The sequence below is a fragment of the Photinus pyralis genome, unplaced genomic scaffold (genome assembly GCF_008802855.1).
Source record: "Photinus pyralis isolate 1611_PpyrPB1 unplaced genomic scaffold, Ppyr1.3 Ppyr1.4_LG8, whole genome shotgun sequence".
Lineage (NCBI taxonomy): Eukaryota > Metazoa > Arthropoda > Insecta > Coleoptera > Lampyridae > Photinus > Photinus pyralis.
In genome coordinates, this window is record NW_022170819.1 from 22,489,089 (window position 1) to 22,616,685 (window position 127,597).

At 36.5% G+C, this 127,597-nt stretch overlaps 10 protein-coding genes and 1 long non-coding RNA gene across 19 annotated transcripts; 4 read left to right on the forward strand and 7 right to left on the reverse strand.

Annotated features, from left to right (window-relative positions):
- Positions 1-16,690: 16,690 nt before the first annotated feature.
- On the forward strand, positions 16,691-31,788 carry LOC116178247 (zinc finger protein 674-like). Of its 6 annotated transcripts, none has more exons than XM_031497691.1 (5): positions 17,224-17,681; positions 17,732-17,870; positions 28,135-28,589; positions 28,649-29,575; positions 31,224-31,788. In XM_031497691.1, the coding sequence occupies exons 2-5, from the start codon at positions 17,780-17,782 to the stop codon at positions 31,374-31,376; spliced, it is 1,626 nt and encodes a 541-aa protein (XP_031353551.1). In that variant the 5' UTR covers positions 17,224-17,681; positions 17,732-17,779; the 3' UTR covers positions 31,377-31,788. The 6 variants fall into 6 exon arrangements, with proteins under 6 accessions (XP_031353555.1, XP_031353551.1, XP_031353552.1 ...); XM_031497692.1 differs by having other exon boundaries at positions 17,224-17,640; XM_031497693.1 differs by having other exon boundaries at positions 17,226-17,681; positions 17,732-17,822.
- A 2,973-nt stretch (positions 31,789-34,761) lies between these two features.
- Positions 34,762-44,998, reverse strand: LOC116179790 (zinc finger protein 382-like). 2 transcript variants are annotated; one of them, XM_031499633.1, is made up of 4 exons: positions 44,946-44,998; positions 42,162-42,569; positions 41,085-42,111; positions 34,762-36,068 (listed from the first exon to the last, which is right to left on the reverse strand). In XM_031499633.1, exons 2-3 carry the CDS (start codon positions 42,546-42,548, stop codon positions 41,086-41,088), a joined length of 1,413 nt encoding a protein of 470 aa, XP_031355493.1. In that variant the 5' UTR covers positions 42,549-42,569; positions 44,946-44,998; the 3' UTR covers positions 34,762-36,068; position 41,085. The 2 variants fall into 2 exon arrangements, with proteins under 2 accessions (XP_031355493.1, XP_031355492.1); XM_031499632.1 differs by lacking the exon at positions 44,946-44,998 and adding an exon at positions 42,727-42,820.
- Positions 44,999-49,234: 4,236 nt separating this feature from the next.
- On the reverse strand, positions 49,235-50,015 carry LOC116178849 (tetratricopeptide repeat protein 36 homolog). Its single transcript, XM_031498479.1, has 4 exons — positions 49,858-50,015; positions 49,618-49,806; positions 49,388-49,566; positions 49,235-49,333 (listed from the first exon to the last, which is right to left on the reverse strand). The coding sequence occupies exons 1-4, from the start codon at positions 49,961-49,963 to the stop codon at positions 49,262-49,264; spliced, it is 546 nt and encodes a 181-aa protein (XP_031354339.1). The 5' UTR covers positions 49,964-50,015; the 3' UTR covers positions 49,235-49,261.
- A 6,593-nt stretch (positions 50,016-56,608) lies between these two features.
- LOC116179026 (uridine 5'-monophosphate synthase) lies at positions 56,609-58,308 on the forward strand. The gene is made up of 3 exons (XM_031498722.1): positions 56,609-56,872; positions 56,925-57,420; positions 57,473-58,308. The coding sequence occupies exons 1-3, from the start codon at positions 56,720-56,722 to the stop codon at positions 58,234-58,236; spliced, it is 1,413 nt and encodes a 470-aa protein (XP_031354582.1). The 5' UTR covers positions 56,609-56,719; the 3' UTR covers positions 58,237-58,308.
- A 2,541-nt stretch (positions 58,309-60,849) lies between these two features.
- On the reverse strand, positions 60,850-73,273 carry LOC116179354 (trifunctional purine biosynthetic protein adenosine-3). The gene is made up of 13 exons (XM_031499137.1): positions 72,973-73,273; positions 70,636-70,883; positions 70,406-70,586; positions 70,148-70,361; positions 69,842-70,096; positions 63,548-63,767; positions 63,271-63,493; positions 63,026-63,224; positions 62,724-62,975; positions 61,918-62,121; positions 61,450-61,865; positions 61,140-61,397; positions 60,850-61,073 (listed from the first exon to the last, which is right to left on the reverse strand). The coding sequence occupies exons 1-13, from the start codon at positions 73,138-73,140 to the stop codon at positions 60,891-60,893; spliced, it is 3,021 nt and encodes a 1,006-aa protein (XP_031354997.1). The 5' UTR covers positions 73,141-73,273; the 3' UTR covers positions 60,850-60,890.
- Positions 73,274-73,301: 28 nt separating this feature from the next.
- Positions 73,302-74,311, forward strand: LOC116179358. Its single transcript, XR_004146996.1, has 2 exons — positions 73,302-73,427; positions 73,699-74,311. It is a non-coding gene; the product is annotated as an uncharacterized LOC116179358 (long non-coding RNA).
- A 1,368-nt stretch (positions 74,312-75,679) lies between these two features.
- On the reverse strand, positions 75,680-83,616 carry LOC116179357 (dnaJ homolog subfamily C member 28). 2 transcript variants are annotated; one of them, XM_031499140.1, is made up of 7 exons: positions 83,409-83,616; positions 78,925-79,053; positions 78,739-78,870; positions 78,599-78,688; positions 78,350-78,549; positions 76,310-76,457; positions 75,680-76,260 (listed from the first exon to the last, which is right to left on the reverse strand). In XM_031499140.1, the coding sequence occupies exons 2-7, from the start codon at positions 79,042-79,044 to the stop codon at positions 75,859-75,861; spliced, it is 1,092 nt and encodes a 363-aa protein (XP_031355000.1). In that variant the 5' UTR covers positions 79,045-79,053; positions 83,409-83,616; the 3' UTR covers positions 75,680-75,858. The 2 variants fall into 2 exon arrangements, with proteins under 2 accessions (XP_031355000.1, XP_031355001.1); XM_031499141.1 differs by lacking the exon at positions 83,409-83,616 and adding an exon at positions 82,967-83,085.
- Positions 82,956-93,530, forward strand: LOC116179355 (translocation protein SEC62). Of its 2 annotated transcripts, none has more exons than XM_031499138.1 (7): positions 82,956-83,175; positions 83,624-83,756; positions 91,848-92,143; positions 92,193-92,380; positions 92,428-92,614; positions 92,661-92,788; positions 92,838-93,530. In XM_031499138.1, exons 1-7 carry the CDS (start codon positions 83,137-83,139, stop codon positions 92,971-92,973), a joined length of 1,107 nt encoding a protein of 368 aa, XP_031354998.1. In that variant the 5' UTR covers positions 82,956-83,136; the 3' UTR covers positions 92,974-93,530. The 2 variants fall into 2 exon arrangements, with proteins under 2 accessions (XP_031354998.1, XP_031354999.1); XM_031499139.1 differs by having other exon boundaries at positions 82,968-83,175; positions 92,670-92,788; positions 92,838-93,066.
- Positions 93,531-104,718: 11,188 nt separating this feature from the next.
- LOC116178601 ((E3-independent) E2 ubiquitin-conjugating enzyme UBE2O) lies at positions 104,719-118,457 on the reverse strand. The gene is made up of 11 exons (XM_031498151.1): positions 117,911-118,457; positions 117,720-117,863; positions 117,481-117,665; positions 113,467-113,649; positions 113,211-113,415; positions 112,966-113,163; positions 112,743-112,919; positions 110,970-111,248; positions 110,823-110,918; positions 110,569-110,776; positions 104,719-106,144 (listed from the first exon to the last, which is right to left on the reverse strand). The coding sequence occupies exons 1-11, from the start codon at positions 118,340-118,342 to the stop codon at positions 105,060-105,062; spliced, it is 3,192 nt and encodes a 1,063-aa protein (XP_031354011.1). The 5' UTR covers positions 118,343-118,457; the 3' UTR covers positions 104,719-105,059.
- Positions 118,458-120,505: 2,048 nt separating this feature from the next.
- Positions 120,506-121,641, reverse strand: LOC116178521 (nudC domain-containing protein 3). Its single transcript, XM_031498029.1, has 2 exons — positions 121,379-121,641; positions 120,506-121,328 (listed from the first exon to the last, which is right to left on the reverse strand). The coding sequence occupies exons 1-2, from the start codon at positions 121,624-121,626 to the stop codon at positions 120,584-120,586; spliced, it is 993 nt and encodes a 330-aa protein (XP_031353889.1). The 5' UTR covers positions 121,627-121,641; the 3' UTR covers positions 120,506-120,583.
- Positions 121,642-123,519: 1,878 nt separating this feature from the next.
- On the reverse strand, positions 123,520-124,833 carry LOC116179468 (uncharacterized protein K02A2.6-like). Its single transcript, XM_031499262.1, has one exon. It carries the CDS (start codon positions 124,831-124,833, stop codon positions 123,520-123,522), a length of 1,314 nt encoding a protein of 437 aa, XP_031355122.1.
- Between the last annotated feature and the right edge of the window lie 2,764 nt (positions 124,834-127,597).

The window sequence follows — 127,597 nt, forward strand, 5'->3', positions numbered from 1 at the left end:
ACTAACGCTGGCAAGTGCCTAATTTTTCTTAAAAATCGAATTATCTTTAAAACTACTAGCTTTTCGGATATTAACCATATAATAAAAAAGACGTGCAATTACATGCATGTAGAATTCAAAAATGCATTCAAATACAGGGGGTTCTATTAAAAAAAAATGTACCATTTGGGCGCCCTACTTTGTGGGCGCACCCTGCATAATTCCAAATATTTTTAAAATGTGGAGAATATTCAACCATATCATAATACAAAAGCACTCTATCGAAAAATCTTATCTTCAAGGCATTAAGTTACTCCGCGCAATCGTTGACTCACCCTGTACAATAGCAATAAAGCGAACTGCTATACGTAAAAAAGTAAAATGTCCGGGCATGGGTCTGCAAAACACCGTCTTAATGCAAATCGCAAATAGGTAGTTAAAATTGTATTTACATTAATATATACAGCTGAGTTACAATCGAGGTTACAATGGCTCTGATGCTATTTTAAAAATCTACAACGGAGCAAGCTACGATAAGGCAATTCGGCAATGGAGCAAGACTACGACGCAGGAAATTGTTTATAAATACCTTGATTGTTTATGCACTAGGAGTTCTTGATGTGCTTTCGTGGATGCTTTGATGTCAAAACTTGGATGTAGTTGGACACACACGGACCGACCAATAGGCGTAGCTTCTCGTTGATTCAATGTGGGAATGAAATTGACTCACCAGGTGGGTTTTGCACGGACCGGTCACGGAATAGACGCGCTGTTATGGGACAGGATGCCTTTTGGTCTCAAGAACGCGCCGGGCACTTTCCAAGAGATAATGACACAGGAGGTTCTTCCAGGGTATCTTCAAAAATTCGCCTACGCCCTGCCCCTATACCACGGCAAGCGGCGCCGCCAGACCCACCGCCATAGGGCGCGAAAGATATAAAAGACCGGTAACATACCCTGCACCACCGCGCCACCGGAGGCAACCGAGACACCGAAACCTGCTTTAACGTCTTCGAAACCCCAGCGTAACCCCTTAGAGGGGGGAACTGTTATTGGACAGCCCTGTAACCAACAACGCAACCTTCTCCCAAATGGGATTAGGCCGGAATTTAAAAATGAATACTGACCCGCAACCCCAAACAGGCATTCTAAGTTTCGCTTAGAGTCAAAACACCAGGAGTAGGCAGATTGAGACCTGGTGCAACCTCCGATTTCCGAGACGCGTTGAGTTCTCCGACGTTTCTCGTTTAAGGACGCAAGCGAAGTATTCGCCACCGCCCGAAGAATCGGACATTGCCGCCGCTTCGATCCAGATTTGCAGTCCGGATAACAGCGCGGTTTTCTGTTGAGAGTGGTTCTCAAAAATGCTACTGGAATTTTCGTCAGGGCGCTGTTACCGCTCTATGGAGATGATATTTAGTTCTGGGTATAATCTTCGTTCGTCCAGGTATCGCCGCGAAAACAATTCGCTTGCAAAGGCACGGTTCAACGAAAGACAACTGGCGCAGATTCGGCGTCTGAAGATTCCCGTGGAATCACTTAACTTTCGAAGTCGTCACGTCAGACTGCGTTTGTCATCCTGTTTTCAGCCTGAACTTACTGGCGTTTTAATTATTCTTTCATCACGTTATTCTTTTAGGTACTGGCCCAGGGTTCTCCTGGGCACCTTTTTGATTGTTTCTTGTGTTCCTGCTGATGTGTTCTAGGGCGGAGTTGTCGATATCTTGGCATGCCTTTTCTGCCTGCTGTCGCATGTGCTCGTGTCGTTTCTTACGAATCATGTGGACCATTTGGTAATGTTCCCCAGAACCCTTGACTGTGCTGCTTCTATTCTTTTCTCGTTGGTTGCTGACGCGTACGGCATCCAGCCTGCACATGCGTATGTTAGCACTGGCCAGATGTAACTTTTATATAAATGGAGTTTTGTGTTGAGTGGTAATGCTTCGGCTGACATCAATTGATATAAGACCATGCGTGCTTTGTGACGCTTGTTTATGGATTTTTCGACGTGTGCGCAGATAGCTCTCGGCCGAGAGGCCCGCGTAATCCGCTGAAACTCCTTCGTGAAATTCTTCCCCATGAACGAGGAGTTCCCAGTAAGCGCGAGTCATAAGCTCGCGTTGATTACCTTCCTGCCCTTTGTATACACCGCCCGTCGCTACTACCGATCGAACGGGATATGTTATATGTTGCTGCCAGTCGATGTCATGGTCGGCAGTCGATTATAGGAACGGTTTCCGAAGATGATGGCTTTATTTTTTTGCGGGTTAAACTTGCGCCGCCATTTGCCGGTTTACGGAAGTAGCTCGTTGATTACCTTCCCCACGTTGTGGAAAGCGAAAAAATCCTTTCATTGTCTAGCGAGACAGCGACGGACGTTTTTTTCCCGTTGTCAGCTTCCGCGACTTCGGTGTTTGTTTTTGTGTAGTCGGAGAGCGCGGTCTGAACGGCGTACGCTTTCTTCGAGCTTTTCAGGGTTTCTAGTTGTGGAGTTGCCCGTAGTAATACGCTGAAGCTGCTCGTTGTATTTATTAACGGACTTGGGCTTTTGATGAATAGACTTTGAGCGCTTTTGATTCGTTTTATTCGCGAGTAAAGATGGCAGATTTAATTACTTAACGCTATTTTGTAGGTGGTTTTGTAAAGAAACAAGATAAGTAGGGATTAATCTAGAGGAGAGTTGTGGGGCATTGGGTTTTGGGTCGTTTTAGTGTTTAGGTGAAACATTCTGGTTCGAACCACGAAAGAGTCCGCAGTCCGGAATCAATTTCTTTTCGGGCATTTTTCTTGGGCGTTAATATTCACGCGAGTTTTACGCAAAGTTTACGGTTGAAAAAAACCGGAAGCGGAGTAAATAAAAGAAGGGCAAACCAAGAATCCGACCGATACACTTTTACTACTTCCCATCTTTTGTGGATGGAAATTAGCGTATTTAGTTATAGAATGTAATGTGAAATCTCGACTGTCTCCAAATTAATCATGAATTTTCGGTTCTCTACCCATAGAGATAAACGTCGTATATAAGTATTTTTCACTAGGCAATTATAATAATAATAATAGTTGTTCGGAGATATTATGGGGAATCACTGTCCCCTAAATATAGCCCCCCAGTTGACTATCGAAACGACATAGGCATTTGATCTTTTTTCCAAAATAAATTGGCAAATGCAAACATTAAAATGGCGGCCGTGGCTGCGAGCTGTGTATATAAATTGTACGCAAAAGTACGAGATTGTGCCACTCCATATATTGAAATTGCGTTTACAAACGTCAAAGAAATAAGTAAATATCGATCGTTTTCAATACAATTACGTACTAAAATAACAACCGATAACAATTTAAAAATTTTATAAACAAAACTTGGATAATAATAAATAATAAATGGAATACTAATTTCGCAGAACTAGCGATAGTCGCACTGAAGTGATTAGGAAATCTAAATGTTTTATGCAAAATGAATCATTTCAACATTCATGCATTGCATCTAAACACTGAGATTGAGCAACATATTTGTTTGTAACGTGAATATGCACGAATCTATTAATAAGAGAACCAAGAACCCTAACAGGGTGACGCACTAGCACTCTTCCTTTCAAATGCCATTTTCACAAGATGGGTGTAAGTATAACCGATGACACCACGAGTGGGGTACCTATACGAAACGTCAGAGCATAATCCTTGCGAATGGAACGGCGAGATTAAACGCCTGACGAAATAGGGGTAGCTATGACATGAACGCCCTTGAGACTCTTCAACAGTCTGAAGCTACTAAAAAAAGCAAATACAAAGAATCCTGTACAAAAATTTAAGGATAACAGTGCCTTTTGAATACAAAACACTCCGTTTGCAAAACGCTCGATCGAAAAACAATTTAAGAGAAAAAGTAGCCACAGTTCTATTAATAATAATCCAATAATCTGGTCACTGGTCAGGACAAGAAATATGCGCAGTTCGGTGAAAGCAAAGGATACTCAATAAACCAATAAAGAGCGTTTAAAGAAGAGGCACAGCACCTCGGTGCGACCCCACGGAGTCATTTGATTTGACCCATTTTCAATTGGGTTGTTTTGTTATATGTGGTATATATATGTTAAGTGTGTAAAGTTTGAACCGAATAGGTTCAAGCGTTTGTCTGAGGCAGAGAGGCGTGACCCTACGGGGTCATTGGAGTTGACCCATTTTCAATAGGCTTATTACATGTGGCATATAGGTCAACTGTGCAAAATTTGAACTAAATAGGTTCAAGCGTTTGGCAGAAACAGATAGACGTGACCCCAATGGGTCATTAGATTTGATCCATTTTCAATAGGCTTAGTACTTGTGGCATATATGTCAACTGTGCAAAGCTTGAACCAAATCGGTCCAAGCGTTTGACAGTTATCGTGTTCACAGACAAACGGACCGACGGACACCATACAGCTTGCATCGCTTTGCTCTGCCGCTTAATAATTCTCTTTGGGGAAACATACAACGGTAGGCAAAGTTGGCGCTACGTCAATTCAAACCCGCCGGATAAACGGTCAACTAGCTCAGGGTTAGACAATAAAATACAAGCTTGAGATCGGTCACAGCAGTAGTTCGTTCTGAGCATACGATCTTTGTCGTTCCTTACCACTTACAAATCGGATTGAGGGTCACTCAATTTCTATCTTAACTCTCCCCGTATGAAATTGAGAAGATACGAGGGTAGTAATAACAGTACAAATCAATTTAGGTACCAAAAAAATACCGGTTTAGTCTCAAAAATCGGAAGATGACAATTAGAATTCCATGCGTTCTACCTTAACGCTTTCAGCTGTTTGTTTAATTGACATGTACCTCGATACAGTTTACGAAAGAAAGGGGAAGATCAGAATCGACACCAACAAAACCAAGCGCTGGCAATAGGCGCAGCAAAATTGCGTGGTTAAATTCCATCAATAGATGGAGCCATCTAACAAATCGCCTTAAATGTTACGGGGGTCTTTCAACAAGGAATAAACCGTAAACATTAATAATGCTTCATAGTAGAGAAAATATGTTGTTACAAACACTCACTCTAACACGAATCTCACAGATTCTTCTCAGAAACAAAAAAAGCAAGTTACTTTTAAAACACCAAAACTGACTCGAAGACAAGAGATACTTAAATTTATGACTGCTCGGATGATATGACTTCTCTTGTATTACAACAATTATTTCTTCAATTTTGCTAACATAATATAACTTTCTAAACTCGAAATTAAATGCGCAAAAACTTCTTGAACTACGTCAAACACTTGTTTCCGCATTATTTTGTTGAGATGAAGACAAGGACGACTACGTTTTTCTTCAGGTGCAAATTAGCGTCACAGATTTTACGCTCTCGATCAAAATAACCCGAGGCATCTCCGTTTATTTGTAATTCTCGCTATTTAAGTAAAAACCACTTCCACTAATAAATTCAACGTCGTTGTTCGCCGGCGACACTCCAAATTTCCCACCGTCGCGTCGCCCGAACTGATAACAACCTGCATTGCTTATCTCGCACGTGGCATAACACCTGTCGAGATACAATCTTTAACTCACATAAAAATTACGATTAAATGTTCCCTTATTTATGCGCATGAAATTTATCATATAAAGATAAACTAAATACGAAAAATATAATTAAATGAAAAAAATGACAATTCAACAAAATTTTTCTATTGTGTGTTCATTTGAAATAAGTCTTATGAGATAATTTTAATTACGCTACTGTGATAATCCACCCTTATGGTTAGGCAACACACTTTTACATCTGAAACAAAAATATGATATGCTCTGACTTAGAGTTGCCAGATAACCTATATTTAATATGAGTTTCATATATTATGAAGAAGTTTCCTATCTCATATTGAGAGTTTTAATATGAGACAAAAACTCATCCCTCGATCCCTAATTCATAACTGAGTAGTTCTGAATTTGAATTTTATGTTCCTATATTATAATAGTCTTTAAATTATATAACTTTGTTTCTCTTTTCATAATAAAATCTCATATATACGAGTATATATTTTTCTAAACTCATATATTATTGTACAGAGTTCCCTGTATTGCGTTGAAAGATATCTGGCAACCAATCGACCGTTTTGCGCAGATGCCGAATACTAGGGGATTTTCGTAACGAAGCTAGGGGAGAATGAAGAAGATGGCGACGAAGTCGCAGGCATCACGCGTTCCCGGTTTTTTTAATTCTTATGTGGTGTTTTGAAGTTGTATTTACAGGTAGTAACCATTTTATTTTTCTTGTACTAGCTATTTAATCATTGAATTTCTTGCCACAATTTGATATTATTTACAATTTGCTGATTTTGCATAAACTGCGATATCTGAATATGGCCTACTCCATGCTTTTGTTTTTGATACCGTTAGATGAATCGTGTTTGTTATATTGTACAGGTGATTATGCCATTATTTTGTTTTATTAAGTATTTATTTCTGTATTCACGAGGAATTGCGATATTGCTCTGTGTTCGATTTATCCGTAACTATTCCGTGAGGGAAGTAGTACCTAATACAGTTTGGTTGTTCGCTGTATCTGTTACTTTCTGATTCGTGGCGCGCTGCAGTTCTTGTGCGTTAGCTATACGAAGGGAGGCTTTCTTATTTGATGTTTCGATGTTTGTGTGTGCGATTGGTGCATTCTGCCTCCGTGGAGTAGGTACCATACAGTCCGATCTTTCGCTGTATGTGTTGCCTACTCGTCTCGTGCGGATTGCAGTTCTTAGCATCTTAGCAATGCGAGTAGGGACCCTCTCATTAACATTTGCACTATTTAAAATATGTTCTGCTTGAGCGATAATCGATTTTGACATGAATACTTGCTATTGGCCATTGGCATTCTCACATGTACTTTTCGTGTTAAATTAAATTATGTTAACGGAAGACTGGAGAAGAACCACCCCATTTTGATGTTTCCTATGTACATGCAATTTATTATTTTACGAGATCATATTTTCCACTGCATTTATGATGTCTTGTGTATTTTGTTTTTATGAACTTGTTTAATTGCATTTGATTTGATTGTCTGATTTTTTTCATACAATTTGAGATGTTTTATTTATGTGTATTTTCTCCTGCATTTTATTACTGTAGGTGATTTATTTCATGTATTTGTGTGGCCTATGCCGGGGGTTTTGTCCCGTAGAAGGTTTCCCTGGCATGGTCTTGTTGTGTACGTAATATATTTATTTGTTCTTGTCATTTCTTACGCACAAAAGTTCTGTCTTTCATTTAATTCTCTTCCCGATTATGTCTCACGTCCCAACACATATAAGAACCGATTACACAACGTAGGAGTCCATTCGTGCCATCCATATGGACCCGATTGCCATTCAAATTCAAAAGCCGCGAAACTTCCATTGTTTCGACTTGAAAGGTAAGTGGCTCTGCTCGTAGTTTTTCTCAGAGGTGCCAACGGTAAGTATAGGGTAAATCAACGTTTTCAGGGTCGGCTTGATAGACCCCTAAAAAACACGTCACTACTTACAAGATGTCCCGACTACTATTTCGGATACTTAAACCGAAATTATGTAAACAGCACGTATTTTTACACAGCAAGGTACAGCTCGCCCTCATCTTCGGCATTGTTTCAACCTAAAGAAAAGAAATGACGCCCTCATGTAGTTTATACAACAACAAATGTATAAAGACAAGTTAGGCGAAGGCGAAGTTTAGCCACTGTGCTGTACACATCAGAACAAAGGTCGACTACGTAAATATTGCTCTAGAAATTGCTTGCAATTAATTGCATCGCATCGTAACCTGTTAGAAAATTTCAACGAAATTTGCTTGCGATAATTCGCTTCGCATGGGAAAGTACCCATCGCACGATAGCGTCCCGTCTAAACATAGCCTTAAACGTTGAAACAGCTCGCTATCGCGCGACGGGCGATGGTTTAAAATTCAAGCAAGTTTGATTTGATCGCCAGCCATCGCACAAATCGCAAGTCAAATGAATACTGATTTTATTTCATTCTCAATATTATTGAATGCGTGCAGTGTTCTGGGTCGAAATGTACTGTATATAGCGTTTTGTTGAATGCCGCCATATTAATCACCACTGCACTTTTATTTACTATTGCTCTCCAATGCATGGTATTTCTCTAACCTCTCTCCCTCTTCACTGTTTTCGTGAGTTGGTGATTATTTAAGTATGAAAATCATTTTTTAGTCAGCATTTAACAGTATTTTTCGGATTTTTAAAGCTATCAAGTACACATTTTCGAAATTTGCGATGTTATGATGACACAAAACAGGTAAAATATTTTGCTTTCACTAATTGGACAGGGTATAATGCTAAGTACCCTCTTTTTAAATGTCCGTTTGTGGAACAGCTGATTGATTATTTGTTTTTGTAAATAGAAAACGGGGCAGAAACCTTAACGAAGATGAAGTGGAATTTATGCCACTGTCAAAACGGATAAACAATCTACACATTAATGGGAATATTTTCTTCGAATCTCATAATGCGATTTTGCCACATTCAAACTTGGCGGTCAGCGACTGGGGTCAGGGACCGCCCTGCTACAATGGGGAAGTTTCGTACAGCAGTATTCAGACACCAACCGAATCGTTGCAGAACGTAAACTTCGACACTTCCGAGTACAATCCAGTATTAAGCGCTGCCGAAAATCCTCATTATTTTTATAAAAATAAGTTGTTATTTGAAATGCATATAGAACGGATGCAACGAAATAGTCACTGAAAGTGTAGATTTTAATCTCGTTTTGTATGTACTTGTGTTTGCAAAATTTTCCATGGTAAAATATTGAAGTTGTTTAATTTAAGAATTAAGGACAAAACAATTTTCTACTTTAGGTAGTAATCAATTGTGCCGCTCTGGTATTCCCCAATCTACTTCAAGTGTGCTTCATTTAAATTCATTCGTTTAGAAGGGACAGTACCCGTACAGTAATTGTAAATTTTTGTTCTTTTTCATTAGTCATATTCCTATATACAGTTTGGTCATCGCTATTTCTGTAAAAGATTGATCACACTTTGTAGTTCAATAAAGAAATATTTTTCTCTGCATTTGGTGTTGCTTTTTTACCGTATATGTATGAGGTTATTGTCTTTCAGAAAATTAACTCTTAATTTTCAATTTGAGTAGGTACCTAACATAAATATGCTTTCACATGTGAGGAAAGGCCAGGGGTGAAGTTACTAAGTTACTGTACAGATTTTGTGTGTGGATCATCGCTTTCCATAGGTAACAACCTCACGTCATGCATGCACAAGGAAAACTACTGACTGAAAACTGTACAAGGATGATGACCATACTTGGAACTCTTATGAGCCAATGCCTGAAAGATTAGAACTTGTGGATAAACTGCAAAAGTACCTATCTAACTCCCTGTTGCAGAACAATAGAGAAACTTTTGGATGGGGGTTGTCAGATGAGTATAATAGGAAAAGGAATTGGAACTCTTGGGTAAGCAGATCCAAGAAATTAATGGCCGTATGTTATTGTTTTCCCTGCCAAAAGAAATAAAGAGAGCTGATAAGTATAGGTGCTTCTGAATGTCAGAATGTGATTATGTCTATTTTAAAAATTCCCCCATCCAATATTCATCCCTTTTACTTATTTACCTACATCGGCATAAATTATGCTATAGGTAATGAGCATCCACAAAACAAAAGTCCTCTTATAATTGTAGTAAATGCTTCCATTATTTGCTAGAGCATCGATAATAATGTATGTTTGCCATCCATAGCTCCAAAGGCAGTGTGGAAAATTCCAACTTTCCATTATATGGTTATTGTAGACCAAAGAACAGAACAAATTTTTGAAAAATATTAAAGACCAGATTTCAAGAAAGATGCCTACAAGTATTTATGCCGATTATGCAAGAAATTTTTTTTAATGTAGGTACCTACACATGGACTATGTAGGTACACGGGTATATATATATAGGTACTTACTTTTAAAAACAAGTTAAAAAGCCATTATGCAAACATAAATGACGAAAGGGTATTTTCCTCCTAATAATATTAACGCTAGGACCCCATTCTCTTTCAAATGAGCCGCCTATCGTCGAAGTCTATACAGTTTAATGAAAAATAGTGGAGCGTATACAAATACAAACAAATTTTGAAATGGGTTTTTGAAACCGGTATTAGTTTTAGTTTCATTCAAGGTGCCTACATATGATATTTCGTTTAACTGCTTTCATAAATAAGAAAGTTGCCATTGCGCATGCGCAAAATCAAATTTTAAAACTGGCGTTAGATTTGCTTGTATTCCAAGTGCCTATGTATTAAATTTCATTTAAATGCTTCAGTAAATAAGGAAGTTAGCATTGCGCATACGCAAAACAACATTTTGAAAATGTCGTTAATTTTACTTATATTCATAGTTTTTACCTATAAAGTTTCATTTAAATATCTTCATAAATCAAAAAGTTAGCATTGCACATGCGTTTAACCAAATTTTTGACACTGCGCATGCCCAAAACCAAAAAATATGTATAAGTATTCATTGGTATAAGTATGCACGGAATCCTTGCACCATTGATTATACATGTGTATAATCAATGCTTGCACCAAGCCCTTTCAAATGAGTCCTATATCGCCAAAATCGGTTCAGTGGTTTAGAAGGAGTGACGGACAGACGGACGTCATAAGTGCAACCAATAGTGATTTTTCACTTTGAGGAAAATACGCTAAAAAGCATGTCAAAGCAATGGAATAAATGGCTATATAATAGGCAACCAACATTACACGCGACAATCGAAAGTAAGTTTTAAAATTCTTTCTCGCCCTTATAAAAGTACGCAAATCATGTACAGCAATTCAGTATATTTACCCGCAAGTCGTGGCAGTGCACTGCTTTAAACGATTGCTGGAAGAAGGCCACCAATGGCATAAGATATGAATTAGTCCCACTCAAAACGCTCACCGAGTAGAAGTGCTGAAGTCTGTATTAAATTTCGGATTTCAAAAGTGGTATAAAGTCACTGTAAAAGTGGGTGTTTAAAGCGACATCTAGCTGTAAACGTAGCTATAGTAAACGCCACAAATTGTCAATCGAAAAGCATGCAAACCTCATCGCTTCGATCTCAAAGTGTGAAGTGAGTGAATAAATAAAAATCAATCGTTTAACTTCGAATTTCGATTTATCGATTATTAATAAGAACCTTTATAGTTTTGTATTGTTGTCCGTCCGTCCGTACGTCCGTGTGCGCTGTAAGTCTACTTTTTAAAAGTGACCGATCGTGTTGAAATTTGGCGTACGGGTACTTTGGACATTAAGTAGAACGCTATTGATTTTCAGGAAGCTGGCTCGACAGGAACAAAAGTTATAGGACTACGAGTGAATCGGGAACAGGAAGAACTGTGGGCTCAATATAATAGAAGTAAACATCTTTCATTCCCCAGGTCATGTAGTTCGGACTTTGGCTAGATTATTCCCTATGACTCTGTAACAATTCAATATAACTTCTTTCTGTGGTCTAGGACTCTAAGTCCAAAGTTTTACATCAAAATGTACTCTATATGTTAGCTTACAAACAACAAGTCGGTACACACATCAAACAATTCGATACCTTCCACATTTTAAAAGAATGATCAAAATTCTTGTGAATTTTAGTCAAAACCATCTGATCAAAATATAACCATAAATTAAACAAACATTACACCAAAGAAGTTAGACTACTTCAAACAAAAGGTTAACGGTATCAAATACGTGATTCTGCATTGAGGTTAAATTAAGTCAATTTCAAAAACAAGGGCTGAAAATAATATACAAATATGAAATATTGTATACAAAACAAAACACAAATAAGTTATAAAGAAATGCAAAGATTACTACCTGCATTAAATAACAATTAACTTAAACTGCACGAGGCTTTCATGACGAAGGTTGCTGCCAAGGTGCCGGCGGTGGTGCTCTCGAGATCTCCCAAACCGCTTCCCTCCTTGTAAAGAATTGCGCGGTTGCCAGCTCTAAAAAAAGTTGCGTCATCCTAGGTTGTATACATATATAGGGCCGAACCTCTCAGTAAAACTAGGATTACTTATCTTTACATTACAAATCTTGCGAGTGCTTTGTGAGAGCTTGTAATGCAACAAAGTCGAATCGAAAGTCCCCGCGCTAACTAAAAAGCGGAAAAACGCCAACTTGAAACACCAGCGTAGTATAATATCACAGTCTAGCTAGATTCACATATCACATATACGCTGTGTGTGATTTGTGACTAGACTGCTAGACTAGACTGTGGTAATACAAGCCTCGTACTCGACAATGATCGGATTCCCTACGTTGTAAAATACCAGGTCGCACTCGCTCGTAGATATCCAATTAGCTATAGTATCAAAAGGGTGAAAAGCAAATAAGGTTGGGCAGGAAGATCCTCCAAAGAATATCTATAGAGGGAAGGAAGTACCTATAGATGACTATATTACGAAAGAAAAGCTGTGATAATCCACCCTGATGGTTAGGCAACACACATTTACATCTGAAACAAAAATAGAATATGCTCTGTATATAACCAACGACCGTTTTGCGCAGATGCCGAATACTAGGGGATTTTGGTAACGAAGCTAGGAGAGAATGAAGAGAAGATGGCGACGAGGCCGACGGAAGGCACACGCTTTCCCGGTTTTTTATTATTCTTGATTATTTTTGGTGATGGTGTTTTGAAGCTGTATTTACAGGTAGTAACCATTTTATTCTTTCTTTTTAATCATTGAATTTCTTGCCACAATGTGATATTTACATTTTGCTGATTTTGCATAAACTACGATATCTGAATCATGGCGTACTCCATGCCTTTGTTTCGTGTACCGTTAGATGAATCATGTTTGTGTCATATTGTACAGATGATTATGCCATTATTTTGTTTAATTAAGTAATTTACTTCTGTTATTCATGAGGAGTTGATTATCGGTGTGATGTTGCTCTGTTCGATTGACCCGTAACAATTCCGTGAGGGAAGCACCTAATACAGTTTGATTGTTCGCTGTATCTGTTACTTTCTGTTTCGTGGCTCGCTACAGTTCTTGTGCGTTAGCTATACGAAGGGGGGCTCTTGTATTTGATGTTTCGATGTTTGTGTGTGCGAGTGGGTATTTCTGTCTCCGTGGAGTAGGTACCTAATGCAGTTAGATCGTTCGCTGTATCAGTTGCTTACTCGTCTCGTGCGGATTGTAGTTCTTAACATCTTAGCAATACGAGTGGGGGGCCTCTCATTTACATTTCCTCTATTTAAAATATGTTCTGCTTGAGCGATAATCGATGTTCACATGAATACTTGCTATTCACCAATGGCATTCTCACATGTATTTTTCGTGTTAAATTAAATTATGTTAACTGAAGGATGGAGTAGAGCCACACCATTTACATGTTACCTATGTACATGCAATTTGTTTATTTGACGAGCTGTGTTATTTCTATTGATCGTACAGGTATTTTGATGTGTTTTTGTACTGAATTGATTTATCATGTTTTCCACTGCATTTATGATGTCTTGTGTATTTTGTTTTTATGAACTTGTTTAATTGCATTTGATTTGATTATCTGATTTTTATCATACCATTTGAGATGTTTTATTTATGTGTATTTTCTCTTGCATTTTATTGCTGTTGGTGATTTATTTTATGTATTTGTGTGGCCTATGCCAGGGTTTTAGTCCCGTAGAAGGTTTCCCTGGCATGGTCTTGTGTGTGCGTTAATATATTTATTTGATCTTGTCATTTCTTACGCACAAAAGTTCTGTCTTTTATTTAATTCCCTTCCCGATTATGTCTCACGTCCCAACACATAAAAGAACCGACTACACAACGTAGGAGTCCATTCGTGCCAACCCATATTGAGCCGACTGTCATCCAAATTCAAAAGTGCCGCAAGACTACCATCGTTTTGACTTGAAAGGTAGGTGGCTCTGCTTGTAGTTTTTGCCAGAGTTGCCAACCGTAAGTATAGGGTAAGTCAACGTCTTCCGTGTCGGCTTGATAGACCCCCCCTAGGAACATTACAAAGCTAACAAACATTTGTGCCAGATCTACATTCTGAAGGTTATAAAAAAGAGATCAGATTTCATTTAAATACCTTACCTAAATAAAAAAAATGTGCAATTCAGTTCATAAAGGATCGAGATGCGAAAAGGGCACTGCTAATGTTAAATCGATTAGATTCAACTTTTGGAATTGCGTATTATATGGCTAGAGCTATGCCCATATTGAATTTCATGCAATTCGGTTCATAAATAACAGAAATGTCAAAAGGGCCTTCCTTATTTTTTGACCTACATTGCCAATTCACTGCGGTTTGCAAATTCGATAAAGAATCCACCTACAAAATTTCATCGTAATCGACCCATTCGTTATCGTGCTAACCTCGGTACTAACGGACGGACGGACAGACACCGCGAAATTATAAACTCGCCAGGAGCTCGTTAATAACACCGGTCAACAAAAAAATAATTTTTTTTGCGCATGGGATTTACATAATATATTCTGACTATAATAATCAAAAATAAATAAAAAGTGCAATTAGACATCGAAAATATTTGCTTTTGCAAAAGTTATAGCGATTTGATTGAAAGCTTTCAGGGGCGAAAATTAATGCTGGAATCTTTGTTTTCCTTCAAATAAAAAGAAAGATGGAGGGTGATATTTTCCCGCGGTTACTTAGCAAAGAGAGAAAAAAATCCTGGAACAGTTTTAAGGCAATAGTCCATGGTTTCCCGTTCAGGGTTTACTGGGAAACCATATAGAGCTGAAAATTATGACGAGCTGACAGGGTTTGGTTTTGCATCATCAGGTATAGAATGTCTCTAAAGATGCACAGGTTACATTCTCATTTAGATTAACTTAAGGATAATATGGGAGCTTATTCGGAATAACATGGACAACCCTTTCATCAAGACATAATGGAATTTAGGCACGTTACCAAGGCCAGTAACCTGGAAGCATGATGGAAGATCATATTTGGGGGGTTAATGAGAAAAACTTCAGTTGAACATGACAAAAACAGCAAAACTGTTCCATTTTTAAACATTTAGACTCTAAGACAAACAAATTATAAATGTAGGAACGTTACTTTGTAATAAATCATGGCAATGTAAGTAAGATTTTATAGGTATTTTTATTTTTTGGTTTTTTGCATTTTTTTCGCAAAAAAACAAATACATAACCTTTTTTTGTTCTAATTCTTATTTGTGGCTATACTAAGCAATACAAATAAGGTATATATGTCCCATGCGCAAAAATGCTGTAGACCGGTGTAATCAGTCTAGAGCCTTGACGGCCTGTAAAGAGCATTTTTTCTTAAACTACTTTAGAAACAACTACTTATTGCGTCTCAAAACCGAGTGAAGGAAATGTGTTTTTTCTACTCCTATGTCGTAAACATACCCAAAATGTCACCCTGTACTGCACGTCTAAATCGTTCATTATATCATACGGTTGCATAATGAAAATTAGAACTGTTACTTAATATATATATATTACGTAACAGGTTAAAGGTCAAACGCGAAATGTTAATTTAGTAGGTTGTCAGCCCTGCCTAATGAGTGAAGTAACGTCAGATTTTGTTGTTGTAGGTTATGTTTCACATTTGGAAACTTCTTTGAACAGAATTACTCATAATTTGTTTAAACATTGCCATTTGTATGAGAATGGAGAATGGAGCCTGTATGTAATTTATTAGCTGTTGCCAATTATTTTTCATAATCGTAATGGGCTACTCAAGAATGGTTTGAAGTTGCGTTTAGTTAATTAAGCACTCTGTTGCTACTATTTTGTATTTTAGAAAACTACAATAAGTACTCGAAGAATTAATGGATGGTGCCAATTACGACTTGCATGGAACACGGAATAATGCACTTTAGAATACTGGGCAGTCCGATGCTTCCTTCCCAGGAAAACTCGTTAAAAGACGCAGCGTTTTGAAGGCCTTAGTATAATCGATAGTTAGGTACCTAATACATTGGCAACTACAACAATAGAAATCGTTCAAAACTGTAATGAAAAAGAGCACAAACACCACCTGAGCTAGTTAGATAGTAATCTTCAACTTCAACACTTGTATCTTGTATCCTATTGGCTATTGCATCTATGGTGCTAAAATGAAACTCACATTGCAGTAAGGAATAGGGATGTAAAAACCCTGCAATACACTTCCAATCTAAGTAAAAAGTATTTATAAAATTCTTGCTCACTGCGTACATTCATGGAATATAAGTGAGGTTACGTTGTATTTTGTATTCCTTTTAAATAGACCATGACATTTGACACTTGACAGTTCTAATTTTTAGTTCGAAGTTCGAATATTTAGAACCAAATCAATCGTAATCTATCAATCTTTTATCAATTATATTCAAGTCGTAGAAAAAGTATAGTACATAATTCGAGTGCAAATGCCTATTACGCACTCGATTTTATTACAACACTCGCTCGTGTCGCAAAATACTCGTGCGAAATAGGCTTCTTAGCACACTTATTATGCAATATACTATTTTTTCTCTTGTGAGGAAAGTAAAAAACAATTGCTACGTTAATTTTATTACATTGCAGTGTGTCAAACTTCATTATTGCATACGTTAATTTTTCCATTTTGATAGTAGAGGCATTGAATTTATAAATTCAATGGTAGAGGTGATTTCAGAAAAAATTATGTGTGAAACTTGGGAAGAAAGTAGAGTTCCACACCTCGAGCAGTTGTACAAATTCATTTACTTACCATTATTGACATTTATTATCTATTACGGGCTGATTCTACAATACAGTTATGTACTATTACCGAGAAAAAGCTACAGCAGTGATAATGGTGTCCAAGGGTTTTATTCTGCGAATACATTCATATTTCTAAGAATTTGCACGGATGTGCATGATAGATGAAGGAAAAACCATTGATCATACTGTATAATCACGAACCATTGATTATACAGTATAACCAATGGGAAAACCTAAGACCAAAGGTCCATTGGGGACAATTAAATTAGAGAAAAGTTTAAACTCGCGGGTAAAAAAGATGGCGGACGATGGCGTCGCCATCTATGAAGAGGTATGCGTAAATATACTGGCAGGTGAACGGATCTGGGCTTCATTGCTTGCGTTGTGAACTCATTTGACGAGGTGCTGTTTACAGTTTTCGAAAGACGTTAACAAAGCCATCGCCTTCTTTAATTGCGGGTAAGCGTTTTTGTTTTTAATTACGTTATCGCACCTTTAAGACAATGAACGTTGCATGCACAGTGTATTTCTCGTACCTTTTCGCGGGCCACGGGTATTTTAGGGTAGGGAGCTTCGCCGCTGTGATGTAGAATTTGTGGAAGGGGTGCTCAAAGTGTATTCTGGTAGGATATATTCATCCCCACATTCTTCCTAAACCACCACCACTTCCCTCCACCACGTTAAACGACGTCATCGCCATAGATACATTAAGCTTTTAGCCGCATTTCTACAAATTTAATAACTTTAACCTAACTTCCACATAACTACTACGTATGCACCCGAAAAAAATTTCTCGAATTTTCGTGGCTACCTTCTAAAGCTTTTGTTAGGACCGTCGTGCTCGTCGAGTGGTGTACCCAATCATCAGAATGTTCACTCACCAGCGTGTCTTCCAGCTGTTCCATTTGCCGAGGTGATTGACCTTCATAATTTTACTGTTACTTCCAACTTTATTCAAGTATACTACAACACTTCAATGTTAAGGTACCTACAGGTTAATAATAAAACCACAAAGAGTGAGATTTGTATGAAGTGTTTTGTGAAATTTTCTGTGGTTCATGTACGAAATTTGTAGCGGTTTCATCGTGTACTAGTACCTCGGGGACAGCCATCGCCAACAAACATGATGAAGGCGGAACCGACTGATTGCGATGATGACTTCACAGGCAAGAATAATATCGAGCATTTTTATATAGAATACAAAGGTGTACAAAGTAGGTTACACACAAGTGCCACATCATACTATTAGATTTATCTAAGGTACCCTATTTTTATATGTACTGTAAGTAGCTCGCACTCCCCATTCCACAAGGTGGAAGAACGTAACAATAGAAATATGTACAGATTTGCATGCAGTCAAAGCCAACTGTTTTTTAAACCGAACCGGGCAACCAGATTTATGCCCGTTTGCACCGACAAATTTAAGCGGAGCTTAGCTTAAGCGTCCCTTAAAATCCATGGCAACCATTGTCTCAATCATCTTGGCCATGGATTTTAAGGGACACTTAAGCTAAGTTCCACTTAAATTTGTCGGTGCAAACAGGCATTAGTCATTGATTGCATTGCACGATGATGTCCACATTATACTAATTATATAACTACCTACCTTTAAATAAGTAATGAGTATGAGCACTTATACTTCCTACCTGTAGCTAAAGCCTAGTTTCTGTCGTAGTTGCTCTAAGAACAACTTCCGAACTTTTGACTATCAAATTCAAGAGGAGACATTTTTATGTGATCTATAAAAGGAACTTAAAGCAAAACACGATACATTATTCTGGTTGCTCTTCAAAATGAACAGTAATAGCAGCATTTAGGTCATCATCGGAAGCAAATATTTGACCTCTCGTTTTTCCAACTCAAAGACGAGATTGTAGTCGCAGCATGTTAAATTCTTTCCATAGAGTGGATGCCTTAATTTCCGGAAGCCGCATTACTTGTCGAATCTTTTGAGTCTTGTGCACTGTGCAATTATGTTGCAGTATGGTCTTCGGCAAACTTCTGAGACCTTTTCTTTCGAAATGTGGCTTAAAGGTTTTAATAGTTCTTAAACACCATTTCCATGGTTAGGTAGTATACAAAAAAAAGCTATTAATGGCAATTTGGACACAGTATCATTAAGAGATATGATTTTTTTTCGTCTCTGTATTGATTGTACAGGGTGTCCAATTTTCGTCACTTCGTAATTGTTAGTGCTATCAATAAAATCATATAACTTAGAATGGTAAAATCAAAATTTGAAAATTTCTTAAAAGAGATACAAAAAAATGTTTATTACTAAAGTTTATGATTGTTGCATAATCTGCGGTTTTCATACGGGGTCGAGGAAAGAAGTTACCTGACCTAACCTCATTTTTTTTAATGCAACCCCTTGTATATTTTAATCTAAAATAATAGCATATTAAATTATCTTTTCAAAAATATAACACACCCATGGATGATAATTGCAAAAAAATTCAAAAAAGATTTGAAAAATTCAAAAAAAAATTTTTTGATCTTTTTTTGAAATTTTTTTGAAAAGATAATTTACTATACTATCTTTTTAGGTTAAAATCTAGGTGTTTCATTGAAAAAAAAATGAGGTTAGTTTTTCTACCTAACTTCGTATACTCATTCTGAAAATTTTACCATTTTAAGGCCCAAAAAAGCCCATAACGCCTATATTACTCTTCTGATAGCATCTTATGAAAGTGTCGAAAATGGGGCACCCTGTACAATCAGTTTCTTTTCTCATACGTAAGCATTGTTCATGTAGACAAGGAAAATGAGTTCTTATCGAAATGTGGTTTTTGGCATAGTGTTCAGAAAAATACAAAGAAAAATGCACAATACTACTTAAGCCATTTTTTTGAAAATTGGAGAACGTTTGCATAAAGATTATAAACATATATGAAAGGCCGGAAAATCACGTACAAATCGTTACTCAGGGGATTTCCCGGACCGATGAGTCCAGACCTGCTCTCGAAATTGCCCGGAAATGCACATGGGTTGGCGATACGGGGTTGAATAAATTGTAATAAACCACACAAAAACCTGAATAACGATTTCTCAGGACGGTTAATTTTGACCCCACTGTATCTCTCGGGACCCCCGTAGCACCTGAGATGGTACCTCAATATATATTTTTGAATTACCATGTATATAAAAATTTGCCAATCGTTACAGTGATTAGGTAATTGTTAATTTAAATTTAAACGACAGTTTCGCGAGGTAAATGAGACGTGCGTGCACTAAATTTCAAATTAGGGAGAGACGCGTTCGGCTTTGAGTACGCAACACGAGACGTTCAAATTAGTTATATTTAGTGGAAAAAGTGCTAAATATTGTTCCACAAGCGCTTTTCCATACACATCAACAATAGATCAACGTGTAGAAACAATCAATCGACCAGTTTAGAATTGTGTAAATTGTAAGCTATAACGTTTGCATCATAAATAAAGCAGCATTACTTGCATTTGACGGTACTTATTGATTTCAAGGTATAATTCAGGTAACCTATCGATTTTGTTTTTGGTGGGGTGTTCAAATGTTTATCTGAGCCCAGTTTGTCTTCTCATAAATTTACCCAAATGATGTTTTGGATATACAGATACTACATTATTTATCTACCATAATACAGTGTGTTTATAAAGTTACAATTTTCCACTTAAACGTTTTGTTATGGACTATAAACAATATACATTTAGGTATTTATCAATACAATTTAATACATTTCAATGTGATGACCCTGCAAATCGAAGCACAAGTCCCATCGTTCATGTGTAGCCCGAAACACCCTTGCTAACATAGATGTTCTGCAGCTGCATAGATCCGGTTTCTCAAATGATTGGGATTATTAATTTTCTCTTGATACTTACACCTTGGACTTAATAAATCACCAGAGGAAAAGCCCAAAGTCTTGGCGATGCACGGCCTAACCATCTGGCAGGAAAAGTGGTATTCAGGTAGTTCCGATCAGCAAATACAGCTATTATTTCACGCATTGTGTACATTCTTTTACATTACCTGCAAAAAAATCAAAATTGTTAGCATTTTCACAGATATGATGAGTGGCTTTAGAAACACACTGTACATAGCATATTTATATTATAAGGCAAAGCAAAAAAGGTAAGTTTATATAACGAGTTAGTAACCTAAGGAGCAACTAGAAATCAACAAGCCATTAAGTAAAATCAGCAGTGGCGTACCAACGTGGAGGTAACATTTTCAACTCTATAGGTACAGGGTGAGTCAACGATTGCGCGGAGTAACTTAATGCCTTGAAGATAAGATTTTTCGATAGAGTGCTTTTGTATTATAATATTCTCCACATTTTAAAAATATTTGGAATTATACAGGGCGCGCCCACAAACTAGGGCGACAAAATGGTACATTTTTTAATTGGAACACCCTGTATATTTTTCTGTCATCATTTCCCTCCTCCAAAAACCTTCAACTTTTGATAATGTCCAATACCTATCTCTGATAGTTTTCGACATACCTTGGTTTTCCTGGGTTTTATATTCTAAAGTTATATGTAATTTACATAATAGTGAGGTGGCCATGCAAAAAAAAGGTAATTTTTATCTATCTCGTCCAAAACGAAAATCATATCGATATTTTTATTTTTCAAACAATTTATTTTAAGTCGAAAAACTGGAGAATAAGTCAAAATATTTGACTACGAAGCAAATTTTTAACTTCTAATGTCATCCAGTCAGTGACATTAGTTTCATTTTTTTTCATATTCACCTCGTTATTATGTAAAGTAGAACTTATTTCAGATTAAAATATAAAAAGTAGAAAAACCAAGATATTTGTTTGTTTTTACTATCAAATTTATCCAGTTTTTATAGACTTAAATGAATTGTTAGAAAAATGAATTAATGAATATGATTTTAGCTTTGAACGAGGCAGATAAAAATTGTCTTTTTTTTGCAACGCCACCTCACTATTATGTAAATTACATATAACTTTAGAATATAAAACCCAGGAAAACCAAGGTATGTCGAAAACTATCAGAGATAGGTATTGGACATTATCAAAAGTTGAAGGTTTTTGGAGGAGGGAAATGATGACAGAAAAATATACAGGGTGTTCCAATTTAAAAAAAGTGAGATTTTTAATATAAAGTTCTGCAACTTTGGGCCTACCAAAAACACACCCTGTAAGCTATATTTTTAATGTTTCATAGTAGATGTATTTATTTGACTTTTACTTAACCCAGGATGAAAGATATAAAACCTGGAATCAAAATTTAAGTAATAATTTTGACAATATTCTGACGCATGAAAATGCCCAATTTTTCTTAAAAATCCAATTATCTTTAAAACTACTAGCTTTTCGGATATTAACCAAATAATAAAAAAGACGTACAATTACACGTAGAATTCAAAAATGCATTCAAATACAGGGGGTTCTATTTAAAAAATGTACTATTTTGGCGCCCTACTTTGTGGGCGCACCTTGCATAATTCCAAATATTTTTAAAATGCGGAGAATATTCAACCATATCATAATACAAAAGCACTCTGTCGAAAAATCTTTTTTTCAACACTTTCAAACCTATACATCGTGCAACGTCTCACGCGACGCCTAGGTTTCCCCGGTCAATTCTGAGGGTATATTATCTGGACTTGGCGACCACGAAAATCCCCGAGTAACGATTTTTAAGATGTAATCTTGCAAAAATAAATACATATTTTGCATCCCTTAATTAAAAAAAAAAATAGCTGAACCAACATTTTTCTGAACGCTATGCCAAAAACTGCATTTCGACACGAATTCATCGCAAAAATGTGCAACTTTGGGGCAAATTCGTGTTATGAAGTGCTTCTCAGGTCATAATTATTCAAAATTTATATATCCTCCGATCAAAATATAGGTACAGTTACAAATTTGATGCATTAGCATTGCTATCTTGGTAACTATGAAACGTAGGGAGTTTCCATCAAGAGCACTTTTTCAATGCGACGTTTCGGTTTTTAGATACTAACATCAACTTCGGTGTTTTTGTTTTTTTTTAAATAATCGGTTAATAAAGCCGTAAAAAATACAAAATTAATGGTTAAAATTTCAAAGAAATATCTATCAAGTTGCCATTGCGCAGCCTGCGCATGCGCACATATCATCTTTACTATATGCGAGATGCGTACCTTTACTAGGAGCGTCTTTAGTGAAAAGTTCAAAAAATATAATAATAAATAAAAGAGTTGGCTTTGCGCAGCCTGCCCATGCACACATCTGATTACAATATGCGATATGTTTGCCTTTACTAGAAACAGCTTTAAAAAATGTATTAAAAAGAAAGTCGGCATTACGTAGACTGCACATGCGCACATCTGATTTTTACTATAATCAGCATTCAGTTGTTTTGATTTAAGAAAATAAATGAACAATGCTTTTATTAGGCTCGTTCGATAGAGATTGTTTGTCTTTTCAATGACGAAAATGACGGGAAATAAAATATTAAACAACTTTTATATAGAAAAATGTTTTATACAGTCATTATTTACTGAGATATACAGTGTGTTCCCAGATTGAGTTCACTATACATTTTTGGATCTCGTTTTGATGTTTTGAGATTCCGGGATGATTGGTCTGAACAGAATTTCACGCACCATTCCATTATCCATACATAGTGGGCACCCTATGCTATAGTACCTACTACCAACTGGTATGTTTGTAGTCCCACACACAATCTCCACCAATCACGTGCCCAGTTTGATACAATTTCTTGGACAAACACTTGCATAGTGTCATACAGGTTACAAACGCGCATGCAGCAAACGATACGAGAAAATAGAAGTCATTTTCTATATTAGAAATGCTATCAGAAGATGCATACTGTTATCCACTATCCAACCCTTACAAAGATTGCGTTTTCCGCAATCCGTGTACTTTTTTATAAGAGTGAAGCCACAGAGTCGCCCACAGCCCGTTTACTATCTGTCGTTATCATCAAAAGATCCAAGTGGTTGTGACTTCTGGGCCCTGGGGAGACCAAGCGAAATAATTGTTGTCTAATTCAGATACAACTCGGAAACTTTGCGCAAATACCTACCTGTTCTTTCTAAAAACACAGGAGTTCCAAAATATTCTGCTATTTCCGAGGGTGCGCCAAACAATCCTTTTGTTTGATAATTGCACACCTTATTTTTGTGTTGCGACAGTGGCGGCACGGCGCAATATTTATAAATCGATTCAGTTGATTTTGCCAATGCGTGAAATTCAAAGAAACCGCCTTGAACTAATTTCTATTATTTTTTGTCGCCGCGAATACCCGTAACCGGCGTCATCTAATAACGGGTTAAAGACGAAGAGAAGAACATCGGATGGATAATTTTTTTATTTATTACAATAAGCGGAGTGCCGCAAACGCAATCGGTATTGAAAAGAGACGGGAACCGAACGAAGAGCGGCGCATTCAACAGGTGAAAGTAGTCGCAAGTAGGTAAGTAGGTTTGTAAGATCCCCCACGAGTGGATTTCTCTGTTTACGTCTTTTTTTATTGCGTTCGTGTTCGATACACGCCGGTGAGAGACCGCGGTGACGTAGTCGTTTTCTAACTGTACCCCACTTTCTCAATTTTTCATTTTACCACTATACCAATACCACTACGAGTGTGTTCCCTTTTAAGTAGTATTTTGCACCACTCTTTTTGTGTACAGTTTATTTATCCCCCCTTTGAGTTTTAGTGGTATCCCTCAAGGTCAATTTTGTTTTTCAATTTGGGAATTTAAATTTTTTTGGCGGCGTTTTTAAACGAAAAAAGGTAAGTATTTATGAAACTTTTCTATTGTTATTAGAACAATTGCAAATCGTGCACTATCAATTTTAACTCTTGCGGTAGATCGAGAATATTCCAAAATGCCATTTCAGCAATTTTTTTAAATTATAAAGTTTAAATAATATTCGGCCCTTTTTGTAAGTCAACAATTTACTTCAACGACCAAAACGTTTATATACTACATTTAAAACTGCATAACTATTTTGATTACATTATTAGTTGTTAAATGATAATTATAAATAGATAAATCCGCATATTATTGTATTTCATTTAATATCGATCAAAATTCACTTTATTTCATGAAACATAATATGAAAGCGAGAAGTGTTTTCCAATGTGCCGCAGCTTTTGGTGTGCGGAACACCAGAGTAATTTGACGATCCCTTTCATTTTCCTCCAGCTTCCCAGAGTACATCCTTTAACATAACACTGCCGCATTAAATCCTTTGATTGAACGTTGAATCATACTGGTTTGTCGCGTATTTATTCACCGATTCTATTTGGAAAACGACCAAAATTATTGTATCCATGCAATTGCATTGGTCTTCATTACATTAACTCATTTCAAAAATCCATTCAAGATTTTTTAAATATTTCCCCTTGCGGCTTACGCGCTTTACATCTTTCCCACATGTTAAATTATACAGGGTCGAAATTTTGTTTGGAACAACTTTTTTCAAAGAAACATTTACCTATTTATTTATTTATTTACTATCCCTCTCTTGTTATCCCTTGTAAAAAGTTTGCTATCACTTTAAATTTGTGGTCAGTGGCGTACTACTGCGTGGTCAAGGGGGGCGTATTTTTTTAAATAGCAACTACTAGTTTTTTAAATGCAACACCGTGTATATATTTACGTAAATTTTTTGCATTCGTTTTCCTGATTACGTTGTATCAACCTATATTTTTTTATATACTTAATTATATCTGTGCCCAAGATAAGGATGTCTATCATGGGGATCTCCAAAACCATACAAGATACGATGATGGAAAAGTTGCGCAATTAAATTCGATTACTTCCGAAGATATACCAGAAAAGCCGAAATTTTCCGATTTTTTTTCGATGTAATTTGAGCACATACGGAACAATAAAAAAACACTCATTGACCATTTTTGAGCTGTACAAGACACTGTTGAGAGATATTTTCACTACAACGTTTCGTTTCGGAGAAATCATCATCAACTTTGTTTTGTTTTATGACCCGTAAAAAAATACACACTGTATTTATTACGAATACAACGATATACGGCACACAAAAAAAAACAAGATTTGGAAACTGTTGGTTTCAACAGAATGGTGCACCCGCGCACAACGCGAGAATACATATTGGACAAATTTCCTGGAAAATAGAAAAATTTGTCCAACTTTTGTTATTTTCTGTGTGCCGTATATCGTTTTATTCGTAATAAAATATGCTAATTACTACAGTATCTACTTTTTTACGGGTCATATCGAAACGCAACATTGCATTGAAAATCTCTCAACGCTATCTTGCAGAGCTCAAAAAGTGGCAATGAAAAAGTGTTTTTTAAAAATTATTTTCTATTCAGATAACATCAGATAAAAGTAAAAACCAAATCGGCAAATTTTGGTTTTTCTAGCATATCTAATCGGAATTTACCGGTTGTCTTGAAAGCATAACAATAACTCTTTAATTGCGCATCTTTTTTCTAATTTGACCACCGTCGTATCTTCTGTGGTTTCAGAGATAGATATCCTTATCATGGACGCACTGTATATTAATCATATTTTTCAAATTTTTGAAATGACATTAACAATTTTTATTGATCGGTATCGGCTGCGTTAGTTACCATGGATACAATAAACAACACAAAATGTCGATGAATCCATGGCCTATTTAAAAACTAAAATAAAAAAAAATATAGGTTGCGCAATCTAATCGGGAAAAAGAATGCAAAATAATGGACATAAGATATACAGGGTGCTGAATTAAAAAATACCAACTTTGGGCCAAATCTCAGAAAAGGTGGTCCCAACATTTTTTTGACTACGCCACTGGATTCTATGTAAAAATTTCTAAAATAGACAGTTTTTACCTTTTTTCTTCTCTTAAATGGGTTGAAACCGAGGTTGAAACATATTACAACATCCCAAAAAGTCAAACTTTTCGTTTTCATCCCGAATCTCAGAAACAAATGTCGCTAGATGGGTTCGTTTTGTGGCTCAGTGGTAGAGCGGTGGGCTACATAGCCGGAGGTCGGGTGTTCGAACCTTAATATTTGCATAAAGTTGAATTGGAGTGCGAAATGCGCATAATTCGCGCTTAATACTTACATTAAATTAAATTGGTCGGCATTGAAATTTTGTTGATGCGTCCAACTTCACGTATCCGCGTAATTAAATTTTTCTTATGCAGAAGTTAAGCGCCTTTTATTGTCTTTGGAATATGAGATATTTTAAAAACCATTGTCCCGGCCACAAAATATCGTTGCAACGGCGCATAGTACGCGAAGTACGCAAACTGCGCAATGTCAACTTTCTTATTTATTAAGATATTTTTTTGAAATTTTAACCAAAGATTTTTGTAGTAAAGGCAAACATATCGCATATTTTAAACATCATTTGTGTGCATGCGCAGTCTGCGTTATTTTCTTATTTATAAGAAATATGTACGCCATAACTGATTTTGCTTTGTACACATAAATAGTCCGTTATATGACCTTTCAGGAAGTACAATTCATGAAAAAGTTACTCGCCTAGACGAAAACCTTTTTTTCATTGTTTGTTTAATGCTTCCGGCTTTTTCAAAGCTATAAGAAAAATGTATAAAAATTCACTTCCAACTCTTTGGCGAGTTGTAATGAAGTGCAATTCAAGAAGGTTGAAATAATTGAATTTTCATATCTTCCTTTGTTTTTGGTGTATTATTGTATTTCGTTTGCCTAATTCGAGTAAATGAGTGATCAATAACCAGACTTGATAACAGTTTGGAGGGTTCAAAAATGGCAAACGTAGGTTCTGCTGTTGTTTCCGTGGAAATAATATTGTCTTCTGTTCTAAATTTCATTTTATTTCGTGCTCCGCGTCTCATTTTTAATAAAAATAACTGTTGTCATTAGAATGCACAATCTTGTTTCACCTATACTTGCCGCTCTTTAACCACTTACTGTTGAAGAGAGGCTTCCTAAAGGAAAATTGCGCTTTTAGGTCTTCTTCTTTATTGAGACTATTTCAGTTTTGCAGATACAGACCTGGGTTTTTTTTGCTTTTAATTTTGTATTTTATGAAGGTTTTGAAATATTAAGAAGTTTCCAGAACGTGGAAAGGCAGTCCTGGGAAGCTGTAAGGAAAATGCGTGATCGTTATTCACTTGAATGTGTGGACCATACTGTATGTATTTTGACAAATTAAAAGATTTTAACATTAATAATAATAATAATAATAATATATATTTGCTGTCAGCAGATCAATAGATATAACATTGATATTGACTTTTTCCTTTTTATGTTTTATGATGATAACGAAACAAATGAACAACATACACAATAATACACTCTTTAAAATCCATGCCTGTTTAATAATAATAGTCATGTTGTTGTATGCTAACAAATGTATCAATCTCTGCTGCATTGTCAAAAACACAAATTATATGGGCGAAGGAAGGTAGTTGCTCTTCCACTGAACCTGATCTAAACTTGTTTCCCGATTCTCAACTGCTATATAACATTAACTATTTTTTTCTTTTCAGACCAAACCATGAACTTCACTCCTTTCGCGGGAGTGCCCCTCTCGGCGGCCTTACCGGTCGCTACCCAGTTCGGAGGGACAAAACTGACTCAAGGCGTAGCGACGGCAAACGGACAAGTGGTGGGAGTGTTGCAAGGCGGCGAAAATGGAGTTCATTACATTCGTCCATTGGACCCATCGGCGTTCGCCACAAGTACCTCTCCCAACCATCCCAACGGACAACAGACCCAAATTATTACTCTGCCCATCACAATGCCCGGATCAAAACCGGGCGATCCTCAGCAAACCGTTCAAATACAAGTAGTCAATCCCATCCAGACAGCCGTCACCTTACCACAAACCACACAACCTCCATCACCGAAATACCAAATTTCGCAAATACCTATGCAACCATTTGGGCAGGGTGCGACAGTTTTGACCGTCGCCTACAATCCGAATCAGGAAGGAATTCAAATTGTAAGTGTCTGTGTCGTACGATTCATTAACGTATTCTAATCAATGTACAATAATTCTAGGTGGATGGACACAATGGTATACCCGAAGGCATGACAGTAGTAGCAGCCTTACAACCTCAAGATATACAACTTATCCAACATCAGACAACGGATGAAGCCGATGTTGATAAGGATATGGTACCCACACCGGTTGCAATTATCAAAAATGAAAATTTAAAAGACGACGCGAATGGTGAAGCAGGCTCGTCGGCGACAAACGCTACCTATTTACAAAATACCGCCGTCCAGGAGTATTTACAAAGGATACACACCGCCACCTTGCCACTCAGTTTGCAGCAATTCTTGAGGTTCAACACGGATTCAGTGATTAAACGAGAGCAAATCACCGAGGATGGTGTGATAGAAACGATTGTAGAACAACACGAACAAGACTCGTTAGTAATGAACAGTGCAGAAACGGAGGAAAGTGTCGATGACCCCGAAAAAGGTAAAAAGAAGAAGAGATACAAAAAGAAGCCACCCAAACCGAAAAAGCCAAAGCCAGGTCAGGTTCACATCGCAACAGCTTTGGACGGAACAATATTATTTTGTTGCCCCGAATGTCACATGGCCTATCCCGAAAAGGAACTACTCGAACAACATCTCGTCGGGCATAAGATCGAACGTAGGTTCATCTGTGATATTTGCGGTGCCGGTTTGAAGAGGAAGGAACACCTGGAGAGACACAAGCTCGGTCACAATCCTGAACGACCGTTTGTATGTTCGATTTGTATGAAAGGTTTCAAAAGGAAAGAACATTTGAATTTGCATTTTGTCATCCATTCGGGGCATAAAACGGAAATATGTACGGAATGCGGTAAGGGATTCTACAGGAAGGACCATTTGAGGAAACACGCGCGCTCGCATATTACCAGACGGGCTAAGGAACAACAACAGCAATCTCAAATGCTGGTTAATAAGGACGCCACTACTCAAGTCACCATACAGGTAGGCATTACAAGCTCTTTTATGGACGACTAGACGACCGCGCAGATGGCTGCGCCGTCTCACCTCCCTCCAGCCAAAGTCAGAAGTTATGCTTTGATTCTTGCGTTGTGTTGTCTAGCTTTGTTTTGAGTCACAGGCGGTCTACTATATTTGCTTTTATTATCAAAACCTACTTTCCTCATTGAAACATAAACTTAGGCTCACATTGTGTCTAGTATCAATATATTAGCACCCATTGGCTACAAGTTATGATTTTGTTAATGACAAAGTATTTACAACAGTTTCAATCTAAAACAGTAACTGCGGTTGTGCTTTCTTTATTGATATCAAATTTCTCAGTGTCCATCTTGCGAAGGAATCAAAGTTGTAAACTCCAATTTTGATACGCATTTCCTCCATCCAGATGAGGAACGAAAATTGGTCTTCTTTTTTGGGTTAGGTTGGTACACCAAAATAAACATTCCTTTGATGCACAGGAATTCAATTGTATGCTCTTTCTGTGTGTAAAAATATCGAATTGTTTTGCCATAGTGGTCTCCATTCCAGCGGTGAGCTTAATGCGCGGATAGACTTTTCCCACGCAACTTACAAAGCTTTTTTCAAAATTGACCTGATTGACCGAGCCGAAAGAGAATTTTTTTAAAAATTTGTTCATGAACCAAAAATAAAAACCTTATTTTTTACGGTTTTTAAATAGTAGGCCATGGATTCGTCGAGATTTTGTTTTGACTATTGTATCCATGGTAACTAAGGCAGCCGATACCAATCAAGAAAAATGGCTGACGTTCATGTCACAAATTTGAAAAATATGATATAGTATTACTATTAGGTATACAGGGTGTTCAGCGAGGAATGGGGAAAGAGCGATATCTCCGGAACGAATGCAGATTTTAAAATTGTTATTTATTGGAGGATATTTTCACGAAAAGTAAACAAGATAGGTTGGTAGCACGTATAAGTAAAGTTATCACAAATATGTTTAACATTCCAATAATCTAAAAAAAATAATTGTTAGGTAACGCCACCTGGCGGAAACGCATTTAATTAAAAAACTTTTCACAAGATATATGGCCCTAGCTTACATTATAACAAAGTTTTAATACTTTAAAATCTGCATTCGTTCCCGAGATACCGCGCTGTTCCATTCCCCCCTGAATACAGTGTATAGAAAAATATAGGTTATGATACATTAATGTAATCAGGAAAAAGAATACAAAAAATTGACGTTAAGATTATACAGGATGTTTTATTTAAAAAATACCAATTTTGGGCCAAATCTCCCAAAAGGTGGTAAAAATAGGCAGTTTTTACCTTATTTCTATCTTACATGGGTAATAAGATATGATGACATTCCAAAACTTTTTGTTTTCACCTTGTATCTTGGAAACAAACGTAGCTAGATTGATTGTGTTTGTAGTATGAAAAGTTTCACAAAAAAGTGGCACAGGATCGCAAAAACCGCGATTCTCTATCTTTCAAAATAGCTGAGATACACAACAGTCTCAACCAAAATAGGACACACGGTATAATGCTTGTGTTTGCGCTCAAATAATTTTTAAACAATACTGATAGAGACCTGTCGACTCATTAATAAACTACCCCGAGTCAGTTTTCAACTTACATTATTGTACAAATGGACTCGTTGCAGGTACCATCACAACAGCAAATACAAATACCTGTCCAAATTCAAGTACCGCAGCACGCGATTCAAGTTACTGGCGGCAACGAGGAGGAGCCCAATCCGGTTAGCACGGTCGTGTTACCAACCGTATCAGAAAGTATGACAATTCTCCCCCACTAATATTTTTTTACATCACTGTTTCTCTATTAAGAATTAACAATTATTAATTATATGTGACTAAAGTATTAACAATGCTTTTATTTGTTACGAAAACACATGGTTTAATTTGTAGTGATCAATTTTAAGTACCTAATAGAGTTTCGTTGTTGATTTCAATCGTACGTAAAATAATTATTTATACATCACAATTCTGAAAGTCATTTATTTTTAATGTTTGTATAAAGTGTGGAATTACCTATTCTCTGTTGGACCTTAATCTGTATATAAAATAGTGTCAATGTATATAATGTAAATACTTCACATTTAACGGGAAACATCTTACCACAGGGTGTGCAAGAGATGAGACTTTGCAGCCTGCCTTGACCTACAGCGTTTTGTAAGTTTTTAGCCTGTAGATTCGGATAATTATTAATGCAAAAGGCAGGATCAATGTAATTATGTGATGACTTTTAAGCCTTGGGTATATATTATTTATCAGGAGATTTTTCTATATGGCCCGTTTATCAGAGTTGTCTCATCTAGACCTAATTCGATATTAATTTAGATTCTATTATTTATTATTTAAATTTGAAGTTGCGAGCTTTTTTTATTTTAGTTAAGTAAGTGGTATATACGTCAAATTTAGTTTTATTATACATGTTTATTAGGTGAATGTATTTTTAATTGTAATTTTACAACACTGTACCATTATGTTTGATCTTTAATAGAACTCGAAATACTTTTTTAAGGCTTCATCTATTTAAAGTATACTTTATCACCTTTATAGCATAATTCATTTGTTTCAATAAACTATTTTTAAACAAAAAATAAAGTGAGCGATTCGTTTATTATGGGAGTAGACCAAATGTTACACAATCCATCTTTTTCAAAATTCTTCTAAAGGTTCTGATTTTTAATATTTCTATATTTCCATACGGTGTGTATTTGAAAATATCTTAGATTCTTTATGTTTCAAAAATGCCCAAGGTTTGCGGCAGTAGGTTCAAACAAATAAAAACTGTATTTATTAATTACGCCTTTCCCCGACATCAGAAAACTATGGGACCGGTGTCAAAATGCAAGTTATTTAAGAGAGTACCTGACGGATGTAATCTCAACTTAAGGAATTACGGTTAATTATACTTATCTAAATAGTCGGAATGAAATCTCTAAATTCGGCAGTTCGACAATGCCCTTTTGTTCCTTGAAATGTGAGGTCAAGCGGCGCAATCTCTTATCACGTTGATATTTCCCTTATACTGCAGGACCTCATCGGTTTCAGTCCTGGAGTTTAATTTACTACCTTATAGATACAGCTTTAAATCCTTCCCGTGAACTCTTGGAACCTTGGTTCTCTAGGACGGATGTTTGAGTGGCCGCGGTGATGGTGCAGTTGAATTGAAGCTCGGCTGCGGTACTAAGGGTTCCTGGTTCGAATCTGGGTTCAGGCATGGATATTTGTAAATGTATAGTGGGTTGGGTTGGTAGAGCAACCTTGGCTGAATCCCCGCCCACTCAAAAATAAAGGCAAATACGAATCGGAATATTTCGGTTCCAATTTTTCAGTAGGTAATGGGAGCCTTGGACAAAGGGTGGTCTTTTCGGGGGACCAAATCATCCATATGAGAGAATAAATGTGGTCTACTTTCTCAGTGTCGGAGGTTGTAATGGTGCGCCTGCTTGGAAAACGCGCCTCGACATATTACTGACCCCCATTGTCGGTGACCGAAATTCTCGGAGTGCCAAAGCATGTATATAACAACTTCCTCAACTAACGCCTGAGAAACGCGTAGCGGCGGTGGTTTTGTGGACGGCTTTGAAACATTCCGATTTGGGAAAATGATCTTGGAACACTAGAGGACATTGCGGTTTCCTTTGGAGGAACGGAGAAGCAGGTTGTAGTGTACTTAACCCCCAGGTTCTACACTAACTTCACACTACAAGATCACGGAAATAAAGTCAACCCGGTAACGTTTAAAAATGGTCACCCGAATGACTATTCCCTCCAAAACTAAACAAAACCCCGCCGTCGAAGACAATCACGGAATTAGGTGTCATAGCTCAATTTTGACTATAGTTTTTACCACCCCCGTGACTGCTTCATTCACGGAGAAAATGTTAGTTACAAACAACAAGTCAGTACATACATCAAGCGAATAGGTAATTTCCACATATCAAAATAAAATGATCAAAACTTATATGAATGTTACTTCAGGGACAAGATCAAGTAATCAACATCAATAAACATAAATTAAGCAAGCATTACACCAAAAACGCAAACAATTACAAAAAATAGCATAACGGTATCACATATGTGATTATGAATTGCGGTTAATCCAAGTAAATTTCAAAAACAAAGATTCAAACACACACACAATATAAAATGTGTATAGTGTATCGTCGTAAGTTGTATATACAGGGTGGAACCTCTCAAGGTAACAGAATGATGGTATGGTCGCATCTTCTCAATTCCCCAAACTATAGCTAATCATTCTTTTTCGGTGACGGAATAATTTTTCTCAGCATATGTTAAGATTCGGCTGGCATAAGCGATCACTCCATCAATCTATACTGAGTGAGAGCTGCGCCAAGTCTTGTGTTAGAGCCATTCGTTTGCAAGACGAATGAGCGGTCGAAGTGAGGACAAGTCAAAATCGGTTAAACGATTCTTGAGAGTTTGAGGTTGTTCTTTGCCCCAACGACATTTTTGGTGATTTCGAATGTGTTTGATCTATGGGGCTAGTGGCTACGATGTTGGAGATATGAGACTTGGCGAAGGCGGTCCAAAATGCAATTTATGAGCGGTAACGGATAGGCATCTTTAATGGTAACTTCATTGTGTTTACGAAAATGAATACAAAAACGCATCTTTTGCAATCTTTTTTTCGGACCATGACAATTGGAGAACTCCACGGACCTTCAGATGGTTCTATGACGTGTTCTGCCAGCATAGGTACGATCTCCTTCTTCATTGACTATAGAGCTTGTATTCTAGGGGCGGTATCGTTGCTTAATCAGTGTGGGATCTCGGAGTCTGATGTCATGTTCAATTCATAGGTTGGTAATCAGAGATATAGTAGATAGACCACATCTATATCTCTGGTGTAATTCGGTACGAAGAAATGCTTGACCAAGTGTTCAGCAACGCTGGTTGACTCCATAAGTAGAGGTATGTACCTATATACAGTGTGGTCATAACTTCGGTTCATAAGGCTTTATTTCTGATTTCTCTAAAGCTTTCACCACAGCTTACTTACTATTTAAGCTGTGCTTTAGCTGTTTAAGCACTCACAAGGAGCTATGTTACGTTCCTCTTAGCTTTTGTTGCATATTTACATATGAAAAATCATGCATAATAAAATATTGTTCGTTGTGACTCATCGCACAGTAATTGTCAAAGATTATATTTGTTTCATACTTTATTATAGGTACATAAAGCAAATACATAGGAAGCTCATTTACTACAAGCAAGAGAAGAAAATCATCAGAAGAGAAATTTAGAGATGGTACATAGGTACGGATTATATTTTGAAGTCTGATAATATAAAAATTAGATTGTCTGCTTGCTCTATTACGTTAACAGATTTCTGATGATTTTTCTCGGTCTATTCTACCTTTTAAAAGATACTTATGATTAATACAATCACTGAAGGTATTCGATTAATATGGCGTTTTGTTTGTACTATGAACATTATTGTTTTGTTACTGTTGCGTACTAGAATTATTATGACTTAAGGTACTATAAGGACTAGAAAAAAATTATACTTACATCAATACTTTTGAAGTTTACTTAGACAATCTTTTTTTGGAAAATATAACGTCTCGTATAATATCTAAGGAAACATTTATAATGTGCACACCCACAGCCTCTTTTATATTTTTCATATTACCATGATTATTCAAATAAATATTTTCATGGGCACTAACAAATGATTCTCGATTCTAGGGTGCCTGTGATTGGTGAGACATGATCAAGAGTCAGCTGCACTTCGCCCATGCGCAAATGGCCAACATGGCAGTATCAGATTAAACTTTACGTATATGTACATACTTCACATGCCAATAGATACGTGGCAAGAGAATAAAACAAATACGAATTATCTGATCACGATCTTCATATTTGAATTGTAACACCTAAACTCACAAAAATAAAACGACAAAACAAGAAAACTTAACTAATTTGTACTATAAGAAAGCAAATAAAAAGTACAGAGCTTTAAGCTTAAAAGATTGTAACATTGAGCACTTAATGACTAGATAAATGCGTCGATGTCAATCACCTCACAACCTACACTTTACAAACTATCAAATAAATATTCTGGAATAAGTATCTATATAGCTAATACCATGTGTGTGACTAACAAACAAAGATATAATAATTAGTTATGGTAACAAAATTCAAAAACATAAAAATAAAAAACAATGAACGGCAACACGACTACCACATTTTCAGTAGATATTAAAATATAAAAATTATTGCCACTTTTTTCCGCGTTCAAATACTGAACTAGCTTAAGTACAGGAGTATATAATGAGTAGACTTATTAGGAAAACTTATTTTAAAGTGTTTTCTAAACACTTAAATTACATAATAAATATATAGGTATCTTACAGACTTTTCTCTGCGAACAGTTTATATTATCGAATTGAAACTTGTTGAAGGCAATATTATCTCCTCCATCAGCGAAGATTCCATGGAGCTGCATCTTTAATCTAAACAAAATGTGTGTATTAAAAAGCTAGTTGTTATATACCACACTCGCGACTAGTGCAAGCTACAGTCTGGTGGTGACTTTCGTTCAAAAGAAGCTAAAGTTAGTACTCACACAATGTCGCAACCAAAAATTCAGCAATATAGAAATAAAAACTCAGGCGTTAATAAAAAGATGTGTCAAAACATCTTCCTCCCCCCACTACTAACCGCAATAATCGGCTGGCTTAAGAGTCATGGGACTCCCTGCACATAAATTAATTGACATAAAAATCTAAGATTACGAAGATTACGAGTGGTTGCAAAGTCTATTGTCGCAACTCACAAAAGAAATGACCCCCCATTAGCCTCGCTTATGCGGGTGCAGTTAAACCCAAATAAATCATCCCCTGAAACTGATACCTAGACAAAAATGCTTGCTTTAATAGTAACGTATGTAACCTGCTATCTATTAGTGTTCTGCTCCTATTTTCAAGCTTTTGTTATACTCGGACAACAACGAAATTTTGCCTTAAGTAAATTAATAATTCTAATTAGTTCGCGATAGTCGATAATTTTTTATAATACGTTCTCTCGTAAATACCTCGAGCTGGGCCCCACGTTATTGTGATTTTCTTGCTTTCTTTTGTTTGTGTTTACCTACTACTAATAATTAATTTGTCTACGGTTAAGTAACGTTACTTCTGGTTAATAGTCGTATTTGCACGGGTATGGCGGCGCTAAAAACTCATTAAAAAAAACATTTTCGACAGTCATATATCCTTTATGCCTATTATACATTCGTATAAGGTCTTTCGAATAACTTAACAATTATTTTAGGTTGCTATGTAAAAAAAAAATTTCGATGCCGTTGCGGCGCTCCAAAATTTTTTTCAGAAATGCGGCCACGATTACGATGTACCACGATTCGCTGGGCATTTTGAAATTTGCCTGAAATACCTTTCCAATGAAATTAAACGTGTCAAAAAGTGAAGTCTGCGCATGCGTAGAACCAACCTTATTTGCGCTCCAAATTGTTGAAATTCAACAAGCCACTTCTTTACTTGCGGATTTTACAATTTTGCCGACACTTTGACAATATTGGTCGGGCATCGTTTTCGTTATACAGGGTGGCAAAGTTACAATATTTTTTTCGTATTTTGCGTTTTCTCTCTTGATGATCTGGGATAATTGTTCCAAATTTGATACATCAATTATTTTTTGGAATATTTACAATAAAGTATCAAAATAGTTGGTGATACATTTTCTTTGTCACCCTGTATAACGGAAAAGATGCCCTTTACACCATTCATACATTTGCACTCTTTTCTTATTTTGACGAGTACCTACTATCCCCGGAAATATCTGCATGACATTAATTAACACCATGATGTATAACAAATAAAATGCATTGAATAATTGTAATGTCTTTTTTTTTTACTTCCGGTTTAGCCAAAAATGAACGTAACTTTTTGTTTTTAAATGCGCGTGAAGCCCTGTATATTTTATTGTTATCTGACGCAGAACCAAAACTATAACGGCTAACTATTATTTTATTCGAAAAGTGATAAAAAAAACCAAAATAAAAAATTCTTGTAACAAATCTGAAAACTCGAAGATGAAAAAAGAAGACATTACAATTATTATTATTAAATACATTAATATTTGTTGTACATAATAACAAATATTAATGCATTTAATAATTGCCTCGATAATTGCACTTTTTATTTTTTTGTACCGCTTGTTGATATAAACAATTCAGGGCCGTTCCTACCTACAGGAGGAATTTCTAAGTTTTAAATTTTAAGTTTTTTATGTGTAATATTTCCATTGTAATTTGTGACGAATGGAAGTAATTTTTTTTCCTGTAAGCATTATTATTATTATAGGGTGATGCGTAAAAATCACGCAGGCGGCCGAAGCAAAGGGCGGCTAGAGGTTATAAGAGAAGAAGCGGTCGTCAAAATGAAGGTAAAATAAGTTTTCCAACGATGTGTTGCAAGACCTATGTTGCCATTTAAAAATAAACAAAATGGCGGCCGTCTCAAAAAACCATACCTACGGGACAAACATTTTCTTTTCATGCTAGAATATGCACAAACACATCTTATTTAAGGCCTAAAACTTTCCGACCGATATCTCCAACCGGTTACACACCAACGTTGGTTCCATCTTTATTAGCCACTCTGTATATGATTATACCCAAGATACTTCGTACGTTCGTTTTCTTTTCTTTATCAAAATTGGGCCACTACAGGATAATAGTCCTTTTAAAGATTGAAAATTATAAAAAATTATTTGCGATCGTCAATGATACACAAGAACGGTTAACAAATCTTGCATTATATAGCAATAGAAATTTATTAGTTTAAAGGAAGTGGTTCAAGTTAGTGTTAAAGCGAGGAAAGCGAAATTTTAGTTTTGTGATTTTTCAGTTTTTGCATATTATACTCAATATCTACCCTTTTTGTGAATGAAATGTTTATTTATTGTTGGTGCATTCTTTTTAAATTACAGCAAAAAAATAGAGAATTATTAACTTGATTATTCTATAAAGTTGGAAAAAGGGGCGGCAATTTCATTTTGCCACGCAGGCGGCCAAAGTGTCTAGGAACGGCCCTGTAACAATTTACATGAATATAAATACTTAACATATCATTATGTAGTTTTTTATTCTGCGCCCGATAGCAATAAATACAGGGTGTTGCATTTCAAAACAAAAAGTTAAGGTCATTTCCGGCTAAACAGGAAGTTGAAAATGGAAGATATTACGGTTATTAAACACATTCGGTAATATACAGTGGGTTTTTTTTAAAAATTCGTACGTAGGATGTTGTATGCAATGTATTTCCCTATGTTCGATTAAAAAAAACGCATCAATCTATTGAGTAGTTCAAATGAGTAGTAGATAAAATTGACAGCTGTGGCTGTCACAATTTTTAAAATACCGCCGTCCAATTTAATTTAAACAACATGTTTACTTTAGACAAAGTAACTAAGTATTCTTTGCGTTAATATAAAGGTCCAAATTATAAATTGGTACAAAAGTGAGAACAGTTTTATTTAGGAGAGTTATTTGCAATATGTATTGAATAGATCAAATTAGTAACATACTAGATGCAAATAACCTACAAATAATTGAAGGTTGGTTCACAATGAAATGTGAGATCAGCGCGTGCCCTGTGAGGTTTAAGAAAAATTTATCCTAAAGAGTAAAGTTGCTATAACATGGTCCCTGTTTCATACTGGGTATATTACAAAATAGACTGCAATTACTAATTATAATTTATTAACAAAACTTTAACAAGAAGCATGTTGTCAGTCATGACTGAAGTTAGCTTCATACCAAACAGTCTCACATGCACGAACTTATAAATTAAGATGGACTGCTGATCAAACAGTTGCATAAAGGTAGAAATGGCCCTAGCATGTGCGCGGCCATGATGTGCACGTTTTAGTTATTTTCTAGGGGAATTTTCCTAGTGCTCAAGTTTTGAGACTATTGCAGGCTTGGAAGATGACATGTGTCACAGTAATTTATTTAGAAAACGAGAGGTTAATGCTTACGTATTTATTAGTTGGTTTGAATTTCGCGCCAAGTGAGTGCACATCATGGCTGCCCCCATGTAGGTGTCATTTGTCAATTCAGCATTAGCAGTCCATCTTAATTTATAAGTTCGTGCTCACACGGCTTCTTTAAAAAAAAATCTTACCAGGTCTTATTCATCATCAAGACTAGAAACCGTTGCTGTTTATAATCACGCAAGTTGCGCGCTTTGGTTTTGCTGGTGCGAATGTGAACCAAGCACATCTCTAGATTGATGCGTTTTTTTAAAAATCGAAATAGGGACATTACAAAATCGTATGTTCGCATTAAAAAAAAACTCACTGGCCCGTATGAATAAAAGTAAGCAAATGCTTATACTTGCAAAATTCAAAGTAAATACTCGTAAGTGCTCCTTCGCACTGGGCGACTTAGCAGCGCTGCTAAGCAGAAGAACAGGACGCAGTGCAACGCTGCTAAACCATGCTAAACAGACCAGTATGAAGGGGCAGTTACGAGTATTTACTTTGAATTTTGCAAGTATAAGCATTTGCTTACTTTTATTCATACAGGCCACTGTATACTATAATATAATCATACCAATTATTTTAAAAGTTCCACTGTTCACGGATGTTTTTACTTACCCTGTACATAGATAAGATGAGCGTTCCGGCACATTTTTATTTACGAATACACCACGGGATAGACACATACTGAATGAGAGAGGTATATTTCAAAGTAGTGACCTGACAGAAGGGAAGAGAAATAGTCTAAGGTAGCGACTGCTCTAGTCCTGTATTAAATTCAAATATATTAAGGTATTTGATTCAAATAAGAACCCGCTAACTAGCATAGATCACTCCCCAACTAGTGACTTTAGAATCCACAAAGAACCCGCTAAAGTCACTAGATATAGAAAGTACCGCAATCATCCGCCATTTTTGGGCAAATTTGCTGCCAACTTAAAAAAATTGACAAATAAAATTTGAATAGCTGTAATTTTTTATAACCTAACTTCATAGTACTGTCATGTTTTATAAAAATATATACAGATATCTCCAAACAGGTGGAACAATCCCTAACATTAAAGTTACTAGAATCTGGTAACTTCCGCCATTTTTGGGCAAAAATCATGCGTTCTCTCTCTAACACACGAGCCCAATGGATTGCGGTACTTTCTATATTTAGTGACTTTAGAACCCGCCATGTTTGTGCGCCATCTACGGAGGAACCATTGAACTTATGTCTAGTTTTGGAGGTAAATATCTCTTGAAACTTGACGCGTAGAAGGCAAGAACGAAAATTCAGAGATACAAACGATTTTTAAAAATTGTAGAAAGTAGGCGTGTTAGCGCGTTTCCTAATCTGATCCCCACCAGTCTGACGGCCAGTTCATGAAACTTAGCCAAACAAAGTACAGATGGCGGTAGTAAAAAACAAAGATCAAAATGTTACCACCAAAAAAGTCAAGGTACAGCTTTACACAAATACTTACTTCATGACATAATGGCTTGCGTTGCCGTACTAGCCGAAGTGGAAACTGACGCCGCCACCTGCACCTGCAAACTTTGCGACGTGCCGCTCTGCTGCGATAGTTCCGCCTTAACTCGCCTCGCTATGTGCGATCTGGTATGTTTTCTCAAGTGATCCTTCCTATAAAACCCCTTCCCGCATTCCGTACAGATGTGCCGCTTCTCGCCGGAGTGTATGACGAAGTGCAAGGTGAGCTGCTCCTTACGTTTGAAAGCCTTCAGGCACACGGTGCAGACGTACGGCCTTTCGGGATTGTGCGACTGTTTGTGTCTGGTAAGGTGATCTTTACGTTTCAGTCCGGCGCCGCAAATGTCGCAGACGAATCGACGTTCCAAGGTGTGCCCGACCAGGTGCTGTTCTAGCAGTTCCTTTTCGGGGTAGGCCATGTGACATTCGGGACAGCAGTATAAGGTCGAACCGTCTAAGGCTGTCGTTAGACGAATCTCCCCCGGTTTGGGTCTCGGTTTCTTTTCTTTTTCGGGTTTCTTTTTTTTCTTCTTTTTCACGGAGGTACCGTTTTGAATTTGTGCCGTATTGATTGTGGTGAGTGTATTCAATGTTGTCAGTGCGTTTGCTGTCAGCATGTTGGGATTTGTCGTTAACGAGTTTGTATTTAAGCTTCCGGTATTTAACCCATTGGCAGCTAATGCGTTACCACTAACGTTTACGTGTAATAAGTTCTCTGCACTTTGAACACTTAATTGCTGTTGAGTAACGTCCTTTTTTATGCTTTCTGCCGAGTATTTCAGAAAGTGATGCAGGCTGAGAGGTAAAGTAGATGCTGGAAGATGCGATAAGTAGTCCGCAACTGTTGAACCGGGTGTAGCTAATGATTGCCATGTTGTCGGCATTGCGGAGGAAGTATTGACACTCTGTTCGGTCTGATTAGTCTGCGTCTGCTGCTGGCTTGTTTGCGGCTGATGAGGCTGGTGGTTTTGTTGTTGCGACTGTTGAACCCTACTCTCTTCTTGGTGTCTTTCTTGTTTAATCTACGGTGTGCCATTATAATATGAAATAGTGACTACAGTTGCCGACTTACCTTCTCACTGCTTTGTTTATTTTGATGTTGGTTTGTAATCGTCTGCTGACTTTGTTGTAACATTACGGCATACAACTCCTGGGCCAATTCTTGCTGATCATATCCTTGTCTTTTGTCTTGCCGTACATTAACTTGGTGACCGTATCCGGAATTTTGATGTAGATAACCTCCGCCTTGGTATTTTGTGCTGTTGATAAGATGTTGCTGTTGTGACGGAGGATGATGTTGTGTAAATGAAGGAACTCCATTGGCAGTGTATCTGTTCGTGCCCGTATCTTGAGTGGGGCACAATGCACTCGGTGTACTGTCATGAGTAAACTTCGCAGCGAACTGATGGATCGTAGGTATGGAGGTAGGAAAGTGACCACCAAATGGAGAAAAATTCATGCTAGTTGTTTTATAGTATTGCTAGAAATTAAAATTATGTAAGCCTTACGAAATACTGATTTTTGCAAAAAAAAAACAAACGAATTATTAGGGGGTGAAATTAACAAAGTAAAATAATTAAATCATATATAAGTATGAAAGAAATAAGAAAAAACCATAAAGTAAGAAGTTTAATTACCCCAAGTGTGTTTAGTAATATGATACAATCCTCATTTTAACATTTACCCCTAAATCACTACTACCGCCATTTTTGTTGTAAGGGGTTGAAATAGGAAATTCAAACCGAGGCGGGAAATCCCCATGCCATTTGTCATAGCTTTTTGGAGGATTATTAGTAGGTACATGATAATTTTACCATACCTAATTAAAGTTTGGTGTGCGATTTTATTCTTGTTCTATAGGCATATCTAATACAAAATCTACGATTGTAGGTGTTTTCAACTGCAATTTTTGATCCAACAAGGAAAAAATCATACTGTTTCAAATCTGTTCCGACGCTCCAAAATACATTTCATACATCAGGATTCAGGTACTAAAAAAACGCCTATATTGCAGCCTTTAATTGTGTCATGCATTTACTGCACAGAACAGTAATGTAATTTACTGTTCGCTGCGAGAAGGGCAATCTTTTAAATAATATGTATTGTAGCGAATTTTCTAGAGCGGTATCAAGACGCCATCAAGGCGATAAAGGATTAGCTACGGGTGATAAAGAATAAAAGCGGATATAACTCATTAATTCTTTCTGTGGAAGTATGATATGCCTTTTCTAGACTTTTAGAGAAAGTTTATTGTTTATTTAATAATTAAATGACGTAATGACATTTATATTACACACATGGTGTCAGGTTTGTTTAAGTGAACAGTCATGCAAGTTTATGCCAGTAGTGACCAGATCTACGTCAGGAAAAGTGAAACAATAACTGCTGCAATTAAGTAATGCAAAAATTTAAAGCGGGCAGGCTGAAAAAAAGCGAGTCAAAAATCAATGCAAGCTAGAATCGTAACAGATCAACAAGAAATAAGAGATACAAAGTGTTCCAAGATCAGCTTCATTCAGTAGAAAACGCAGAGCGAAGCTATCATAGATACGATGATCTACGAAAAGAACCTACAATTTGTAATGTTCCTAGGGGTGTATCAAGCCGACACTGAAAACGTTGACTTACCCTATACTTACCGTTGGAAACGATGGACGTTTCGCGGCACTTTTGAATTTGGATGGCAGTCGGCTCGATATGGATGGCACGAATGGACTCCTACGTTGTGTAATCGGTTCTTATGTGTTGGAACGTGAGACATCATCAGGAAGGGAATTAAATAAAAGACAGAACTTTTGTGCGTAAGAAATAACAAGAACAAATAAATATATTAACGCAGACAACAAGACCATGTCAGGGAAACCTTCTACGGGACTAAAACCCTGACATAGGCCACACAAATACATGAAATAAATCACCTACAGCAATAAAATGCAAGAGAAAATACACATAAATAAAACATCTCAAATTGTATGATAAAAATCAGATAATCAAATCAAATGCAATTAAACAAGTTCATAAAAACAAAATACACAAGACATCATAAATGCAGTGGAAAACATGATAAATCAATTCAGTACAAAAACACATCAAAATACCTGTACGATCAATTGAGATAACACAACTCGTAAAATAATAAATTGCATGTACATAGGAAACATGTAAATGGTGTGGCTCTACTCCAGCCTTCAGTTAACATAATTTAATTTAACACGAAAAGTACATGTGAGAATGCCAATGGCCAATAGCAAGTATTCATGTGAAAATCGATTATCGCTCAAGCAGAACATATTTTAAATAGTGGAAATGTTAATGAGAGGGCCCCTACTCGCATTGCTAAGATGCTAAGAACTGCAATCCGCACGAGACGAGTAGGCAACAGATACAGCGAAAGATCGAACTGTATTAGGTACCTACTCCACGGAGACAGAATGACCCACTCGCACACACAAACATCGAAACATCAAATAAAAGAACCCCCCTTCGTATAGCTAACGCACAAGAACTGCAGCGCGCCACGAATCAGAAAGTAACAGATACAGCGAACAATCAAACTGTATTAGGTACTTCCCTCACGGAATAGTTACGGATCAATCGAACAGAGCAACATCGCACTGATAATCAACTCCTCGTGAATACAGAAATAAATACTTAATTAAACAAAATAATAAAAATAATCATCTGTAGGTGCAGTATAACAAACACGATTCATCTAACGGTACTCAAAACAACGGCATGGAGTATGCCATGATTTAGATATCGTAGTTTATGCAAAATCAGCAAAATGTAAATAATATCAAATTGTGGCAAGAAATGATTAAATAGCTAGTCGAAGAAATAATAAAATGGTTACTACCTGTAAATACACCTTCAAAACACCACCACCAAAATAATCAAGAATAAAAAAAAACCGGGAACGCGTGATGCCTTCAGTCGACCTCGTCGCCATCTTCTCCATTCTCCCCTAGCATAGCTTCGTTACCAAAATCCCCTAGTATTCGGCATCTGCGCAAAACAGTCGATTGGTTATATACAGAGCATATCATATTTTTGTTTCAGATGTAAAGGTGTGTTGCCTAACCATAAGGGTGGATTATCACAAATTAAATTTCTGCCAGGACTGTTTCCTCTGAAGCTTCTCTCGTACAATGATGTACCTACACATTTTGGAGAGCTGGGTGACTTTTTTTATAAGAAGGGGAAAGCTGTCTGAGCTTTAGAGCAGAGTATTATTCTAAGGTCTGCGCGATCTAGAGCACCAACGCCGGGTACGATATTGGGTGCGTTTATGTTGGAGCCGCGATAAGTGATAAGAGCGTCGATGAGAGCAGCGACAAGAGCAGAGTGCCGCGCTCTGCTTTAATGCGGTGTTTATGTTCGAGCTTCGATTAGCGCAGGACTCATCGCTCAGTAGTCAAAACATTAACGAATTTTACATCGTCCTTGATACTTTGGCATATGCCTGGCGTAACCGCCTCTCCCAGAATTTAGTCAACTGTCGTGGGTATGTGCCCCTGGTAGGAACTAATGGGGGTGCATCTCCAGCAATTTGTTGCTATTACGTTGGGTCGCGACGTATGCCAAACATTGTGGTGGAATTTGTGGAATGGGGAGGTTGGGGGGGGGGGCTGGGTGTTGTCCGACCCGAAAGGGTATGACCACAGTCTCGCCAATGGAATATCTGTATTAGAGGGGAACTCGGCTTCCTGGTGATGGCCCCTCACTCGGGCGTCCCATTAGCTTCCGATGCCTCCCTCCTTTGGTCTCGTTTCCTTCCTGTCTGTTTCTCCTTTTCTTATTGTTGTCCTCTCCCTGCCTTTCTTTTTGTCTCCTCCTCCTCTTGGCTGCTTGTGCTACTTTTTGGGAATTACTGATCAATTCACTGAAAATGCACTAAAGTTATTAACTATAAGGCGAAAACCTTCTATTTCTTTTTTTCAATTTAGTGCCAACTCCTTTCACTATTTGTCCAGAATGAACCTTTTATGGTGGTTTTTGTCTTTTTGGTCCGATAATGGAGGCCTGACAAAAATTTCACTGATTAAAAGTTCTACATCCATACTCGACAAGAGCGAAGAAAATGCGTGCAGAGATTATCGACGCTATTATCGTTGGTTGGCGACTCAAGAATGATTAACGCGCTGCTCCAATATAAACAGATCTATGCTAAGTACATTTACACCTTTCTATGCTTCGCTAGTATCGACGCTCTTATCACTTATCGCGGCTTCAACATAAACGCACCCTTAGGCTATGGAATAACGGGGACTGGATAATATGCCAGGTAGGCCAATGGGCAATGAGAACAATGATGAAGGAGGTGCTTTAGGCCAATCAGAGCTCGTAATCTTTAACTGGTACTTAAGTATAAATAGGGTCATATTTATTGTTCACCGAGGCACGTGGCGCAGTGGATGCGCTCACCGATTCTATTCGGAAGGTTGTGGGTTCGAATCCCGCTGCCGACTGCTCTGTCTGGGGTTTTGTCAGGGGGTTTTCCTCAGACATACGTAGCTTCGCATAATGCTAGCATTATATGTTGAAATCTACGAGGCGAATGCTGGAGCAGTACTCCCCCCCTCAGCACCCTAACTCCGTTCCTTCCGTTCCCATCCCTAACTTTACCCATCCTTACAATCCCGTTCTCTGGCTGAAGAGGGTCAGGAAGCCCTGAGCAGCCCGCCTCCGGTATCCCTGTAGTCAGGGATGCCGGAGGAATGAAACACGTTGGCCTTTCCTTTTCCTTTATTTTATTGTTCAGTTGTTCGCTGATGATGACACCTTTACTGTCTAAACGCGTTCGAGGATTTAATATATTATTGTGGTTTATTGGTGTTTTTGTTTTACTGTGCACTACAACATTTGATAAGTCTCTTTGGCCAGCTCAAATAGATTTCACAGCAACTTCACTCTTTTCCCATTTGTGAAAAATAACATTCCGAAGTTTCCAAGTTTATTATGTAAACTGTAAAGCGAGATGTAAAGTTTATGAAAATCAGTGTTAATTATCCGGACCTTCTCCAGTCTAGAAGGTATCTGAAGGTCCTGGATAATCTTAGACTAAAATTGTATTTCGAGATGAATGCCGTAATGTTAACACTCCCGCATTTACCTCTGCAGGGACGAAACACTGCCATGCGCCATTTTGTGGAACTTCTCATGCCTCGAGCAAAATGAGCATAGCTAAATCGAGACGCTATTTCCTTCATATACATGCTGATGTAAAAATTGTTAAGCTCATCACACAATGAAAAAAATAAAGAATAAGAAATAGTGACGCCGTACATGCAAAACACAACAAACAAATAGCAACAGACTATAAGCCAATCAGAACACTCATTCCGTTTGAATTTATGTCATTATAATGGCAGCAAAATGTAAAGCCTGTCTCACAATTGACGCCAACGCCGTGAACGCTAACGCGAACGTGAGCATTTAATTAAAACATGAATATTTACTATTTCCATTCACATATAACGCAACGGGAACGTGAAAACGTGAAACAAACGCGACAGTTGGTCAACTTTTATCTTTCCCGTTCCCGTTGGCGTTTTAAACATGCGCGCGCTTGCGATCCAGCCACATAACCTTTAAAGACCAAACTTAACTATTTTTGTACGAAGTATTGCATGATTATCCGTTTGTTGAATTGAATAGAATAGTCTGTGACTACCACAGAACACATTTTAATAAACAAAATATTCCGTGACAAAACTTAACACTCCAGGAGCGTAACGTTAATTGTGAGACTGCGAATTTGTTCATGTTCACGTTACCGTTTGCGTTTCCGTTGGCGTTTACGTTTGCGTCAATTGTGAAACAAGCTTAAGGCCCAGTTCAAATTGAACGGATCAGTGGCGGAGACGTGACGCAAACAAACCACATTTAGAAGCCGAGATTGTGACATGAAATATCGTCACGCATCGTGGCTCACGTAAGTACTGACTTGGAAGAGACACGTCCTTACACATACGCCACTAGCGACTTGGAAGAGACGTGGCGGTGGCGGGAAGGCGGCCGACCATGCCACGTCGCGTCAGAATACGATACATCGTTTGTTTGCATGGGGCAGCGCGGAGAGGAAATAAGTATGTGCCACGTCTCCGCCGCACGCCCGCTCCACAGGTCCTTTCAGTGTGAACTGGGCCTAAGGCAATAGCAGACTAATTGCACCGACATCAAATATAATTCCAAGTTCATAACTTCACAAAAACAACACCTCATACTTGTTCTTCGACATCCAACTGTAGGCTCGAAACCCCGAAACCAGGGGCGGGCTACCCATCTTGCCGGAGCGGGATTACGCTAATCAAAGTTCTTCAGTTTAGAATCTATGTGCGATAAATGAGAGGCGATTCAGTAATTTCCACATATCTTGTTTTTAGTTAAATTTGCCTGCAAGGCCATGTAATTTTCCAACTTGCTTTTCACAAAAGGACTTCATTGCACCAAAGATGAGGCATCTAAGGATGTCTTATCACGTGGCACTTTTCAAATTTAAGCGGGATCTTGTTTAGTTTTGGAGGGAGTATCATTCGGGTGCCATTTTTAAACGTTGCCGGGTTGACTTTATTTCCGTGTTCTTGTAGTGTGAAGTTAGAGTAGAACCTGGGGGTTAAGTACACCAGTGTTTCTCAACCGCCGGTCCGCAAAGAATCTTTGCCGGTTCGCGAAAAATCCACACATCGCGGTCATATAAGTTGACGTGGGACTGATCGCACAAAGTACAAATTATCCGCTAGTAGAAGATGCGGTTTATAAATAAGACCATTTACGTAGGCAAATTTGTATGTAATTTTGGGGTACCTTTGTAAATGGTGTTATTCATAAACGCATTTCCACCCACGAAAAATGACTTTTGTACAAATTGGGAACGCGAAAACCGTGTCTCCCAGCTCCAATTTGTAAAAAATTTTCCGGGGGTGGACCCCCCCTCTCCTTTTTTCGGACCCCCTGGTCCTCAAATATACCTACACACTTATCCTTCGCCGGTCCCTGCACCACATACGGTTGAGAAACACTGAAGTACACTACACCATTAAACTCTGAAAAATTTGAACTTTCGGAAAAACGTTTGCTTTGGGTATAGTCGGGAATCCTTAGAATCAATTTGAACACAGTGATTGGAAATAATAATTCTGATACGTCATTTAAAATAAATTTATTCGCATTCTATTTTAAGTTTTCGAAAGCTTTCCTGAGCATTTGATTACAGAGCGCTGCATACGGATTTAATTCAATCAACTGAAAGGAAAATCGATTAAGTGCCTACCAATCGCGGAGGAAAGGTGCGCTTACTTGATTTTTGGCAAACAAACTACCGAGGCTGGCGGCTTTCTCAAAATCTTCTTTTGCGAGTTCGATTTTTTCATCTTTGCGGTACAAAAGCCCTCTTTGGCAGTAAGCTTGACAGAGGGTTCGTTTTTGTGAATTCTTTGACCCCAAATCGATCGCCATAGTTAAGTCGTCAAAGGCACCTTAAAATACATTTTCAATAATCTGAATAAATTAGCTAGGTGGATACCAACGGGTGGAATTTCTCATGAACTGATGCACTTGCGCTCTGTTATTGTAAATAGATGCTCTTTGGGGAGAAGTCCGAATAGCCTCACTTAACGTAGTTAAAGCCTCCTCAAACTTCGAGGCTTCTGCCAATTTGATTCCGTGTGCCTCCAATTCTTTCGATTTAATGACATCGGGCGTATTTGGTTCTTCATCTAAAAAGATGCCCTTATGTTGCAGCTTAATATTAAAGCTTACATACTGACCTTTTATGTTTTCGTTTAAGTCTTCATTGTAAGCCTGGTCCAGTGGTAAATTTGGATTAAACAAACAATTTAGCACGGCCTTATCATGCGAACTTAATTGCGACATATTCGAAACGAAAGTATGATTGGGATTAGTGCATGGAATTTTGTTTATTTGCATATTTAATTATCAAGTCTTTCTAGTTATTCGAAGGTTGAGAACATTTACATTTATTTGCATCGGTATCGACAAATCGATTGAAATGTTTTCCTCTTTGCTTGGCGCACATATCTAGAAACCTGTTCCTGAAAGTACCTACCTATATGCCCGTTCAATCTTATTCAACATAATAAGTAATAACCAATACAATGGTTGTTCTGGACTAGCCATAAAATTGATCCGTCTAATCATAAAACTGCATAGTAATTATCAACGACGTCGGAAGGCAATAACGGGTGGGGGGGGGGGGCAAAAATCAGCGACCATGGAGTCTGAAAGGTCCCTCCTATGCAAAATTGTGTACAAATTAATGCAAAGCAGTGGTTTTTTTAAGTGACCCTGAAACCTGTTTATTTTAATCAATCAAAATAATAATGTATTTTTGAAAGAAAAGTTTTGAAAGTGTCGGAGGAGGTCTAGTTATATGTATGCAACTGAGCAACTCAGAGATACTTGACTCGATTGAGAAAACCATAGCCATAGATCATAAATATCTTATTTAAAAAATTATCAAAGTCCTCGTGTGAGATCGAAGGGACTTCAGCGCATTTTTGTGTGGGCGTGTGGCAGATCAGATTTGTGTCGGGGCTACCACATTCCTTTTGACGGTAGCCACTTCCGACGTCCCGTTCACCCACCCGCAATTCGCTTCTATTGGCGACACGAGAAAGAGAAACAGCGATTCGAGATTTACGAAACGTTATAAACCGCGTGAGTTCGCAACGGAAGGTAAAAGGCGCCCGAAGTTGACTACTTCTCGAAGACGCGCCAGCCAGCCAACCAGCCAGCCAGCCAAAGTGAGATTAAAAGCTACTTTTTACAAATAAATTTGCAAAAATGCGCTAAAAATAGTTAAGAACTAGTACATACAAAAGTTACAACAATTTTGTTGCTATTTATTGCACTATTGAGCATTGTAAAGAAAAGCAAGCATAGTATCCAACAATTTTCCGCCTTTCCGCAGTTTTTCTGGCAAATTCTTTCAATATATGCTCTACTTCAACACTTTTTGTAATTTCTGCATGCAAACATGCAGGAGAAGATGTGTTAGTAGCTTTTGAATGATTTATCTACTCATTCTTAGAGGGGGCGCGGCCCCCCTTATGTAAGAACTGAGGGGGCGAGTCGGACCCATACTTCCGACGTCGCTGATAATTATTATCATTGCTTCTTGTTTTTAGTAAAATTTGTTTTTACTAGAATAGATCGATTATATACAAAAATTCAACTGCATAGTTGCTTGAGGTTTAAAGAAATTTACTAACCCAACAAACCGGACATTCATATGTTCTTTGTAACAATAATTATAAAAGATACTTTTTTTGGGAGGTTTGGGCAGTTTTTGGGTTGGAACTTTTTGGCCCGTTAGTCTAAGTAGCCGAAAGACTATATCTACATTTATTATATTCTTAAGAACATGTGTATCAATTTTCAAAGCGATCGGGCGTTTCTACACAAAACACTTGAAAATAAATTGATAGTCCACGTACAGAGTGGCCCATTATTATTGTAGATGCCGAGCGCAAACTAAACCGCCTGCATAACGTTGTTTACACAACAATATCTACTCAAAGTATAACTTTAAGTACGATGTCTCGAGAACGGATCAGTTTAGAAGGAGGGTATAGTGACAACGAATAATTGGGACGTCTGAGCAAGAAATATTTATTTGTGATCAAAACGAAGAACGTAGTGTCCTATAGGAGACTACCCACTCATCACAAAAAAAATTAAACATCTGGACGAAACATCTATTGTTGCGAACATTCTAGAAATTTCCATATACATTGAGGTGCCATGAAGCATTTGTCATCGGAGATAAAGAAGGAAGGCGGACGTGACGTAATCCGAAACGTATGACGTGTTTGTTCGAGAAAAAGGGGGTTATACATCTAACATTGAATTCTGATTCAGTTTAGTTCCAACTTCGATGCACTTGAGTTATGTTATAAATTGTAAATGATAAATAATAATTACTGTTATAAATTTATTGTTAATTATTTAGTTGTAATAAATAAAACGACGTAATTAAATATAGGTTACACAAATGAGTGGAGAAGAAGTGACACCCAGCTCTCTATTCTGCATAATTTTGCGAAATACGGGTCCGGAGTACCCACCCGCTGAAAATCGGTGACTCAATTCCCGATCCCACTAGGTCATCTTTGGCGTTTTTTCGTCCATGCGGTCCACTCATAGTCTTTTTTATCTCTGGGGTAATAGTAGGCGGCTATGGAGCGTAGTGCTAGCCACACTTCTCCCTAGGATTCGTTCCAGATATGACCGAGGATAAATCAAGTGACCCTAGTGTGGTACCTATATATTGGAAGAAATATACGCCAAAATAATTCCTATATTTTGTGATACACCTACAAATTAAGTATAGTTTAAAAACTTGAACATGGACAATAAATTAATAGCACAATCGTCAATCGCGTGGTCACTTCTCCGTCGGTTCGTCTCTAAAGGTAAGTTCATAGCTCTCCGTTCATACGTTTCCGTTTGTCCGTTAGCCAATCAGAAGAAAGCAAATTTTTAAATCGTACGTCGTCCGTTTACGACGGAAAAGTTGGTTGAGTTGAATATTTACGTTTCCGTTGGTCCGTTTTTAACAAGAGTGAGGTTATGTTTGGTATGTTAACAGCGTTCGCCTATTCGTTCTTCACGGTAATAATCAGATAGCAATGTGTTCTTACTTTCGTACCATTTTCACATACTGAAAATCACGGAGGGTACAGTACAAAATAAAGTTTGCAAATGTACAATGTGGACGGATTGCTATGAACCTTAACAAAATGTACTATCCGTTTGACGGATCAACGCAACGGATGAACGGAGAGCTATGAACCCACCTTAACGCTGTACACGTTGACGTTGACGTCACTTCCTGTGGTTATGTATCCGACGGGCGACGACACTACACCTATAGTTCATAAAAGCCTATTATTATTATAAAAACGCGATCATCGATTATTCGTCAGGAATAGACCTAATGTGGCTCCGTAAAGCCCAATTCTAGTTTGAACCTTTACGAGCTCAACATTTGTCTAATGAACAAAAATAGCGCGAGAATCAAGGAGACCTTGGGTAAGAGATTTACCGGGACGGACACTAAGGGCAAAATACATGAGCGAACGAGACCAGAAAAGGGGGAAACAAGACACAAGTTTTGATTAAGAAGACTGAGAGGTTCCACCCTGTATATACAACTTACGACGATACATACATTTTTGAGAGTTGGCAACCATGCAATTTCTAGGTGAGGAAAAGCTGCCTGCGCCACCTAGATAGCACGAACGAGGGTTACGTTTGGCATCTTATCTTGAATGGCGATCGTGAACGCGTCGCTCCATAAATGTTTGTGGTTAATTTGGGTTATTTAATGCAGGTAGTAATTTTTGCATTTCTTTATATCGTATTTGTGTTTTGTATGCCGCATTTTATACTTTGTGTGTTTGAATCTTTGTTTTTGAAATTTACTTGGTTTAACCGCAATGCAGAATCGCATGTGTGATACCGTTATACTATTGTTTGTAATTGTTTACGTTTTTGGTGTAATGCTTGCTTAATTTATGTTTATTGATGTTGATTACTTGGTCTTGTCCCTGATGTTGCATTCATATAAGTTTTAATCATTTTATTTTAATATGTCGAAATTAAAGATTCGTTTGACGTATGTACTGACTTGCTGTTTGTAACTAACCATTTTCTCCGTGAATGAAGCAGTCACGGGGGTGGTAAAAACTGTAGTCAAAATTGAGCTACGACACCTAATTCCTTGATTGTCTGCGACATTCAAATGTAGGCTCGAAACACCGAACGAGGGGCGACGCTACCTATCTTGCGGGGGCGAGACTATGCTAATCAAAGCTCTTCATTTTAGAATCTATGTGCGATAAATGGGTGGCGATTCAATAATTTCCACATATCTTGTTTTAGTTAAATTTGCCTACAAGGCCATGTAATTTTCCAACTTGCTTTTAACAAAAGGACTTGATTGCACCAAAGATGAGTCACATCCTGTGTATTTCACCCTTTCTTAGAATCTTGGTACCTGCTTACCTGACCCATAATTCCCAAAACTTGTTTTTAACCTATTTGTTATCTCTTGAAGTCTACATGCTATTTTTTGTGATGTTATGATTGTATGTTACTCATTCAGATCATTACAAACAATTAATTTTACAACACAATTTGATATTAATTTGACGGCTGGTTTTATTTATTGGTAAGTTCTTTTTTTCCCAGTCTATTCTTATTTTTAATCGATGAACTACCATTTTCAAAGTTTATTTTTGCAATGTAATTTATGTCGACTTTAATTTCCGAGCTTTCACAATCTTAATAATTGCGATCATTATTAAACAAACTTCACAATTTGAGTGTTTTATTTTAACGTTCCTCCCTACTGTGCTTCAGATCAAAGCGTTGTCTACAACTAACGTAAGGGGGCCCCGGCTTAGATGTCTTATCACGTGCCACTTTTCAAATTTAAGCGGGATCTTGTTTAGTTTTGGAGGGAATAGTCATTCGAGTGGCCATTTTTAAACGTTGCCGGTTTGACTTTATTTCGTAGTGTGAAGTTAGTATAGAAGCTGGGATAGTTAAGTACACTACAAGACGAAGAAGAACATATGTTTGAAAGAAGAAAATTAACGACAAACATGCCGGAAAAAAACGCAACAAAACTTCTAAAATGGATCAGACTCGCCATCAGACAAAGAATTTGAAGGGTGTAACATCCAAAATGATAAATTTAAGGCAGCGTTGGAAAGAACTAACAACGCACTACAGACGCAGGAGTGGCAGAAAGGAAAACAAAAAGTTTTTCGGCCTTCGTGTGACGGTAGTGCTGTAAGTTAGTAGGGTGTGTAGGCCAAAGTAAGAGAACTTCGGTCAATAGCTTTTTTTATACAACCCATTAGGGTTTAAGAATTGATGGAAATGTAAAATAGGCCTGAAATATTTGGTCAACTAAATAAAAAAAAACTACGTAATGAACGAGTTATCTTTCTGTGGCTTACACACCCTATCAACTTACAGCTCTATCCCAACTGCTCGTCAAGTAACAGTTTAAGACTCGGACTCTCACCTCCCATATAGTATAGTGAGTTCGAATCCCACAACTTGCCAGTTTTTAGTGGTACTACAGAACCTGATTATCATGCTTCGGAGGGTATGTAAAGCTGCGGCGGTCCCGCCAGTCATACCTGCACGACTGTCGTCAAGTCACACAGGCGATCTGAAAGCCTCTCTACCGAGGGAGTGACATCCTACGATAACTATAACTAACCACAACATCCGGAAAAGAGTGCAATAAATTACATTAAATAAAAAGTGTATAGCAGAGCAACTGAAATTGAAGGTACAAATTCCACGAGATAAAAAGGACTTGTGGTAGTGGTAGATAAAATATCGGAGAAAAAGTTGTAATGGAAAATAAGTCATAGTGTACTATACCCTAGATTCTACACTTCTCACACTGTAGTAACACGGAAACAAAATCAACACGACATTACGCACACAACAGGTGACACCATGGAAACCTTCTTCGGGACAAAAACCCCAGCATAGCCCACACAAATAATGAAATAAATCAACTGAGGCAACAAAATGCAAGGCAAAATACACAAATAAAACATTTCAAATTGTACGATAAAAAATCAGGTAATCGAATCAAATGCAGTTAAACAAATTCATAAAATGAAACACAAGAGACGCCATAAATGCAAGCGGGAAAACATGATAATCATTAAACACATTGGTGATCAATTGAGATAAAACAATTCGTAAATTGGTAAACTGCATGTACTACAGAGAAAACTCCAGAATCGACTTCGAAAAGTAAATGTGTGAGTAAGTATTCATGATAAAGTCCATTATCGCTCAAGCAAAACATATTTTAAATAAGGGAATGTGTATTAGAGGACTCCCTTCTAGTTTATGCACACAAAAGCTGTAGTCCACAAAAGATGAGCAAACAACAGATACAGCGAAGAATCAGACTGCAGGAGGTACCTACACGTATACTTACTCCAAAGCATACAGAACAACAGCACACTGATAATAAACTTTGTAGTGAATACATAAATAAATACTTAATAAACAATTATAGTGCCACAAATATGAGCTTAATTAATTATGTTCACTTAATCCTCATTTAATTGAATATGTGAAGAAGAGACATTTAATAAATTGATATAATAGAAATCATGTCTTTAGAAAAGTTCTTCATGCCAAATAAAAGAAGTAAAAGGTAGTTCATCAGGAAGGAAAGTGCACATAAGGATTAATTTACTTTTAAGAAGAACCTGTTATTCTGTTATAAGGTCTGTGTTTGTGGATCGAGGATTGGTCGCAGAGTACGGACATTTTTATGGTCTCTGCTTTTTTCAAACGGCGGGAACTTAAAAAACGCCACGATTTCTAATTACCGAATCTATGAATAAAACACCTAACTTATCTAATTAAGGCCCACAATCCTAAAATCTTCCCCCCGACAATGAAATAAAGCTAACCAAAGTCCAAAACAATTTAATGAGCTTGGCAACCTCACAATTCACATCTAATTAAACCACGTGTTCACATTTTTTTATCAACAAGTGGTTCTAATGTGTTAACTTCTTTAATTCTTCCTAAATAATTGCGATACAGATACAAATCATGATCGGTGAACTCGAAGAGAAAATGCGCTCCTTTGCGGAGGAGTTGTACAAAATTGGGGCAGTTAAAATTGGCGAATTTATTACGAAAATGAACATTCCGACGCCCATATACATCGATTTGAGGCTTATCGTCAGTTTTCCCAAACTCATTGTAAGCGTAAAACTCCTGTAACAACAGCATTTTACCACTGATGTATGTGTAGGAATTGGTGTCGGACATAATGGTCGAGTATCTAAAGCGTATGCCGCAGTTTGATATCATATGCGGAGTGCCATACGCAGCTTTACCTCTGGCGAGTGCACTCTCTTCGAAGTTAAACATACCGATGGTGATGAGGCGCAAGGAAGCGAAAAGTTATGGTATGCGAAAGATGATAGAGGGTGTTTATAAGAAGGGCGATCGATGTTTAATAATCGAAGATGTTGTGACTTCCGGAAGCAGTATTTTAGAGACGTTTCGAGATTTAAAGGAAGTCGGCATTGAGTGTTCGCACACCCTTATACTTATGGACCGTCAGCAAGGTGGAACCAGTAATTTGATTAAAGAAGGGATTACAATGCACTCCCTATTGGATATGACCCACTTACTGAAGTATTTAAAAGAGGCTAATTACATAGACTCGCTTGTTGTGGATAAAGTAACGAACTACATGGCTACAACGCAGGTCGACCTGTCTTCTACTACCATTCCTTCTTTAAGTACTTTAACACACTCGCCAAGGGACTTAATTTTTAAGTTTATATCTTTTAGATCGCCTAAACCTACCATTTACAGAACGAATTCCATACGCCAAAAACTGTATTGCAAGAGAATTATTTCAAATTATGACCGAAAAGCAGACAAACCTATGCATAGCAGCCGATGTAACGAAGTCAGCAGACCTAATAAACCTGGCGAATCAAACTGGACCCCACATTTGCTTATTTAAAACCCACATTGACATCCTGGATGATTTCCACGTAGATGTAATTGGCACTCTACAAAAAATTGCGGAGAAACATAACTTTCTCCTATTCGAGGATAGAAAGTTTTCAGATATCGGAAAGACCGCCCAAATGCAGTACTGCAATGGAATGTACAAGATAAAATCGTGGGCCAAAGTGATCACGGCTCATTCTCTGGCAGGCGCGGGAATGTTGGATGCGCTCAAGCAGTCTGATAATGGCATATTTTTGCTGGCCGAAATAAGCACTTCTGGCAGTATTATAGATAAGAATTACGCGACGAAAACTACAAAGCTCGCCTCTCAGTATCCGGATTTGATTGCCGGGCTTGTTTGCCAAAGTCCCTTATTTCTGTCTGAACCTGGATTTATACAGTTGACTCCGGGGGTACAGCTGGATGTCGAGAGTGACGGCTTGGGTCAAAAGTATAATACTCCCAGCGCAGTTATTGAGAAGGGTGCAGATATAGCTGTAGTTGGTCGAGGTATTACACAGTCTTCGGAACCAGCTGTTGCAGCTGAAAAGTATAAAAGGTTGCTATGGGATGCTTATTTAAAGAGAGTTAAATAACATTCCAGTTTGTTATTGTGCAATTTAATTATGTATATGTCTGTAGCCAAATTAAAAATATTTACGTTTCAAGTTGTATGTAGTTCACAATTCACATGTAGGACAGTAATTATAAGTTGCGGATTGGTGGAACTATCCTAATCATAGAACTGTATGAAAGACAGCTTGTCTGCTTTAATAATTTGAAATTTTTTACAGGCTGTCACGGCCCCAAGTTGATTATTTTCTATATCTTTTTGCTTTTTGTTTATCTTTCCCATTTTTGATCTTCTTTTTTTATACCTAACACCACCTTTTTCCATCAGATTTTTGGTCTTTTTTTGAATCTATTGATTAAAATAGAATTGGTAACTAACTTTCCTGATTACAATCAAGACTAAGACCCAGACAGGTTTGTATATTTCCTTGTTTTAAATGCCACAATTATTTGTAAAACATTTAGTTTAAAGCAAAGACGATGAATAATCCCTGGTCAGTATTGCGATAATCTACCCCTATGGTTAGGCAACACACCTACATTTGAAACAAAAATACGACATGCTCTGTATATAACCAATCGTGGTAAGATTTCGACCGTTCTGCGCAGATGCCGAAGTTTAGGCGATTTTCATAACGAATCTAGTGGAAAGGTTAGCAGTGGTCACAGAGAACAATTATGTTCTGTGGCGGTGGTTAGCAAAAAAAATTGCGATGGGTGATAGAAGGAAAGTATTCAGAGGGCATCATGCGTTCCCGGGTTTTCTCATTGATTATTTTGTTTGATGCGTTTTAGGGGTGTATTTAGAGTTCTTTCTTTTACTATATAATTGTATTTCGTCACAATTTGTAGGGGTGGTAAAAACTGTAGTCAAAATTGAGTTACGACATCTAATTCCGTGATTGTCTTCGACATTCAACTGTAGGCTCGAAACCAGGGGCGGGTTACCTATCTTGAAGGAGCGGGATTACGCTAATCAAAGCTCTTCAGTTTAGAATCTATGTGCGATAAATGAGTGGTGGCGATTCAATAATTTCCACACATCTTGTTTTTAGTTAAATTTGCCTACAAGGTCATGTAACTTTCCATCTTGCTTTTAACAGGACTTTATTGCACCAAAGATGAGTCACATCCTGTGTATTTCACCCTTTCTTAGAATCTTGGTACCTGCTTACTTGACCCATAATTCCCAAAACTTGATTTTAACCTATATATGTTACCTCTTGAAGTTTACCTGCTACTTTTTGTGATGATATAATTTTATGTTACGCATTCACATCATTACAAACAATTAATTTTACAACACAATTTGATATTAATTTGGCAACTGGTTTTTTTTTTAAAATTGGTACCTAAGTTCTTTTTTCCCAGCCTATTTCTATTTTTATTTGGTGAACTACCATTTTCAAAGTTTATTTTTGCAATGTAATTTATTTCGATTTATATTTCCGAGCTCATTATTAAACAAACTTTTCACAATTTCAGTGTTTTATTTAACGTTTCTTCCCTACTGTGCTTCAGGTCATAGCGTTGTTTACAACTAACGTAAGGGGGCCCTGCCTTAGATGTTTGATCACGTGCCACTTTTCAAATTTAAGCGGGATCTTGTTTAGTTTTGGAGGGTGGCCATTTTTAAACGTTGCCGAGTTGATTTATTTCCGTGTTCTTGTAGTGTGAAGTTAGTGTAGAACCTGGAGGTTAAGTACAATACACAGTGGAAAAAGGAACAGCATATTCAGTCCGACTTGTGGCTGTACACCTACATGATTCTTTTTTCGAATCCTGTAGGCTGCAGAACTTGTGTGTGTCTAGCAATGCGAACAGGGGAGGGGAGGGCTCTAATGTGATGCTTCTGTGTATGAGTGGTTCGTACAATCTGAGATGTTTTATTTGTGTATTTATTCTTGGGCATTTTGTTGCTGCAGTTGATTTATTTCTTGTATTTGTGTTTGTTATGCCAGGTTTTTTTTACTTGCTGGTTCGTTTTTTTCCCTGGCTTTTCGGTTAATTTTCCTTTGATGGTTAAAATCATTATTTAGATTGATTAGCGACTTTAATACCTCTGAAACAAGAAGGCAAATGTGGAAAGTAAAAATGATAACGGCACCAAGATTTAATAGTGAATTCCGTTTTCTGGAGAAAGGCTTTAAAGATTTCTCGTTAAATTACGAATTTGCTGGTATAGAAGAAGTTTGATACGTGTACCGCCTCATAATGAACTAATATGCGAGAAAAAGCGCGTTAAGATAAGAAACAAGTGTTCCAGCAGATAAAAGTCGAAACGTTATACAGTGTTGCCGGCTCTAGAAACCGTCGCGATGGTGCATGAGAGGGGTAATCTCCGCTATACTTACAATAACCTAGTGAACGCTTGTTTTGCGGTGGGTCCGTTTCAAAACTTTCAATCAGCGAATAGACTAGAAAAGATTGGGTGGGAGATAGTGGAATTCTTAGCTGAACCTTCACAGCCACACCATGTTAGTTAAGGCCGTCAATTTTACATTGCCTAACATTAATTTGTGGTTGAACGGTGAAAGTGAAACGATGCCGAAATTTTAGATCGCGAAAAGTTTATATTAGGTTCAGCACTTACATTAATGAATAAGCTTTTGCATGCAAATAATGCAATGGCAAGATGTATGAAAACTGCTCTTTATTTCTTGTTCTCTCTTAATAATTAACACAAGACTACTTTCTTATCTTCATTCAGCTTCGCTCGCCCTGACGCTACCAGTTCCAATGCAAGAGGGTATGCTTTATGTTCGACTGTGTGTATTCTTTCCAGCAGACTTTCTTCAGTATCATCCGGCTTGATAGGTACAGTTTCTTGAACAATTATTGCTCCAGCGTCGACGTCCTCCTAAAGTCAAGAGCATAAAGTTACTGTGAGCACGAAGTCAGTGTTTCATGAACAAAAAATACTTACCTCGACAAAGTGGACGGAACATCCGGTAACGCGTACGCCCGAATTTAAAGCCTGTTGCCAGGCATTGGCACCTTTAAATAACGGTAGAAGTGAGGGATGGATGTTAATCATTCGTCCCGTCCATTTCTGCGTGAATTCTCCGCTCAAAATTCGCATGAAACCCGCCAAGCAGATGATGTCAACGTTGGCTTGCACCAATTTTTCGTGTAAAATCGTATCATACGCCTCCCTCGAGTTGTAATCTTTGTGACTAATAACCTAAAACAACAATTAGACTTGTTGACATTACTCGTCGAATGTTGATTCTTACAAGTGCAGGTATTCCAGCTTTTTTAGCCCTTTCTAATCCATACGCGGTAGGCTTATTCGAGATCACCAACACAATTTCGGCGGCGCTATGCTTGGTTGGATCTCTGGTCGAATCGATAAGAGCTTGCAAGTTTGTGCCACTGCCAGATATAAGAACACCCACTCTTTTTTTTCGTACGCATAACTTAGAAGTAGCATCGGCAACAAACGGCCGCATGATTAAATCCATCGATTTCATAAAGTTATCGACTGTAACCGACTTCGCATCTGCACTCTTCATTTTTATCGCGCCGATCTTTACCGCGCCCAGCGAAACCAAGCCATTCAATACGCACGGCTCGTCTTCCGGTTTAATAACTACTACTCCTCCGATTCCACAATTAAACGTGCGCAACATTTCAAATTCGTTAATTCCACCTTAAACCGTAGACTTGCACGTTTTGTATATCGCGAGGAGAACGATACTGACCTGTTACCGCTAACCACCCGAATACTTTTGGAATCGTCCATGATGTTGCATCAAGATGCGCCGATAATGTCGGAGGTAATATGCGAGGGATATTTTCTAACAACCCTCCACCTGTAATGTGGGCGAATGCTTTTATTTTCTTCTGTTTAACCAGACCAATAAGGTTTTGTACGTAAATCTTTGTTGGCGTTAGTAATTCTTCGCCTGAAACGAGTTTCGTTATCATGTGCTTTGCAGACTTCTCTATGTACACCATTTAATAAGTATTGTTGTCATTTCTCTTGACATGAGAAAGACTGGTCACGCCGCAGATGGTTAGACATCTTTGATCAATTAATGTAAACCAGATACATATGCCAAATGATTGTGTTGTTTGGTTTGATAAAAAAGATTGTATAAAATTTGCAAGTGTTTCCTTTGTATTATGTAATGTTTATTTATTATGTTTGACGAGATCGGATCGGACGGTAAAGATATAGCGATTTCGAATTTGACACCTACCGCCATAAACCGCTATTTGAAAGTTGAAACCTACCGCACACTTAATCCGCGATATCTCGAGAAGGGAGCGTCGTACCGTCGTACATAGGGGTTCATGGCTATCTTCGAAAAGGAGATTTGTATGTTCAGAGTTAAAATTTACGCACTGTATGATTACTAATCATTTCTTGTCTAACTCGCGAACAAAAAGAAACAGCGATGTCATAACTTCTTGCCAAACGCGAGGGGCAACAATACTTGTTAAATTCTACATATTTGGCCTGATAATAATAAATAAATCGACTGTATTAAGAAAATAACTTTACCAAGCGTTTTTCCTGTTTCACTAAATGGTGCCTGCTGATTATATGATAGGCCTGATAGCTGTACAACTTTTCTTACTAAGCTAAATCCGTTACTATGCACACCGCTAGACGGCAATCCTATGACAACGTCACCCGCTGCAATTTCATTTGTTCGAGGCAACAAACAATCTCGTTCCACCGCCCCGACCGAAAAACCGGCCAGATCGTATTCGCCACACTTATACATGTCAGGCATTTCCGCGGTTTCTCCACCTGTAAGTGCAACTTAGAGGGTGTTCGAAACTGTTTGTCGATGCAGTTACCGATTAATGTGCAGTCGGCAAGTTTGCAACCTTCACCAACACCTGCCACCACCTTCTTGCTTACTTCAAGATCCAGTTTTCCGCAGGCGAAATAGTCGAGGAAGAATAAAGGCTGGGCGCCGTGGGCGAGCACGTCGTTCACGCACATTGCGACTAAATCGATTCCGATAGTGGCGTGATTTCCAACTTCTTGAGCAATCTAAAAGGTAAACGTGAGAACAATATAGTTTCAGACGGAAACGCACCTTTAGTTTGGTACCGACACCGTCCGCGCCAGACACCAAAAGTGGATCATTAAACCCTGCCGCTTTGGGGTCGAAAAGTCCGCCAAAACCGCCAATTCCGCCAACAACACCTCGCTGCTGCGTCGATTTGGCCAAAGGTTTGATAAAATCGACCAAACGGTCACCGGCAACGATATCGACGCCACTTTGCTGGTAAGTTAAATTACCTCTGTTTAAAATGGATCTAAAATTAAAGCGTCAGGTAGGTACTACTTAAAAAATTAAAAAAGCGTAGTACAGGCATATTCCCTTCCGTGCTATATCGTGCCTGTACTGTTGACCATCAAAATTGATAAGTGCGCATGAACTGGTTGCACGTGCCGCGGCTGTTAGCAAATCAGATGCTAGTGACACTGATATTAGAACCCGTCCCCCATTTGTGACTAAATTGTCATCTTTTATCGCTGTTCCACAATGGAACACTACCTGATCCGGCAAACTGCTTACGTTTTCTAAACCTGCAACATACTTCAATTAATTTGGATTACTTCTGTATACAGTGTGTCCCAAATCGGGTGGGATTGCATGGGTAACTTTGTTATTATTAATGATAGAGAATTGGTTAAATGGGCAATGTTTTGCAGTTTTGGATGCGTATTTAAAATTTCCTTATGGAAATTCAAAATGTCGCATAGGTTCGACGTAAATTCAAAAAAACTAAAATTGGTCATTTCCTTGAATGTCTTATATCATCGAAAGTATAAGAGATGTAAAAAAAAGTTTTATATAAAAGTGACTGTCTTTGATACGCTTAATTTAGAATTGATGTCAAAAAAAATTCAAGGTGGCCACTTTTGAGGAACATTTACCAACTTCCTAAAGTTAAATGGGCGCCATATTGGATTTTTAGATTACTTGATAGATTTTTAAATTCTCTTTTCAACAAGCTATTATAACATAAGATTGAAAATAAGATACCAGTTATATTAACGGTTTTTGTATTTTAATCAAGTAGTCTGTGACGAATAAAAAAAAACAAAACAAAATCTATTCGAGGCAACAAAACAATGAAAATAATTACACCAGATGTTTAAAATACTGGCCATTATTAGTGAAACACACTTCAAGACAGTTTAGTTTAGGCAACGTGTTGCCATTGATAATTATTATTATTATTGTAGTGGTAGCTACTTCCACTTTACTTTTATTTTTTAATTAAGTAGGTACTTACTTTTATATATTTAATGTACTGTACATAATTCGTGAATTGTGACCTGAGCAGCCAGTTTGTTGGTAGCTAGCATAAACTAACCCTTCCTTCGAAACATACGTTGTCGAGAAAAATCCTTTAAGGAAGTTTATTGGAGAATTTGTAAATAATGGTGAGCAGTTAAAGATCCATCGAAGATTACCGGTCCAATTACATGACTTCCCATTATGCCATAAAATACATTAATTAAAAAAAATATTACTTGATTTCGGCGTGAAACTACAACATGTAGGTTTTCCTGTGACGAGTAGTGTTCATAATGTCGATTTGAACACTTCGCAGTTAGAAAAATAAGATTCATCTGTCCATATACTCGGACTGGTAAAACTGTTAGTTTCGATATTCTTGCGGATAAACCACCTACAAAATGTGACCTGGGACAATGCATCAATGGTAATACATTGTGTAAAATAAAGCGAAGTGTCTTGAAATGTCTTTAACTGGATAATGGCATGACTTTTTTCGAGGGGATAGTTTGTAGTTATACCACCATTTGTAGGTATGTAAGTATGGATAATAAGTCAATAAGTGATGTTATAAAAATCAAATTTTTCTAGACCTAATGCTTATATAAAATTTTGGAGGGAGTTGTAATGCCCAAACCCCCCCTCTCATGAGTGCGTCCCTGATTTTTTTAAACATCTGATGTAATTATTTTCATTGTTTTGTTGCCTCGAAAAGATTTTGTTTTGTTTTTTTTAATTCATCATAGCCTACTTAATTAAAATATAAAAACCGTTGATATAACAGGTATCTTATTTTCAATCTTATGTTATGATGGCTCGTTGAAAAGAGAATTAAAAAATCTATCAAGTAATCTAAAAATCCCATATGGCGCCTATTTAACTTTAGGAAGTTGTTAAATGTTCCTCAAAAGTAGCCATCTTGAATTTTTTTTTGACATCAATTTTAAATTAAACGTATCAAAGACAGTAACTTTTATATAAAACTTTTTTTTATATCTCTTATACTTTCGTTGACATAAGACATTCAAGGAAATGACCAATTTTAGTTTTTTTGAATTTACGTCGAACCTATGCCGGGCTATGCGACATTTTGAATTTCCAAAAGGAAATTTTAAATAAGCATCTAAAACTGCAAAACATTGCCCATTTAACCAATTCTCTATCCTTAATAATAACAAAGTTACCCATGCAATCCCACCCGATCTGGGACACACTGTATATGCAAATAAACAAATTTTTCTGATAAACCACATCTGGGTACGTAAACTAAGTATGGCTATTTGTTTTGAAACTACTCGATACGAAAGTCGTTTGTACCTTTAATAAACCGCACATGCGCTGTTCGAAAACTGTTGGGTTACAAATTAGTCCAATGGTCAAAAAGGGGTTTTAGAGTATTTAAATCACAATGACCTTTTTATATTTTTCTCTTCTCAATAATTATAAATTAAATCTCTTCAAAAATTCCTCTCTAAGACTGAATCAAAGGCGCAGTTGAACGCCTGACCATAGTATATGTAGTTGCGGTTAGGTGGACGTTATTTAGCTGAAATAATACCGAAGATAATAACGGTCCATCCTGTATGTGCGAAAGTTTTAATTTAACTTAAATATGGAAGATTTCGTTAGGAATAAGCACAGAATTGGTTTATTTCATCGGAATTTGTTATTTTAGTGCCTATTTCTCCATTTTAGAATGTTTTTAATTGCATAATTTCTTGTTTAAATTTTATTATTTGTGTCAATTTTTTTATTTAAATTGTACGATGTGAAAATTACGTTGTTTAAAATTAAAGAACATCTGGCCGACTACATTTAAGTGTGTGTGATAAGGACGTTGCTGTCACGAAAGTTAATTGATTTTTTTCAAGAGGCACGATTTCTTTTACGCGTAATTTTGTTATGGAAGTTTAATGCGTTTTGTCCGTTACCGGAAGAACGCCATCTTGATTTTGGAAAAGCAATTTTAGTGCTTAATGAAACCGTTTTTGAACGTTATTTTTTATTATACCTGAATCACAATCTCCGTTTTAAACACTCAAATGCGTGCGAAAAAGGGCCTTTAAAACACACGTGCTTTAAAGTTGCTAAGTAACGATACTTCAAGTATGACTTTTGAAACTGTCATCTGGATGAAATAAAAAATCCTCTTAGGTCGCTTTCTGTAAATGCAGAACATTTCTTTGGCTTTTGTACCTATCCTTTGGTTGAAGCTTTCACAAACGCGCGTAATTTAGGGTATGCTTCCAAATCTGTTCCACTTTTTAATCGCAGCATTGCTTTAGTTTTGAATGAATGCACCAAAATATAGAAGATTTAAATACCTTTGACATTTCCTTCATATATGCCAGCATTAGGGATGCATTTAAGACTCTATTCGTAAGTAACTTCCTATTCGTCCATGGAAACAACTTTTCATATTCGCTTTACTGGATTTGGATTTTACACCTACCAAAGTTTGTTTAGATTTTACAACAAGCGATTTAATGGACGGTGTATTATCTTTTTCAACGGAAATCGTTTTATTTACAAAGTTATGATGATTATAAGCAAACGTCAAGTGACATTTCCATGGCAATCGTGAAATTTCGAACACCCAGATTCATGTATTCGAGTATAACGTCAATATGATCATTGATTATACTGCAGGTATAAAAAAAATAATAAGCGTGTATAATCTTTAGCACTTGCAACGTTAAAGGCATGCCCTTAAACTCGTTGCGCGTGCTTTAAAGACTTGATTATACACTTGTATCTTAATATACTATTATTATTCAACAAAAGTTTAAAGTGTTTTCCGTCCGAATTGCCACAAGAAAGAAATTTTGTTCTTTAAGTCAACAAACCAGTTCGAGTGATTTAGTTCAGTGTAATAGTAAAGAAATGAAGTTTTTGGTGCTGTCAACGAGTGTTTTTGTGCTACATGCGCCTGAATATCGCACGACCGTTGTTTGAGCAGATTACATGGATTTTTAAGAGAAAATAATTGTCACTTTCTTTGTTTATTTGTGTCTACCACTTGCGTGTGGGGTAAATATAACGGGCTTGTGACCCTCTTTATTTCAGGTTTTTCTTGATTATTTATTGCGGATCTGTTACGAAATAATTTTTTTTAATCATTGTCAATTAATTAATTGTGTCTTTATTTGAATCCATTGTACGATACAGATAGAGTTCTCATGTTCAGGTTATCACAGGTGTTAAACAAAATTTGTGTAATTGGAATTTAGGTTGGGATTTTGTTTTGTAGTGGATGTCGGGAGTAAACGAGGAGAGATAATAAAAATTGTAAGTTTCAATTTTTGATTTGAGTTAGCCGGTCAGGTGTTTTGTTGGTGGTATACACCATTGCACACAGCAATACAATGTATTCGGACCCTACCCACTTGGTTTGAATAATCAGGCTCGAAATCTCATCGAATTAAGTAAGTGTAATTAACAGTGGTTAATTAAATGACTTGCAGTAAATCACATCCGAACCAGTCGTGAGTGATTTCATTAGAAGCGCGATTAATTGAGCTAAGTTTTAAGATCAATTACATATCGCAGGTCGCATAAAGAACTACAGAAGTTTTAATTGTTGGATCTAAACAATCGAATACGCTGTGTCTGCTGGAAGAACCGCCGATTCCTCCATGAAAGACCCGAATTTTCAAAAAAATAAAGCCGTTGTTTAAACGGGATCAAATGCTACTCGTGTTTAACCGAATTAACCGTAGATCACTTTTTGGCAATGTACACTGTACGTTTTCGATTTTATCACCGTTCCGTTAACTTATATAATTTGGGGGGGGGGGGGGATTATTTTACTTTTCCTGATTTTTACTCCCTGCGGCTACCGATTGTGCCACACCTCCGAAACCGCCGACCTTGACCAAAAGCAAGGCTTTAATCTTCTGATGGCGCTCGAGTCCGCCAGTTCGTTCCGTTAAATTTTAATTTTGAATTTCATGACATTTATACGCGGACTTCCTACCTAATTTCGTTGGAATTTTGGCTTTTTGAGATTCCTGGGCAATTCTGGGCTTCTGCAAAAGTTCTTGGTGGATTTAAAAGATTTTTAGAGATTGTCAAAGATTCAAAAACTATTTAGCCAACTTAATCTAGGAATACATAATAAAAGGGGCAACACTACCACATAAACAATCCGGAAAAGTAGAATTACAAACAAAATTTATTTTTACGATTTCACGAAGTATAATATTTATAAATCACACACTCGGCTTGCCCAGATCACACAAGACTAAATTTTTTGGGTTCGTAAACACATATGACAAAATAACACCTTAAAAGACAAACGAATATTTAAAAAAATGTCACTTACATGAATACAAACAACATTAATTTGATGAATAAAATGACGAATTGCTGGTGGTTGTTCAGACGGTACAAAACTTCTAACTTTAATAACATGAGAACCTTACCACAAGACCTGGTGGTGCCCTGACAGCTTACTTTTGCATCTTGACAAACGCAAAAACCGCTTTAAAGTTCTCACACAACTTTATTTAACTTGCTTCTGCATAAAATTATTATAATGACAAACTACGTCTTCAACTAATCAAATCGGGTACACTTCACGGATAAAAAATAGCGTAAAAAAGTTCACGGTTTCTAACCGTCGCGAACCAGCCCGCCTCGTTTTTGGATTCCAATATTTAAAAGAACACCACTTCCACAATAAAATAATCTCCTTCCTCGGAACTTTCAAATAAGCCCGCCAATCACACGCCAGCTTCGCAGGAACGCGTCCCCGCTTACGCTTGTTTTAATTAACTTTTGCCCGATATCAAAGGTTCTTATCGCAAACACTTAAATAAACCTTTTATAAAGTACACCAAATTTGACCAGATGTTTCTTACTAAATGCGGCTTATCTAAATCGAATAAATTACACAATTACAAACAATTCTAAAATGGGAAAACAACTACGGGAGTACAAATTCAAATGAAATAAATCAATTCTGTGCTTATTCGTAAATAGCCCCCTCCCCCACATTTACCTTACTAAATTAAAATATTTGTCATATACAGGATGTCCCGTCATTATTTTTGGTGTTACGAAATAACGTCCACATGACGTTTGATTGCACAACAATATTTACCTAAAAATACCAATTTGTTGTTCTTCCACTTAACCAAATGTGTTTGAAAGTGATGCAATATTCAAGCCAATTACGGAGATGGCAATATTTTGCACAAGAAAAAGTTCAGTTTTGCTTTAAATTGTAGGTACAAGAATTAGAACTGTTTCCTATAACATGAAAGTTCCCATAACCCTTATTTAAAAAAAAGAACGTACGGTGATAAGAAACAGGACGTAATGGCGCGCATTAACAATTACGTGACGTACTTACCTCTAATAACTTGCCCTTTACTTGAACTCTCCGGATAACCCTTCGACGCCATTACAACTCCAACCGCAAATACACTTTCTCTCCATTCCAGTTTAATACTGTCTAATTTTCCCGTACAACATGACATCATAATTGAATACAGATCAGTTTGCAGAAGTGGTAAAATAACTTCTGTTTCAGGATCGCCGAATCTGCAGTTAAATTCCAACACTTTGGGACCATGTTCGGTTAACATCAAACCGGCATACAGAACGCCTGTTATAAAACGCGTTCAATTGCACCAATCAGCTTCTTTTACATACTTACCAACAAATCTCATATTTTCTTTTAAGAAGCCGTCTATGGTTGCTTGCAGAACATGTTTGTTAACATACGCAAGTTGGTCGTCGTTCAAAAAGGGACAAGGGCAGTAGGCACCCATTCCACCTGTATTACCACCTTTATCCCCATCAAATATGCGCTTATGATCTTGGGAAGGCAACATCGCACTCACTGTCGTGCCATCACAAAACGCTAAAACCTAAGCAAACTAATCGCGGTGAGTCAACAAAAGCCGCAACCTACCGAAATCTCTTCACCGACCAACAACTCCTCAATCACCACGCTTTCTCCAGCCGCCCCGAATTTCTTATCGGTCAAAATCATATCAACCGCCTCGCACGCTTCCTTTTTACTAGACGCGACGATAACTCCCTTACCGGCTGCCAATCCGCTGGCTTTTACGACCAACGCGGGAAAATCCGCACTGAAACGATCGCGTCATTATCGCGCAACTCGGTAACCACAATACAAACTTATTAACGAAAGACTTGGCTTCGGCGGCGTCGGCGAATGACTTCCATCGTGCCGTCGGTATTCCGTGACGGTCCATAAAGTCTTTCGCCCACGCCTTGTCGGATTCGATCTGAGCCGCGTTTTTGTGAGGACCGAATGTTGGAATTCCACGTGAAGTGAGTACGTCGGCTATGCCCTTGGCTAGGGGATCTTCGGGCCCAACGACCACTAGGTTCACACCGGTGGTCTGACACCATTGGGCAATTTCCTAAAATGTTAAAAATTCATATCCTCACTGTAGCTAAGTGATTACTTCAACAATTCGCAACAGTCAGTTCCTCAAAACGTTATAAACGGGGGAATCTTTTTGTAAACCCCAGTACCACTTACGAGTGCAAGGATGTCGGAGGAAAACGAGCATCGAAACGAGCCTATAACTAGAGTCGTAGAGAAGGATGCCGCAACGTTGCGACAAGGAGAGAAGACTATAGGTACCTGGAACAAGCCACGACACAAATCGAGGCCGGTACATCAGCTGCTGTAATAATTTCCACTATAGGTAGCACCTCGGGTAGCACCAGAGCTCAGGTACGCGTACTTTGGGGTCAGTCGAATTTTTGGAGACAAATTTACTCGGAGGGAGTTTTTTTTATCAAAGTTCATGCAAGCGAATTTTCCGCAAGGAATTGTCTTGGGTCATGGGCGTCACTTTTCGGAATGTGACTACTTTTTAGGGTCGAATTTTCCTTCAGAGAATTTTTTCAAGAGACGAATTCACCTGGAGCGAATTTTTTAAATCAGTAAATGCCCTTTCGACAAGTTCATTCAAGCGAATTTTCCGCAATGAATTGTCTTGGGTCATGGGTGTTCCTTTTCTGAAAGTGATTACTTTTCAAGGTCAAATTTCCTTCAGAGAATTTTTTTAAGAAATGAATTCACCTGGAGCGAATTTTTTTAAATCAGGAAATGCCCTTTCGACACGTTCATTCAAGCGAATTTTCCGCAATGAATTGTCTTGGGTCGTGGGTGTTCCTTTTCTGAAAGTGATTACTTTTCAAAGTCAAATTTCCCTTCAAAGAATTTTTTTAAGAGACGAATTCACCTGGAGCGAATTTTTTTAAATCAGAAAATGCCCTTTCGACAAGTTCATTCAAGCGAATTTTCCGCAATGAATTGTCTTGGGTCGTGGGTGTTCCTTTTCTGAAAGTGATTACTTTTCAAAGTCAAATTTCCCTTCAAAGAATTTTTTTAAGAGACGAATTCACCTGGAGCGAATTTTTTTAAATCAGAAAATGCCCTTTCGACACGTTCATTCAAGCGAATTTTCCGCAATGAATTGTCTTGGGTCGTGGGTGTTCCTTCTTTTCTGAAAGTGACTACTTTTCAAGGTCAAATTTCCCTTCACAGAATTTTTTTAAGAGACGAATTCACCTGGAGCGAATTTTTTAAATCAGAAAATGCCCTTTCGACAAGTTCATTCAAGCGAATTTTCCGCAATGAATTGTCTTGGGTCGTGGGTGTTACTTTTCTGAAAGTGACTACTTTTTCGGGTCGAATTTTCCTTCAGAGAATTTTTTTAAGAGACGAATTCACCTGGAGCGAATTTTTTTAAATCAGGAAATGCCCTTTCGACACGTTCATTCAAGCGAAGTTTCCGCTCTGAATTGTGTTGTGTTGGGCGTCACCTTTCTGCTATGACTACGTCAGGATTGAACGAAACGGAATCACTGTCGTGAAGTTGGCAATAGCATTTCCATTCATAAAAATTAAAATTGTGATCAAATTCTGATTATGAAGTTAGCAATAGAATTCCATTAATAGATTTTTCCGAGGATTTTTCTATGCACTTGTTAAATACACATTCTGACCTCTATAAGGAGCTGTTGATGTCGAATTTAAAATGTAATCTTTACAATAATTAGCAGAGGGTTGCTTATGTTTTAAAATCGATATCGATAGCTCGTTTTTTGTAAAATTAGAATTTCCAAGCCGTTTATCCAAAAAAGTTGTTTCTCATATATCCAAAAAGCGCAGGGCACAATCTTATTTCTAACTATACAAGAAGAATTGGAGGTGCTATTGCTAACTTCACAACACTAACGCTACTACGCTACCCTATTGGATACCATTGAATAAAAACACTATATAGTGTTTTTATTCAATGTGGATACGAAGTGGAAACTAATTAACCCACGTCATTCAAAGCGTTTAACTCCAATTAAAAAAATTTGCAAGTGTTTTTAATCGAAACACACTGTATAGTATTTGGCGACCGGTTGACAAGCACTGATATAGAAGAACCGTTACAAAACAAAAAAGTTAACCTAAAAAGTAAAAAAAATGACTATAGTACTTACTTCGTGTTGATTAACATTAAGATCAATGCAGGCGGTCTTTTTGCACTGTTGAATGGCGTAACTACCGGGTGCAACAAATATTTCTTGCACATCGGCACTTTGAGAAAGTTTCCAAACTATCGCATGTTCGCGTCCGCCGCTTCCGATCACCAAAACTTTTCCACTCATTTTTTAATGATTCTAAGTAAAAGAGAACCGCTACGTGTCAGTCAATAAATAGAAGAATGAACGATTGTAATATCACTTTATTTGTTAAACTGTTGCTTAATTCGAACGGACCTTAAGTTACGGGGTCATGTTTTGAGATAATTAAAACGCTCGATGCAGCTGACGTCAATTAGGTTGTAATTTTCCTAGATAAATTAGTTTCGCACGTAAATTTAAAGTGTACACACGCCATTCGTTCTTTAAATTCAAATAGTCGGTCAAGAACAAAACAAGGATTAAAAAGTGAGGTTAGTGTGAAAAAATCCAAAATCAAAATGTGTAAAATATACAGGATGTTCACGTTGATAATATCCAAAGAAGTACAATAAAAGTTGGTCGCAAAGAGAGACACTGCTTAAAATTGAGAGAAGAATTTGAAATATCGAATGTACAGGGTGTTCCATTAAAAAATGCCATTTTGGTGTATCACGCTTTTATGACCAAAATTATAACTGCTCAAGACATTGAAGAACCGTAAAACTTTTATTTCATACTGTATAGTAATCGTCGGTTTTTCAGAATCGGACTGAACATTTTTTCTAAGGAGAACGTGGCACGTCAATTATGTTACACGGGCAAATCATATCGCGCAATAGTAAATCATTAAAACGGAACAAGGAGTAAGTTGATATAGGTCTTTTCTGTGTAACAAACAGACACCGCGACCACGGTGGTTCTGTCGGGTCACGACTGCCAAGGCCGGAATGATATGTGTAGTATACAGCTCAATGACTTAACGCTGTACTTACAGTTAGCAACCTTTCAGCTTGATTTAAAAACTTTATACGTTCGCATTCGTCGGTAGCAGTCAACTTCGTGTTGGATGGCAAGGTTGGAGATCCTACGTTGTGTATACTAGCAGTTCTTTTAGTGTTGGGACATGAAACATAATCGGGAACGGAATTAAATAAAATGCAAAATTTTGTGCGTAAGAAAAGATAAGAACGTATAAATTATATAACGCACACAATAAGCTAGGAAGAAACCTTCTTTGTTGAACTAAAAAATCCTGACAGAACATACACAAAAGACAAAACTACAAGAAAAATGACAACTAGGACAATAAAATGCAAGAGAAATACACAAACCAAACATTGCAAATTGGGCGGTAAAAATCACGTATCGAATCAAATAATGCAGTTCAATAAAGACATAAAAAACACAACAGACATCATAAATGCAAATGGGAAACATGATCACTCAAAAAAGGTAGTCAAGTCAAGTGCACTTAAATCAACAAAACAAAAGACTAGACATAAATACAGGTGGAAAATATGATAATTGTAATCAAGTGCAAAACACATCTACGGTTTGTAACGTTTTTTTCTTTCTGCTTCAATATTTAACAATTTATATTCCTTTATAAGTAACAACCTGTTTTACGCCATCTGTGTATTTCTCGTGTAAGCTCGCTGTATAGTTGTTTCTTTTGCCGCTAGAGATCATCAGAACATACTTTCTGTATTCTCCCTTTCTCTTTAATTACTGTTCCTAGTTTGTAACTGTAAGTATTACGATACCTCGCTTCGACACAATAGGTTACGACACCCATTTCGGCCCCGTTAACGTTCGATTTCATGTACGATAAGTTGTGTCATTACGAAGAAATTATTCGTGTTAGCTTGATCACGTTTCACATCCTTCAGATTACTCTTGTTGTGTAGAAATTTACATGGTTTTATATATCGGCGATTTCTACAGACAATTCGTTGTGGTTCAAAATTTTGCTTTTGCTAGGTTAAAGTCATTTGAATTATTATATCAATCAATTTAACACGAGAAGTAGGTACCTACGAGAATGCTAATAGTAAGTATTCATGCTACCATCGCACAAGCAAAACACATAAGTAGAAGAAATATCAATTAGAGGACTCCCGTTTATCATATACTTATGCTAACACACAAGAGCTGCAGTCCGCACAAGATGAAAGCAACAGATACAGCGAAGAATGAAGTACTTGCTCCACGGACTATAGTTAAACGTATCAAGTATCAAATTAGAGAACCCCCCTTCTCGTATATGCTAAGACACAAGGGCTGCAGTCCGCATGACATGAAGTAGTAACAAATGTAGCAGAGAATCAGTCTGCATGCGGAATAATTAAATTAAAACGTACAGACCAACAAAATGCTGATAATAAATACATAAATAAATACACACGAAGACTTGGGCACGAAAAAAGTGTCTCCCAATGGATGGAAAAGAAATTTGTCAGGAGCATTCAGACGCTTTGGTACACATATTTTAAGACACGAAAGAAAAAGCTGTATCTGTGGTAACCACAGCAAATTTTTCCTTTATGAAATAGTCTAAAAAAATATTAGTTTTTGTGTTCCCTAATCCATGATGGTTTTACATACTTTTATGTTTCACCCCGCACATTAGCACAACTTTTCAACGTAATTGTCTTTCGTTTTTACAATTGGAAACTTTAGGTACCACTTTCCACATTGGTAACCATACGTACTAATTTGTACAGAATATAAAAATAAAACAAGCTGCTCCAAAAAATTGGTATTACACAATAACTATTAACAGGTAATTAGTTACATGTAGGTTACAAGGGCAAACCAAATGAGCCCAAATTAACATTATTAGGACTTGCTTACCTACCTACCTATAATTATTTACGGTTAATTATCGACATTAAAACAATAATTTCTAAATTGGTGACAAATTTATCCTTTAAACCATAATTGTAAAAGCCCATGTATCAAACCGTTTTTTTCCTCTTTGGGCTCACTTGACGCATTAATTTTTTTTACATATTCAACATCTTTATTACTTTTACCCTTGACGAGAATTTTATGCGCTTCCTTTCGAAGATTCATAAGAAACATTTGCCTACTTAGCATCGGAACCAATAAATTATATTTTTTAATCTTGCGATTTAATTCATCGGCCATTTTCTTGTGGTGCTCTACCACGCTATCCCACAACGATGCATGTTCGTCGACCAAGGGATGCGGAGGAAAACGTTTACGTTCCAGGCACAGAGCGTTTTTAATCAACTGCGTCTCGTCCCGAATCTCCTTTTGTAGAGTTATCCACTCGGGCGTAAATCCGTTCTCGATGAGTACCTAAACATTTTTGATAATTTGAAATAATGTTTACCGTTAGTTTATCTACCTCGTTTAACTTATGCGTAATGAAATCGACGTATGGGCTTTGTCCTTTCGCTTCGCGTAGCGGTTTTCCGGTGCCGGAGAGGTTGTCAAACTGTCCTTTGGACATTGCTTCCTGTATTAAATCCTCCACTAGTCTGTCAAATCCGTATCTACAAATTACATTCAACGTGAAAATTTAATTCATTTCTTTTTTGGCGCACATCAAATTTGAAAAAAAATGCGCTACTTATTACAAAAAAAATGTAATATCTAGATCTGAAATGTGAACGTTTAAATTTAACTTAATCTCTGGCAAAAAGGGATCAACTCGTAGTCAGGGAAATTAGGAGCTATAATCGTTAAATGGCTATTCTAACAAATTAATTACAATTCGATTGTATAGCAAACCAACACGTAATCAAACGTTATATCAAGGAGCCGTCGAAATTAAACATATTTTCTTTGCACTCTGGTGGTAACGGCCGTCTGAGCTCAGAAGGGCGCTTTCGTGCCTTGTCTGTAACAGATAAAAACACAAACAAAAAGCAAGAGGGATTGTAAGCGTATTCGATGGAGCAGCCACAATACATCAGAAACAGATGGAAAAACTCTAAAGAACTATAATAATACCCAATACCAAAAGCCCTTTTTCAGGTAAACATAATAAGACAAGTAAAAGTCATGACGTAATCAAAAAAACTTCACAAACAACCACTATGAAAACAGAATTTTCTGTAAAAGGAACAAGTACGGGTTGTGAGCATGAAAATTAAAGAAAAAGTAGACATAGAATGAAGTGCAGAAAGGTATGACTCAAGGTCAAAGAAAAAATATGGCGTGTATTTTACAAGTAACGATCGAATCTGGTCTTTATACAGGGAATGGTTGTAGTAGTGCGCACGCAGAAGAAAATCAACGAAAGAACGAGAGAGAAAATACAAAAAAGGTACACTCGGATTGCCTTTAACGGCAAAACAAAGAACTAAGCTAATAGCAACTCTCTCTATCACAGAACAACTAAAATCTAGGAAATACCTCGATATCGAATATAAATTTTAAATTGTTAAGAAAAGAACGTTAATTACATATTTTTTAATGTACACCCATTCTGGGGCGTACATCCCTCTCCACCAGTAAAACTGATTCTTTTATAGCAAATGATATTCTTTGGCAAGCATAACTCGACAGTGAAATACAACTAAATCAGAAATTCGCATGCTATGTACTAGGCTGAATAACGACGGATCTGACCTATACAAAATTGCTCTGTGACAAGCATGAGCAATGTCCTTAAGGAGAAATACCCAAACGACCTACAAACAATCCTAGGCGAAATCAAACAAGGTGTAATCTGTGACGTGATCAACTCAAGGTCGCTTATTGATCGACAGATCCTACTGATGCCACTCATGCCAAATCGCTTTCTTTTTGCGGCGAAGTTCTACATCACTCCGGAAAAAGAATTTATTCCGAAAAGGCAATGGTGCGACATGAAGTATCAAATGACGGTCCCCCAACAGGGCTGCAATTATGACATTACCCTATACTTACAGTTGGCAATTGTAACAGGAGCCCGGTAACGGATTTTATTTGATTCAATAACTTAAATTTTTTCGATGGGATATTGCGTGATTAATTCAGATCGCTGCTGCGTTACGTGGGATTTAGAGGATCAACGGGAATCAGTAGAAACGGCTTGCGTCCCAGAACGGGTGTCACTCAAAAAGGTAGAGGGAATTGTTCGGAGAGAACTGTCAAGCAATTAGCGTGAAGCGGTCAACGCGCAGGGTGGATCTTATTTTGTGTATGAATGCGCGTTGAACCGTGACCGAAGTTAAGTCAAACAATTGCGAATTTACCGTAGGGTGAATTTTATTTTATGTTAAAATTCACCTGCAAAATAGGTAGATTTTGTTTTATGTTATTCGAATTGCCGTCGAGCCACCAGCGTATAGTTAAGTCGACCACCTGTAATTTGTCGCAGGGCGTTTTTATACAAGGTGTTCCTAAATATGATATATATATGTACGTAAATACGGAAAGGGGTAATTCTTTGGCTTACTTTGTTTTTACATTGTGCTTTTGCCGTTTGGGCTCTACCAGCGACTTATCATCCACCGTAGCCTTCTGAATCCGATGATTCAGAACGCTGTCCGAAGCACGCATTGCCCTACTTTGAGCATACTGCTTTTCTCTCTGAAAAATGGTACCATGGCCAATACCATCAAATCCGAGGAAATGGCGATGCTGCGGAGTTGCATGCTGAGAAACTGAGTTTGTCATTTCGATCATCATATTTTCAACTACTCACTTGTGGAGTCTCATCTTCTACGTGTTCATCGGAAACTTGCCACCTCTCTTTCGCCTTTTTATCCATTAACATTTTAAAAGCCCTATCTATCTAAACAATGAGTTGACGTCAGTTAAATTACAAGTCACACGGAGCCATACTTCCTGGAACTTCTTAACGTCCGCTTCATCGGTGGCGCTGTCGGGATGGTAGCGCTTGACCAGCTCAAGGTACGCTCTGCGAATTGTCTCTTGGTCGCTGTTTTCGGGGACATTTAAAATATTGTAACATTTCTAAACAAAACACGATTTTTAGTACTTATTTCGTTTAATTTTAAGTGAACGCACCTTGTATTCCAATTTTTGATTGGGACGCGTACTGTAGAACATATGACCTGATGTATATGGTACTAGTCTCTTCAATCCAAGTATGGGAATTATATTTTGAGCGTTTCTCACTCGTACCATTGTTCCAACCTGAAAAGTTGCTATTGTTAGATGTGTTAAATTTCACAATGACTACTCAAAAGGTACCAGAGTGAGGGTGGCTCTATTAAAATTTTGTTTTATATTGTATACTTATATTTTAAAATTTAGTTAGGTTGGTAGTGATTGAGTTTATTACTAGAAAATGACAATCGTTGCGCATAGGAAAGGGACAGAAGCTGGCAAGTGTTGTGAACAGCGCATCCTATCAAAAACGTAATATAGGCGTCATGTGTTCTTCTTGGGTCAAACTTAAAACGGTCAAATCAAAATGTTTGCTCGCTTAAGAGGTACGGAGGAAAGTCAAAATTGTCAATTTCAAAATGACCCTATATCTTCTTAAGTAAAAGAACAGAAAAATATGTTATTATACAAACGTCTTTTTATAATGATTGCTAAATAATCTGCCGTTGTCAAAAAAGTATACAGGGTCATGTAAAAAAGTTATCGGTCCTGGCCTAGTTTTTTTTAAATAGAACACCTCATATACCTATTTTAATCTAAAAAGATAGCATATTAAATACTTTTTTCAAACACAACAGATAATATTTACAAGTAATTCAAAAGTCAATTATTTTCAATTCAAAAAATGTTCAAAAGTTATGTTAAAAATATTAAAATTTGAAAAGAAACATTTAATATGTTATCTTATTAGATTCAAACCTACATGATGTTCCGTTGTTAAAAAATTAGGTTAGGTCCGATCAAAATCCCATAAAGAAAGTAATATAGGCGTCAAGTAGGTACTCTTTTTGGCTCAAAGTTAAAATGGTAAAATCAAAATGACAAAATTTTATATTCACTTAGGAGAGACAGAGGAAAATTTAAAAAATGTCAATTTCATAATGACTATATTTTCTTAGGGAAGCCAGATACAGCAAAATGTTGAATACAAAAGTTTTTTATAGCAATTGTAGAATAATCTGCCGTTTTCAAGATACGTATATGGGGACAGGTAAAAGTTATCGGCTCTAGACTATTTTTTTGAAATAGAGCACCTTGTATATTTTAATCTAAACAGATTAAATTCTATTTTTAAGCCCATCACATACCATAGATAATAATAATATAAGTGATTAAAAATATTCAATTATTTAAAAAAATTAAAAAAAGGTTCAAATGATTCACAAAAAATTCTTAAAATATTTCCAACATTTTTTGGATTTTTTAAATTTTGGAATCTGACATTTCTGGATGTGATATCTTTTTGAAACGAGAATTTAATGTTATCATATTAGATTAAAACCTACAGGATGTTCCATTTTTTTTAAAAATTAGGTTAGTCCGATCAAAATTCTATAAAAAAAATAATATATACTTTATATGCTTTCTTTGGGTCAAATTTAAACTGATAATATCAAAATTTCACAGTGTTTGCTCGTTAATATAGGGAGGAAAATAAAAAATGTGTCATTTGAATGACCCTATATTTTCACAGGTAAGACAGATACAGATAAATGGTTTAAAGCAAACGTTTTTGCATACTGATTGTTGAATAATCTGCTGTTTTCAGAAAAGTATACGGGGTCGGGAAAAAGTTATCGGTTCTAACTAATTTTTGGAAATAGCGCGTCCTGTACCTATATGTCTTAATCTAAAAATTAGCATATTAACTTATTAAGTTCTCTTTTAAAAGATATCACACCCTCATGGATAATATTCAAAAAGATTCAAATCATTAAAAAATATTCAGGTTTAAGTAAGTGATTCCAAAAATGTAAAAATTACTTCAAAATTTTATTGAAATTTATAGAAATCCTTTTTGGATTTTTTTGTATGTGATATATTTTTGAAAAGAGAATTTAATATATGTTATCTTTTTAGATTAAAATCTACACGGTGTTCCGTGTGGTAAAATCAAAATTTCAAAATTTTTGCTAGATAGATACAGAAAAATGTTTTATACGGATTGTTGAATTATCAGCCGTTTTCAAAATATGTATACGGGGTTAGATAAAAAAACTTATCTGTGCATACTAATATTTTGAAACAGAACAGAACAGCTTGTATATTTTAATCTAAAAAATAGCATATTAAATTATCTTTTCAAACACTTATCACACACCATAAATAATATTAAAAAAAGTGATAAAAAAATTCAATTATTTAAAAAAAATGAAAAAAGGTTCCAGTTCAAAAAATCTTAAAATAATTTAAAACTATTTTTGAATCTTAGAATCTTTAAATTTTGCTTATGTAACTAAAAAATTAAGTTAGGTCCGATGAACATCAAAAAAGTAATATAGGCGTCACGTGCTTTTTTGGGTCAAACTTAAAATGATAAAATCAAAATTTTAAAATGTTTCCTCCGAGATACGGGTGAATTCTCAATTTCAAAATGGCCCTATACTTTCTTAGGTATACGAGATACAGAAAATTGTTTTATACATAAGTTTTCTTTATAATGATTGTAGAAAAGTCTGACGTTTTCAAAATAAGCATGCGGGGTCAGGTAAAAAGTTAATTTTTAAAATATTTCACTCTAAAAAGGGAGCATATTAAATTAAAGATTCAAGTGATTTAAAAAAATCAACTTCTTTAAATTCAAAAAAGGTTCGTGATTCAAAAAAATTTGAAACATTTTTTGAATAATCTTGAATTTTGAAATCTTATATGAAAAGAAAATTTAAAGTTATCTTTTTAGCATTATCGATGAAGTGCTCCATTGGAATTATAAGGATGCAATAAATTAAACTTGAATGTAGCGGTATACTTATAATTGTTATGTTTTCTTTAGGTAATCGATTTCGGCCTTAGGCCATCGTCAGACCTAGCTGAAATTACATTTGTGAAGTGGTGGATAATATAAAGTTAGCGGCTTACCGTCATAAAATACATGTAATACTGACGGTAAGCCGCTAACTTTATATTATCCACCACTTCACAATAGTATATTGAAAGACAAGTGTTACAATGCGACCTATTGTAATACGACTATCTTGTGGCACGAGTGGCGACGCGAAGCGTAGCCACGAGTGTCCGCGAGATAGGACTATTACAATCAAGCATTGTAACACGCGTTTTTCATACTATTTTTTCTATTTCGGTGCTTTAATTTAATTAAAAAAATCATTATCAGAAACTATAGCGAACATTAGAACTAACATGTTTTTGTTGGGAACACTTTTTATGCCGTTAAGTTTTAGGTTGGCAGAGTAGTAAGACCATATATCTTCTCTTATATATATGAGTAAGACTGACATTTTGAAGTTCAAACATGGAAGTACCCAACGAAGTACCTACTTGTACTAACTAGTAACTGCCAACTTAAGAGATGAGTTACCAAAAAAAAAAACGACTATAATCACTGTCTGTACCGAAAACAGTTGTACAAAATCATCATTGTAACACCGAAATAGAAAAATTTAATTTCAGCTAGGTCTGACGATGGCCTAAGGCCGAAATCGATTACCTAAAGAAAACATAACAATTATAAGTATACCGCTACATTCAAGTTTAATTTATTATCTTTTTAGATTAAAATCTACAGGGTGTTCCATTTAAAAAAAGTGAGGTTACCAAGAACCCTTTTACCTGCCCTAGTATACTTATTCTGAACACGGCGAATTATTCAACAGTTAGTATAAAGAAATTACTTCAGAAAATATAGGGCCATTCTGAAATTGACAATTTTTTGATTTCCCCCGTATAATTGATGACCAAATTGAAATTACGATAAATTGTTTATTACAAACGAAATCAATTAATTCTTCTCGTCATCGTTATTTAACAGTGACAATGTTATACTGTGCATGCCAACTAAACTAGGTGAAATAGATAACGCGCTAATGAATAACCCGTCAAACAAAAGAAAACAATGAAAAAATAATGTAAGAATCCCACTCTACGCCACTGTCAAAAAGAGCGACAAATATACCCAAATTTAAAATGTTGTACATCGAACCTTATCTTGTCTTAATTTCCTTGTCCGAAATCGCGATTTATCAAGAGCGGTATATAGGTTGACGTAATGACATGCCACGCATAGGTTTTCGCGTAATCTCCGCCGAAATCGTGTAACTGTACTTTAAAAAATACCGCATTGCAATTTCCACTACGTCAGTTGGTAGAAAGATGGCGGAGAAGAAGAATAAGGGAAAACGCCGAAAGGACGTAAGTAAATAATTTGTTATTGAATTTTCGCGAATGCCTTTCACATATTCCCGCATAAGAACAATCCAATTTTTTCTCGGCTAATTAGGCGAGGGAAAAGTCGCAACGGCACTTGCATTGATTGACAGATGAATGTTGACGTCGATAGCCTTTAAATAACCTACCCTCTAATGTTCGTGATTTAATTAAATGCACTCGATTAATTTACAGTTACACTTTTTCATGCAGCTTACTGATCAGAAGTCGACGATTTTCCGCTTGATTGTTTTTGTATTTTTTTAACCTAAAATCATTTCTTCTTTAATTATTGTGTTCTATTAACGGGAATTTTGATGTATATCACACGTTATTTTTCAAACCAGGCACTTCAAAATAATTTTAATTTTGTTTTTGTTTTGCAGTGCACTCTACAGTGCGTTTGCGCAATTAACCACACTTATCGTTTTAGGAGTACACATCGCCTGGAGATCAAATTTTGGAGAAACCGGCGAAGGAAGAGTACGCGATCGCGCAGTGGATGAGAAAAAATGTACCCATTAAAAAGACCAAGTTCCTCAGTCACAACGTTCAGTATTTTACAGGTGAGGTGTTCGATTTTTAGCTCCTAATAAACAGCTGTCAGCTTCGATTTTGGTGCTACTGCTCTGCTGAGCCCTATGTGACAGCGATTCAATTATAATATATTCAAACGTTTAAGGAAGGTAGAACTTATAGAGTGTGTTCAAGGTGTCCCGACTGCTGCGTAGATTTGCCGTAGTGCACCTCAACCTTAGACTTATTGTATGATCGGTGTGCTCAAACCATATTCCAACATCTGTCGTTTAGTTTCAGTATTGTGTCTATGGATTCAAAGTTCTTCTTTTCAGTGTGGGACATTTTATCACAACAATGTGGGGGTGCTGTCATATGCGATGTAAAGAACGCACAAGGCCACTTTTGCAGATCTGCAGACCTTATAATGATGATGCTAGTGAACCAATCCAATATGAAAATATGTGTCAGGTTTTCTTTGAGTTGTATGAAAAAGTACAAAGTTAATCATTGTCAGCGGATTTTGCGTGAATCAGGTTGACTGTATTTTGGAGTCTTAAAATACGAACAATGATGTTTATTTAAAAAAACGCTTCAAGGGTTGGTCCTTTGAGCCAAATTAGATTCTTTCTGCCTTTTTTGTGTTTTCATAGATCGTGGATAATGTGTACATTTGTGTAAGATGATTTTTTCAAACTACTGATTTACCTATATTCAAATGGGCATTTTTGAAGTTCCCATATAGCATCAGGTTTGTACAGGGCGTCTCATTAATAATGGTCACAGGCTATATCTATGGAACCGTTAATCGCACAGCTTCGGGAAAAAAATTTTCTCAACAAAAACGGCTAAAAGAAATCTGGAAATTATTTTCAAGTTTCTAGCTTTGTCGCTAGAGGGCGTACGATTCATGGTTAAGTAGAAAAATGACTTTTTTTCTTAAATATACCCAACAAACATGCATAAAAAATACATGCACAGCAATCTTGTATCAATATTGCATCATTTTGATGCATGCAGCACATATTGCTCTAGTTCATAAAATATGAGGGGTGTGTGAAGGGGAACATCTCTTTAAGGAATTAAATGTAACTTCGAATTAGGTTAACAGATTTTTACATAATAGGTCTTATTGGAAAGAGCTCTCTTCATGGAATCAGATTTTACATGAATACTTGAATAGAGTCTTTTTAGTAAATGTGCTTAGTGGTAGAGGGCGCGATGTGACGTTAACAAAAACTTTGCATATTTTTTTTGAAAATTTCAAATGAAACGATATAATTATTATATGATATTATCAAATAAGATGAACAAGTGAGAATATCAGTGAAAACAGTATTTTGATATCTGTTTTCTAAGCAGAGATATGGCGAAAATACGAACGATTCCACGAAGAGAGCTCTTTCCAACAAGACCTATTATGTGAAAATCCGTTAACCTAAACCTGAGCATAGAGTAAACTCTATGACCGAAGTTACCTTCATCTCCTTAAAGAAATTATCCCCTTTCCCCACCCCTCATATTTTATGAGCTAGAGCAATTTGTGCTGCATCAAATTGATACAAGATTGCGATGCATGTATTTTTTATGCATGTTTGTTGGGTATATTTTTGAAAAGAGGTCATTTTTTTACTTAACCATGAATCGGACGCCCTCTAGCGGCGAAGTTAGAAACTTGAAAATAATTTCCAGCGATTTCTCTTGGCCCCTTTTGTCAACAAAATTTTTTTCCCAAGGCTGCAATTAATGGTTCCATGCCTGTGACCATTATTAATGGGACACCCTGTACATAGTCCTATTTCCCTTCTTCAGCATACTATAATCAAGCAAAAAAGAAATCGTAATGTGACCCAATTTTTTATAATCAGTAAACAAGGAGGTCATTTTTGCAACTTATAGATTCGCCGAAACGATTCTTGTTTTTAAAAATTATACAAACTATCGACTTTATTGAAAAGCGTACAGAGAAGGAATGAATTTTAAGTCATTTTACATTGATATGAAATTACAATCTGTTGATCTTGCTTTCTCGTTTACTGGGAAAGGCGGTGCTGATTCTGCGGTTCTTATGGGAAACGGCTACTTAACTTGCAGATTCTTTTTTCAAACATTTTCCAAGATAATTTTATAATTTTTTGCATTTTTAGCTTATTTTTCAATATAGTTGGGTGCGCTATTGCAGCTATTTTCTCTGTCTGTAATTACTCCTACATTTTTCAGTATTTAGTGTTCGGTAGCTTACAGCACTGACACATGAGCCAAAAAAACCTTGACGATTAATGAAATAGACCACCCTATATATTTTAATCTAAAAAGATACATAGATGACATTAAAAAAGAAGTGATTAAAAAATTTAATTTCTTTTAAATTCAAAAAAGGTTCAAGTGATTAAAAAAATCTTAAAAGTAACATTTTTGAATCACTGTATCTGAATATTTTTGATGTGATATATTTTTGAAAAGAATTTAATGTTATCTTATTAGATTAAAATCTACAGGGTGTAAAAAAGTAGGTTGGGTCCGACCAAAATCCTGTCAAAAAAGTAATATAGGCGTCATGTGTTCTTTTGTAGTAAAACGTTTAATGGTAAAGCAAAATTTTTTTTCGCTTAAGGAAAATAAAAAAATTTTCCATTTCAGAATGACTATATTTTTTTAGATAAAAGACATACAGAAGACTGTTTTATTCAAAAGTTTTTTATACTGACAGTTTAACTCAGTTTAACACTTATTCATTTACTGACCAAGTATCGCATTATCCGTTCTCATATGACTAGTTTGACATTTGTCAATAATTGATTGGATTGGTGAATTTCTTGTTCGTTAAATTGTCCTGCCGAATTACACTAGAGGTTTGTATTTAAACCGAGTAAATTTGTGTTGTTACAATTCAAATCTGTTTCCTTTTAACGGTGTCGCATTTTTATTAGTTGACAGTTTTTCTTGTTTCATTGCTAGGCAACAGATTTTAATTACCTAAACACCCCAAATTTACTCGGTAAAGGCCGCATGACACTACACTAAATTTAGTACGAAATTTTTATGACAAAAATTTGTACAAAATTTTGTGTAGTGTCATACGCATTTTGTAAGAAAACTTGCAACAAAATTTGAGGGCAAAAATTATTTAGAACGTGTTCTAAAAACTGCATAAATTATATACAAAAACTGCGCAGAAAGTTGCCACGCATCATATCTGTTTATTTGTAATGACATAACCAAACATATAACATACACGTGCGTTTGTGCCACCTTATAATCAAACAAGTTAAGTATTTTTGAGCATCAATGTCGTGGTCTAAGGAACAATGCCAACTCTTAATTCAAGAATATCAAAAACGCCCTTGCCTATACGNAAGTTAAGTATTTTTGAGCATCAATGTCGTGGTCTAAGGAACAATGCCAACTCTTAATTCAAGAATATCAAAAACACCCTTGCCTATACGCAACAAAATCCGCATTATACAGAAATAAACATGCACGTGTAGATGTTTTGCATAAAATAGAAGCCGTGCTAAAAGAAGTGAAGCTAGAACCACAGAATATAGTGCTGGAAAATAGGCACAATTCTCTACATACTAATCCAAACAGCACAGGCGCAAATACAATTTTCCTTGCAAAATTTAGTAATAGTGTCAGACAGAAGTAAATTTTTTTATTCAAAATTTTGTATCAAATTTTGATTCAAATTATGTTTATAAATCTGGTACTAAATTTAGTACAGTGTCATACGGCCTTAAAATACAAACCTGTTGTGTAATATTATAAGTGATTATTGAATAATTAAAAAGTTATCCGCACCAGGGTCACATACCGTAGATAACATTCGAAAAAGAAGTGATTCAAAAAATTCAATTTCTTTAAATTCAAAAAAGGTTCAAGTGATTAAAAAAAATTTTAAAATATTTAACATTTTTGAATTTTTTTGAATCATAGAATTTGAATAATTTGAATTTGAAAAGAATGTAATATGTTTTTTCATTTGATTAAAATCTACAGTGTTCCGTTTTTAAAAAATTAGGTTAGGTCCGGTCAAAATCCTATCAAAAAAGTAATATAGGCGTCATGTGTTCTGTTCGGGCCAAACTTAATATCGTAAAATCAAAATTTCTAAATTTCGGTTCGCGTAGCGGATATGGAAGAAAATAAAAAAATTGTCAATTTCAGAATGACTATATTTTCTTAGGTAAAACAGATACAGAAAAACGTTTTGTACAAAAGTTTTATACGAATCTGCCGTCTTCAAATTAAGTATACATACGGGGTCAGATATAAAAGTTATCGGTCAACACACATTTTTTGATATAGAACACCTTGTATATTTTAATCTAAAAAGATAGCATATTATATTCTCTTTCCAACATATCACACACGATAGACGGCATAGATCATATTAAAAAAAGAACTGATTCAAAAAATTCAATTTTTTTAAAATAAAAAAACTGTATGTGATATATTTTGGAACAGAGAATTTAATGTTAACTTTTTAGAAGAAAATCTACAGGGTGTTCTGTTTGTAAAAAATTAAGTTACGTCCGATGAAAATCCTATCTAGAAAGTAATATAAAGCGTCATGTGCTCTGTGCGTGAAATTAGAAAAAAATATTAGAATTCGATACATTTTGTAGCGCATTTTCCAACAAAGTTGGATGCGGTATTGCAACCATTTTCTTTGTCCGAAATTACTTCGACAGGTTTCAATATTTAGTTCGTTTTTTTTTGTGTTCTGCAGCTCTGACACTTGAGCCAAGAAAAACCTTGATGGAATGTCAGCTTTGATTATGATTATTCTTCTATTAAACACAAACGTATTTGAAGTGGTAAAAAAGTGGTAAAAATCAGATGTGCGCCTATATTACATATGCTTCTAATAAAGGTAAACAAATCGTAAACAGTAAAAAATTATACGTGCGCATACACAGACTGTGCGATACAAACTTTCATATTTACAGAGATATTTTTTTGAAATTTTAACCATAAATTGTTTAATAAATCACTATAATAGTTATATGTTTTTTGTTGCATTTTTCGAAAAATAAGTTGGGCTATTACGGGCGTTTTTCCGTTCGTGCGAGGGACGAGATCTCGACACTGAAAAATATCTTCCGCAATGTAATCGAAATTTAGTAGAACTTGCCACTTAATGTATTTTTCACTAGAAGCGAACTGTTAATCTTTGCAACTACTCGAGAGATTTTATCCACTAATTACGCGTTGTGGTTTTTGAAATTGAATCGTAAAATCTTCACCAATACGCGGAAAGTAAATTTTCGCACTCAGGGAGGACGTGCTGACTCTTTTAAGGTGCAGCCTGGTCTGCCTGGCGCCCCTAGAATTTTCATAAATACGCGGAATATCCACCTTTTTCGCAACATCGTCTGCCGAAGACGACCTTACAATCCCGTACTTCTCCCGGTTCTCTTTCCTTATCTAGCAAGGCACACTTTTTACCAAGCGTAATTTCGTTCCTGTTCACTATGAAGCGGTGTGCGTTTACCAAAGTACAAACTCAAAACCAAACTTTTTTTAATTCCACCCGTTACAGCTCCAAAAATCAAAGCTTTATGGTAAGTGCTCAGTGTTCGTGTCCGTGAACACAATAACTGCCAAACGTTTGGGTCAATTTGGTTTAAATTTTGCACATTTAACCTATTGTAGTATGTGTAGCATCACGGCGAGGTGCTCTACCGCTTTTTTAGACCTGCTTGCTCAATTTGAAACAGTCTGATCTAAAGGTAACGGAGTAAATTGGCCGTTCCAAGACCATGTATAGTTATTTTCGATTTGTATAAAAAAATTGGTTCTCACATTTCAAAAATTAACAAAATAAAAAGTCGCCCCACATGTGCGTTATTTTGTATACGTAGCTAGGCTCTTGTACAGGGTGTTTTTAAAAATACCGAATATATGTACCCAGATTTTGTCTTAAATTGCGTTTTTTTTTCTTCTTGTTTTTTTTCCGAGATATGATACAGAGTTGTTCTTTTTCAAACTAAATATTCAGGCTGTTGCGTTTAAGACCGCTCTGATCATAATTCCTTTACCATAAAAGATATCGAATAAAATGTGCCCAATTACCGTCGCCATATTTTTGAGTTATTTCTGGTCACCAGTGGCGGATCAAACGTTTCTTTTTAAATGGAACACCACATATTTTGAAGTACATAATTTGACGAAATTGTAAAACTTATATTTGGTAAGTAAAAATTTTTTCAGTTGGTAGAGCAAACAATTTTTACCAAATATAAGTTTTACAATTTCGTCAAATTATTTACTTCATCGCATCAAACTTATATAATGGAGCAATACATCAAACACACCACATATTTTATTGCAGATTTGGAATGTACTAGAAAAGTACTTATTTTTTGTTGTAACATATACCCTTCTTTAACGATTTCATTGTACCCTTTTTATCGTAAAACTTTTACATATTTTTTTTTACATAGTGATGAAATTATCGGACGTTTTAACGAAAAATCGTATGGAAAGTGGTACTTTTTTTCACGATTTTTACTATGCGTTTCCATGGAGTTTAGTCCTGTCTATGAACAATAGCATCCATTTTTGAGTGACAGTAAATCGCGAATGTCAATAAAATTATTCAATTGTGGGTTATTATGGATCACTATGCAAAAAAATTTCGTGTACAATGAAAGTGTCTTTTTTCCATGAATTTGCTTGATGAACTCGCCCTCATTAATCAAATTGCAAATTCATGCAAAAAAGTGTCACTTTCAAAACTAGTTGTACAAATAACTATTTTTCACTACTAGCGTCTGATGACATGATTATTAACCTTTTTTCCACTTGTAAAGTAGGCTTTCTCGGCATTTGTTCAAAGTGGTTAATAATTTTAAACTATATTAACTAGTAGTCAATAATGAGAACTGTCACGCTGTCACTTTTAGAAAACACAACCCGAAATTTCGCTCAATGAACGTTTAGACAAGTTCTCTAAACCGAATAATTGCCACCATTCGCAATTTCCAGAGAAATTACATACCTAAAATTATCACATTTTGAAAAAATTCGAACGAAATTACTCTTTGAAAAATCTCAATGACAGAACAAAATACGGCCTGTTTTGTACTTCCACGTACTTGATTGACATGTTAAATTAAGAAACAAACAATTCTGTCCAACCGTTAACTCTCTTATCAATATAATATGTTAATTTAGAGGATTTAAGTGCTAGTAGTGAAAAAAATAGTATATATACCACGGTAGAGAAGTCTATTACTGCCTTCGCACCTTACACCCCTCGGCGCAAGCGCCTCGAGATGTAATCTTGGTGCTCAGGCAATAATAGTGGACTTCTCTACCTTGATATATAATGTCCCTTTATAAAAAAAAATTTTCCTTTCTGAAACCAAGTCTGCCAATTTGCAGAAACATACGACTCGCGCAGAAGTAAGTACCTACTAACTTTCTGGGTTCATTTAAGTGAAATTTTCACGGAAAGTGGGAGTGTTTTCCAACCCCAACCTAGTAAATGGAATCACCGAAAAATCAGTTTAAAAAATCTCAGGGTATTTTTCAAGGACTCGAATACTTCGTATAATTCACCAGAAATTCTGTGAGCCTTAGAGATTATTCAGAGGTCTTTGAGGTATTTTTTAAAGCATCTTCTAAGACACCTTAGATTTCCAGATGCTCTTGAGAGAATTCTGCGGCTAGTTATCAAATATTCGTCAGATAGAGATTTTTCAAACCTTTTCAAGATCTCGACCCCTTGGAGAACCCTAAATTTTTTTTCAAAAAATAGTGTGTAATGTAATGTAAGTGATTCATATGATGACTCTCCAGTGATATAGCGAATTGCCAGGTAATCTAGAGAAAATCAGCCTCAAGGAGATTATCCCACAAATTTTTGGAGGACCCCAAGAATCTTGCGAGGGTCTCTAACGAATCTCGGCAGAACTTTTGGTTAAGCTCTAAGTCATTTTTGGAGAATACTTGAAGATCAATAAAAAAAAATTATTTTTTTAAAGACCTCTGAGTAAACTAAAACTGTGCCCACTTCTCACTCAACAGAGGACACTTCGTTACAAAAATGCTCTTCTGTATTCAAATATATGTTATGTATTACTTATTTCAAGAGAAAAATGTAACAACCCAATCATTTTAAATAATTTTAGCATCTAAAGCAATCGACGCACTTTTGGATTCGAACTGGAGCAAAGGCAACGATCCTCTTTTCAAAAGTCGAGAATTCATCGTCGATTACCTGCACACAATGCTCGAGCACAAGTTTTTCCATCGCGCACGAAAGGTGCCCGTGTCGGAGCAAGAGCTGAAGGGCAAGCGAAAAGAAAAGAAGGCGATCGACTCCGGCGACGAGAAAAAAGAAAAGGCCAAGGAAATCGAAAAGGAAAAGAAAGAAAGGGGGACCGATGCCGAAAGCAGCGTGACCGAGGCGAAAAAGGAGGAGGGGGTACTGTAACGCGACCCGCGTCCTGTTTCTCATTCCTTAATTTTTCCAGACCGATAAAGAAAAGCGTAAACGGAAAATTAGACTCGATATGCACAACGACCAACGTTTTGTGGATGGGTTAGACGCATATGTTTGGATATACGATCCGATCCCTTTTCATTATTGGATAATTGGAACTTTACTTGTACTTGGTGCTATTGGCGTGTGCTTATTCCCACTTTGGCCGCCAACAGTCAGGTAAGAACTTACTTACCCAGCTCAACTTAATCCGATCTTGTTTGTAGGTTAGGCGTGTATTACCTCAGTTTGGCAGGTGCCGGATTCTTAGTGTTTATAATCGTATTGGCTATACTACGGCTCATTATATTTTGTTTAATTTGGCTGCTGACGCTAGGTAAGCACCACCTGTGGATATTGCCGAATTTGACGGAAGATGTCAGCTTTTTCGCTTCCTTCTGGCCGCTATATACAGTATGTATTACTATTGTTTATTACATTAAACAAATCATATAGTAAGTCGTTTCAGTACGAGTACAAAGGTCCGAAACCCAAAAAGAAAGAGAAGGATTCCGATGCAGAAGACGAACCGGACAAAAAATCCGATGACGATTCGAGCAGTAAAAAGAAGCTCTTGGAAGATGACAGGTAGCTCTCTCGTCGTTTTCATGTTTAATTTTTATGTGTGCGTTTTAAGGTCGGGTGATGGAACTAATGGCCAGAATCGTGTGGAGGATGTTCACGACGGATCCGAAAGTGAAAGTGAAACGAGTCAACGTTCCAGTACCGGGAAAGATTTTGAAATGGTCGATCAAGTAGACATAGATTCTTAACAGCCTGTTGGATATTAATTCATGTTTAATCGCTGAATAAAATAATATATTAGGATGATGCATTTTGAATAAATAAATATTTTATTTATATCACGACGGTATTTATTTAGTTTTTTTGTAATCCACAGTAAGGGACTTTGATTTCAGTTGTATTACCATTCATTCCATTGATGTATAGTATGAACTAACCTAACAGTGTTTTTTAGTTGATAGTTTTCTTTGTGACTGAATTTATATTGTTGATAATGGAGCTTTTATTTACAAAAAAAATCTCATATATTGTAGATTGTTAAAATTCTCTTAGAATTTATTTTATAAAGAAATATATATATTGACATACTTAATATCTAACAAATGGTTAGTTATTTTTACAAGTTATATGACCGTTCTCTTTTGCTCTGCTCTAGAAAGCGCAATAGTCTACAGGAAAGACGGAACTGATACATTTATTTTAATTTGAGTTGTTTGTAGAATAGTGCTGTTACTAGTGTCTTCTTTATTTATGGAATCATTTTGTAGATATTTGCCAAATAGAATAGACGACTTTGTTAAAAAGAATCGAGTTATTTTCATCCTTTTCCTGTTTCATGATTTGGTTCACCACAAAAATTGATTGTTATGGATCTTTCAACTTTATAAACAGAGTGGTGTATATTGTAGCGAATTTTCTAGGATGATCTCAAGTTGATAAAGGATTAGTCACCTGCGATAAGGAATAAGAACGGATCTGACTCATTCTTATTGTGAAATATGATATGCGTTCTAGATTTCTCTAGAACGTTTATTATTTGCTAGGTATATTAATCTCAAATGAACACATGTGAGAAAGTTCCACTTTACACACATATCAAAAAGTACAATATGCCCTAAATTGGATTATCACCTTTCAATCTTCCCCTAACAAATGATAAACCTAAACCCGAAGTCAAAACACCATATAAAATAATAAAGTAAAGGTACATTTTGCACAATTGGCAACCACGCAATTTTGTGTTTTTTAATGCAGGTAGTAATTTAATTTTTGCATTTCATCTTTATATCGTATGTGTTTTATATCCTACATTTTATATTTTTTGTGTGTTTCAATCTTTGTTTTCGAAATTTAATTGATTAAACCGCAATGCAGAATGGAATGTTTAATACCGTTATCCTTTTATTATTATTATCGGTGTTTCTTGTGAGAACTCAGGTCTAGCCTGGTTAACTAATCGCACGGATTAAAATCAAGTAACGATTAGTGTCTGTGTCTGTGTCTGGTGGAGTTATGTAGGGTCCTAACAAAAAAATAAAATAAATAAATTAATTAATTAAAAATTCACACTCACATTGGAAATCTAGAGATAGTGTGTAATTGTAATTCATACTTACCAACATAGCTATTGATGGGCACAATAGCCAACGCTATCAGGAAAGAGGAAAACAAAACAAAACAAAAAAAATCATTATAATAATTCCTGTAATTTTATTAAATGGAGTTTATTGTGTAAGTGTTTCTTTGGCTTTGCGTTTGGGTTGAATACGAGTGGGTTGTAATAACGTGGTGTGCTTCTGTGAAGAAGGAGTTTTGTGTTTTTTAATTGTATTTATGGTGTTTCTTTGTTCCTGAGGTCGTATTTGTGAGGTTGCTTGGGTTTTTGGTGGAGATATTGCAGTATTTTGTGAGCCTGTGTTAAGGTTTTTGCGTTTCGGTTGTATACGAGTGGGTTGTTTCTGAGAAGAAGGAGTATTGTGTTTTTTAACTGTGCTAGGGCGTGTAATTTTATTGGGTGGACCTGTCTTTGTAGTGCATGTTGCGTTAGTTGTATTTATGGTGTTTCTTTGTTCTTGAAGTTGTATTTCTGTTGTTGCATGGGTTATTGGTGGAGACATTACAGTATTTTGTGAGCCTGTGTTAAGGTTGTTGCGTTTGGGTTGAGTACGAGTGGGTTGTGTTTGTGATAACGTGGTGTGTTTCTGAGAAGAAAGAGTATTGTGTTTTTCATATGTGCTAGGTCGTGTGGGTGAGGGCGTCTTTGTAGTGCGTGTTGCGTTACTTGTATTTATTGCGTTTGTTTGTTCAGGAAGTTGTGTTTGTGTGGTTGGTTGAGTTAAGGGTGGAGATATTACAGTATGTTGTGTGTCATGTTGTGAGTCTAAAGTGCTGTTTAGGCTTTTGCGTTTGGGTTGAATACTAATGGGTGTTGATAATGTGGTTTGCTTCAGAGGTGAATCTCTGATTGTAGTATATATGCTGTATCATTTGTTGTACTTGTTTGTTCGGTAAGTTGTATTTGTGTGTTTGTTTGGGTTAGAGGTGGAGATATTACAGTATGTTGTGTACCGTGTTGTGAGGGAGTGCTGTTGTTTACATGTATACGTTGTGGATCATTTCTGTATGTAGTATCTTGTGTGATGTTTAGAAATTTACGAACAATATGGCATGTGTTGATAATGACTGCTTTTTGTAAATGTTTGTATGTGTTTTTGTCTAAACCTAATAGTTGTAAATTGTGGTGTATTGTCTTTGGTATAATTCCAGTAGCACTAAGAATAATGGGAACTATAACAGTAGATTTCATTCTCCATTGCGTCTTAAGCTCGATAGCTATATCGGTGTATTTGCGGTGTTTTTCTGCATGTGTTTTAGTTAAGTTAGTGTTGGGGATGGTTATTATTATTATTATTATTATTATTATTTATTTCCATGCTTCATTACAGGAAGTTCCCAATTACGTACAATTCACAAAACAGATAAACAGAACTAAAGAGAACTAAACCTAAATGATAACAGCGATACAATTGTAATGGAAATCGTAATGCGGATGATGGATCTTAAAAATTGATTAATTACAATTCTATACTTACTTTATAGATGATACAATTTATAATTATAAACTTAAAAAAAATTATAAAAGAAAAACTATAAAAAAAAAACTATAGGTAATAATGGGCAATGAATTCGTAATATCATAGTATAAATAGTTATAAATTCAATGGTATAATCAAAGAGTAACCAAAGAACAGTGTTGCCAACTATTTGTGATGCTTTACCACCACCACCTTAGTAAAATACCGCTCTTTATAAAGAAAAGCCGCTACGGCGCTACGTGAGATTGTATTGTAAATTTTTTTAGTAAGGGTGATCCAATCAGACAAAAACAAACTCCACATAAACAATGTTTTTTATTTAAATTACAACGAACTTGACCAAATGCCAACACAAAGTGAAATAAAATAACGAAAAATGAAAATTTTTGTCTATTTATCTAAACTAAAAAATAAAATAACTCAAGGTGGGAGATTTTTATAATAATAGAGACGCTTTGTTTATCGTTTTGTGCAAATTTGCACGTTTTACAACTTGCAAGTTGTAAAGACGTCAAAGACGTTAAGAGTGTTAAGACGAGGGAGCTGATATGACATAAAACAGTTTATATTGCACCAACAAAGATGATTCATTTTTAAAGGCGACCATCTGAATCATCGAATAAGTAAATGGTCCCCTTTGTTAATGTGCAAGTCTTTAAGACTCTAAAAATAAGACAATATTCAGAATGGCAGTTTATAATTGATAAAGACGATGACTAATTTTTAAAACAGAAAATCTCACGTCTTAAATAAGCAATTCCCTAATTTATTTCTTGTACACATTACGTTCTACGATATTGCAAATAACTTGTCTAGAGTAATTACACATTTCCTATTCTTACGATAAGTAAATTTCCGCTACTTTGAAAGAATTAATCTCATGCCGCCGCTACGCCGCTAAAAGCATCACCAAACCGATACGGTAGAGGAATTCCGCTACGGTTGGCAACACTGCCAAAGAATACTTTACTCTTTGGAGTAACCATAATTCTTTGGTATAATACAATGTGTTACCTATATTATGGTAATATCTACATAGTATCAATACAGACTGAGAAAAGAAGATTGAGAAGCAAGAAATATGTCGATATGCAACAAAACATTGTTATATAGGCGTAACATGGCAATCAATGGCGAATGAAACATATTTGTGCGCGAAGGAAGAATATGAAATAGAAATTTACTACGATTGAAATAAGTTGGTACTAAAAATTAACTTGACTCAGCAAATTGATGTCGTTAACGGAACCATGAATTAACTTGAAAAGGAAAGTTAATTGAATGATTTTTCGTCTCTTATCTAGACTCTGCTTCTGAAATAAATCTAGCAATCTTGTAGTAGATACTAGTACTGGATATTGACCCTCAGTCTTAAAATACAAAAATCTCAAAAATCTGTTCTGCACTTTTTCAATATTGTTACTATACAGGGTGTCCCTAAAAGGTCTGTACAACGCGCTACCAGGGGTTCTTGGTATCAAAATAGGACGATTTAACCCTACTTACCTCTATCCAAAAGTGCTTCGTTAAGGCGCTATTTGCCGCCAAAGATTCAAAAAACAAATCGTTATTTTTATTTTATCGGAAAATGGTTTTGCCGATTAAAAAGTCGGGATGTGAATGTCTAATGTAAAAAGGGTCTTTGTGATATCATCGTTTTGATTGTAGTTGCTATGTAGGTGGTAAACTACTGACCATCCACATCTGAAGAGGTCTAAAACTTTTTAACTACTATTTTGACGGTTCTGAATTTTTAGACACTGATAGACAGTTTACTTGCAAGCATTTTTTGTCTCTTGATGAATATCGCTATCTGTTATGGTTTACGAAAAAAAAATAAATTTAGGCATGATGAATGGCATGCACCATACATGCGATTGTTCCTCAAAAAATCAGAAGATGGCTGTTAAACCTTAGAGTGGCTTAACGTTTGTTTGTTGTTTCTTAAACTTTAACAAATTACGTTTTGCTTGAAGACTTAAAACTTTAAAAAATAACGTACCAATGTTGCAAAGGGCACAGTTTAATTTATTACGCCGTATAATGCTTTGTATGCGTGAAAATGGTGGTCACTTTGAACATTTAGTACGTTTAAATTAATACATTACATTGACTTACTCTGTTGTGTTCGTTTATTCTACATTACTTGCTTGCACTACGGTTTCATAGCCTACTTCTTGCTTGCACTTATCGTTTTTGAGGAACAATCGCATGTATGGTGCATGCCACAAAAAAGTAGTTAACAAGTTTTAGACCTCTTCAGATGTGGATGGTCAGTATTTTACCACTTACATAGCAACTACAATCAAAACGATGATATCACAAAGACCCTTTTTACATTAGACATTCACATCCCGACTTTCATTTTAATCGGCAAAACCATTTTCCGATAAAGTAAAAATAACGATTTGTTTTTTGAATCTTTGGCGGCAAATAGCGCCTTAACGAAGCACTTTGGGATAGAGGTAAGTAGGGTTAAATCGTCCTATTTTGATACCAAGAACCCCTGGTAGCGCGTTGTACAGACCTTTTAGGGACACCCTGTATATGAATATCATAATACGGTGTCCAGATGATTGCCGCGTATAGGTACTCTAAGTTAGCTCTAACCAACGATGCGTACGATATTTTTTATTCAATGGCATAGCTGTACAATTCATAGTCCGTGGCTCTTGTAAACGTCATAGCAGTACATTTAGCTTAATTTGTTTAAAGTTAACCAATTATGAACCGCGTCTAAATCACGTTGCAGTAAAACTGAGTCAAATTTGTTTTGTAGGTATCGCTGTAAATATCTTGAGGTCGTCTAGAGCAAAATTTCCGAATGTTGAACACACTTAACGACATCATTAATAACATGGTTGAAAATAGCAGGGCTCAAATATGGAACCTAATTGCGGAACTCCCGAGGTAGCTATGTATTTTGTTTGTAATTGTTTACGTTTTTGGTGTAATGCTTGCTTGATGTTTATTACTTGGTCTTGTCCCCGAAGTAGGTAACATTCATATAGGTTTTGATCATTTTATTTTAATATGTGGAAATTACCGAGTTGTTTGATGTATGTAGGTACTGACTTATTGTTTGTAACTAACATTTTCTCCGTGAATGAAGCAGTCACGGAGGTGGTGAAAGCTGTAGCAAAATTGAGCTACGACACCTAATTCCGTGATTGTCTTCGACATATTCAACTGTAGGCTCGGCTCGGAACCCCGAACGAGGGACGACGCTACCTATCTTGCGGGGACGAGATTATGCTGATCAAAACTCTTCGGTTTAGAATTTATGTGTGATATATGAGTGGCGATTCAATAATTTCCACATATTTTTACCTATTGTTAAATTTGCCTACAAGGCCATGTAATTTTCCATCTTGCTTTTAACAAAAGAACTTTATTGCACTAAAGATGAGTCACATCCTGTGTATTTCACCCTTTCTTAGAATCTTGGTACCTAACTTATTTGACCCGTAATTCCCAAAACTTGTTTTTAACCTTTACCACTTGAAGTCTACATGCTACTTTTTGTGATGATATAATTTTATGGTACGCATTCACATCATTACAAACAATTAATTTTAGTACACAATTTAATATTAATTTGACGGCTGGTTTTTTTTATTGGTAAGTTCTTTTTTTCCTAGCCTATTTCTATTTTTATTCGTTGAACTACCATTTTCAAAGTTTATTTTTGCAATGTAATTTATGTTGATTTAAATTTCCGAGCTTTTACAGTATTAATTGCGATCATTATTAAACAAACTTTTCACAATTTGTGTTTTATTTTGGTCCCTTCCCTACTGTGCTTCAGGTCAAAGCGTTGTCTACAACTAACCTAAGGGGGTCCTGCCTTAGATGTTTTATCACGTGCCACTTTTCAAATTTAAGCGAGATCTTGTTTAGTTTTGGAGGGAATATAGTCATTATTAGGTACATACCTATACATATTTTTTTGTGTTCCTCCCCTGGATACTGTATCGACTCAGTTACATTTACAAGGGTCGAAGACCTAATTTGCATAAAATAAAATTGAACCTCTATGGCATATATGGGCAACTCACGGCTCACCGGTTAGTTTTGTCCGGGCCGCTAACAAATTCATAGTTTACTTCATATACGGTCCGCCAAGTTACATTACATCGAAAGAATTAATTAATATGATTATGTTACACGTGCAGCATCTAGTGGACGCGATCCAAAGGTTCCAAGACGTTTGAAAGCCTCTTTGAAGACGCATTTCTTGTTTCAGATATCGCCAAGTATTTTCCAGAATTTTCTTCGCGATATATACCGGGCCAATAAATGTTTTGCAACAAATCTTAAGAGCATAAATGAAAATTTGGATACATGCTGAATATGAGGATTCATTATCTACGTCTGGTAAATTTTGTATGAAAAATCGTGTCAATTTTCAGGAGTACATATTGTTTTTTTTTTTTAAATGATTTTTACGAAAGCAAAAAATAGGTCAAGACCAAAAAGAAATAGATAATTATTAATTTCTTTAAACATACTTTTTATTTGGATTTACAACTGTAGCCCGTAGCGCATATATGAAAAATTTTATTTTTACATAGTGATGAAATCGGACTTTTTTTAACGAAAAATCGTATGGAAAGTGGTACTTTTTTTCACGATTTTTACTATGCGTTTCCATGGAGTTTATAGTCCTGTCTAAAGCGAGGTTTAGACGCTACGATCTTGGCTTTGATAAATCGTAACCATCTGATTGTCCAATTTATCGTTCAATAAATCGAAAAAGTGCGCACTGTTTACATGTAACGATTTCTTGTTCCAATCTAATTGTCGATCACGGTTTAATACAGTTTTTATTTTTTTACTTTTCAACTTGTCTTTTGGTTCTGTCCACTAATATAAATTATACTCGCACTTTATTGCTTACATTGCTTGCTTACAATAGAATCTTAATCTCGATTATGATTTCTGACCAGCCATGTGTCCCTAAATATTTTTTTTTGGGTGGCCAAACTTGATCGCCACTCGCCAAATGTAAAACGTGTGCGCTAGAGACAGTCCAAGTAGCCCAAATGGATACAAAAATGGTTCACTTCAGCAACATTAGTCACAATAAATCGTAGCGATAAATAGCTGTTATTGTTTACACGTTCCAATTTATCGCTACGATTCGCAGAAATTGAAGCCGGCCACCGTCAACCATCCAATCCAATTCCAATTCCAATAAATCGCTACAATCCTCTGTTCACACGCAACGATAAATCGTAACGATTCGATCGTTACGATAAATTGTGTAGCGTCTAAACCGCGCTTATGAACAATAGCATCCATTTTTGAGTGACAGTAAATCGCGAATGTCAATAAAATTATTCAATTTTGGGGTATTATGGATCACTATGCAAAAAAATTTCCTGTACAACACGTGTTGAAAGTGTCTTTTTTCCATGAATTTGCTTGATTAACTCGGGCTTCGCCCTCATTAATCAAACTGCAAATTCATGAAAAAAAGTATCAAAACTAGTACAAATAGGTAACTATTTTGGTCCCTTGGAAAAAAAGGTTGCCTGTCCATGGTATTGACAAAAAATGACAATTAATTTTTTTTACCCACGGCTAGCTCGGTGATAATAGCGAGGTTGCGGACAGCATTTTACGTTATGTTAGACGGCCATTTTTCCTTATAATATAAGTTTATAAGTATAAAACATTTTTATAGCAAAGTTAAGTTGCGGTGTGTGCTGGGCGTGTTCAATTTTGCTTATAAGTTTGAAGGTGTCTTAACCTCACTTTTATTTTACATTGTGTTAAAATGTCCAAAGTTCACTACTATGCTCTTAGACAAAAAGAAAAGAACTACCGCCAACATAAACACTACACAATTGTAGGTTAGCAGGAAAATGTTATTTATGAGTGATTACGTACTGCGCAGTGACACATTATAAGAACTTCATTTTCATTGGTTCCGCTATTTATAAATATATCGTACAAAAAGCCCTCATACCGTAAATTATTTCTACTAAAATTTATATTTCTTATGTTATAAGAAAAAATGGCCGTCTAACATAACGGAAAATGCTGTCCGCAACCTGGCTAATAATGTTTTTTCTCGATGCTTATGTTTCTACCCGAAGTTAAACTGCTAATTGTTGACTACTATTTGTATGAATTTTACTGAATAAAATGTACGTTTTTAGCGCATTTCCACAAAAATAAAAAAAAATGCGCTATTGTGGCCACTTTGTCCGTCCGTCCGTCCGCTAACTTTGCGACGCTACTAGTTTTTTATCTTAAGAGCTATTGTTCTACTTTTTTCGCTATTTGGTTCGTTATGGTGTCGAGTCTTGTAACAAGGAAGGAATTTTTTCTGTACCGCTTACAAAAAAAGTTATTGTAAAAAAAACAAAAAACCGTTTTTTACATGTTCCATAATTGTACACTTTTGCCGTTTATTAACGATCCTAGAGATCGTTTATAATTTTGCATTGCTATCTGTCGCCTGCCGGTTGGTCTCTCCGTCTGTTCCTTTGTCTGTCTGTCCATATATCTGTCCGTGTGAACGATAACTTTGTTTAGAAATGTTCGATCGCTTTTACATCTCCGTTAGTTATGAACTGAATTGCATGAAATTCATTATGGGCATAGATTTAGCCATATAATACGCAATGCCAAAAGTTGAATCGAATCGATTCAAAATTCACAGTGCCTTTTTCGCATCTCGACCATTTATAAACCGAATTGCAAACTTTTTTACTTATAAAAGTATTTGAATGAAATTTGATACATAGGCACTTGGATAAAGGAAAATCAAACGCCAATTTCAAAATTTGGTTTTGCGCATGCGCAGTGCCAACTTTTTTATTTATGGAAGAATTTAAACGAAATTTGATACATAGGCACTGGGGATAAAGGAAAATCAAACGCCAATTTCAAAATTTGGTTTTGCGCATGCGCAGTGCCAACTTTTTTATTTATGGAAGAATTTAAACGAAATTTGATACATAGGCACTTGGGATAAAGGAAAATCAAACGCCAATTTCAAAATTTGGTTTTGCGCATGCGCAGTGCCAACTTTTTTATTTATGGAAGAATTTTAATGAAATGTGATACATAGGCACTTGGAATAAAGGAAAATCTAGCGCCAGTTTCAAAATTTTAATTTGCGCATGCGCCGTGCCACCTTTTTATCTATGGAACTATTTAAGTGAAATTTGATACTTAGGCGCTTGGAACAAAGGAAAATCTAACATTAGTTTTAAAATTTAGGTTTGCGCATGCGCAGTTCCAACTTTCTTATTTAGAAAAGCATTGAAATGAAAATTCTCATAAACTGAAATTGAAGTAGCACGTCAACAATGGATTGCCCATGTGCAATGCTATCTTTCATATTTGTGGCCGGATTTCTACGATTTTAACAGAAGTTGCATCTTACAAATGGGAAATGAATGCAAGTGGAAATGCGCTTTATGTAAATCGTTTACGATTACTTTTTAACTTGTTCTTCTTGAACGTCAATTGCAAATCTTCACACCATTGAAATAAAAGACTAAGGAAGGAGCTTATGTATTATTAGCTAGGATCCTATTAGGCTTCTCAATATGTCGGACGTTCATACGCACAGTGGTGTACGCACATTTAATATAGGTATTAATTAAAATTAATATTTTGTGAAGGATAGTACCATTGTATTTATAAATACAATGATAGTACCTACTGAAAATTACATACATTTTACTACAGATAGATTCACGATTTCTTATAAACAAAATCCATCTACCACTGTTTAAAGCAAATCTGAAGAGTAGATATATTTCAAAATGCTATTGCTACGGAAATGGATCTGTACAACAACTGAATGAAAGTAGGTATCTTGAAAGAAGACCATTTTAAGAAATAAAACATGGTTACCACCGATGAAATGTATTTTTCTTTTCTTAGCTTTTGACTTTGTTATATTACACGATTTACAGCTAACCATTAGAAGCCTAATTGGATCTCAACAAGCGTACGTTATATGTAGGTAACCCTTCTTCTTCTATTTCAATGGTTCACATATACAGCTAAACCACATATTGCGAATCAATCTTCTCTCAGACCAGTATATGTACGTAAGTTAAACGAAATCCTTTTGTATTTACGTGAAATAAACGAAGAACAATAATTTGGTATGCGTGCTCGCTGGCGAAAATTAGTTTAGAATTATCGCAATTATGTGAAAATAAAATCCTCACACGCCAACGCTAGGAAATTCTAACCTCGTCTGCCGAAAGCCTCCTTACAACCCGGCCTCACTAGCGTTTTATCTCGAAAATGCACACGTTGAATTATCGTTTGTATTTCCAGACATACTTTTGCTCACGTTCGCTATGAAACGGTATATGTGTACTATGTTGAACAAAATTCAAAGTGCCATTACCTATTTCACATTAAAACACGCGATTGTTGTATTGATCATTTTCTTAACCCTTCATAAGCTATTTCCATTTCAACACTTCACGATTTTAATTTCATGACCCAAGACCGCAATTCAACTAGGGAAGTGTAAAGCAAAGAGAGAACAAATGGACAACAAAGTAGTTTTATTGCATTTATAACCACTATAAAATTTCTTACAGTAGCTTCATTAAAAATGGTAACTAGAGAAATAGTTTTCAACATTACACAATAATTTACTTCAACAACTTCTTTCTTACAATGTAATAGGAATAATAAGTGAAGATAATAAATTAGCATTTGTGCAAAATTTTTAATGCAGTAAGCATAGTATCTGTTCCTTTAAAAATTTATTGCTCAACTAACACAAAGCAGTCTGTGAAGCCTGATCGACATCCCTGAGAAATGAAATGTACGTATACAAATGCCTTAATTTTTGCACCATATGCCAAAGAATGACAACACATTTGGCACCAAATAAGCTAATACCACAAACACAATACAAAAAAATATATTTCATTATTGTCTAGAATCTAAGGAAATATAACAATACTAAGAATATTCGAGAGCCATCTATTGCTTTTTGGTTAGGGTGAATACTGTGTTACGCATTGGAAACGAAACAGCCTAAAATTGAGCAATAACAAATTGGCTTGTAAGTAGTGAACTGAGCTAACTAACCTACTAATACTTTCAACAAATACCGAAAACACAACCATTACCAACAATATTGTAAAAGCTATAGCGATTATTGACGTACCTCTTCCAACGTTAGAACAGATACGAACGAGGAATAATTTATTAAATATAAAACTAAAGACGGACAATTTTTAGATTCACAGTGCGACACTTTGAGCGTCGTTAAAATTAGTCTTCTTTAAAACATCTCTAAATGCCTTAATCGCGATAGTAAGCGACAATTTCAAGCCTTTGCTAACAGGTAACAGGGGAAATTCGGGTATTAATGGCTCGGAATCGTCACACCACCTCTCCAGACGATCACACATTCGCTCTCCGTGCGTAGCGCAGTATGCATAAATCTCCTTTGCGAATACTTGCGGTGGCGCCAACGCCAATTCGGTCATCGACTGTACAAGTTTAAGAACAACAAGCTCGTTGTACATTCGCGAATTTTCATAACCCTGTTGCGATTCCATCTGTTTCTCGTAGCCAGCCTCGTTGTAGTAAGGCTCGGCTACCAGTATTAAGCCTTGAATTGACACGATTAATTGCAGCAAGGTGCTGTTGGTGTTCCAGACTTCGGTGCCCCGCCCCAGCCACGTCCCCAATAACGAAATACAGACTTTGCCTTCGACGTACAAATTCGGATTAAGCCTTTCCAAACTGTAACTGATGTAGTGGCAGAGAGGGGGCGATCGGGGATAATCAGAACTGAGCTGAAGGTCGAACAGAAACAATCCGTCTTCGTAGGGTGTGTTTTTTGGGCCCTCAATCATCACGGAAAGCAGATCCAGCCGGTTTCCGTAAGAACGCACCCAAACACCGGGCGGAAGGGACTCCCTCAGTAGTTTAAACTCCTTTTGGACAGTCTTGAAAAACTTTTGCTTATCGTTAGGTTCACATTTACTACTATAAAAACGATGGCTAAAGTGAGCTTCGTCTATAATCTTATATATGTCATTTTCACTAGAAATCACAGATTTGTTTAACTTTAACGGATTCAATAAACAGAAGCAATCCTCGGGCGTCGTAGGCAGACTTGGTAGGGGAGTCGAGGGGACCGGTAACGCGTCGGACGCTTTCGTCATTACCGTTAGCGCCTGAGGTCCGCCTATGCGCGAAATTATTTCCGCGTAGGCCAGATCCATTCGAACTTTCATCATAGAGAGCAACTCGACGCAGATGTTGTCGTCGGAAACAGAGGGACATTCGCTATCCGGCGTCGTCGCAGCGGAAGGTTCTGTAAAAACAGACATATATAAAATCCCACAAGCCATATTACGTCTTGCGACTTTAGAATTGTTGTGATTGTTCTAGAACGTTATCGAAGCGCACTAAAGAAATAAATACAGATGATCATTGTTTCTATGAAATATGATACGAGGTAGAAGTAATAAATTTGTGAATGAAATACAAGTGCCCAATTGGCGAAGGGAAGCCATGTATATTATATATAATTATTTTGTTTAACTCTTACAACCCCCCCCTACCCACAATGTTCGACTTGCATAACCAATAACCTTGTCTGCCCCATCTAACTTTTATGAAAGGATCTACTGTTGACGCCACGGTTTGGATAAAAAAAGGTTTCAAAATTTGGGTAAGTTAATATGGGCGATGAAAGTAAGCACTTTTTAATATCCCCAAATGAAGCTTCTGTCTCCTCCGACCACACAATTTAAAAAATGTTTTTACTAACTTATTTAATGTCTGCTTCGAATTAATTTTTTTCTTCTCCTAATTTACTTAAATCCTGGTATATGTATATCTTATATTTTTGTATTTTGTATGTAATTAACTTTATCTTGTGATTTGTCCTTTAATTGGATATTCTGTTAGGCAGTAAAGCATTATTATTATTATTATATGAGGGCGGCGCCTACATCGCAGGTAATTGGCTCACCTCCAATGGTTTTGTTATTACATTCTACTTTAGGATGTTTATATTTGCAATTTTTATTTTTCTATACCTATTTACATTATATACGCTTGTATAGCGCTACCTCTTTAATACAATTTATAACATTCCGAAATTACTTGCTGTCAGATAGCATGTGTAAGCCAGTTATGTTTTGTCCTGTAAGGTAAGAGATTTGGGCATTCTTGCATAATGTGAGCGACTGTTAATGCATCTGCCTCGCATTGAGGGCATCTTAGAGGTACTTGTCCAAGTAGGAGGTGGCCATGAGTGAACCTGATATGTCCCACGCATAAGCGGGTTTATTATTATTATTATTTAATGGTGCTGTACGTGAATACAACTTGCTCGTATGTAGCTAATTGATTGAGTATGGTGTTTAAAATGTTGAGATGAATTTCAAAGTTTGGCAATAACAATGTCGTCAAGACAGACGAATATGTCGAATCCTAATGTTTTATCTGCAACCCTTTGCCATGTTGCGGTCGCATTGTGTAATCCGAAACGCATGCGCGTAAAATGAAACGGCCTTCGGCCCGGAACTCTAAAAGCAGTTTTTTCCTTTCATTTCTCGTCCAATTTGATTTGACAACGCGCACTTTTAAGATCAATGGAAGAAAATAAGAATTTGGCGTCGTGTAACCTATCTAATATTGCCGAGCTGTATGGAAGAGGATAAGCGTCTCTTGTCATAACGATAGCGAGGCTCCTGTATTTACTAAACAATCAAATTCTTTATCCAAAATTTTCATGGCACCGTACGATTTTGGATCTTCCCACGCGATAAAATTACCCAAGCCTTCCATGATTGATTTGCCGGTGCGGAACCTGTCCGGCATCTCGAGAATCTCAAACACTGTTTTCCGCACATCACAAAAAAAGAAAACGTTGTCACTCCCTTTTGACCGCATTTAAAACAAAACTTTGTAAATTGCTTTACCTTACAACCTGAAAAATTATGGCCTACTCTTAAAACAGTTCCAACACTTCCTTCTATTTTCACGTGCGTTATTTATAGCAATAGGACAAGTCTGTGACTGCTCCCTCCAATTTTCGGCTGGTGACGCGACTTGGAATGATAGATCTGGTTCTAAACTGTATTTTTAAGAAATCACTCATTAAAGCTATGTTACAATACTAACACGAATCTATATAATAGCTTTGTTTATTCATTTATAGTTATTCCACCTCAGTGACTGAATGTCCTGCTACAACCTTTAACCTGAGTTGCTTCATTAAGCAATCTTGGTTGTTTTCTTTTTTATTGATAACAGATCCCGTTTCTTCGAATTTAGCGACCAAATCTTGAACATAGGCATGGCTTAATTTTTTTTTTTGGTTAATTATTAAATTGTTGTTAAATTGTCTTAATGAATATTTTTATTGGTACCACTGGAAAGCATTTTTCAGTAGCTTTCCAACGATGTGTCACAAGTATGGGGTTGCCATTTAGGATTTTTCAAGAGAGGGGGCTGGGAGGTTAGGGGGGGGGGGTTGCACGATTTTCAATATCTTCTTTAGTTTGGAAAATATGGCCGACTGCAAATTTTTAAATTTGACACCTCATATATAGGGGGAAATTTTGTCTGGAACACTGATTAGTGATTAAATATTCAAAACTACAATTTCTGCAAGTTCTTTTATGGTACCTATACCCACAATTGTAAAAAGTTGACGATATTCTAATTTGTGATAAGGGCGTACCTTTGCATGGTCAAGGGGCCAGACCCAATAGGGTATGTTTTTTGTAATTAATTGCGCCATTTTATTCCGAATTTAACGCATTTAAGATTTGCGTACCTATCTGTCACTGTTTTTGACAAACGTCAATTTTTCTCTTAAACATTTAGAGATGCAAGGGTCCATTCTAAAATGCATATCTCTTAAACCGTTTGAGATACGTGAGGTATATTTTTGGGCTTATTTATGGGTCCAATCGGTAGCTAAGTGAACGGACCGTTCCAATCTTCCTGGACAAACATATTTAAGGTTCTTCAAAAAAGTGTAGTATACCAGTTGATTCAAATTCGAGGGCCACCATGAGGATCTCGAGAACCGTAAGAGATCGGTTGGTAGTTTAAATTGGGCAAAGTTGCGTATTTTGATGCTTAACAAAATGCAGTTTTGAAACTGAAAAAATTCCCACTACTTTTGGAAATATCCTGAAAAAACGAATGTTTGTAAAATCGTTTTTATTTTTTACATTTTGAAATAAATGACACATTATTAGGCCACTTTTTTTCGTCTACAAGATGCTACTTTTAAATTTTAAGTTTGACGTTTCGTCTCCCGTCAACCATCATCAACTTTGTGTTTTTCTTATGGAAGTCATTTTTACTTTTTGTGTCATTTGATAGAGAATTTTTTTTTAATTTCAAAAATGTAATCACAATTTTTTTAATAACGTTAAAATATCTTCTTTTTTTGCCTAGAAAACTTTCTCTTGGGTAGGTAGTGTACGTATACAGTATCTTGTGTTTTTACAAATTAATAGCGCTATTTCTGATTAAAAGATAGTGATGTTTACATTTTTGACATCAGAAAAAACAAAGTTGATGATGGTTGACTAGAGACGAAACGTCAAACTTAAAATTTAAAAGTAGCATCTTGCAGACGAAAAGAAGTGGCCATAATAATGTGTAATTTATTTCGGAATATCTTTTTAAATAAATTTGCTGTGACTTAGACCGATATCACCCGCATACCTGCGCGATTCTGCCCAAAAACTTTTCAGCTCTTCCTTTTATGTCTAAGAATATGGGTACTAAATTTGGTTTCAATAGGTCCGGCCGTTTAGCCGGAAATGAGACTATTAGACGGGGAGGCAACGTACATAGTAACTAAACCATAAGCGACAAAATATTCGCCAATGTAGGCTGAAAGTACGTTGAAAACTAGTAATAAAATCACTCGTCTGCCAGTCGTAAGTGGCAGCATTAAGTTGGGGCGGCGCTGAATGTGTGTCTTCTTTAGGTGATCAACTAAATTACTAAACTATAAGGGTCACGGAAAAGATTTATAACAAGAAATACCATTTTTCCCATAGTTTTCAAATATGCTATGGCAGACGATTTCAAGTGCAGCGTTGGCGGCCACAGACACCCTTCAATGTAGGGAAAAAACACTCCTGAACTTCCCACGCGATAAAATTACCCAAGCCTTCCATGATTGATTGACCGGTCTCGAACACTGTTTCCCGTACATCGCAAAGAAGTCAACGTTGTCACTCCCTTTTGACCGCATTTAAAACAAAACTTTGTAAATTGCTTTACCCTACAACCTGAAAAATTATGGCCTGCTCTTAAAACAGTTCCAACACTTCCTTCTATTTTCAGGTGCGCTATTTATAGCAATAGGACAAGTCAGTGACTGCTTCCTCCAATTTTCGGCTGGTGACGCGACTTGACATGCTAGATCTGGTTCTAAACTGTATTTTTAAGAAATAACACATTAAATTTACGTTACAATACTAATACGAATCTAGATAATAGGGATTGTGGATGTAAGGTGCTATCTCAATGTAGATTTGGTCCTAGGGATTAAAGCAGAAATACAAAATTTGAAACCTGCTGCACAAAGAGGTACAAGCTTAATAGATGTGCTAGCATCCCGCAGTGAAAAATTCAAGTGAAACTTTTACTTACCTCAGTGAAATACACAATGGAGCACAATCATCTCTTACATTTTTATTGGATTTTGCAGAATTTTGAACAAAGCTAAAAAGTATTTACATAGTAGATACTAACCTCCCGATTCCTTCGTTTCGCCATCCTTCGTCTCCTCTCCCAGCTGAGTAAGTTTGTGCTCCAATTTCAGAACCTTATTAATATTCTCCTTTTCGGGATTTTTGCTACGCGTCGACGAACAGCCCAGATTTTCGACGGTCGAAAATAACCTCCCTCGCAACTCTACGCCGTACGTCTTCGCCTTTTCCTTAATTTGAGCCAACAGGACCTACACACAAATTTCTCAAGTCGACGACAAACAAACGGAGACTCACCTGAAAGTGCCGACTTTTCAACGTAAAAAATGATGTGTCTAGGAGTTTATCTAAATAACTGGAATTGTCATATACCATCAGCAACTCCTTTAAGAGCTGTAAAATATTTGGTTTAATGCGTGATTTAAGCTACAAACGGTTGGATACCAAAAAGCACTGACTGGAGCTATGCTGTTTTAGAACGTCCTTAAGATATGTAACACGACCGCGCACGAAATCGAGACGCGCGGCCATGTTTTGTAAAGCAGTCTCGTCGGTGAGATCGCCGGCAATCGACTCGATACTTTCGGTCTCCCAAGATACCTGTGCGCTATCTTCATTGTCAGTAATCGAATATTCGTAGTCGATACTGTCGGGTATCAGTTCCAGATTTTGAGGCCAACAGTTCTCTTGAACACCGTTAATCCAGTGTACAATGACGTAACCCTACGACAAACATAGCATTTGAAAATTGATTATCTGATTATTCGATAATCATAATCAGTTTATTTCAAAGCGAAAGTTGACCTTATGTGGGATCTTGTACTAGTTGGCATGTGATTATGAATAGGGATGGGCGATAACTGTTTTCACCTATCGATAAGTATCGGGACTTACCTATCGATATATTTTACTTATCGATAAGTATTTTATTTCATATTTGCGAAATTCGGAAACTATCGTTTCTTTTATAGTGTTTGGTTCAGTATAATGGCCAGTGTCCAGATGATGTGTTGCTGAAGAAGATGTAGTATTATGTTTAATTGCCAACAACTGCTCTTGAACTCTGACATTTAGTCTCCTATTAGTCTGACCTATGTATGATCTCATACAATTAGTACAACAAATTTCGTAAACTCCTTGTTTTTACCTGGGATATTGTCTTTGGGATTTCTAAGGAGATGTAGAGAACCGTGAGGTTTAAAACATACGCTAAATTTATCTTTAGGAAATTGTAGGCAATTTTATATAATTCTGATGCTTTTTATGCGTGGATTTGGCATGGATGATGATGTGACGTAGCGCTTCTCTTGAAAAAGGGAGCAAAGTTAAGTTTCTGAAACGTCGAGCAACTAAAAATAGTACCTTTACACGAGAGTAAACCCGAAAATGGATTTTATTAATAAAAATAGTAGCGCTCGTTGAAATCTCAACAATAACATAATTTTATCCTACCAATAGTTATTGACATATCGATATATCAATAGTTATCGACATATCGATATATCAATAGTTATCGACATATCGATAGGTATCGATATATCGATACTTATCGATTAGTATCGATAGTTATCGATATATCGATTTTTTTAGTTCTACCTATTGTTATTCGATATATCGATAACTATCGATACCTATTTTGACATTAAAACCCCTTTCAAATATGCGATGGAAAAGTAGAGTTGATGTTCTATAAGCTCTTCGCTTTAATATAGGTAAAATTTACAATCAATTATACTCTGGCCACAACTGTGACAGTGACACAAGAAATTCATTAATGTTGAAATCAAGGAACTATACGGTCATATGTTCTCAAAATAAAAATTAACAAGTAAACAGGTTTTCGTCTTGGGGTGAGTAACTTTAGCGCATTTTCAATGCTATTTACTAAAAGCATCCCGATTGAGCTGGGCCTTATTTCCAAAAAAGCGCTCTTAATTAACTTGAATTTTGACAACGGTCCTGTATTTTTCCGATGACGGGAAACCACGAAATTAATTAAAATCGCTTTAACTTGCGTGAACATGTCGAAGGTATAGGCGGGCAGAAAAAATGCGAGAAGTGAGTATTCCTAACGGCTACAGATTCCGTAAGTACTGAGTACCAGTGGGGAGTATCAACGCAAGAAATTAAAAAAAATTGGTCTTCAAGTAAAAAAGTTTCTCCTATTGTATGTTTAATGCATTGAATGATTCAATTATCAATTATGGATGCAATTACCTCAGGACAACTATCCAAAACTGTCCCAAACCTCTCACTCTCGACTGGAATTCGTTTTACCACACTACCTGGACGGAATGCGTATTTCGGATGCTTTCTTAAATCGTACACGCTCATTTCGTTCGTTGAAAGAAGCTGGGGCTTTTCGTTGCCATCACCGTGAGTGAACCACTTAACCTACAAATGAATGGCTAAGACTTATCTATCGTCGATGGATACTAACCGTGGCGGTTCGTTCCAAATGATTCACGTGCTGAATGGCACCGTACTTTTCGGTTTTACCATCGTAAGTGACCCATTCGCCGGGGAAAAATTCGTGATCGTCTAAGGAGATGGAGTAGTACAAAAGAGTCGTTGGAATATCCTTTTCTTCGGTACCGTCTTGCCAGACGACAGTTACGCGTGAATCTGTACATAATACCTACGAGACAAAGATTTTTTTTAGCGCCACTAGCTCGCGCAACGCACCTCCACAGCGACGGTATTTCCTGGAACAAGCTCACGTAGTTTGGGCGGAAAATGTTTGGCATTGAGGCGGGTGTTTGATGTGGTGCTCGACGAACTGCCATTGTCGGATACCTCCTCCTCCCCCTCCTCGGTGTACCAATCCTCTTCGGGTTCGGTTATGTTTACACATGTAGCTAACATCGAAGGACGGCGTAATTTAGGCCCTCTATACATAAGTGGCGTTTTAGTTGTGGTCACAGAATGTTTACCCGTTTACCTGTCTTTTTTAGAAGTGCGATTGACAATATGCAAAACTTTATGGTGTTCAGGCTGATGTAACACAGACTGTTTTCGAATCCAATCCTTTTTCTTTAGTAAAACGTCTAAAACGCTCATCTTTAAAAGTCGTCGTTCGGCCAATTCCAAATGAGAGTTTTCGACTGGTTCAACAACTTTCAACCTAAAAAAATGTATCACTAGATACAAATCTAAGCGGTTTTGCGCATGCGTTACTTAACTTCTGACACGTGCAATCCAAGAAAATTTTCCGAAAATTGCAACACAAACAACAGAGTTGGCTTTTTTTGACGTTTGTCATTTATTGTTCTATATATCGTTCTTTATAAATGTCATGTTGTAATAGGAGGTCGCTTAGTCGTTTTCAAAAACTTGGTTTTAAATTGGTATTTGGGTCAACATATGAAAATTTCCACATGTACCGCTTCATAGCGAACGTGAACGAAAGTATGTATGATAACAAGAACCGTATTGCTGAAAGCGAGCGCGGTTGCCACGGTATCTTCGGACCTACAAGTTTCGTTCTGACTGTTGCCGGGGACGCCACAAAAGTGCAGGTTTACTATTCATTTAGAAGGGTACGCCAGTCGAACACTTCTCGTCAACAGAACACAGAATGAATATCGAAAAGATTCAAACACTTTTTCAACGAAAATTTTATTTTTGCCAAAAATAGAATTTCCCTACAAAATGTTAAGTTATTTACGCATTTAGAAAAGTGTGATAATGGAATGTTACATAGTGAGAAAAAAGTGCGTTTATGTCAATATTTTGAGAATGCCACTGTCAATTGTTTTTATGTTTCCACTATTGTAATCAGCGTAAGAAACACACTAGTTCTCTAATTTAATCGACATTGTATTTCTTATAATTACCAAGTTAGTAATAGTGCCAACTAAGTTAGGAAGGACCTGTTGGCTTTTTGAAACCAAAGAGGGGGCACTGTAACGGAAGTCATCGATGAATATAAAATAAATGAGAAAATTCACATGAGCATATACGACAAGGCTGCAAATATAAATGCTGCTATTAGGTTCTGAAATTTACACTTAATTGGATGTGTTGCGCACACTTTGCAAATAATGATCCATGATGCAGTTTTCAAAAACAAAGATGAATTCAATTAAAAAATTTCGTAAAGAACAGTGAGCAAGCAAATAAGTACTCATATAAATTGACATATTGTTCAACAATTTGTTGAAAATAATTTATTACCAACTCCAGTTTTCATAACATTTTTTTTGTAATTGATTGATGTACTTCATGTAACTAATACAAAATAAAGTTTTTCCAATCTAATTAACCTAGAATTTATTATATTCTTAATTAATCAAACATCTGGTACAAAATGTAATTGAAAATGTACACGTCTCTGGATGCTAGATAAAATTTAACATACACAAAAGAATGGTATTGCTGAACTGAAAATTCAACTTATTAGTTGGAATTTGGTTAATTTATCCTTACAACTTAGAATTTTACAGTCAACAAAAGAACGAATTAATTGTCTTTTAACTTTTTTACCGGTTGGCGTTAAAAGTAGATCTAATCACACGCCTTATACACAAAAGAGGTGCACAGTTTTATTTGATAAAACTTGTTTTTTAACGTAACTAGTCACTCCAAATATAGCGCAATGAAAAGTATTGCACCTTGGACCTTAACGCTTTCGTGGTAGCAATTTATTTAAATGAAAGCATGCTAATCCCATAATACTACGAATCGAATTTGTGAGCTTACCCTTAACCATTCATACTGCCGTCCATTAGATTTCACTACATGATGAAGTTGCATAAAAACGCCTCTTGTTCGAAAATGGCGGCACAATTTTCGGTTACGCAGTCAAAGATTTTTTATATACTGCGGTTCGAACTTTTAATTACCAATAAAATTTTACGCGATCTCAAAAAACGGCTTACACAACTCACGTGATTCCCCTGGGAAAATTTCGTTCTATAAATTTCAGCGCTTACGTAACGTAGGTTTGGCACCTGCGTAGATTCTCTTCAAAAGTTTGACTGACTCACACCCAATTTTTACTTATGTACTCGCCTAGCACCAGTGATAAAACTAAATCTAAGCTTTTTTGTCATGTGAATGTATAATAGAAAGACCGTCCCTCATTCCCCGTCGGGATGGTTTCTTAGAACCGGCAACACTGTAGCTTTTCGACTCTTATCTACTTGAGCACTCGTTTCTTATCTTAACGCGCTTTATTTGCTCGCATGTTAGTTAGTTTGTAAATTTAACAAAAAAATTTTACTAAAGCGACGACCTGTTACACAAGTCAGTTGTAGATCTTTATATGGCGGAGCGCGGTGAAATGAAGTGCCAGCTGCAGATGAATGGCAATTCCTGACTGAGTTAGGGAGCGTTCTGAAATGTTTTCACCAAGCCACACAAAATTCTGCCAAGATTCTATTGTCAAAAGATTTGCGCGTACTCGCGTTTCAAAGATAAATATTTATCGATCAACTGCAAAAACCGAAATAATACGTTTTTGAACCAGGATAAAGAGACCTTGGTATCGAGTGCTCGATTGACAACAGAATCTGAAGAAATCCCAATAGCGGTGGAAGAGCGGTGATCTCTGGAAGAGTCACAATAAACACCAGTCTCTATAAGACCATATAAAGATGTAAAGTAGGATTTTCCTTAGTTTGCACACACGTCATCAATTCTGTTTTTATTTTTATTAATAAAATTATTTTAAACGGCAATAAACGTTGGAATTACTTGTTTATGTTAGACTGGTCAATGTATTTCACGTTACCAAGAAGTGGCGACATATATCAATATCAATATTGGCCGATATTGGCACACTACCTCCTATATTAATTTGAAAAGTGCATCCAGGACTAGCGAACTAGCCATTCCAACCGAGATTCCAACTATGAAGAAAAAATGAAAATTGTAATTTTACCCATGTTTATTATTTGAATGATAATTTGTTGTACATGGCTGGAAAGAGAAAAAAAAACTGTATCAAACTGAGTAAAAATCCAATATGGCGTCCATTTAAAATAATGAAGTTAATGTCAATATCTCGAAAACCGCCATTTTGAAATGTTTTTTCTATGTCCATTGAATTTATCTCGGAATTTATCCCATCGAATCTTGCAACTTTTATTTTAAACTTTTTTCGATAGCTCTCGGTGTTACTAAAATATTTCAACTTTTTAAAAATGGCGATTTTCCCTTTTTTCCAATTATCTACGAAACGATTTGTTTTTTTGAAAATATCACATCGGAATATCCATCAGCATCAAAAACTACACAACTTTGCCAATTTAACCGAATTTGTAAGTATAATAATAACAAACATAGCCATGTTATCCTAGTCAATTTAAGACACCCTATATATATCACTTCCAAGAAATGTTCAGCTCTTTGGTAATTATGTACAGATTTCGACCAAACTTTAAGGGTTGGTGCAACTCATAAAAAATTTTAGTTTAGTGAATCAGTCAAGTCCGCCATATTGGAACAAAATGGCGGCAAGAAACTTATACCTACACCTGATCGGCCGAGCCGAGCCAAAAGGAATTTTTTATTTCTACAGTGTGTCTGATGTTCATATGTGAATGTATAGTATTCCCACAAAAATGATCATCTATTTGGTATGGTTTCTGCTCGAGTTTCTCTAAAGCAGAAGGTATTTGGGACTTAAGGATTTTAGAACTTTTTAAGTGCAAAAATTAAATTATTTTAAATGGAGGTAGGCAGGAATGTTTTTATAGGAATGAAAAGAATTTGTTCCCATGGGAAACTAAAGTAATGTCAATGCTCTCCAATTCATTGTCAATAACATTTGGGGGATTTTACAAAAAGTAAAACCACAAATAACAATTTTATTGTAATTGGTACCACACTTTTTCACATAATTATCACCCAGAGGAGAACAATTTAAATTAACCACATCCTGTTATTGCATCTGTATACAGGGTATTCCAAATAAGCATATCAATATCTGATAAACACATAACGTACGTACCTGGGAACATCTTCGGGTTTAACATCCGCAAGATGAGTGCTAGACATTGAATCGTACCAGCAAACCTCAATGTCTAAAGGTTCGACCTTTTGTACAGTGAACCTTTGGCGTGATTGCATCGAGCGTTTCATCACTTTAGACCGGTGTACCCACTGCGGCTGCTCTAAATTATTTGGAGTGCAAACCTGGAAGAGAACATTTCAAGATGATATCCCGAGCCAAAATCCTGAAATACTAACCACTTCCTGGCCGGGATAAAATATATCGAAATAACTTCTGTTCCTTTTAGTTAACCAATAATCTTCGACGTCGTGATTAATACTCGAGAATACTTCGACGGTTGAGCCACATTTTGATTGCATTTTAATTTTTTGATCAATACCCTAACATAATCCAAGCAATAAGAATTGAAGGCACTCAGTGAACTCACCTGTATTCTTCCATACTTATTATCGAGACACACGGCGACATTATTATCGAACTGTGAAACGGTATTTAACCGTTCACTGGTAACTCTTTCAATAATCTTGTCAGTGCCAACAATTTGAACGGTTGCAAACTGCTTTGCCTCTTTACAATAGCCCCTTTGCGTTTCGGTCCCATTCTCTAGTCGACGGACTATATCACCGGGAATGATACTTCGGCTCATCAAGCGTACCTTATTCTGTTTCCAGACCGAAGCCCTGGAGCTGTTAAGCCACCAAACTCGAATTTGACCTTTTTGTAATTCGCTACTATCGTCCGCATCTGTGGACGCTTCGTAGCTATCGACAACAACACCGAAGTTAATTTTTTTACGCTTATCGAAACGGTATACGATATCGTTAGTATAAAATTCTTTAACTTCATTTACAACGGACATTTTTTAACCTATACTTTTACTAGAAAATTTTCACAAATTAAACGAGAAACGCCATATTTTAATAACCAATGCGAGTTCGTTTTTTTGACGTTTCGTTCTGCGCATGTCCCAGCTTTTTATTAACAAATTTTTGAATAGACGATAAACTTTTCCTGTTCGTTTATTCAAAAATATAGCTCTGTTTATCTTAAGTGGTCGGTATAAAGCGTTTTCTAGATTATTTATCAAATACTAGTTCTTTGACTTTGAAAAGCACATTTCAATCTTACGCTCCAGTGGCGTATCATACATCAGGAATACTCGGCCAACAGGAAAGGTGTGGAAAAACTGGCGATTCAAATTAACACTAGAGGCGCTGATGTAATTTACCAATGGCGTTTATGGGTAAACATTGGGTTGTTTTAGTAGGTTTTTAAGTGAAATTCTACTAATTCTACTGTCATTTTTAAGACTTGAAAATATAACCCCTCTTTAATCCTATCCTACCTGAAAGGGCTTTGCTTAAAGTTCTACCTGGCGTTAGTTACGAAAACGAATTCCGCTAGTCGCTAGTTTGGTACTCGAGAATAGGGTATACCCTTACTCGAGAATTGATACAAATGGTTTATCAGCCTCGCTTTACGTGTATTGGCGAGTTGTGATAACCAATTCCCCTACTCATACATTATCAGTCTGTAGCTATTCAAGCTTTATTCTAATTCATTTCATTCATTTGTAATTTGTTGGAACAAGAAATAAATATACGACCGTTAGGTGTTCAAAAATGTAAAAACAAAAAATTAAACACATTATAACGAGAATAGAATAGAATTTGGCTATTTATTTATCATGTCTGTCATAAGATTCTTTATCTACGCGAGAAAAATTCTTTCTCAAAGTGAATAAGGACCAGAGTGTTATTTGAACCCAGTAAATTTTGAGTCTGTTGTAATTTTGGGCAAGCAGAGTAATTGTGGAAATCTATACTTATTGTGGCCTTTTGTCTTTTGAAGTCATTTTTGGTGACAAATAGCGGTGTGACAATCTCATTTATTTTTAGCACATTTTTTTAAGAATTAAAAAGAAATGTGCTATTGTTTGCGTGTTATAGGTATCCATCCGTCCGGACCCACTTCTGCCGTTTTGAACTGCTTCTATAGGGGAATGGTCCTAAGACCTAGTCATGGAATTTGTTGCAGTAGTAGGTAGCATACCTGTGGGGTGTGCCAAACATTTCGTTGTCTTAAAGGGGGGGGCCATGAATTATTTCCTGAGATGCTGTTTTTGAAAGTGAAACGTACATAACTTTTACATACGACAACCAATTGGTCTCAGATTTTGGATATCTACGCATGCTGTGGTGCCAAGTTAAATTTTTGAAAAAGGGGGGGGGGGTAAACACACGTTCTACCCTTCATATGGTATTCAAATGGAAGGTCTCGCTAAATTAAAATAAATTGGTTTGTACAAAGTATAACTTTCCTGTGCGACTCTTTTTCGAGTTCAGTGGGTGACGGCTCCTTAACATGATCACTGATCAGATATATTCCCTTCTATCTCCAGAACGGATTGTCAGAAGAGGGTACTCACAAAGGGCGATTGGGACGTCTGGAAGAAATATATCCATTGATGATGTCAAAGCTTTAAGAGTGAATATCTCGATAACGGTTTGTTGGAGGAAATTACTCTCAAAGGCAAAATCTGCAAAATGAAGTGTGGGAGGATTTTGAATGTATGCCAGGCGCTCTTTACTAAGCTATTTCGGTTTAAAAAAATGTGCTTTATCTGCACAAAAGTTGTGCACAATTTATACTTTCTATGGAGGAACAGGTTAGACAATGAGATCTATAATTTCTGTGGCGAGCGTGTGCCGGCTTGTTCCGTAGTGAGCCCTAGCGCCCATCGCATTGGCGAAACGTACCGGCCAATGACAGCACACGACGCGAGTCGGAATCCTTTATAAGCGGCGTTCCTGCGAGCAGAGAGTAGTGGCATCCGCGCTTCGAGATCTTCAACAGCTCCAGCCGCCTACAGCTGAACGCGACCTCGACTACCGGCTCCGTCTACAGCTGACCATTACTCCCCGATCGATCCGCCAGCTCAGACCCGCTGAAACCACGCTTCGCCTACGATCCGAGCCGCTTGTATATATTGTATATATTATTTGACAATAAAACCATTTGGTTTACGTGCCAAAATTTCTATAAATCTATTAATAAAATAAGCACAATACAAAAAAATATAAATAGATAGATATAACATTTAAAAGTCGGTGGCCCCGAAACTACCATCAGATTCAATAAGTACAGTACTTGGATCAACTCCTTTGAAAGGTGAACCTTCGACAGCAAACGCTTTAGCCAACTTGTTACGCATCTTAATGTCTTCGCTTGTTGGTAAACCGTGCAGTTTCCTTTCCTGATTCCAAGTCAACTCCTCAATTTGAGCTTGGTTTTCTTCGGATAATTCGTCAAACGGTCTGGAACAGTCAAATTTCGAAATGTCAAGCTTCGGTTCAGTTTTTGTTAAACAATTCCACCACATTTCAGACGATTTGTCGAGGTGAATGTCGAGTTTTCGTTTGTCAAGGGACCAGATTGCATCGTTATGTTTAACTTTTTCACAAAGTTCTCCGGCCAGTAAAATACTGTCAGATTTTTTATGCTTTACACGTATTTTTTGTGATTGTATTAGAACTTCAATGTCTTTCGCAGTCGACATTTCGGGAAGTCTCACTATTATGTTAACCTCGTTTACTGTTTGAGACCAAGTATAATTTTCATGCACTGCACCATTGTAGCTGTCCGAAGGTGAAAAAGTCTGTTCTGACTGATTGCTATTGCAAGCTGGCGTCTTAGATGTAACTGCAGGATTGTGTTGTTCGAGTTCTTGCTGTGCATCTTTAGATTTCCATTTAACGAATGCTTCCTTAACGAAATATTCTGCCCATCCTTTAGGTAACCCAATTGCAGATTTTGGATCTGTGGCAATACAGTAAAAGTCTGTTCTGCAGTTATGTAAAGCATTACATTAAATTCATTGGTTACGTGTACTTACCTTCGTTTGAGGAATCCAAAAATAATATCCAAGAAATTTGGTAACGTGTGGCATTCTTTCAAAATAGCGAGCAAGGTTTCGTCGAATACTGTGCCTTCCATTTCAGAGATACCAAAATGTATGTAAAAAGTAAACAATAACAAACAGCTGATGCTTTGACACCTGACAGACGGCGATTTGTTATCTAGTTTTATATACAGGGTGACCACACACAACTGTTGGCGATATATTTGGTAGTAATATTGCATTTTATACACTTACCTACTAACGTGTGATGTGATTCTTGACCTTTTAAAATTAAATATTTATTTTGCCGGTTTTTTTTTACAATTGTCTATTTTTTGTATTAGAGGAACCATGGCAATATTAATACCATTAACATTATACCGGGTGAATATTCCCAAACCTAACATAGTGAATTAACATGGGAAAAAGGTTTTTTGTAGATAGTTGCTCCCCATATGTTAACTTAGAGAGTTTATAATGACACCAATCGAAAGAACATTTTTTCCTCGTCTAATGATATACGAATTAGTTCATTTTCGGTGTATTTCTCACTATTTTATCAAAAATTCGGCAATAAAGCCACTTACCAAAATCATGTTAAGCCATGACTATAGTAAGACAAAAATCAGATTCAAACGTCGAAATCAATATCAGTTTATGACAACTGGCATTGATTTTTCTGTAAAATGCGGTTCACTGAGGAAAAAGTATTTATAATAAACAACGCTTACAGCGGAAATATTTATTCTAGTAAGCGATATTTGTTTTCCGGGCATTTTAATGAGCGTGCCATTCCGTCTGTGCCAAAACCAGGAAATTTCCATGGCTTAACATGATTTTGCTAATTGGATTTATTGCCGAATTTTTGATAAAATAATGAGAAATACACCTGAAAATAAAATAATTCGTATATCATAGATGAAAAAAAAACTCTTCTTTTGAATGGTGTCATTATAAACCCTCTAAGTTAACATATGGGGAGCAACGATATGCAAAAACCGTTTTTCCCATGTTAATTGCCTATGTTCGGTTTTAAAATATTCACCCGGTATGTATTATAAAGGATGTGGCATTTTTAACGCACATTTTAAATTCGAAATTAAACACATTAAATAATTACGAAATTGAAATATTTTTATTGGAATTTGAAGTTGTGTTCATGACATTACGTATGGAATATAACATCATTTAAATGGCCACCTCTGGCTTGGTGGCAAGACCGCATTCTTTTATTGAAATTTTCCATAACATTTTCGCATAATTCTGGTTCAATCTCCTCAATACAGCGACGAATTTCGTCCTTCAATGCATCGATGGTTTCAGGATTGTTCACATAAACCTTGCTTTTAAGAAAACCCCAAAGAAAGAAATCCAATGGGGTTAGTCGCAAGATCTTGGAGGCCAGTTAACATCGCTGAAACGAGAAATTATGCGATTTCCGAATTTTCCACGCAATAACTGCATGGTTTCACGTGCCGTGTGGCATGTGGCCACCAAGCCAGAGGTGGCCATTTAAATGATGTTATATTCCATACGTAATGTCATGAACACAACTTCAAATTCCAATAAAAATATTTCAATTTCGTAATTATTTAATGTGTTTAATTTCGAATTTAAAATGTGCGTTAAAAATGCCACACCCTTTACAATGGTTTTTTTTATTATACCTGAATCACAATCTCCGTTTTAAACACTCAAATGCGTGCGAAAAAGGGCCTTTAAAACACACGTGCTTTAAAGTTGCTAAAGTAACGATACTTCAAGTATGACTTTTGAAACTGTCATCTGGATGAAATAAAAAAATCCTCTTAGGTCGCTTTCTGTAAATGCAGAACATTTCTTTGGCTTTTGTACCTATCCTTTGGTTGAAGCTTTCACAAACGCGCGTAATTTAGGTATGCTTCCTATTGTGTTCCCGTAGAGAGATAGAGATATATATAACGGTATTCATTATTGAATTAGAAATTGATACACAACACAATACTTTATTTACACAAAATGTATTAATATAATATATCGAATAAAATCATACTCAACTCTATACCACCAGCCACACACCATCCTGACTGTTTTACAAGCATGCGCAATAGCTGCGCACACAGTGGCGTAGATACTTTACAATAGTCTCCCCTACTTTATTGAAGAACATAATCAGTTAATTTTGCTGGTGGTCTAATGTCTCTCTTTGATCGCCGTAGTTCTGGAACCGAAACTTGTACATCTGGAACTGGTGTATCCAACACTGGAACGTCTTGCCTTGTAGCATCCAGCATCGTTTGGTAGTGTGAATGTTCATCTTGTGGGAAGTGAAGGCCCTTTGATGTATCTTCTTCGTCTTGTTTCTGACAACGGGGCTCTGGTGGATCTTGAAATTTAACAGATTTCAGTCCACTTTTTTGTAGCTGATCAATATGACGTTTAAATTTATACCCATCGTCTAATTCGACTAAATAGTGCAATTTCCCGAATTTCTTGAGCACTGTACCCGGTTTCCATATGATTTTGTTATTTGCGAAGCATTTTGCAATCACTCTCTCCTTCTCCTGAAGTGAACGCACAGGTGGAGTCGCTGAACTGGAGGAACCCTCGAAATATGGTCGAATCGCATCCAATCGAATTCGAACCCTTCTATGAAGATAGTTTTCTGCTGGTGATTTCCCATCTATAAGTGGGGTTGCCCTATAACGCAGCAAAATGGTTTGTAGTTTTACAGAAATAGATGATTTTTCATTTCTCATTGATTCAAGACGTCTTTTTAGCGTTTGCACATTTCGTTCTGCTAACCCGTTTGTTGCGGGGTGCCCTGGAGCTATAAATTTTTGTCTTATCCCGTGATCACGACAATAATGGCTGAACTGCTTGCTGGTAAAAATGGTTGCATTATCAGAGACGATTTGTTTGGGATATCCATGTGTTGAGAATATACCATTTAATAGCTCAATTGAATTTAAACTATTAGGACTGTCATTTAAAACACGTACTTCTGCCCATTTGGATTTCGCATCTACTACTACCAAGAAGTGTTGATTGCCTATGGGACCCGCATAGTCTATATGTATTCTATCCCAATTTTCGTTAGGCATCTCCCAATGGTGTAGCGGTACTTTCGATGCACTATGTTTGATTTTGATGCACTCGGGGCAGGCTTTGACGAAACTTTCAATGTCTTTATCGATTCCTTTCCAGAAACAATATCTTCTACTCAGTTGTTTCATTTTTGTAACACCTAAATGTGTCACATGTAGTTCTTGAAGTATTTCATTTTGCATTGATTTGGGAATTACAACACGTTGATCTCGAAATAGTATTCCATGGTCGATTGTGAATGAAGAGTCTTTAGAAGTCGAACTTAATTCTTCGATGATCTCTTGTAGTTCTCGATCTTTGCAGGTTTCTTCTCTAATACGGTCAGAATTTATGGTGTCAGTTGAAATATCAAAAATTGTCATTTCATATACCTCGTGCATTTCTTCGTTTTGCAATGCGTCGAATGACATTGAATTTTTTGATTTAATGGGTGCCCTTGAAAGGCAATCTGCGTTTTGGTTTTCAACGCCCCGTTTAACTTGAATATTAAAATCAAAACTGGATAAATATGAGGCATATCGAATAAGCCTTGCTGATGTTGTTTTTGAAGTTTTCGCTTTTGGATGAAAAATACGAGCTAACGGTTGGTTATCCGTAATTAGAGTGAAATTTCTTCCGATTAAATATTGTTGAAAATGGCTTACCCCGAATATTATGGCAAGCGCTTCTCGATCTAGTTGCGAATAGTTTTGTTCCGCTTGTGTCAATGAACGCGACGCAAATGCAATTGGCTTTTCCAAATCATCGTTTTCTACATGTGATAGTACTGCAGCGATACCATAGGGGCTAGCGTCTGTTGATAGAATTACTGGACATGTTGGCTCGAATGGAACGACAACGCGGTCACTGGTAATTTCACCTTTTAGTTTTATAAAGGCAGATTCACATTGTGAGGACCAATAGAAATTCGCATTCTTTGTTAGGAGCTTTCGAAGCGGTGCTGTCATAGTGGATAAATCTGGGAGTAGTCTGGAGTAGTACGTAATCATGCCTAGAAATGTTCTAACGTCGGCTACATTTTTGGGCCTTGGCATGTTCTTAATGGCATCAATTTTCTTTGGATCTTTTGAAATTTGGTTAAATCGAACTACATACCCCAAATAGTCAACTTCGTCCTTGAAAAACGAGCATTTGTTCTCATTCAGGTGTAAATCATTCTCTTGAAGTCTTTGGAGACATTGAAACAAATTTTCGGCGCATTCTTCATATGTTGATCCGTGCACTAGGATATCATCGAAATATGATATGGTTTTCGGAAGGCCTTGCAATATTTGGTCGATTATCCTGTTGAACTCTGCCGGAGCCGTTTTTATGCCAAAACTTAAACGATTCATTTTGAATGTTCCCCGGTGTGTCGAAATTGTCTGGATTGAACTACTTGCATCGTCTACCTTTAAGTGTAGGTAGGCTTTGAACAAATCTAATCTACAGAAAAATTTTGAGTTCCGTAGACTATTTAAAACAGTGTCAATGCGTTTTATTGGATAGTTCACATTGACTAAACAGTCATTCACAGCGATTTTATAGTCAACGCACAGTCTGACTTTCCCATCCGGTTTAGGAACAACAACTAGAGGTGAACCCCAGTCGCTTTTAGGACATTTTGAAATTATGCCTTGTTCTTCGAGTAAATTTAACTCGTGTTCGACTTTTTCTTGAAGAGCATACGGTAAGTTTCTTTCCGGAACGTAAACTGGTTTTGAATTTTCTCGAAGTGTTAATGAAATTGTTACATTTGGAATTAACCCGATCCTTTGTTCAAAAATTTTAGAAAACTGTGTACGAATATCATTAACATTTGTAATCTTGTTAATAGGACACGAATTATTATGGAAACTGTCGGCATCTACTTCTTCCAAGTTGATTTTTAGATGGCGAATCCAAACTCTGCCTAAAAGTGGATCTAAGTGATTTGGAACAACATACATGTCTTCAGTTGATCTGGAATTACGATATTGAACGTTTACAGTAATTTTCCCATAAGGGCGAAAAATTTGATGAGTGTAGGCACGAAATAGAACATTTGCTTGGTCAAGTTTACAGTTTATACCTAGCTTATCGAATAAATACTTTGGTATTAAGGTAAATCCCGCACCCGAATCTACCTCAAAAGTTAAATTGTGTCCTTCTACCGAAACACTAATAAAATACTTTCGCGCATCACGATCAGGCTCACATTTATTATCGAAAACGTCAATAACTTGATTAGAATCATAACTACTTGTTACCTGGTTAATACTGTTTGTATTTACAGACTTAAAACTGTTTTTATTTCGAAGGAGTGTAGTCACACAAACTTTTGCGACATGTCCGGATTTATTACAATGTTTACACTTTAAATTGTCACGATTTGCATAGCATTCATTTGCACGATGATTATCACGCCCACATCGGAAACATAGATTGTCAATACCCAGCTCACGATAGTCGATATTTGTTTGTCTATTGAAATTATCACGATTTGTCCCTTGATTTTGATTAGAACTGGCACTGCGATTTCGAAAACTTGATTTACTTCTTGAACGGTTCTGCATTGAATTTGATTTTCCCCTGGAATGTCTTTGAGTTGAAACTTTGTCGATTTGTGTTGAATGAATGGAACTTGTGCTTGCATCGGCTTTGGTAATCGTTTTGCTGTCGGCACGTGCTGCCTCCAGTGCAATAGCTTTTTGAACAATTTGGTTGAAATCTATAAGGTCTGATTGAAGAATCTGCTCCGTTATCCAGCTATCTTTAAGTCCACGAATAAACTGAGCGCGTAGAAACACATCGGCAATAGAAACATCTACTTCACACGTACATTTGTATCGAAATTTACATGCGCTTAAGTTTTGTTGAAGTGTAGCTACATATTCGGTAATCGATTGCTTATTAGACTGCACTTCGGATAGAAACAAATGTTGGGCAACTAACATATTGCGTTCTGGTGACAGGTGTTTCCCCAAAATTGAGATTAATTTGTCATATTCGATGTCTGTCGGTTTTTGTGGAGCGACTAAAGCGGCTAACGTATTGTAATTTGAACTCCCAATTGATGTAACGAGCATTTGTGCTGCTTTTTTCTTGTCGGCGTACAGTTCCTTCATTTTTAAGTAATTTTCGAACCTTTCTATATAAAGACGGAAA

What these genes read in the sequence shown, in the direction of transcription:
- LOC116178247 (XM_031497691.1), top strand. Translation starts at nt 17,780, where the DNA reads ATGATGAAGGCGGAACCGACTGATTGCGATGATGACTTCACAGGCAAG. An exon ending in ATCAGGAAGGAATTCAAATT is followed by an intron (nt 28,590 to 28,648) that starts GTAAGTGTCTGT and finishes CAATAATTCTAG; the next exon opens with GTGGATGGACACAATGGTAT. An exon ending in CTACTCAAGTCACCATACAG is followed by an intron (nt 29,576 to 31,223) that starts GTAGGCATTACA and finishes GACTCGTTGCAG; the next exon opens with GTACCATCACAACAGCAAAT.
- LOC116179790 (XM_031499633.1), bottom strand. Translation starts at nt 42,548, where the DNA reads ATGAATTTTTCTCCATTTGGTGGTCACTTTCCTACCTCCATACCTACG. An exon ending in ATAAACAAAGCAGTGAGAAG is followed by an intron (nt 42,112 to 42,161) that starts GTAAGTCGGCAA and finishes GGCACACCGTAG; the next exon opens with ATTAAACAAGAAAGACACCA.
- LOC116178849 (XM_031498479.1), bottom strand. Translation starts at nt 49,963, where the DNA reads ATGTCGCAATTAAGTTCGCATGATAAGGCCGTGCTAAATTGTTTGTTT. An exon ending in CTTAAACGAAAACATAAAAG is followed by an intron (nt 49,807 to 49,857) that starts GTCAGTATGTAA and finishes GCATCTTTTTAG; the next exon opens with ATGAAGAACCAAATACGCCC. An exon ending in GTTCATGAGAAATTCCACCC is followed by an intron (nt 49,567 to 49,617) that starts GTTGGTATCCAC and finishes ATGTATTTTAAG; the next exon opens with GTGCCTTTGACGACTTAACT.
- LOC116179026 (XM_031498722.1), top strand. Translation starts at nt 56,720, where the DNA reads ATGATCGGTGAACTCGAAGAGAAAATGCGCTCCTTTGCGGAGGAGTTG. An exon ending in TCAGTTTTCCCAAACTCATT is followed by an intron (nt 56,873 to 56,924) that starts GTAAGCGTAAAA and finishes ATGTATGTGTAG; the next exon opens with GAATTGGTGTCGGACATAAT. An exon ending in TACTACCATTCCTTCTTTAA is followed by an intron (nt 57,421 to 57,472) that starts GTACTTTAACAC and finishes TATATCTTTTAG; the next exon opens with ATCGCCTAAACCTACCATTT.
- LOC116179354 (XM_031499137.1), bottom strand. Translation starts at nt 73,140, where the DNA reads ATGAGTGGAAAAGTTTTGGTGATCGGAAGCGGCGGACGCGAACATGCG. An exon ending in TAAAGGGCAAGTTATTAGAG is followed by an intron (nt 63,768 to 69,841) that starts GTAAGTACGTCA and finishes AGTATGTTGCAG; the next exon opens with GTTTAGAAAACGTAAGCAGT. An exon ending in TGAAACAGGAAAAACGCTTG is followed by an intron (nt 62,122 to 62,723) that starts GTAAAGTTATTT and finishes AACTCGTTTCAG; the next exon opens with GCGAAGAATTACTAACGCCA.
- LOC116179357 (XM_031499140.1), bottom strand. Translation starts at nt 79,044, where the DNA reads ATGGTACGAGTGAGAAACGCTCAAAATATAATTCCCATACTTGGATTG. An exon ending in ATCAAAAATTGGAATACAAG is followed by an intron (nt 78,871 to 78,924) that starts GTGCGTTCACTT and finishes TGTTTTGTTTAG; the next exon opens with AAATGTTACAATATTTTAAA. An exon ending in TAGAAGATGAGACTCCACAA is followed by an intron (nt 78,550 to 78,598) that starts GTGAGTAGTTGA and finishes TCAGTTTCTCAG; the next exon opens with CATGCAACTCCGCAGCATCG.
- LOC116179355 (XM_031499138.1), top strand. Translation starts at nt 83,137, where the DNA reads ATGGCGGAGAAGAAGAATAAGGGAAAACGCCGAAAGGAC. An exon ending in AGGGAAAACGCCGAAAGGAC is followed by an intron (nt 83,176 to 83,623) that starts GTAAGTAAATAA and finishes TTATCGTTTTAG; the next exon opens with GAGTACACATCGCCTGGAGA. An exon ending in CCTTCTGGCCGCTATATACA is followed by an intron (nt 92,615 to 92,660) that starts GTATGTATTACT and finishes TCATATAGTAAG; the next exon opens with TCGTTTCAGTACGAGTACAA.
- LOC116178601 (XM_031498151.1), bottom strand. Translation starts at nt 118,342, where the DNA reads ATGTCCGTTGTAAATGAAGTTAAAGAATTTTATACTAACGATATCGTA. An exon ending in ATAAGTATGGAAGAATACAG is followed by an intron (nt 117,864 to 117,910) that starts GTGAGTTCACTG and finishes GGATTATGTTAG; the next exon opens with GGTATTGATCAAAAAATTAA. An exon ending in CGCACTTCTAAAAAAGACAG is followed by an intron (nt 113,416 to 113,466) that starts GTAAACGGGTAA and finishes ACTTATGTATAG; the next exon opens with AGGGCCTAAATTACGCCGTC.
- LOC116178521 (XM_031498029.1), bottom strand. Translation starts at nt 121,626, where the DNA reads ATGCAATATTACTACCAAATATATCGCCAACAGTTGTGTGTGGTCACC. An exon ending in TTTGGATTCCTCAAACGAAG is followed by an intron (nt 121,329 to 121,378) that starts GTAAGTACACGT and finishes ACATAACTGCAG; the next exon opens with AACAGACTTTTACTGTATTG.
- LOC116179468 (XM_031499262.1), bottom strand. Translation starts at nt 124,833, where the DNA reads ATGACAATTTTTGATATTTCAACTGACACCATAAATTCTGACCGTATT.